Source organism: Adiantum capillus-veneris, chromosome 11 (assembly GCF_014529385.1).
Source record: "Adiantum capillus-veneris isolate H3 chromosome 11, ASM1452938v2, whole genome shotgun sequence".
Taxonomy (NCBI): Eukaryota; Viridiplantae; Streptophyta; class Polypodiopsida; order Polypodiales; family Pteridaceae; genus Adiantum; species Adiantum capillus-veneris.
This window is the reverse complement of record NC_140941.1, coordinates 82,225,864-82,370,042: the sequence shown is the minus strand read 5'-3', so window position 1 is coordinate 82,370,042 and position 144,179 is coordinate 82,225,864. Positions and strand designations below refer to the sequence as shown.

The 144,179-nt window shown below is 42.4% G+C and overlaps 1 protein-coding gene across 1 annotated transcript; it reads left to right on the top strand.

The window, feature by feature from the left end:
* Nucleotides 1–35,733: 35,733 nt before the first annotated feature.
* Nucleotides 35,734–105,131, top strand: LOC147447547 (cyclin-T1-3-like). The gene is made up of 7 exons (XM_086523286.1): nt 35,734–35,929; nt 36,064–36,299; nt 60,766–60,847; nt 103,223–103,357; nt 103,468–103,643; nt 103,717–103,868; nt 103,947–105,131. Exons 2-7 carry the CDS (start codon nt 36,088–36,090, stop codon nt 104,594–104,596), a joined length of 1,407 nt encoding a protein of 468 aa, XP_086379412.1. The 5' UTR covers nt 35,734–35,929; nt 36,064–36,087; the 3' UTR covers nt 104,597–105,131.
* Nucleotides 105,132–144,179: the final 39,048 nt, after the last annotated feature.

Genomic DNA, 144,179 nt, shown 5'->3' with positions numbered 1-144,179 from the left:
TCATTTGGTGATGGGACGTTGCTTAGGTTTAAGCATATATAAGACCAACAAGCATGGGGCTCATATTTATCTAGATCTTAATGAGGATTTTGTGGTCAGAGTTGATGACCATACTATTGAATTCAAAGAGGAGGTTAGAGCAAACAAGCAAGAGACCTTCTATATGGACAAAAATAGAGTGCAATACTTAAAGATTGTAAATCTTGACACTCTGGACAAATGGGGACTAGAAGTTGACACACTAATTCTAGACATTACCACTAAAGAGGGACCATTTGTATTGGAATTAGAAGGGTATAATCAAGTTGATGTCAAACCTCTAAAGCGTATACACACCGATAACCCAAGACTAGGAGTCTATTTTTGGGAGGACAACAATGTGACAGGTTTGCTATATATATGTAGATACATATATATATACATATGTACATAATCTTCAAGAGTGATAAATTCCTTCGGTCCATATAAATATATATATGATGTCAAACCTCTAAAGTGTATACGGACCGATAACCTAAGACTAGGGGTCTATTTTTGGGAGGACAACAATGTGACAAGTTTGTTATGTATATTGATAGATACTTATCTATATATATATATATATATATTCAAGGTAATGAAAAAAGGTGTAGTAAACCTTTTTGTATACCTCTTTAGTGACTACTTTAACAATAACTTTGCTATGATGACACCAAAAGAGGTTGATATAGACCAAAAATCATGTATATTTGATTAGGGAAATGATCGTGGGAATAAGACCTGACGTGGATCAAAAATTTGGACCAAAAGAAAGATATTTTGGCAGCATGGCAATCAATAGGGCAGTGCAATCCAAGAAACCCACTTCAATGATGAGAATTGGGTGAGAAGGACAGAAACCACAACAAAAACAGGAAGATCGGGTGACAATAGAGCAAGAACAGGGACAAACAAGTCACCTCTACCAAGAAACTAGTTTGAGGGCTTAGATGGAGGATCATCGGCTAGGAGAGCGGGTGTCGAACGTAGCTGAAGAGTTAGACCATCTAATTTTCAAAAATGAATCAAGAAATACATTGGATTTGGGGATCCATACGACCACTTAGTAGCTAGCTTTAGGCAAGTACTAAGAGCAAAAAGAATTTTTGACTTCCATACTTGGTTCGAAGGATTTGGAATGAGTATAGAAGGTAAGGCTTTGACTTGGTTTCAAACCATACCTCTAGGATTTACGGGGGATTTACCAACCTTGGCTAAAAGCTTTGTTGTTTCTTGTTCAAAAATGGGAATCAAGCATAGTATTGTAGCTCAAATCTATAGCTTTAAACAAAAACAAGGAAATTATGTGAGAGACCGTGTTAGTAGAATGAGGCACTACATTGACAGATGGCTAGAGTTGGAAATTCCAACCGAGGAGAGACTTGTCTCATTGTTTCTTGAAGGTCTAGTTAATCAGGAGTTACATTATATACTTTATAGCAAGAAAATCACTACCTTGGAAGCATGCATCTTGTATGCTATACTTTATAGCAAGAAACACGACTACCTTGGAAGCATGCATCCTGGATGCGATAGACTTGAGGGACAAATGCAAGATTTTAGCAAAGAGATTATTGTCAAGGATACACAGAGCAAGCAAAATACCTCTATTATGTCAGCACAAGTAGGACCCACTCTGGTAGCTCCATTGAAGAATTCCATAGAGGATATGCCCAAGCAAATGAATGACATGATGAGCAACATGCAAAGGGTGTCACTGAGGGGGCCAAGCCAAGGTCCACAAAAGGACAAACCAGGGGACCAATGATGCCATCTAAATGGTGTTCTATTGAGGGGAAATGGACCAACTATGAGATCATTGAGTGTTATTATCAACCAATGTACAATGGAAATGTCCAATACGTGCCTATGAGACCATAAAGAAAACCTATGCATAGGTATCCAGTTGACATGAGACAAATGCAAAAGCCACCCATGGCTATGGAGAGACCAAAACTCGTGCTAGGTCAACAATCACCGCCAAGAAACAATGCAGTTTTATTGCTCAAGTATTCGCATCATGAGGGACAATTATGAAGTAGGCCATAGTATCAATCATGCCTTACAATGAAATTAGTTTATCAACTGTGGTGATAGAGGAAGAATGGTACACTCAACCACAAACTACCATGGTGGAATCAGTTTATTAGGCACCTCTAGAGGTAGCACCTATGTACTTTATTGAAAATCAAGGAGCTAAGCCCATGATGAAACAAATGCTAAACCGTGAATGGAAAATCTCCAAAACTATGAATCAAATGATCATTGGAAAAACAATTTCCCAAAATCTGATAAGAATGCTAAGCCAATTGAGGCTTATTGCATGCAATGTGGTAGTAAAGGGGGGCATTATCCTAAGGATTGTCCAAGGAATCCAGAAAACCAAGGGAAAATGGCAATCAACATAGTAAGCATCATGACAATTAGCTCCTTTGATAGTGAGCCTACAGTTCCAGTCAAGGTAGTGACAAAGACGCAAGCTAAGAACAGAAGCGAAATAGTACTAGTGAGACTAATAGCAATAAACAATCCTAAGGCTCCAAAAAAGAGAGACAACAACTCTATGATCTTATGAAGCAAAAACAGAGAAGGGAAATCAAAGGGAAAGCTCAGAGGTTGTTTGAGGAAAGAATGAAGTCTATTTTGACTAAGTTCAAGGAACCAAAGCCAAAATCAGGACGCTCAATACTAGTAGATAAAATCTATGAACCCTTCAATGCAACCTTGGAACCCTTTCAAGTAGATTTAAAAGCATGTCAAAATAATGGAAACAAAATGCAAAAACTATCCAAATCCTAATATGGAAGCAACAAAGCTGAAAGCCTATCAAAATTTAGTGAGAATCACGCAAACGATGCTCCCCACATAGAAACCAAAACTGGAATCAATTGAAAACCCATCCGAAGTAAAAAAAAAACCAAAACCAATGGAGATAAAGGACATTAAAGAATCAAGGGGTTCAAAGGGGGCTCATTGGTTGAAATGAAGAAACTAGAATCGTAATATCATCAGACAATGAAGACAGGCTAGGAGGAATTCCCATTGAAAGAAGATTGGCCTCATCACTTATGAGAAAGGGTAAGAGAGGTGAACGATGGAAGAATGACACTAAAATCAGCTCCAATTGAAGAATTACGGCTAGACCATCCACCCACAAAATTAGATAAGCAATCTTCATATGGAGATTGGGGATAAGAATAGTGAAGCTTTAGAGCCCAAACACTCAAAACCCTACCCTCATACTTGGAAGGAAACAAAGATAAATCCTTGGTATGTAAAACCACAAAATTAAACCAAGCAAAGTAGACTTTAGATATAGAAAACCTTCAATCAATCATTTCCTATTAGTGCACCATAACATTGGGACAGTTGTTGAAGATCACACCACATCTATGGAAAGATCTACATAACACCTTAGAAAAAGTAAGAATCACAAGGCTAAGAAGGAAAAAAGTCAAAGAGTTGCGCTTAGATGAATCTCGAAGCAAACTTGTCAAATTTGTTCGTATGAACAAAGTAAGAGATAATTATGAGGGAAACAAAGGAAACACAACTCTCCCTGTGAAATGTAACGATTTAGAAACCATGGTTGTATAGTGGGACTAACATTGACATAGCCACCAAAGCGGTCTAGAAAGCCTAGGATAGACTAGAAATTAGGTAAACAAGAATGAAATAGCGATTGGCAGATCGTCACATTGAACAACCAATGGGACTACTAGAATATGCAATAGTCAGCTCATGTGGAATTGACTACCAACACAAATTTTCCATATTAAATTTCAAAAACAAACAAAAATTATGAGATAATTTTGGGATGAAATTCATGAGACAAATACAATTGATCCAAAATTGGGAAAGCGATTACTTATACCTAAAATAAGTAAGACCAATTACATGAGTAAACCTAAAAGATATTGATTACATACCTGAACCTATTTCTAAACACTTGTTTGGGCCATTTGAGTGGACTCAAATATTGGCTATCATGGACATTTGTGCCAATGAGTCCACACCAATCGTATTTTGTGATGAAGAAGGCTACAACATTGTCCTTATCCAAATGGTAACTATTGTGCCATTAAACGATTAAGAAGTTTTCTTTGATCATAATTTTGATGCTATTGATGAACTAGAGGAGGAATTCGTCCCATAGAGGGATTTGACTCAAAAAAGAATCACTTAAGAGAAAAAATATTATTGCAAGAATATTCTTTAAATTTTTCAATCAACATTGAAGATGACAAGAAATGTAAACTAAGGAAAAACAAAGTAGTGCTAAAAAATGAGGGCAAGACACAATTTTTTATGATGGTTGATGTGAAAGATTGTATCAAAAGACAAAATCACCTCTAGATACCCCATCTTAGGAAAAGAAAGAAATACAAAACAACGGACTAAAACAAAATGAACAGCTTAGAAAATAGACCAAGCCAAAGAAAAAGCATCTTCTATCACTAAAACTATAAGAAGGGCAATCAGCAAGAACTAAAATGAACCTCAAAAGAAGTTTGGACCACTAAGATGGACTTTGACAATGACCAACAAGGGGCCAAGAAGATTGACGTAACGAGACCTGGGGAGGAATCAAATCCTGCTTACATAGCAACAAACCTGTCTCAAGAAGAAGAGATCATCATTGAAACCTTAATAAAATGTAGAAATGTCTTTGCATGGTCTTATAAAGATCTCAAGGTAGTAGATCTTGATATTTGTCAGCATGTTATTTCCATGGAAGATGATGACAAGCCAAGCAGACAAAGACCCTATACTTATAATGAGACCATTGCAGAAAAGATCAAGTAAGAGATTGAAAAGCTCAAAGAAGCAAAATTCATTTTTGAGATAGATCACAATGATTGGGTTGTCCCCAATGGTGGTATTACCAAAGAAAAATGGTAAGTTAAAAGTGTGTGTTAATTTCAAGAAGGTGAATGATGCAACTATAAGAGATAATTATCCTCTTCCTATCACTAATCACATCCCAAAAAGAGTGGCTAGAAAAGAAGCTTATAACTTCTTAGATAGATTCTTTGGCTACAACCAACTAGCCATCAACCCAAAGGACCATCATAAAATGGCTTTTGCTATGGAATGGGAAATATTTGTATATAGAGTCATACCTTTTGGACTGACAAATTCTCCAACAGCATACCAAAGGTAATCAGCATGCTTTCAAAGAATACTATCAAAACTTCTTCGAGGTTTATATGGATGACATGTGCATGCATTCATCCCAACGAGCTGATCATTTTGAGCACCTCAAGAGTGAGAAATGCCATCTATATAGGATCTACTTAAATTTTGGAAATGTGTACTCATGGTAACACAAGGATAAATTCTCAGACATGTTGTTTCCAAGAATGGGACTGCTATTGATACAGAGAAAGTGGTAGTGATTGATGAAATGCCTTGACCGACTAATGTTAGGGAAGTTCAAGCATTCATGACTTTGTGGATACTATCAAAGATTATCTACAGGCATACTTTAATTGTTAAATCCATGTATGGTCTTATCACTCAATTCATCTAGACTAAGAATGCAAAGAGTAATTTCCAAAAGCTCAAGTAAGCTTTGTCTTCAGCATCAATCTTGTAAAATTTGCATGTGCATGCTGATGCTTCAAATTTTGTGATTGGTAGCATATTGAAACAACTAGGAGATGGAACCATAGACTTTCCCATCTCATATGAATGTTGGGGGAAAGGAAGTGTGCCTCTTACCCTAGTCAGACACGCCAGAGGCATCCGATCACTCATCACTTTTACACACCTTATTCTTTACTAAATATAAGAATAAGGGTCTCTCTCTCTCTCTCTCTCTCTCTCTCTCTCTCTCTCTCTCTCTCTCTCTCTCTCTCTCTCTCTCTCTCTCTCTCTCTCTCTCTCTCTCTCTCTCTCTGCATACGCACTGCATTCGTGCACTCATGATTAGTATCAAAGAGTATGGTGATGGCGGCAAGCACGGCAATGTCAAGAGCTCGAGGAAACAGTTTGCTCACTCTTGGCGGTGGAGAGATCAAGAAAGATTGGAAGCTTTGTCAGAACAAAATGGAAGCTTTTGAGCTCAACTAAGAGTGATATATTCTCTTGTGGTAAAAGCGCACATTTGTAAGGCCCCCGTTATGAGGAGAAGCCATTGTGAGTGAAGGAAAATCACTCACCGGAAACCAAAATTTTCACGGACACGAATCAGGGGCAACTTTAGAGGCCTCGAGGGCAGAGGCCCCCGAGACTTTTTTTTTCGCCGGAATATTCCTTTTCTCCGTAATATTATGGCCGGACGGCGGCCGGAAAGTGGTCGGAAAACAACCGGTCGGTTGGCCGGTCGCCGGTAGTCAATGGCCGATGGCCGGTGGTCAGTGGTCGGAAGTCAATGGCCGGTGGCCGAATTCAAAAGCGGACTTGTCTTCTCAAGGGCGGCCACACATGGGCGGATTGGAGGGTCCGATTTGGACTTATTCGCATAAGGGCGGCTACACATGGCTGTCTCTCATAAGAGAGGGCAGCTCTTTTGGCCTATAAAAGGAGGCCATTTCTACACACATTTTATAGTGTGAAGTTGATGCAACAAGGTGAGTGTGAGGTGGTGAGAGTGAAGCAAGGCGGGAGCTCTATCAAGGGTTTAATCCCCTTGTAAACTACTTCTTCTTTTGAAGTGCTAAAGCCATTGAGTGGCTGCTTTCCCGTGGATGTAGCCCACATTGGGTGAACCACGTATATCGTGTGTACTCTCTCTCTCTCTCTCTCTCTCTCTCTCTCTCTCTCTCTCTCTCTCTCTCTCTCTCTCTCTCTCTCTCTCTCTATAATCTCTTGTGTGTGAAATCTATCTCTCTCCATTAAGTAATCTACTCAAAAATCTATTTAGCTACGTCTTATTTCCTAACAGTTCTTGTGTCAAAGGGCGTTTGGAACATTGTGCAGGGCATTGATGTACATCCTGATTCTAAGGATACAAGCAATGTTGAGGATATTGCGGGTCTTGCTGCAAGGATTGTTGCTGTTAGAGTTGTTTTGCCTATGATAGAAGAAGCTTGTTGATTGTGTTTTCTGTGAAGCGCACCATTACTCCTCACATTTTTTCAACAAAATCTACAAAATAGGCTTGGGATATTTTGGCTGATCTTTATGCAAGTCGCAATGAGACAAAAAATTGCATTGTTGCGTAAAGAGCTGGAATCAAAGATTATGCATGAGGAAGATGATATGGACACTTTCCTTGCTGGTGTCAAGGATATCAATGAGCAACTTATTTTTGCAGGTGGAGTTGTTTTAAATAGTTCCCTTGTGCAGACTGTTCTTGATACCTTGCTAGATTCTTACTAGACTTTTGCTAGTTCTTGGAAACTTATGACCCAAGGAAATCCTCAACTTGTCAATTTTGATGCATTGTGCACATTGTTGTTGCAAGAGTTACTTTCTAGAAAAAACAGGACTATACAGCCTACAGTTGAACAGGCCTTTAGTGCTGCTCAAAGAAAACGTGGTAGTAGTAATGCAGCCACTTCTCATGGTTCTTCTACGAGTGTAAAATCACATGTTCCTAACTCTTCTGCTGGCAGCAATTCATATGGAAATTCTAGTGATAAGGGCAAAAATAATATGCGTTGTCATTATTGAAAAGCTAATGAACACTTGATCAAGCAGTGTCCTAAGTTGAAGGCCAAAGAGGCTAACAAGAAAGAGAGTGGTTCCACTACAAATGCAGCTATTGTTGAGTCTTCTGTGAAAGCAGACTGTGATGTTGATGTTGATGCAGAATGGGCTTTTAGTGTAGAGTGTACCTATAATCCTGTTTTCCATTATGCATGCATGTCAGTTGCTGCAAATTCACATGTGTGGTATTGTGACAGTGGTGCTACAAAGCACATTACTACACATCGTGATTTGTTCACCTCTCTTGAGTCTGTCTCTCATGGGAATTCAGTTACTTGTGCCAACAATGCCTCTTATCTTGTTCAGGGAGTTGGAAAGATTGTGCTTACTGCTACAAATGGCAGCTCTTTCACACTTGTTGATGCACTTTATGTACATGGGATCAAGAAGAATATTTTTTCTGTAACTGCACTTGCTAGACTTGGTCTTCTAGTCAAATTTGTCGATGACAAATGTACAGTATATGATCTCAGTTTTGGTGATGAAATTGTTGCATCTGGCATTTTATGTCGTGGATTGTATAAGCTCACTTTGTATGACAAGTGTGGGTAGAATTTTGCAAATACATTTGTGGATTCAAAGGCTATTTCAGATGCAAAACTTTGGCATGCACGTTTTGGTCATTTGAATTTTGCCAGCTCGCTGCGTTTCTAAAAATCTAATATAGTTGCTTTTTTGCCACTCATTAAAGCACATGTCAAACATGTTTGTAAAGGCTATATTTTGAGTAAGATGCAGCATTTGTCCTTGGGCAATCGTAACTTTCATTGATGATTACTCCAAGCATGCATGGGTATTTCCACTTAAAGCGAAGTCCGAAGTATTTATGTGCTTCAAAAAAAATTTGGCTATGGTTGAAAATGTCTCTAAATGTACTATGGGCACCCTCCGTTCCGATCGAGGGGGGGAGTATATGTCTCATGAATTTAATGCATTTCTGGCTAGTCATGGGATAAAACACCATTGTAGAGTGCCTTATACGCCTCAGCAAAATGGTGCTGCTAAGAGGAAAAACAGGTCACTTATGGAAATGACACGATGTATGGTCAAAAGTCAACATTTGCCGCATTTTTTTTGGCTTGAGGCCATCATGTGTGCCACTTATGTACTAACAAGTATCCTACGAAAGCTTTGAAGTCTATTGCTCCATAAGAAGCATGGCATGATAGAAAGCCTTCTATTGAGCACATGCATGTTTTTGGTTGTTTGGCATATGCTTTGGTGCCACAAACACGCCGCAAAAAGTTGGATGATAAGGCTGTCAAATGTATTCTTGTTGGTTATAGTGTTGAAAGCAAAGGTTACATGTTGTATCATCCACAAACAAAGCGTATTCTAGTTTCACGAGATGTTGTGTTTGTGGAAGATCTTGTTCAGCCCTTGTTGTCATGTACAAGAGACAGTAATGTAAGCTCACATGACATTTATGACACTTTGTTGCCTCTTTTCAATGGTGGAAGTTTGAATGTAAAGTCCAATGAGGCAAATGTACAGCCTATGGGGGTTTTTGAAAATGTTACAGATCAGCCTATTTTTGATGCAGATGTACATGATGTACTTGATGAGGAAAGGGCTAAGAATGAGCGGGCCAGAGGTATGCCAAAATGGCAGGCAGCTAGATGTTGCAACATCCAAGTGACCCAAGATGAAGCCAGAATCAAGAACCAAAAAGTAGTTTTACACAAGCCAAGGACTAATCCAATAGCCCCACACTCCAAGGCTCATACCTAGCCTACCAAGCTATAGAAAAAAGAAGCAATGATCTATGGATAGAGTTAAATCTTGAGCAGATGAAAAGAAGAGAGTTGTCTCTAAGCTTTACGCACAAGGAGGAGGAATACCAAGAGCAGATAGCCAAGCTCCAAGAAGATTTAGAAGCAGCTCAGATGCAACTTAAAGGAAAGATGAGGATAAGAGAAGAGGACACATTTGAGTCTGTCACCAATGAAACAAAAGCATTATAGTTCTTGCAGTGGATGGAAGAAATAGAGGGCCCAACTTTCCTTCTTGAGATAGAACCTTTGAAGCTAGAAGAAGACAAAGTGGATAGCTTTACAGCGAAAGCTAAAAAGCATTAAAAGCTAACATTGAACAGGAAACCCGATGAGATTTGGAAGAAATCCATGTCTCGGAGGAGCATATTATACACTCTGCTAAGTTTACTCAACTTACCTCCCCGAGCAGATTATTGGCACATGACACCAACAATCTCTATCGTACCCACTGGAGAAGAGGTTCTAAAGATTTCTTAAAGACCGGGCAACAAAAGGTGCCAAGTTGCATCCTGGTTGGAGAAAATATTGGCTAAAAAGGAATCCTAGATATGTCATTCTATACACATAAGCTCCACAAGAAATCCAAAGGGATCTCACATTCTCCCCGGTGTGAAGAGTGAGGAGATGGGAGATCCATCAGCTCATTCTCAAGAAACATCCTACTTGTCTCCAAGGGAAAGCTACTAAAGATTAAAAGCTACAAATATTAACAAATGCAATTGAAATCTTCAAGAGGATACCATATCTACCATGCATAAAGTTTATCAAAATATCCAGTCACCTACATCCAGACATTCCATCAAGCTGAGCAAATGGATGCACCTTAGATGTGGAAAATAGGTCTCTCCTACAACCTTCCAAATCAACCTCCAGTTAAAGTACTTCATGGAATTTGTGCTAGGGTTATGCTTTTACCTTCAAATTATATGCAGACCTTTGAAGAAGCCTCCTACATCGGGTTCTTCACATTCAAAACTTAAATCTTTGACCTAATTATTGAAAATCTTTGGGCAAATTTGTCAGTTACTCAATCATGGAGCTCAAGACACTTATTGACCTTCAATTTCCCCAAAAGAAGACAAAAAGTTGAAGATCAAGTACTACAAAGCGCTTGAAGCCCTCTAAAAGCAGCAAAAAACCTGTAAGCCAAAGCACTACATCGCAATGCACTAGCTATGTCATGAAAGACCCAAAGTAGGAGGGGGGACTGTTAGTAGCAACCTAACAATGCGCCCTTATTTTGAGCCCATTATTTGTAACTCCATTAATTTTTGCTATAAAAACCCACCGTGTCCAAGTTATAATTTTGATTATTTTTATGAGATTGTAAAGTTGATAGTTAGAGCTAAAAGGTTCTAGCTTGTAATTACCCATATGTTATCTCCAGCCCTCTAAGGTCCTAGGAGACTGGCTTGAGAGATCTGTTAGGAAATAAGACGTAGCTAAATAGATAATTGAGTAGATTACTTAATGGAGAGAGACAGATTTATATACACGAGATTATAGAGTAGAGAGAGAGAGAGAGAGAGTACACACGATATACGTGGTTCACCCAATGTGGGCTACGTCCACGGGAAAGCAGCCACTCAATGGCTTTCGTACTTCAAAACAAGAAGTAGTTTACAAAGGGATTATACCCTTAATGGAGCTCCCGCCTTGCTTCACTCTCACCACCTCACACTCACCTTGTTGCATCAACTTCACACTATGAAATGTGTGTAGAAATGGCCTCCTTTTATAGGCCAAAAGGGCTGCCCTCTCTTATGAGAGACAGCCATGTGTAGCCGCCCTTGTGCGAATAAGTCCAAATTGGACCCTCCAATCCGCCCATGTGTGGCCGCTATTGAGAAGACAAGTCCGCTTTTGAATTCGGCCACCGGCCATTGACTTCCGACCACCGGCCAACCGACTGGTTGTTTTCCGACCACTTTCCGGCCGCCATCCGGCCATAATATTCCGACGAAAAAGAGTATTCCGACGAAAAAAAAAGTCTCGGGGGCCTCCGCCCCCAAGGCCTTTAAAGTTGCCCTTGATTCTTGTCCATGAAAATTTTGGTTTCCGGTGAGTGATTTTCCTTCACGCACGATGGCTTCTCCTCATAATGGGGGCCTTACAAATGTGCGCTTTTACCACAAAAAATTACAAGGGTAAATCAGGCTCCATACTTAACAATCTTCCACTTGGAGACTGATCTCCAAACCAAACCTGTGACTGCTTTCCATTCTGGCTTCTTATCCTTGAATGCCGATTGAAGATGAGCAAAAGCTCAACTTCTCCTTGTTGACCACCTTTGTAAACATGTCTGCAGAATTTTCACTTGTATGCACCTTTCCTAGCTTTAGTTGTCCCTCTTCCAAAAGAGTGCGTATGAAGTGATATCTCACCTCAATGTGCTTGTCCTTGAATGAAAGGCTGAGTTCTTCGCAAGATGGATAGCGCTTTGGCTATCACTGTACAAGACACAATTGTCTTGTTTGAATCCAAGTTCTTCTAAGAATATCTGAAGCCACATAATTTCTTTGCTTGCCTCCGTCATTGCTACATACTCTGCTTCCGTGGTAGAAAGTGAAACCACTTTCTGCAGCTTTGAAGCCCAGCTTACTGCTGTGCCTCCAACCGTGAACACATAGCCAGTAGTGCTCCTTCGAGTATCTTTGTCACCTGCCATATCTGCATCAGCATACCCTTCTAGAAAAATATCAGTTCCTCCAAAATACAAAGCATTTGTTGTTGTCCCTTTTAGATACCTAAGTATCTACTTCACAGCTTGCCAATGCTCTTTACCTGGGTTGTCCATGAACCTACTCACAACTCCCACTGCATGTGCAATGTCTGGCCTTGTCCAGACCATAGCATACATTAGAGAACCTACCGCTGCAGCATATGGAACTTTAGACATATAGGCTATCTCCTCTTGTGTCTTTGGACACATATCCTTCGTTAGTTTAAAATGACCATCCAAAGGTGTAGAAACTGGTTTTGCATTTTGCATTGCAAACCTTTCTAGTACCTTCTTGATGTAATCTTCTTGAGATAGCTTTATTGTCTTCTTCGTCCTGTCCCTTGATATTTTCATACCAAGTATCCTCTTTGCAGCACCTAAATCTTTCATTGAAAAAGATTTGGACAGCTCCTCTTTTAAGTCTTTGATGTCCTACATGTTAGCACTTGCAATCAACATGTCATCAACATACAACATTAGGATGATGAATTTCCCATCTCCCAAATTCTCCGTGTAGACGCAGTGATCCGAGTTGCATCTTGTGAATCCATGATCCAACATCCATCGATCAAACTTCAAGTACCATTGTCTTGATGCTTGCTTTAAACCATACAAGCTCTTCTTTAATCTACAAACCATTTTCTCCTTACCTTTTACTTCATACCCCTTTTGTTGAAGCATGTAGATTTCCTCCTCTAAGTCACCGTGAGGGAATGTCGTATTTACATCCATTTGCTCGAGATTTAGATCATGAGCAGCCACAAGGCTTAAGACAAGCCTAATTGAGTTCATTTTTACAACAGGAGAAAATATTTCATTGAAGTCAGTACCTTTCTTTTGAGAAAAACCTTTTACCACAAGCCTAGACTTGTACCTTTTCTTCCCACCTTCTTCTTCCTTGAGCTTGTACACCCATTTGTTTTGAAGTGCCCGCATACCTTTAGGCAACTCAACCAACTCCCATGTTTGGTTGCGATGTAGTGAGTCCATCTCCACTTGCATGCTCTTCGTCCATTCTTCTTTGGATTCATGTTGCATAGCTTCTTCATATGATTCCGGCTCTCCAGAATCTGAGATCAAGAGATGGTTGAAGGAAGGAACAAACCTTTCTGGAGGTCTACTTGCTCTTGTAGATCTTCGGGGAATAGGTTGAGGCTCCTCATTTGGTTGACGTTGTTGCACATTGTCATCGTTTGTAGTCCTTGAGTCTTCACCGTCCTCAAGCTCCATGTACTCATCACCTGTTTCTTTTGTTTGTTTTCTTTCCAAGTAATCTTTGTACATATTTTTTTCGTCATCCCTACTCCTTAAGATTTTACCATCTTCAGGATTCCATAGGCGATACCCAAAGTCTCCTTCTCCATAGCCAATGAAGAAACACTTTTTGGACTTTGCATCTAACTTTGATCTTAGGCTTCTATCTATGTGCATGAAAGCCTCACACCCAAACACTTTGAGAAATGCATAATTCATCGGTTTACCTGTCCTTGCCTCTTCTGGAACTCCCCCATCCAATGCCGTTGAGGGTGACCGATTGATTAAGTACGCAGACGTACCTACAGCTTCCGCCCAAAGCTCAAGCAGTAGGCCTGCATGTAGCCGCATGCTTCGTGCTCGTTCCATGATTGTCCTGTTCATCCTTTCCGAAATCCCATTTTGTTGAGGTGTCCTTGGGGTTGTCCTTTGCCTCCGAATGCCATTGCTAGCACAAAAGCTTTCAAAAGCTTGGCTACAATATTCGCCTCCATTGTCGGATCTGAGGCATTTAACCTTGGTACCTGTTTCATTCTCCACAAAGGCTTTCCACCTTTGAAATATGGAAAATACATCGGATTTATTCTTCATGACATAAACCCATGTTTTTCTAGTCGCATCGTCTATGAATGTTACATAGTACAATGAACCACCAAGTGATGGTGTACTTGCAGGACCCCAAACATCAGAATGAACCAACTCAAGTTTTTTATTTTTTCTTTCATTTCCTGATTTTTGAAATTTTACCCTCTTTTGTTTACCATAAACACAATCTTCACAGAACTCTAAGTCCACTTCTATCAAACCTGGTAGAAGCTTCTTTGTTTGAAGGATTTGCATTCCTTTGGCACTCATATGCCCAAGTCGGTAGTGCCACACCACACTGTCAACTTCTGTAGTTGCTGCACAAGCTGAAGGTTGCATGCTAACAGTACACAAGTAAAGTGTACCAACTTTTTCACCCTTGGCAACCACCAAAGATCCCTTTGAGATCTTCCACCGTTTGTTTCCGAATGCAATGTTGTGACCTTCATCGTCCAATTGTCCTGTAGAGATCAAATTTTTGCGAAGAGAAGGAACATGCCTAACATCTTTAAGCTTCCATTCATTTCCGTTAGCAGTTTTGACAGAAACTGTACCTTTGCCAACAATCTCACAAGCTTCATCATCTCCCAAGTATACATACCCAAAATTACCTTTGGTGTAGTCTTGGAAATGTTGCTTGTGTGGTGTCGCATGGAATGAAGCCCGGAATCTACTATCCAGAGATTAGACACATTGTCTAATGAGAGAATTAGAGCATCTTGCTCTACTTTACCTGCCACATTGGCCTCCGATGTTGGCTTGTTGTTTTGAGACTCTGTCTCCTTCTTCTTCTTGGACCAGCAATCCTTCTTGACGTGGCCCTTCTTGCCGCAGTTCCAACATTCAAGAGCTGACTTTGTGCGTGACTTGCTTTGCCTTGAGTGATCACGACCCTTTTGGTTTTTGAACCTCTCCTTAAGCCTTCCTCTTGTTTCCACTGATAGTGCAGCACTTGATGATTCTCCTGTGCTTCTCCTTCGCATTTCCTCGCTTAGGAGAACACCCACAACATCATCAAACTTAAGAGTATTTGTGCCAGAGATAGAATTACTTACAGCCATCACAAGGCTGTCCCAACTATCCGGTAGAGATGATAGTATAAGGAGAGCTCGCACTTCGTCATCGAAATTGATTTTCACTGATCGAAGTTGACTTATGTTTGTGTTAAAGTCATTTAGGTGTTCTGCAACTGAACCATTCTCTTCCATCTTTAGATTGAACAAGCGCTTCATAAGAAATACCTTATTGGATGCCGATGGTTTCTCGTAGAAGTCGTCAAGTGACTTCATCAAGTCCTCCGTGGTCTTCATCTCCGAAACATTGAAGGCCACCGTTGATGCCAAGCTTAACCGGATTGTTCCCAGTGCCTTTCGATCAAGGACAATCCATGCTTCATCTGCCAATGTTGCGGGCTTCTTCGCAAGACCGCCTAGTGGCAAATAGAGGTCCTTCTGGTAGAGATAGTCTTCAATCTGCATCTTCCAATGTTGGTAGTTTTTGCCGTTGAACTTCTCAATCTTGAGCTTCCCTTTCTCCGCCATAACTCCCACTCAATTCAAGGAATCCTTTCCTTGAGATAATTTAGCTACGAGCAAACCTTGCTCTGATACCAGTTGTTAGGAAATAAGACGTAGCTAAATAGATAATTGAGTAGATTACTTAATGGAGAGAGACAGATTTATATACACGAGATTATAGAGTAGAGAGAGAGAGAGAGAGAGTACACATGATATACGTGGTTCACCCAATGTGGGCTACGTCCACGGGAAAGCAGCCACTCAATGGCTTTCGTACTTCAAAACAAGAAGTAGTTTACAAAGGGATTATACCCTTAATGGAGCTCCCGCCTTGCTTCACTCTCACCACCTCACACTCACCTTGTTGCATCAACTTCACACTATGAAATGTGTGTAGAAATGGCCTCCTTTTATAGGCCAAAAGGGCTGCCCTCTCTTATGAGAGACAGCCATGTGTAGCCGCCCTTGTGCGAATAAGTCCAAATCGGACCCTCCAATCCGCCCATGTGTGGCCGCCCTTGAGAAGACAAGTCCGCTTTTGAATTCGGCCACCGGCCATTGACTTCCGACCACCGGCCAACCGACCGGTTGTTTTCCGACCACTTTCCGGCCGCCATCCGGCCATAATATTCCGACGAAAAAGAATATTCCGGTGAAAAAAAAAAGTCTCAGGGGGCCTCCGCCCCCGAGGCCTTTAAAGTTGCCCCTGATTCTTGTCCGTGAAAATTTTGGTTTCCGGTGAGTGATTTTCCTTTACGCACGATGGCTTCTCCTCATAATGGGGGCCTTACAAATGTGCGCTTTTACCACAAAAAATTACAAGGGTAAATCAGGCTCCATACTTAACAAGATCCACCTCCCTACCACCCTATATATAGGCTTTGTGGCTCTCAGCCCTAGCCTAGTACGAATCCAGAGTCCACATCTAAGATTTCCAGACCCTTGCCCTAGGTCTTTGACCCCCTAGGTTGCCCTTGGCCTTACATTACTCCCCCCTTGGAGAAGCATTCTCGTCCTCAAAGTCATAAAAAACACTAATGTTTTCGGCAGTGGCATCCCTCATGGATCCAATTGTCCTTTGGAATGGAGCACGGTTGAGTAAGTAGGAGGTTCAATGAAATCAAGAAGAGCATCTTGATTTTCCACATTGTTGTCCCTTTGCCACCATCTTGTAACCGGCCCATAACCAACATAGCATATAGACTCCATTTAGAACTCACTTGAGCATGCTAAATGAGTTATCAAGACTAAAGATGTACCCAAAAGCCCAAAAGAGTACCTGTTTTCACTTTCCATGAAAGTAATTGGCTGACATAACTCATCAGCAAAATATAAGTCTTTGACTTGTTATCAACATTCATGAGTAAACTGTTAAGTATGGAGCCTGATTTACCTTTGTAATGTTCTGTGGTAAAAACGCACATTTGTAAGGCCCCCATTATGAGGAGAAGCCATCGTGCGTGAAGGAAAATCACTCACTGGAAACCAAAATTTTCACGGACAAGAATCAAGGGCAACTTTAAAGGCCTCAGGCCCCCGATACTTTTTTTTTCGCCGGAATATTATGGCCGGACGGCGGCCGGAAAAGTGGTCGGAAAACAACCGGTCGGTTGGCCGGTGGCCGATAGTCAATGGCCAATGGCCGGTGGTCGGAAGTCAGTGGCCGGTGGTCAGAAGTCAATGGCCGGTGGCCGGTGGCCGAATTCAAAAGCGGACTTGTCTTCTCAAGGGCGGCCACACATGGGCGGATTGGAGGGTCCGATTTGGACTTATTCGCACAAGGGCGGCTACACATGGCTGTCTCTCATAAGAGAGGGCAGCCCTTTTGGCCTATAAAAGGAGGCCATTTCTACACACATTTCATAGTGTGAAGTTGATGCAACAAGGTGAGTGTGAGGTGGTGAGAGTGAAGCAAGGCGGGAGCTCCATTAAGGGTATAATCCCTTTGTAAACTACTTCTTGTTTTAAAGTACTAAAGCCATTGAGTGGCTGCTTTCCCGTGGACGTAGCCCACATTGGGTGAACCACGTATATCGTGTGTACTCTCTCTCTCTCTCTCTCTCTCTCTCTCTCTCTCTCTCTCTCTCTCTACTCTATAATCTCGTGTATATAAATCTGTCTCTCTCCATTAAGTAATCTACTCAATTATCTATTTAGCTACGTCTTATTTCCTAACATAAACAACCCCACCATAACCAGTGTTCAAGGTTGAGACCCGGATTTAAACAGGAAGAGGCTACACTTAGTCGCAACCTGCTTTGTTGCATGATAAGAAAACTCCAACTAGAGAGATAACCATTCTAATTGGATTGCATGGTGCTAATGTACGTTTAGCATATCCATTAGCACAAGATTAACACTTGTAAACTGCTTATCCTCTTTGGATAACTCACATACTAAGGTGTGTTTCCCGATCATTTACAGAAAGTCCTCCAAAGTGACTGGTAAATAGGGACACAATTCTGTGTATTATTGTTGATTAATCAATAATTTTAGAAGAAACCATCTTGGTTAAGTGCAATGAGCTGATATACAAGCACCCAAACTAATCCACGATCTCTATTGGTGATTGATAGATCTACAATTAATCTCATAGAGATAGTGCACATATAGTGTAAAATGCTTTAGAAGCTACTAATTTCATGAATGTGCATGCCGCTCCAAATTAGCCTTTGCTAAACATTAGGGCCCATAACACCTAGTGTGCATGCATTTAGCAAAAAATAGATTCGAACCTACATATCCATAACCATACTTTCCAATGCTTATGGAAAATGGTATGCTCATGGCTCACGGAAAAAGAACTAAATACTTTTTTACGTGAAAATTGTGCCAGCATATTTGGACCATAATAGAATGTGAAAATCCATCACATCTAGGTACCAAATGAACTAGTTCATGAACTGAACATAACTTTGCTACATGTATAAACAACCATCTATTTTGCAACCAAGCACAATACTCACAAGGAATATTATAATATTTATTTATGGTGATGATTTCATAGTTGTGCTTGTATAAAGAGGCAGACACTGACCTTAGAGAGTCTCCAGCATTAAGACCCCTCTACTGGCACAATGAGTGAAAAGGGTGTAGAGAAATTTAATGGGGTAGGGTTCCACAGATGGACCAAGCTTAGGTGCTACTTGATGAAGAAGACATTATGGGGTGTGGTCAAAGTGCCACTAGATGATCAAGAGGGAGTGCATACTAGGGAATTTAGAGCACAGGCTATAGAAAAGGATGAACAGGCACTTGGGATCATTATCACCGCACTTCACGATAACTATGTCCACTTCATTGATGAATGTACAAGTGCGCATAAAGCATGGATTTTTCTTGAAGAAAAATTTGGGGCTAGAGCTAAAAGAAGTAAAGTAAGCCTTAAAAGACAACTTTACAAAACCACAATGTATGAAGGAGAGGACATAGCTAACCTTGTCAAGAGACTTAAAAGCATCATAGCCCAGCTTACTTACATAAAGTGTGATGAACCAGAAGATGACAAAGTGGTCGTGCTTTTGAGTGCACTGCCACCCTCTTATGATCACTTAGTCAGCATCCTTGAAGAGAAAGAACAGGCTCTAGCATTACAAGACATCATCAATTCACTTCAAGGAAAATGGGACATGTAGCAAAGGACTGCTACACCAAAAAATCTTGCAGCAACTGTGGTAAGAAGGGGCATCCTCCTTCTTGATGCTACTCAAATGAAGGCAACAATAGTGGAGAAAGCAGCAGGGATAGTAGCAACAACAAAAGCTACAATAATAAAGGCAAGAAACATGCAAGAGGAGCAACTCATGTGGTGGAAGACAAAGGCAGAAACAACCTTGTCTATGAGATATGCTCTGAAGATTTTTCGCCTCTCTACTTCAAGGAGAGGATTTTATGTCATCCTATGTGGATATTATCATCTTGTGTGGATACCTTACGTCATCCTATGTGGATATAGAATCTTCAATGTATTGTCCTAATCCAAACCCCAAGGGGAGGAATGTTGGGAATTATGGGATTTGTCCTAGAGTCACTAGAGTGTGAGTGAAGAGAGAAGAAATCGATTATCCCACATGTAAAGGTGTGAAGTTGTAGAGCTACATAAAGCTCTCTTTATGAATAAAAAATAAAAAATCCAAGTTTTGCATTACATGTCTCACTCTTGATGAGCTTGTGATGGGCTAACCAACTACTTAAGATCGTGTTTATGAGTCCAAGCTAATTTTCTTGAGTAAAAATCTAGCCTACACACACTCACACGTGTGCATAATGTTTGTCTATCACCCACCTTAGCTAGCACAATCCCAATCCCATCATCATGGATGACCCAAATTGTGTCAATCCAATTCAGGAGGAATTAGAGCAAGGCTCTGAAACTGAAAAAGAACTTGGTTGTGAGATGGAGGCTCCTCTAGGGCAAGGAATAGCTGACAAATTCAGGGATTCCCAACATTCAATTCATTCTAGGAGATGAAGGGTATAATGGGCTGAACACAGAAATCGATCTCATGGATCCCAACAAAGCAGGAAACACACTAGAGACAGTGAGGGCAGTAAACAGAGTCATCAATCTCGGCATAAACTAGTAGAAGAAAGTAGAGGAGACAACATCCAAAACTAAAACAGACAATGATTGGGATACTGATGTGGATTATTATTGAAAGAGAGGATCCAAAAAAAGGAAGCCAATTCACAAGTCCAAAACCAGTCACATTGAGTATTTCAGTAATCTAAAAATATCCTTCCAAGTGTGAAAGGGTGGAAAGAAGGATGATCCTAATGTGCATATTCAAGCATTTAAACAATATGCAGAACTTAAAGACATAGATGAAGATGAATGGGGGGGAGTATTTTCCAAAGACATTGAAAGAGGCATCTCCAAATGGTACTACCATTACCCAGCTTGCCATCTCCAATCATACAATAAATTGATCAAAGCCTTTAGATTAGAGTATTCAGATAACATAGGAGATGAAGATATCCTATGTGAACTCGACAAGATCAAGCAAGGGACGCTGTCAGTCGGAGGCTATGTGGAAAAGATCAAAGAATTGACCAGACAGTTACAAGAACCTCCTCCTGAGAAAATAATGAGAGCTTGGTTTCTGAATAGTTTCAGAAGCAAGAATTAAGGGAACAGAAAGTACCAGTGCCAATGATAAAAGTACCAGTGCCAATGAAGAAATTCAATGACTTGGTGCAAAGAGCTTTGAAATTGGAACATCAAGCTAAGAAAGAAAAGGGACACAAGAAAAGACAGTCCAGTGATCATGAGTCGAAAACTGAAGAGAGTTCTAGCTCCAGTTCAAGCTCAATTTCATCTGGAAGTGAGTCAGATGAGAAGGGCAAGGGGAAGAAGAAAGGATCCTGGACAAGGAAAATAGAAGAGATATCAAAACAGATTGTTGAAATTGCCAAAACAAGACAATCAATGAACAAAATGGATTTGGTGCTCAAAGTGTAGATCAAAAGATCATAAGTCTAATGAATTTTCTCAGTGCACCTATTGTAAAGCCTATGGTCATGTCTAGAATAATTACGCCATCAAAATCCATCATTTCAAGAAAGACAATAACTTAGCAATGATTGCACTGACAAACCCTGAGGTAATCAAGGGAGATGGGGCCAGTGGGACTAAGGGAAATGAAGCTCGCACAAGCACTGAAGGAATTGGTGCTGGCAGGGGAAGATACCAGGGAGACGTCGGTAGAGACAGAGGCAGAGGAGACTTTGCCAAAAGAAATCAAAATTTCTACAAGTGTGGAAAGTACGGACACTTTGCAGCCCAATGTACAGATGCTCTGAAACCAGAAGGAACATACCAAAAGGCGCTAGAGCCAGTGTCGATCAAGGTGGTTACCAGGAGTAAGGGTGTAATCATTGAAGAGATCCCATATGAGAATGAGCGTAAGAAGACTGCTAAGACAAAAAAATAAGAACAACTGTGATCAGTCTGGAATGCCAAGGGCAAGGAGAAGGTAGTAGACGAATGGCAGGAATAGTGTGAGTTGGCAGCAAAGATGACTAAAAATCTAGCAAAGAAATTGCCATAACAACCAAAGCGTTCTAAAGCTCAAACTATTCAGAAGCTACCACTCAGGTGCAAGAGCGCCAGAATGAGAAGACAGCATCAAGACCAGAGTCTAAGATTATTGCAATGCAAAGTCTTGCAAATGAGGTACGGCAAGTTAGATCAGACTTGGTCAAGGCTAGAACCTTTGGACCGAATGAGGAGCCATCAATGGATCCATCTAAGATTTAGCCAGTAGCTAGACAAGAGGAGCCAGCGGAATGTAACTGTGAAGATAGTAACAGGAGGAAAAGTCTTCCAGTTCAGATAACAACTCTGGTAATGAGCAAGATGAGACATATGTCAAGGTCTGTGAGAGGATACAGAAGTTGACATTCAAACTTGATGACATCAAGCGAACATTACCAGCAGCTATAAAGTTCACTAGGCAAAGAGAAAAGCTGAAGCTGAGGCTAGAGCAGTGGACCTTGCGGCCATTAGAGATGATGAGGTCCTAGTGATTCAAATTGACTACAAGATCGAAAAGCAATGGGAACCATTTTTTGGAGTGATTCTGGATGGAGGTGATGGAGTTAATATTCTTAGTGAGCATCTGAGACAGAAACTAGGGATTACCAAAATGAGACTAGCACCACTCAAAGTCAGAATGGAGGATCACGGGGTCGTTCAAGCCACTAGACTAGTTGAGAATATGCAAATCATAGTGGAAAAGGAGAAATTCAAAACCGGTTTTCTAGTGTTGGATGTGCAAGGAGCATATGGAATGCTTTCGGGCAGACCTTGGCTCAAAACTACTAGTGCCATCTATGATTATGCAAATTAGACATTAAATATCCAGGGCGGCAGTAGAAGGATTCATATCAAAACTGACAACACTAGGAGCTAGAAGAAGGCTTTGAGGCCTGAGGAATTCTGTAAAAGTATGGAACCAAGAAAAGAGAAAAAATATTGGCATCAATGAATATCTTTCCACTCACAGAGATAGATCTTAGTGGTGTGCTCATGGATAAGGATCAAGCCAAGAGACAATACCTAGACCAGTTCACTGAGATGAACTTTGGGGAGAGGACATATCAGTTGAATGGACGGCCACTAGAATAGCTAGCACTAGATAAATTCGATTTTAGACTAGTGGAAGATACCAGTCCAGCAAATGCTAGAGAGAGGAATCCAGCAATGAGGAAGCTAAACTTCACAATAGCCTGCTAGAAGTAGGGAATCTCATGGTATTTGAACAAAAAAAGAAGCTGAATCCATGCTCGAGGGTTCAGTATGTGTAAAACTACCATATCATGTGCATTCAAGACATGTTTGTAAAACCCCTTATCTGTGAATTTTCTTAGGAATATAACTTTTCTTTTAAAACCTGTAAGTTTTTTCAAATTTGAAAAAAAATAGTATCTTTCTGTATATATATTTCAATAAGTTTCAAGAGCATTAAATACCCTTTTGTTGAACTCACGTAATATGTTACATTTTTCTTAGGTGACCTCCCCGAGAATCCATGGCTAAAAGGAAGGGAGGAGGTCCAAACTGGCTACTCCCAGATGACCAAGAAGTGGAAGAGTTTAATCTCAGCTCAGAAGAGAATCCCATAATGATCAAAATCGACAAGCATCTGAAGCCAAAGATTAAGGAGAAGCCCAAGGATTTGTTCCTAAAGTACAAAGATGTATTTGCTTGGGAACACATAGATCTAAAAGGAGTAGATCCAGAGGTATGTCAACATAGAATACCACTAAAGCCAGATGCTAGACTAGTCACATTACGGAGGTATAGGATGAATCCCAACTATGCCAAGAAAGTGAAAGAGGAGATTGATAATCTTCTCAAAGCTAGGTCCACGACGAAAGTGGCAAGTAGTGACTAGCTGTTTCCTATAGTGGTAGTCTTGAAAAAGAATGGAAAATTGAGGGTATGTGTTGACTATAGAAAGTTGAATGCACAAATAAGTAAAGATCCTTTTCCACTACCCTTTATAGACATGATGCTAGATGAATTGCACGCCACAAATTGTATAGTTTCATGGATGGATATAGTGGGTACAATCATGTCAAAAGTGCACTTGAAGATAGAGTCAATACCACATTCATCATTAAATGGGGAGATTTTATGGATTATGATGGAGATTTTCAGTGAGTTTCTGTCTAAGTTCTTGGCTACCTTTGTTGATGATTTTACCATATTCTCCTCTGCTGAAGAAATGCATTTAGTATTGTTGGGGATGGTTTTTGAGAGGTGCAAAGAGAAAAGAATTTGTTTGAACCGCTTCAAGTCAGTATTCATGGTGTGGAAGGGACAACTTTTGAGACACGTGGTTTCCAAAAATGGCATTGAAATGGCCAATGAAAAAATCAAGTCTATTCAGTAGGCTAGAGCGCCCACAACTGTGTCTGAGTTGAGTTCCTTTTTGGGATATATTCATTTTTATAGGAGGTTCGTGATAAGTTTGCAACTAAGGCACTTCCTCTATATGAATTGACTAAGAAAAGAAACAAGTTTATTTGGACTGAAGAATCTGAGAAAAGTTTCTAGAACTTAAAGTATGCGATCAGCACGAAGCCAGTCCTTCACCAGCCTAACTGGGATGTGATTTGCCATGTACATGTTGATGCTTCTAGCATGGAAATGGGACCTATACTGGCCCAACCTGATGGGGAGACAAACTACCCAGTCTACTTTGCCAGTCATCGCGGGTTCAACTCAACTGAATAAGGATACTCTACCATAGAGAGAGAAGCATTGGGAATGGTATTCAGTGCAACCAAATTCAAACACTGCCTACTCTGTAAAATTATTTCACTTTTATGTAGATCACCAAGCTTTGTTGTTTTTTATCAACAAGATCATTATTCAAGGAAGGTTGATCAGATGGATGATGTTCTTAATGGAGTTTGAATTTAAGATTTCCATAAGCCAGGGAAAACACATTGTAGAGAAAACTTCCTTTCCAGAAGCACATAGGGATGTTAATATCACTGAGAGATGAGCAAGTAGATGCTTAGTTATTCATACTACAACTGAGGAGAAGCCATACCCAGAGTGGCAAGATGTCTATGAGTTCCTTCAGCTGGGAAATTTTCCAAAAGATTGGTCTCAGAATAATAAGAAGACAATGATTATCAAAATTTTGAAGTTTACCATCATTGTTGGAGCACTTTACAAATTAGGAATCAATTGTGTACTTCGCAGATGTGTGCCGATGAGAGGACGGATGCAGATAATTATTAAATCCCACAATGGAGATGCAGGAGGACACTTCTCAACTGACATTACATATAAGAGATCCTCCAGGCAAGGTTATGGTGGCAAACAATGATGGACGATGTCGAAGCTTTTTGTAAGACTTGTGACATCTGCTAGAGGATGGGAAGGCCAACAACAACTCTAGTTGAACCACTTGGAATATTTATAAAATCGGGTTTAGACTTCATGGGGCCATTTAAGTAAATGACTCCCAGAAAGAACATATATATTTTCATGGCCACATGTTATGTCAGCAAGTGGGTTGAAGCCAAGGCCTTACCAAACAACACTGCCAAATCCACAACTACATTTTTGTATGAAAACATTATATGCAGATATGGATGCCCCATCAAGATTGTCTCAGATCAGGCAACTCATTTCATCAATGAAACTATCAAATATTGACTGAGATATTCTCAGTAAAGCACCAAAAATCAACTCCTTACTATCTTTGGTGCAATGGACACGCTGAAAGAAGCAATAAAACTATCAAGATAATTCTCACCAAGATAGTTCAGAAGGAGCCACACGAGTGGGATTCCAAACTTCAGACAACGCTATGGGCCTATAGAACTGCCTATAAGATTCCGACTAGAATGACACCCTTCAGAATGGTGTATGGAATTGAGGCAGCTATACCGATGCAGTTTGAAATTCTCAGTCTCAGACTGTCAATTGAACATGGAATGGACTTTAACCGAGATTTGAAGAGAAAATTAGATGAGCTACTAAAGCTGGATGAGATCAGATAGAGGGCAATGATGGAAAAGGAAGTGGTCCAACAGAGGGGAAAACACTGGCACAACAACAAGATTAAGGTCAGGGAGTTCAAGAAGGGTGACCTAGTACTATTATATCAATCCAAAGTGGGACCAAAGAAACCAAATTGGAAGATGGCTTGGTCTGGACCCTATGAAGTGGATTGGGTATTCTCCAATGGCACACTCAAACTGACAAACTTGTCAGAACTATTGTTGCCAAGGGTTTACAATGGGACCAATATCAAATTATACTATGCCAGATCAGAATGAATCCCAGAAGAACTATTACTAGGTGCACAACTAGATTTAGAAGATGAAACTCTAGACCTATTTCACATCAGACCAGTAGGACACGACCAATGAACATTGTGACAACTTTGGACCCGATTCAGTGACGACTGATCACGCCAATACAGTCTTATTCATCCAGTACTCATAAGCAACACTCGTTTCAAGTTTAGCCATGCCACAAACCAAGTTGGACCAGTCAGAATCAGTGGGCATTCCTAGTACCACTAGTACCCTATAATGGTCATCAAAGGAAATTCATTACCACAATCATAAAGAGAATAATGTCAGTAATAAAGATCAAGGCAGACCAATGGAGGACCAATGCATGTTTGACAAGTCACAAACGATGCACCCATTCCCGAGACAGGACAAGGGTGGAGCATTCATGGCGCGTGTGCATATAATTATGCGAAGGGTGCACCCATCCTCACTTTACTTGCATCCTCTTGTGCCACTTGCATCGCAACCTACAAAAGTTTCCTCGAGCTTAGAGCAGCAAGATTCTTTGCTACATCCACCCACTCCTTTGACAATTGTAGCAACTCTAGCTAAAACCCCTCGGTGCTCCCTGTTCAAGTCAATTACCAACACAAGTGAGTACATTACTTCTACACAAGATTGATCACCTTCATTGTGCATGGGAAGAAGAAACATGTCCACGAAAATCAAGGACACCATAGGTAGCATGTTGATAGAGACCGAGAGTTTGATAGCATCAATGACTGATGTAGTAGGAGTAGTGGCGCACAATAAAATTGCCAAGTATGTATTTCAAGACAAGGAGCACGCTCTACTAAAGCTATGGCATTTGGAGGTGGTAGTAGAAGCCGCCAAGTTACCTTTGATGCAAGTATTACTCAACAGGTATTGGCTACATTCCAGTTAGACAAGGGAATGATAGTGGTGTAAGAACTATGGATTCTAGACCATAGGATCGTCCTCCCAACCCCCCATTATTATAGGCGGGTTCCTAGCCCCTTGCCCTAGATGGATCCCCTGTCCACACTGTCTAGCCCGGCCCTTGGCCGTAGTCCGTGACCGCCCTAGTCCTTAGGTTTGGGCCTTGCCGCTACTGAACCCTTGTTCTGGCATTACTCCCCCCTTAAGGAAGAGTTTCGTCCTCTAAAACACAAGTGGTAATATCTTCGTAAGAACACTGATGTTTTCTTTATTGACGTCCCATACATGGGCAGTTGTCCGTATGACCGATGATTGGTGCAGTGAGGAGGTTCAATGAAACCAAGAGCAACATCTTGATTTTCAACATTGTTGTCCTTTTGCAACCACTTGTATCAAATTGGTAGCTCAATTTGTAACTCATTTGAGTACTTTAAAGGAGTAACCACAACTAAAAGGTGTCAAAGACATAACCAGTTTTCAGACTTTCGGAAGAGACTGGAAATATGCAAGCAAACCTTGGTGCCACTATCCATGAAGTTGTGAGCCAGATTTCCAACTCGTGGGCGTATCTTGAAAAGCTCATAGCTATTGAGGGACACAATAGGGAGTGTCCTCATGTTAGACTTATGAAAATTTTGGAACCTACAGAACTACATCTTCACCCCTAATGAAGGTTATATGCCAACATGCTTTGTCAGCACACCTACTAAGTCCTTGACTTATGAAACGATTGAATCGGTATACAACCCCACCACAATATGTGTTCAAAGTTGAAAACCTAAGCAAATTCTGGAAGAGGGAGGTAATTGCCCATTCAGAATGTTGTGTTCCAACGTATGCTCTTAGCAGATCCTTTAGCACTAGAAAATACTTGGAAGCTGCCATCCAACGCGGGATGAATAGCAGTAGTAAGAGTGAGGTACTTTCCCCCAACCACTTACAGACATTCTTCCATGACTGACGATAAACGATGACTCAACGAGTGAGTATCTAGCCATATACTCGATATGGAGTGGAGGCAACCAACTAGGTTGAAAGCGGGTTGGAGTGGAGTAAGCTCATAGAGTTTAGACCATCCAACCACAGACACCCATCCTGAGCCGTTACCTTGTACGGTAGGGTGTAAACTCATAAATCTGCTTGAAAAGGTGCACTTGAAGTGCAAAAATTTGTAGAAACAAAAAAGTCCATGAATTTGCATGACGCTCCAAACAAATTTGTGTTAAACACTAGGGCCCATAACACCTAGTGTGCATGCATTTAACACAAACAAATCCAAACCACAATTTCATGACGAGACTTTCCACGCCACGACGTGAAGGCCTTGCAACAAGAGTTGGACCATAATAGAATGTGAAAGCTCAGTCTCACCTAGGTACCAACCATGAGACATTCTCCTGAACATAGCATACTTGGCTATATGTAGAAATGACCCCCTGTTAAGGTGGTTTCACAGCACTTGTAATTGTAACAAGTCTGTACTTAGTACCCGACAATTTCTGGCTACGAAAATTGTTCTTGATATGGTGTGCTCCAAACGGTCTAATAAACGGATGCGACCAGCACGTAGGGATGTTGTCGCAACACATCATTAGGAATTAGGGGCCAGTGTCAGTCCCAGAGACTCGGATTTGCCACATGTGGAATATATCTCAAGTAAGGATGGCAAAGAAAGCGACATCCATCAAGCACAAATTGTACTTGTGTGTGGAGGAAACTATGAACACTCCGTGACACGAGTGAGAGGGACCCTCATTATCATTGCTCCACACTGGCTAAACCGAACTTCCTGAGTTCCTAGACCATGTTGTGTCCCATGTGACAACATGTGCCAAACAGAACCGTACTAGGTAGGTTTGTAATTGTTCCAACAAGATTCAAACTCAATACGGTATCTTGATGAACAGAAAATAACAATATTTACTCAAAATGCTATGCTCATCCATGACCTTGTCACTTGGCTAAAGAGCAAGCTAGATGAAAGTCTTCTAGCCCAAACATCCCGGTTATGTAACACAAACAAACTTAATTGGAAAGGAAAATAAATCCAAGAAACATGTACTTACGAGGAGGTGGAAATTACCTGATACGTACCCGGAAGTCAAGTACAACCCTTAACCTGTAAAGCGTACCATATCAAAATTTCTTTGACCTACTAATCAGTAACATTAGAGATTAGTAAAGAGAAAGAAGTGAAACTTGTAACCATGGGTGTTGCCGTGGCAATCCAACTCTGGGGTAGAGCTTGCAAAACCAACCCCCTTGGTGAAAGGTTGGAAAGAACCTTTTGACTAAAATTGACTATCAACACGTATTGTGTGAGTTATTAAGCACATATGTGGTCATACCACGAAACTGGGCTCCTATATGCACGCCTACTGCTATAGAGAGAACGGGAGATCCACGCAAGGCGGAACCCCTAGGTATTATGGACAGCCATGTTGTCGAAAATACTTGCTACATTTATACGCCGTGTTATAGATCAGCCTATGCGAGTGTAAGTTCATCAATAACTCAACTCAATCGTCACACCAAAAACATGTAGTGCTTACAAAATATCCATATGTAATGAGAAGACTCTTGCTTGGCCTTTAACATCGATGTGGATTCCACTGGGTAGAGCTGTTCAAGCTGGACCAATGAATGCCAACAGTTGGGTCTTACCCTGAATTATGGTTCTTAGCCAGCCTGTGTGGCTTGTAGCCCTTATGTCAATTAGTGTTCAATCGACGAACCAATGAATACTAATTTGGATGGCTTCTTGGCCACTTGTTAGTTGAGAGTTAGAGCACCGTTGACTCGGGCTGACTCACGAGCAAAACATGTATCAAAAGCTTCTTAGAAAGTTTTCATGATTCTTCGAGAGAAATAAGAGGGACAGAGAAAGAGAGCATGCTGGGCTGAGGAAATTTCTTGAAGTTTCTAGAGTGTGTACCCAATCTGTGTGCTCTTACGCATCTTATGCCTGACTTGCAGCTTATCCTATAAGCATTCCACAGTTTGCTTGTATGACTCGCTCATCGAGAGAGGGAACAGAAAAACATAAAACACATCCCGACCCACCGACCTTGCAAGGGTCGTGATTGTATGAAAATGACGTAGATATGGCAGTTTTCCGGTGAATTAAGTCTGAAATTTAGGGTCCTTTTAGTGTTGGTATGCAACAACAGCAACCAAAAGGAAAATAATGGGAAACAATTCATAACTAATAGTGTCCTTGACAGAGTGACTGTGTGAGAGCAGAAGCGTACTTTATACCACCTGGGTAGCATGCCTTGCTTACAAAAGTGGAAGTCCTTGGCTACCGTGACAACCGTAAAAGTCAACACCATAAGTGCCTTGCACCGGCTAGACTAGTAGGGATTCGGTGAGATGATATCCAGAGTAATGTAGGTGCTGCAAACTTGGGTGCCACTGCTCTTGATGCCAAGTCAATCGTAGCATGAATTAGAAGTATTGTGTCACGTGAAAGTGGCCAAACATTTGGCTTTGCAGAACAAACAATACTGTCCGAAGTAAATGCGGAATGCAAAATTGTGTGACACGTGTATCATATACACCAAAATTTAGTGATCTTGGATGCACCTCATAATGTTTTCGACGGATCGTATAAGCTAAGATTATGTAGCTAGTCGTACCAAAAATTATTACACATCAGGAAAGAAATTGGGGCATAACACTACCCAATTCAAAAAACGGACAATACTCTGAAAATCCACATTCATGTAGGAGAAAATGTCTGAGCATAACATGTTCAAATGACATATAACTACTGTGCCCTACACCAAAACTGGAGTTTATGTCGAATCACAAACTCATGCATCATGCTTACGTTGTCGTACATGTGGACATTGCTTTTTTGGATGCGTTCCTAAGCAATAAAAGCATAATTTGTGACTCTTTGCCCGTTGAAAGTCGGAATGTGATAGTCGCTTCCTGACCACATTGGTCACGACCAGATCTGTATCTACAACCGATTTCTCTTATGTCGGCTGGACCTCTTTGGTCATAACTGGTGGGCAGACAACCCCTTGGGTTGCCGGCAAGTGAGAAGCTAATGCTGGTACCATATTGTAAATTAATCGCGTGAGAGTTTCCACTTGCGTAGCCAATATTCGGACCCGTACGGCTAGCTTGCGAAATCGAGCATCAAAAGTTTGCTAGTCATGTCGAGTGACAAACTCCCTGGCATCCGGCAAGTTACTATCATCCTCCAGAATATCAAACACACTCTGAGGAGGAGGTGTAGATTCTCACGGATAGAGAGATAGACTATCTTGGTATGCATCATCTGTCCCTGCTGCCACGTGGGTACTGTCCGTGAGAGTATCCGGCCACACGACATCCACAAGTGGAGCAGACTCCAGGTATTCGAAGTCAAACATATGTTGATCATCAAGTTCTGTACTCATGGCGAAATGTGTTGTACGAATAAAAGAGAAAACAATATTTGGAGTATAGAAAAGCTCGTAGCCGTACCGAATGCAAAAACTCATAGCAGAGGCCGGTGATTAGCCGTGCTAATTATGCCGCCGATCGTAAATAATTCTGTAGAGTAATTGTCGACTGCTGAGTGCAGAAAAAGACCCGGCCCTTTGCTGATGGTGGCCGAGTACGCTTGCTGATGATGATATCTAGGACAAGGTGACCGAAGAGAGAGCACCCAAGATCACAGTTTCATCCTCTGAAAACACTGAAACAAAAGACACCGGTAAGGGCAAAGGGACAAAGGACACTACCATGCAGCCACCAATGGAAGACAAAGAAAAAGGGATAGGAGTGAAGAGAACCACTATGCAAGGAGGGACAAGGTTAGCAAGCAAGAAGAAAAAGATATCAATTTTTTTTAAAACAATTTCAGGTTAGGGCACATCAACCACTTATCACTACTAGCCACTAGTAGACACGATGCAAGGAAAGACCAGTGGGTAGCAAGAAGCGAAGGGACTACTACTAAAGATACCAGCACAAAGTAGGCTCAAACCAGTGCTAGGCCAGAGGTAGACAAGAATTAGGCATCAAGTAGTGGTTCCAAACTCGCCCCAAACACCTGTTACATGCCAATTGTCAAACTGGATAGGCTCCAACGCCTTCAGAAACAACCCCTCAAAGGGCACCTAGTAATGAAGAAACCATATAAAGTTGAACTTCCCTATGCCTTCCCAATGATAGTTTACAAGATAGATCAAACTGATCCAGACATCATTACATAGGGATGTCTTGTGGTTATCCAATCTAGCTAGAACACGATCGTCAACTCTATAGGTACATAATGGAAGCCCATGAATCAATTTCCATCTTAAAAGTAGAGAATCTGAGAGAAGAGCTTCAAATGACTAAAGTTGAGTTGGAAAAGCTCAAGAAAGATAAAATTGAATGGACCAAAGAAATTTTGAACCTGCAACTGCAACAACTGCAACACAACAGGGAAATCTCTACTTTCCAGAAGAAAGTTGAAAAGCTCATGAATGAAAACATTGTACTGGATGAGGACAAAAGAATCGCCCAGGAGGCAGCATAGCGATTCAAATCTATGCTGAATGTAAAAAGGACAAATTACCGGAAGCTGCACCAGAAGCATCACGTGATAAATATATGTTTCCAGTATGGCCTCCTTTTAGTAAAAATCATGGACAAAGATGGCAACTTAACACTCAATCTCAATGATCTGGAAAATGTGATAGAATCTATTCAGTTAGATCTACAAGAAAAATCCCCTAAGTTCACTACAACGCTCGTCAGTGAAGCCTATCTTTAATATCCTGACAACCAATAGAAAAGGATGATGACTATGAGGAGGAGGACAAGGATAAAGAGAAAGGGGGCCAACAACCACCTAAAGATGATGACGATGATGATACTCTAGGGCCGGTTGCATGTGGGTCAACACCTAATGGAGGGAAAACTTCACATCAAGCAAAATATGGCCGTCATGAGGACCAGGTGCCACCTACAAACGACTCTCAACAACAAAATCCATCAAACCAATAGCAAGCTGGGCAACTGGCAGCTCAGAGTCAGGAGAGCAATATTAAAGGAAAGACTATCATCATAGAATCTGACTCTAAGTCTGACCCTAATCACTCTATTGATTTAATTACATCGAATAAAAGTCTATAGAATCAGCGACACCTCTAGATCCAAGAATTTGTACACACAATGAGACAATCTACTCGGATCTAGAGAGATTCTAGATGTTTTATGTGGGGGCTAGACGAATGGTACTAGACTAGAAATCAACTAGTTATCATAGTCGGCCAATTTGCAAACTACCTCCACATCCAAGCTGCATACCAATCGTGGAAAGAATTCTAGAATGGTGTGTTAAACCTGATGACCAGGAAATCAACCCAGCCATAAAGAATCTAACCATTGACGACCTAAAGTCCCTAGGTTTACAAGTGGAAATGTTACTTGTTGGCACGAAACCAACCTATCCGTGCATGAAGGACATCCACATTCAAATCAAAGGAATGTTAATTCAGATGTAGAGTGCCAGAGAAATTCAAGACCAACGAGTAAAGGCTCTATTGGAGAACAACGTGACTAGTAGTCAAGGACCTAACACTCGAATGACATTCAGGGAGAAAGAGCTGAACTTAAAGAGTCTGTTTCATTTGGTTCAAATCACAAAGAAAGTAATGCAGCAAGAGAACCAAATGATCATCAATTTTTTGGAATTTGTCCCCAACTCTCATGTATTGCTATATGCCATTCTTGCAAAAGAAGCAGAGCTACCTAGGTCTATCCTAGCACTCTACCCACCACACACTGAGCGAGCTGACCAACAAAGATACATCAAGATTGTAGATGGGCTCCAAGAATGGTATGAGGAAGCCACTATTGAGTGGCTGGCCTGGGATGGTTGGACTAGAGGCTTCCAGAAGCAATAAACCATGGGCATTAACCATGGTAACTGATCTGGTGCACAACCAGTCAGACCCCAATCGGAAGGACTATAAATAGGATCCACTACTTCATTTTCGAGTGTTCTATATTCGAGGTCCTAGATCCTAATCCTATGTTCTAGATCCAATAAGCTATGAATCCCAAGCCTTGTACTTTGTAACTCTCACTAAGCTGGAAACTCTTATCATCGATTCTAGTTGTATTCAATTTTTGATATGATGAATACAATTCCAATTTCAGTACTTTATCTCATTTCTAGTTTCAGTCTTGTTTTCCAGTGTGTGCTTAGTCTGATCTAACATCTCTGATTTGGTTTAAACTAACTCTAACTACCAACCTGGAATAGCTGTTAAAAAGTGTCCAGCTCATTACAATAGCTTTAAAAAGAAGGATACCTATTATGATTTTCCACTTGGTGGGTGTCTAGAGGATCGACCATGGGAAAATTGCTAGACCACGTAAGGGCAATGGAGCTTTTTCTTTTGAAAAGATATATAACCATATAAGTTAGGGCATGCGCCCAACAACAATCTCCCATATACTTTAATATTTGGGAGGCGATGGGGCATAAACTTCTATACATGTTTTGGGGGTAGGGCGTAGGTGAAAGGGACACATTTCTATAGGACGGAGAGAATAGAAATTCTCTCTTTGAAATGTATTGGTCATACAGCTTCACATATTGGTAGTAGAGACTTGGATATTCATAAATGATACCAACATTAAATAGAGTCAGCTACATTAAATGTGTCTATAAAGAGAAACTAATCCAATGCCATAAAGGATATAAACTTTAACTTTTTTGAAATCGGGTATAGTTTACATGAGGGAGAACCAACATATTTGGCCTCTCATAATTTAAAAACCAGCACTATTTGGCCTTGCATCTCATCATGGATTAAGTGATCAATGCAACTTGCTTGGCAACCATAGACCAAAACTCGAGTTGGCAAATAAAGGCCTTTACTCTACCTCTTAGTAGACACACATCATTAAATTGGGACTATTCTCCTCCTCTACTCCATGTTGGCACTAGTGTTTTCATATTTCACTTTCTCTACATTTTGCAATTGAGTAGTAAGCCTCGTTATAGTCCTACTAATATCCTTAAGAGGAAAGGAGTACATGATGAACAAATGAGCAGTGTTGATGGGCATAAAACTCCTTGCAATATTTGGCTAGATATGGGTAATGAGGTGTCATAGTCAATTCATGATTTTCTCATACCAGCCATATTCATCCTACAAAGACATTTTTGAATGGGGTGGGAAATCAAAATTACATAAAAAGCATAACAAATAGTTTTTGCTTTTTATGCTCAAGGAAGAAGATTTCAAACAATATTTAGCATTTGCTCTTCATATCTTGAGGCAAAACAAAATTATATAAATTTCAAGCATAAGTAAATGCTGAGTGAGATTTTGTTTTTGCGCACATCTTGGGTTTGGAGGGTGGTCAAAGCACCCTCTACATTGGAGGTGGATCCATGATGCACATCTTCCTGGTAGCTCCATTGCATGGTGTACTTGAGTATGTTTACACCATGAAGAGATAGATTGGTGGACTTAAGATAGTTCATGAAAAGCGACTTAGCTTTAGCGAGACCAATGCCATTTGCCTATGGTTCTTGTTCCTCAATCAAAAGAAGACTATTATCCATTCACATTAGTAGCACAAAAGACGAGAAAATTTAGGCGGATCAAAAAGAAGGGAGTTACACAGAGAGAGTCTAAGGTTCACAACTCCTTTAGCTTTAAAAGGCTTTGATGCTGCACTCACATAGACTAAGTAGAGGCAAATTTTTCTCGCACATTGCTCATATGTTGTAGGAGATGAATAGATTGTATATGATTTAGTGTAAAATTTAATCATCATGGATCTACATCATGTAGATTAATTCTTGTTTGAATTGGAACTAGGCTATGCATAAGTATTAGATTGTATATGATTTAGTGTAAAATTTAAATTAGTTTGGTCGTCAAGGACCTACATCATGTAGAAAAATTCTTGTTTGAATTGGAACTAGGCTATGCATAAGTAATTCGACAAGAATAAAACCACGTGTGAAAATTGAGAGTGGGTTGAGGGGCCGGGCCAAAATTGCAGGGAGCCCGTAGTTCTCTACGAAGCTCGCTACTGTACGGATTCATCATCATCATCGTCGTGCAGGCCTGTGCACGCTCTGTGTCTGCATCGCCTTCATCACATTTTTTGCTTTGATCGCCGCCTCTGTCTGTGGATAATCGCCCCCTGCTGCTTTTCTTAAGGTAATTATTCTCTCCCTTTGTAACGCGTTTATGGGTCCTTCTGAATTTGTGATGGTTGAGGGTTTCTCCGCACAGGAGAGTGTCTGCTTGTCATTCTTTGTCATAGAATGAATTTTACATCTGCTTCCTGTCAGGTGTTGGCTGAAATTAGGGAAGAGATGTCGGAGCTGCTAGAAGGGGAGGCAGATTCATGGCAAGGGAGGGCCGCTTTGGAAGAGCCTGACCACTCAAGCTCGCAGTGGTACTTTCCGCGAGAACACATTGAAAGCACATCCCCTTCCCGTCTGGATGGTATTGATGTGGCGAAGGAGGCGTATTTACGCAAGTCTTATTGCACCTTTTTGCAAGACCTTGGAATGCACCTCAAAGTGTAAGTCTTCCATTTCCTCTTCTTTTGCCCTTGGTGAATTTTGCGGTTTATGTTTTTTTTCAGAATATTATATCAGAATATTATATTGCACATCTGTGGACAACAGAGAAAACTGAAACATGAGTTGTGTACAAAGGTTTAAGCAGACCCACAATTGAGTGTTTGTGGATGTGAACAAGTTGCTCACATCCTTTTGGCTCTGATAATTTTGCTAAGGGTTCAAATGATAGTTTTAATTCTTTCAAAAGAAAATGCTTTGTGTCATGTGAGTAAAGGGTTTGTGTACACTTGTCATGCTAGGGAGGTAGCCTATTTATAGAATGATGGATTTTGATATGCTAAAGCTGGCATAATATTTGGACGAGGAAGCCCTTTTCTCATTTCCACTAAGCCAATGGTGGATTGTGAAAAGTTTATTCCAGCAGCAGTTATTTAAAACATCATGAGTGGCTGTTAGGGGCAAACATTCTTTCTTATAAGAATGCACCCTTGCTAATGGTGAGTGCAAGGATGATGTGTTTGCTATAAGTGCCAGACATGTTAGATATCATTGCAGTCATGCCTTTACTTACTGGCAAGAAGCAAGCAAAGAAAGGCTGGATCTACTTGAAGTCTGGTCAGATCAACTTGTAGCTGTACATAATCGATTGGTAGTGACCTGATGGAACTTATGTATGTAGAGTAGGGTATTCTGCCCAATGTGTAGCTGCTGGCATTGTGTTGATTTATGCTCACTCTTTCACAATTATTACTTTAGAGGGTAAAATTACAAAACTGCAGTCTTGGGGATCTTCACCTGTATCCAACTAGATAACACCTATTCTAGCAAAATTTTGGCAGCATAACGGCTCCAAAACTTGCTTTGAACAATCCCCCATGCCGCAACTCGCTTTTAATGACATAAACCCTTTGGTGTCAGCCCAAAAACAGTAATGGTTTTTACCCTGTTTTCAGCCCTAAACAGTCTCGGAATTGTCCTCTTATAGTGGGGCACTGTTCCCAATGCTTATGGCATCCATACCTCTGCTAAACAGTCCAAAAATAGTGCATAACCAGTGCTGAAAATGCACCTGTAAGGTGAGGTTATTAACTTGGCCGGTGCCTTCTTTTGGAGTAGTAGTTAGCTGCCCCTGTTCCTGTTCAAAGAGGCTCTTGCCTCGGCATAGAAGCATAAAACCACACAACTCTACATAGGTCAAATGAAGAGCCCTCTTGTGGGGCATCACATAACTGCAGGGAGCGGAGAGAGAGAGAGCAGTGAACGTTGTGCAAGGCTTCGGTTCTTGCACTTCACTATACATAGAGGGTAAGCAAGCACACAGTAGCTTTGGTACCTGCAACAATCCACCATACAACTGAAAATCCAACCCCCATGTTTATTTCAACGCTTCTCTCTCTCTCAGGGTGGAAAATGCTCAAAGATGTGTTAAGTGGCACTCATGCATGGGTTTCCCGTTTTGTACCTTCCGGTCTAAAAATATCTCAACTGGTTGCTCAGTTGACTTAGCGGCAGAGTAATTATATGTTCCTCTTGTCATTCTGGAGCTAATGACGCGAACTGATTTCATGGCCCAAAATAGGAGTCCCCTAAATTTTAGGAGATGCTTCCATTGGACTCTCACTAGTCATCTGACCATCTTTCACCACTGGGACCACGTCAAACAATGCAATGTAGCCCAGTTCTTGGGTGATTCTCTCTTGGTGACCCACCTTGGCGTGCCCTTGAGTTAATTTTCTAGTATCCACCAACTTGTTAAGTGCGGCCAAGGGACCTAAATGACTTTGAATTGAGCCTAGATGCCCTTTTCCTACTCGAATTCCAGTGCTGACCAACTTCCCGTCTGCGGGTGAAACCACCGTTTCACATTGGCCATAAAATGTCGGGCCATTTGCAACTTCAAAAAGAGAGTCTCAAAAATTAAACGAAAATCATCGGAAAGAAACCAACAACTAAGGTTAGCAGTTGCCTCGTCCTCGTGACATACCCCCCTCTTGAAATCGCAAACGTCCTTGATTGCATGCCATATATACATGCCATTGATGATCTTGTGTTGTTAACACACTTTTATCATTGCATGTACCTGCAAGAAAGGTCATAACACATAGTAGATATAAATGACTTTATGAGCGTAAGGAAATTTCAACCTATTAGCAACATCGTTGATCTTATCAATCACTTGAAAAGGCCCATAGTAATGCATACTGAGCTTAGGAAACATGCGTTCCTTGCTGTAACAGACTTGGACACTCCAAGTCAAGAATCAATCACCACAGCACCAAATGACCACTTCAAAACAATTCACAGATCACAATAGATTTGCACTGGCCCGGCGGAGTTCCATGCCTAGAGATATTGGCCCAAAAGACTGGCGCCCTTTCGGTGTTTGTTTATGTATTAAATCAATGTCAAAGTACAAGAGAGTGGTTAGGGTTTCACTCTTAGACTCTGCGTCCAGATGCTCTGCAGAGTGAACCCTAAACCACGTATTTAAAGATTACAAGGGATGCCCAAAAAGCAGAGCCCCAAAAGCTTCCAGTTCAAAAGCAAAAGTTCTCTCACAAGCTCTCTCTCTGGCTTTAGTAAAAATAAAGCAGAGTATTCCCTTTCTCTCTCTATCCCCAAAGCGTAGAGCTAAAAGCATCAAATTGCGTCGCTCAAAATCTGCATTGGATTTATAAGTGAGAGGGTTTTCTCGCTTGGAACACCAAGGAAAAATAATTCTAATTGAATTATTGGAATTTTAAGTGAGAGGGTTTTTCTCACTGGAGACATCCGAGTACAGAGTATTCCTAGTGCGTCATTCAAAGTAATGATGGGAGCACTGAGAACGGGAATATCTGTAAGGCCACTAGGAACGGGTATTTTTGATGCGTCACATTGGATGGGTGACAGGGAGCATCGGAAAGAAGTATCCGACCATCTAGGAACAGACATCTCTGATGCGTCATAGGATGGGTGACATAGAGCATCGTGAAGGGGATTGTACCGTAAGTTCGGTAGGAAAGGACTAGGTACTGGGTATTTCTGATGCGTCACAAGGTGGGTGACGGGTGCATCGGAAAGGGGATATGCATAGTCGAGAGGAAATCCGAACTGGAAAGAGGAATACGCGTAAAGACGCAAGCACAAGAATAAAGATGGGTTCTGAGAAGCTTTTCTTAAAAAGCGGAAAATTTGAACGAGTTTTCCGGGAAAAGCAAACGATTTCCCGCGAGGAATCTATGTTTGCATTGCATTCGTGCATGTGGTTGCATCCAGGGATGCCTGGGAAGTGCTGTGAAAGCATTGTTTTTAACTTATAAGGTTTTATTGAGTTTTTGGGCAGATTCAGACGTATTTTTAAAATACGTCGGCGGCCCATTTAATAAGTGGACAGCCATCTGATAAATAAGGCAACAGATCAGCCAACGAATTCTCTCTCCCTATTTCGGGTAGAACAGAAAGAAAAAAAAAAAAAAAACACGGCCGCGATCTCTACGCGAGCAGCTATTCATGCCGTGGTCAAGGAGCTATAAAAGCACCACATGCCGTCACTGAAAAGGGGTTACCAACGTCAGCAAGAGAGGACTCTGCCGCCAGAAGACGCGAGAGATCGCGAGACTACGAAGCACGGAAGTCGCTTTTCCCGCGCAAGAGCGACAGGTATCTATTGTGGATTCGCCATACGAACTGTTGTCACGTTTTTGCGTGTGTTTGCAGGTACTTCATCGCGAAGGAGAAGCGAGAAGGCTTCGGCCTACGCTTGGGAATTTCGGGAACGGAATTCGGAAATTGTTTGCGGAGTCTCGACTCCGAGTACAGACGGAAAAAGGATTGAGAGCTCGTCTCTCGGATTTCCCTTACGGGGAGTAACGACCATCGAGTCAGAGAATTAGAACGCGGAGGGGTTTTCTCCGGTTCTTGTGCTTGTAAAAAGATTCTCCCTAATAAAGAATTCTCTTTAAGGGGGGGGACCAGCCCATCTTCTGGTCCCAGTACTGTCTTGATCTTCTCACTCTCTCTCTCTCTCTATTTATTTCTCTCTATGTCCTTTGGCTTCAATATTAAGTGATAAATTCTATTTATCCGAGTATATTTTATATTGTTATGCGCTCCCGTTTGTGACAGTGGTATCAGAGCATGGTCTCCTCTCTTTCTCTGTAAAGGAGGACGACTCTGGGAAGATACGGGAAGAAGCCATGACAAGCCAAGAGAGAAGTAAGCAGGCGAAAACCTAAGTCTTGCAGGAAAAGCTCGCAGAGTTGGAATTTTTTTGTTTCCTCTCTGCAACAAGTCGACACAAGACTTGGGATTCTCTGAGAAGGCGACAAGAGCATGATGCTCAAGAACTTAGAGAATCCTAGGAGCGGAGTGCTCAAGATCCTTCAGAACCCAAAAGATATCCATGAACATCAATCCAGAACCATAGCCAAGAAATCCCTTCATTTCAGGAAGGATATGAAGGTCGTCTTTAGACCTAGGAACACTCCAATCAAGTTTGATACTTTTGACGGAAGGGAAGATGTCCTGAAAGCTACTGCTTTCATTCGACAGTTTGAAGTTGCCTTTGCAAACGGCAATTTCTGAGAGGTGTCGAAGGTGAGGCATGTGACCAAAGACCTCAAGGGGATTGCAAGTACTTGGTGGTATACCAAAGCTCTGCAAGGAACTTACAACAAGACTTGGATTCAATTCAAGGCTGAATTTTTCGACAAATTTTTTTCCTCAATGCTTTGAGAAAGGCATTCAAGAAGATTGGGATTGGTTTGCCCAATAGGAACATGAGCGAGTCAAAGCAAGTAGTGGTCCACTCTTGCCAAGGTAGCTCCATTCTTGATCCTCTTTGAGGAAGGAAAGATGAACAAATTTAATGAAGGTTTTTGCCCGAATTTTGTAAACGCATCTGCAAGATACTTTGCAGCAGATAGTGGAGTCAACAATAAAAGCTGAAAGTGTACACCTTAGTGTACATAGAATACAATCCCCGCAGTGGGACAAGAACCATTGAACACAGAAACAACGAATTTTTGTTACCTCTCCTCGAAGGATACATTGCTATCCAGAGAAAGGTTGGAGTAAGGGAATTCAATCTAACTCCTGAGTTTTTTGAAAGGAAGACCCTCAAACTTTAAGTAAGAGGGAGGTCTTTGATCAAAGTTAAATCTTTGAGGAACCCATAAATTGCGTATTGGTTTTATGCACGAGATATAACCAGGATTGATCACTCTCGAGTGTTTATGAGAGTAGGATCAATTTGAAACATTGTTTTCTGAGATGAATTGGTTTGCTCAACTAGCCGAGAGGTCAACTATTGATCTGGTATCTGGTAGTTCTCCAACAAATTACCTGCTATTGCGGGTAGGACTGCAGAAAGGAAGGAATCATTCCGCGATTTCAAGCAAGAAAAGCTTTCACTAAGCTTGAGTACCTTATGAACCAACACTCCTTACACGGGAAGATATGGCAGTGCTTTTCGCACAAGTGAATGGACACTCTCTTTATGAGTAAAGAAGCAAGAGACTGCTACGGCTTGTGCTCGAGGACTCCAAGGATTAAAATCCTAGTTTATTTCATGATCGGGTTTTGCCCTAAGATCGAGCCAAGGGATTGTCATGTGAGCGTCTTCGCTCTAAGGATCTTACGAAGGGAAGGCAATTTCCCAGGTTCACCAAAACTTTTAACACAGCTTAAGTATTATGTACACTTTTGAGTACATGGATAACACACGAAGATGCAGACCAATGCCAAGGAACTCGACGAGTTTGTTATGCTCTCTTGAGCGCCTTTTTGCGCACAAAGATATTCCGACACGAGAATCTCTATTTGAGATGTGTTCGGTAGAAGGAATTTGAGTTTCTCTACGGAGAAGAGATTTTCTGATGGTTGTTGATCATTGAGTACGCTATGTGCCTTTACCATTATAGTAGCAATTTTTGGTTGCGGTATATATTTCTCCATGAGGAGGTCAAGTAGCATTTACATGCTGCTGAAATAAATTCCAACTATTATGTTTGTAAGAATATAGTTCACCAACCGTTTCAAAATGGTAAGAATTACATATCGGAGAACATCCCTGAGAATCAAAGAGGGTTCGCTCTATTGTGAACAAGGTTTGAACGTACGTTCGGAAAATGCTATGGCTAGAATCCTATCTGCCTGAGATTTTGCAAGTCGTCATTGATGCTCACAAGGTGAATCATTTTTTATGATTCTGTAAGGAAGAGACGCTAATGGGTGTCGGGAAAACACTGCCGGTGGTAATAACTCGCAGGAGGAAAAGATTGGAAGTCCCGCCGTGCACAAGGAATCTTCGGATTGGAATCGTCCGCTTACGTTGAGCGACGGCCCGGAACACAGACTTTAAGGTGATCGCAAACTTTGTTTGTGAAAGAAAGACATTGAGCTTAATGCTCTATGATTGGGCATTCCCTACGTGTGAGGACACAAGAGGTTTAATATCCTTTGGACTAACAGCGCAGGATTATGCGCAAGGACAAATACTTAGATTGATTTCTAGGAAGATTATTCTTCTCGAATTTGAGAAGACGGAATCAAGTTAATAGAGTCTCGGATAAGGAAACTTTGGATCAGAACAATTGGCCTACCCAAAGCAAAGGCCCGGAATAAGAACTTACTTTGGTAAGATGACACACTTTGTCTGCCGGTAGGAAGATTCACATGAGCTTAATGCTCTCGACATGCCCTATGCGGGAGGACAGAAGAGGTTTAATATCCTCAGGACTAATAGCGCAAGGTTATGCGCAAGGACATACACCTAAATTGATTTTTAGGAGGATTATTCTTCTCGGGATTGAGAAGGTGGAATTGAATTAACAGATTCTCGAAAAGACGCGAATTACGAGTTCTTACATGGCTCGTAAGTTTGATGAAGGGTGAAGGATATCCTCGAGGTACTAGAGGAAGGACATGAACTGGTAAGGTAAGTATTGAATTATGATTTTTTTTTTCTTTAATTTACTTTTAAGTTCTCTATTGAGAAAGGATTAGCTCAACTCACCATTGAGCAAGATTTGAAATTTTCCGGTTTCTTCTCGGCAGTTCAGTTGGATCTCTACAGTTGAGGACAAGTGTTTATAAGTGAGAGGGATGTTGCTAAATTGGCTTTATCTGACATAAAAATAATTCTAATTGAATTATTGGATTTATAAGTGAGAGGGTTTTCTCGCTTGGAACACCAAGGAAAAATAATTCTAATTGAATTATTGGAATTTTAAGTGAGAGGGTTTTTCTCACTGGAGACATCCGAGTACAGAGTATTCCTAGTGTGTCATTCAAAGTAATGATGGGAGCACTGAGAACGGGAATGTCTGTAAGGCCACCAGAAACGGGTATTTCTGATGCGTCACATTGGATGGGTGAGAGGGAGCATCGGAAAGAAGTATCTGACCATCCAGGAACGGACATCTCTGATGCGTCATAGGATGGGTGACATAGAGCATCGTGAAGGGGATTGTACGGTAAGTTCGGTAGGAAAGGACCAGGTACTGGGTATTTCTGATGCGTCACAAGGTGGGTTACGGGTGCATCGGAAAGGGGATATCCATAGTCGAGAGGAAATCCGAACTGGAAAGAGGAATACGCGTAAAGACGCAAGCACAAGAATAACGATGGGTTCTGAGAAGCTTTTCTTAAAAAGCGGAAAATTTGAACGAGTTTTCCGGGAAAAGCAAACGCTTTCCCGCGAGGAATCTATGTTTGCATTGCATTCGTGCATGTGGTTGCATCCAGGGACGCCTGGGAAGTGCTGTGAAAGCATTGTTTTTAATTTATAAGGTTTTATTGGATTCAAACTATTTTTAAAATACGTCGGCCGCCCATTTAATAAGTGGGCAGCCATCTGATAAATAAGGCAACAGATCAGCCAACGAATTCTCTCTCCCTATTTCGGGTAGAACAGAAAAAAAAAAACCACGGCCGCAATCTCTACGCGAGCAGCTATTCATGCCGTGGTCAAGGAGCTATAAAAGCACCACATGCTGTCACTGAAAAGGGGTTACCAACGTCAGCAAGAGAGGACTCTGCCGCCAGAAGACGCGAGAGATCGCGAGACTATGAAGCACGGAAGTCGCTTTTCCCGCGCAAGAGCGACAGGTATCTATTGTGGATTCACCATACGAATTGTTGTCGCGTGTTTGCGTGTGTGTTTGCAGGTACTTCATCGTGAAGGAGAAGCGAGAAGGCTTCGGCCTACGCTTGGGAATTTCGGGAATTGAATTCGGAAATTGTCTGCGGAGTCTCGACTCCGAGTATAGACGGAAAAAGGATTGAGAGCTCGTCTCTCGGATTTCCCTTACTGGAAGGAACGACCATCGAGTCAGAGAATTAGAACGGAGGGGTTTTCTCCGGTTCTTGTGCTTGTAAAAAGATTCTCCCTAATAAAGAATTCTCTTTACGGGGGGGGACCAACCCATCTTCTGGTCCCCAGTACTGTGTTGATCTTCTCACTCTCTCTCTCTCTCTATTTATTTCTCTCTATGTCCTTTGGCTTCAATATTAAGTGATAAATTCTATTTATCCGAGTATATTTTATATTGTTATGCGCTCCCGTTTGTGACAGTTTGTAGCTGCATTAGGGTTTCAGCCAGCAGTTAGGGTTAGGGTTTCCAAAAAATAGGGTTTCTGCAAATTAGGGTTTCTGGCAGAAATTAGGGTTTGCAAGAATTAGGGTTTCTGGCAGAAATTAGGGTTTCTATTGTCGTTAGCCACGTCATCACTTTGTGACATACCCCCCTCTTGAAAGCATTCTAATCAACGGCGATTATGCCTGCAAAATCGACAGAAGCCGTAAACCGTCTTAGCAGACACTAACTGTTAGTACCTACGTACTAGGAACACACATCTAGCACATGTACCAAATCGACAGTCACATCACACGACATCACAGGAGATCACTAGACATCACAGGACATAACATGACATTCAACATTCATTCGGATCTTAGACCATGATTTATCGCAATGTAGCTAGCAATCGCATCTAGGTCCAATCGGGACCTCATCGATGTCCGATTGACTAACCCCTATTGCAACCGTGTCAATTTGAGATCAATTAGACCAAAATGCTGCAGTCATTTCGTCTATCAGTTCCTGCACTCAATAATCAGGAATTCCATTTCATAAAGTCATACGATAGAATATTGTTAGATTTCAGTATCCTTGAAGCTCAAAGAGACATCAGTGACTCTAGTATCTAAATCAAGGCATCTGTTGACAAAGGAGCGGAGTAACTCTCCTCTTGTGCATCCCACTGCACCAGATCTCCGGCCAAGCTGAATTCTGGGTTCCGTTTGGAGTAGACTATGCTAAACCAAAAGCATCGAGGTAAAGTTTCACAATCTGAGGAGTATCTGCTAGGTCCTCCTCCTCCATCCAGTTTGCATCCAATGCAGGATAGTTCTTGAACTTAATTAAGAATTGCCTTCGGACTTTACCCTTAATCTTCGTATCCTTATGTGCCAAAATCTGTTCAGGAACAAGGATCTCCTTGTTTTCTTCCACTTCGGGTTACTCATCAGGCTCCCCATCATCAGATACATCACCCTTAAAAGGTTTCAAGAGACTCACATGGAATGCATTGTGAATCCTCCACGTATCTGGCAGTTTCAATCGGAAGGAGACATCATTTATCTTTTCAGTTATCGAGAAAGGTCTGTAGTATCGCATACTGAGCTTTGGAAAAAGCCTCTTCTTTCCCTTTTTCTTTCTTAGGTGTGCCTTCTCAAAACGTAAGAGCACCCAATCATCCTCCTTCAATCTCAAGTCGCGATGATGGAGATCTACTGCCTTTTTCTTCGTTCTTGAGACTTCTGCAAAGTCTCGCGAACCTTGGCAAAAGTCGTATCCAAATCTCGCGTATATTCATCCGCTTCAAAAATCTTACCTTTCGTGCTTAGGAAGGGTGGAACCTTCGCAGCACCTTCAACAATCTCAAATGGTGCCTTCCCCGTTGAAGAGTGTATCGTGTTATTGTAGGCAAATTCCACCAAAGGTAAGTACTTTTTCCATCGAGTCTTCTGATCTGAGATATAACACTTCAATAAATCTAGAACCACTGAATTTGCAATCTCAGATTGCCCATCAGTCTGCGGGTGGAACGATGATGAGAACTGCAACCGCATGCCAATGTTCTCCCAAATTGCCTTCCAAAACAAACTCGTAAATCTGGGGTCTCTGTCGGAGACAATCGTCTCAGGCATGCCATGTAATCTGAAGATCTGGGCCACAAACAGTCTCGCTAAGTGATCCGGCTTGACTGTTTTCTTCACTGGAATGAAATGGGCCTGTTTGCTAAATCTGTCAATAACAGTCCAGATACCATCGTGACCACTCTGTGTTCTCGGGAGATCAAAAATGAAATCCATTGCAATACTTTCCCAGGGACGGGTGGATATGGGTAAAGGCTGTAACAATCCCTGTGCCTTATGCCTGTCAAACTTGACCTTCTGGCATACTAAGCAACTGCGCACAAACTTTTCCACATCCTTTTTGAGTCTCGGCCAAAAGAAGTATCTCTCTACCCCTTTCATGGTGGTAGCAATGCTGCGGTGACCTGTAAAAGGTGGACATTGGCATTCATTCATAACCTTTTCCCTCAACGGCTGTGTAACGCACAACATGATTTTTCTCATCAAGTAGCCTTCCCGAATGGAGTATCCTGCTACTGTCTCCCCATCTCGTATCCGTGTGAAAATATCTGCAAAATCTGTATCTGTGGCATACTGGTCGACCATATCCTCGAAGCTCCTATGATGTATCGCGGAATAGCCAAAACCAACGGCTTTCGAGACAAAGCATCTGCCACCACATTCTTCTGTCCCTGCAGATGGACAATCTGGAAGTGAAACTGTGACAAGATGTTTGCCCACCGCATCTGCTTTTCCGAAAGTTGCTTCTGTGACAAGAAGTAGCGCAAACTCTGATGGTTTGTGAAGACAGTAAAATCCGCTCCAGTAGGTAATGCCGCCACTGAGTAAGTACATGGATAACCGCCAAAAGCTCTCTCATAAATCTGTGTTGTCATCTCCGGCGTAGAGAACAATCGGCTCTCGTAAGCAATGACATGGCCTTCTTGCATTAAGACCGCACCTAGACTACGACCACAAGCATCACAATATACTTCAAATGACTTCTGCAAGTCCGACAAAGTCAAAACTGGTCCCGTAGTCAATTTCTCTTTCAATGTCTGAAAGGCAGTCACCTCTGTGGGTCCCCGCGAGAAAGGGACTCCTTTCTGTATCAAGATATGCAAAGGGGAAGCAACCTCTGCAAACTTTCATATGAACCGCCTGTAGTACCAACACAGTCCCAAGAAGCTTCTAACTTCATGGACATTCTTCAAATCGGGCCAATAACGTATAGTCTCTATCTTGGTCGGATCCATTTGCACTCGTGCAGCTGAGACAATGTGTTCCAAAAAGTGTATCTCTGGTAGGAAAAATTCACTTTTCTTTGCATTAATCACTAACTTGTGATCTCGTAATGCCTGAAAGACCTGAAGCAGATGATCTTTGTGTTCTGCTTCATTCTTGGAGAAAACAATGATGTCGTCAAAGAAAGTGTCAACAAATAGCATGTACTCTTGAAAAATCCTGTCCATCGTTCGATTAAATGTCGCAGGAGCATTGGTTAAGCCAAAAGGCATCACCAAAAACTCAAATAACCCAAAAGTAGTCCGAAAGGTTGTCTTGTAGACGTCTCCCGACGCGATTCGGATCTGATGATATCCACTCTTTAGGTCAATCTTGCTAAAGCACGAGGATCCCTGTAACCTGTCGAGTATATCATTGTGTCGAGTATATCATTGATCCTAGGAATCGGAAATCTCTTCTTGATGGTGATTTTGTTGAGAGCTCTATAATCGATGCACATTCTCCAAGATCCGCCTTTCTTCAAAACCAGCAACACTGGAGAGCAATATGGTGAATACTAGGCTGGACAAGACCCTTTTCCAAGAGTTCTTTCACTTGGTTCATAATCTCTTCATTCTGTGCTCGGCTCACACGGTAAGGTGGCCGGTTCGGTGGTGTGCTTCCCGGTATCAAATCAATGGTATGATCTTCAGGACGAGCAGGTGGTAACTTGCTTGGTAGGCCTTCTGAGAAGCAATTGGCGTGAGAGTGGAGAAAATCTTGGCGTTCTTTATCAAGTTTAGACATATTTGTCCTATCCTTATCGCTCAATTCTTTCATAAAGATCGAGTAAACAAACAGACTGGATTTCATTAATTTTGAAGTGGCCGAAGCCGATACAATAGGGACAGACTCGCCCTTCAGTTTAATATCAAGTACAATTGTTCTGCCCTTCTCTGTAGTCAAAGTCACTTTCCTCGTCCGATAATCGACCATAGCGTTTTCTTGTGGTACCAAGGAATCCCTAAGAGAACATCACAACCCTCCAAAGGCATTATGAAGAAGTCCTCATGCCCCAAATACCCCTGACAATGCAACCGAAGTTTGCCAATGACGGGTGTAATGGCTATGTCCCTACCAGGTGCCGCTAGAAGTTAGTTCCTCAGCTGCTCTCGAACTCTCAGGCCTATCGTTGTCCTTATCATTGTTCTTTTTGTGCCTTTTTAGGGAACTTCGCGTAGATATGTCCATGTTCCCTACATCCAAAGCACTTCCCCTCCTCGCTGAATCGAGCTCGCTCCTGAGGAGTAAGCTTGGGTCGTGCATCCTTTTTCTCTGGGTTGCTCTTTTTCTTTTTACTTTCAGAAGTCTGTTCTGCTCGTTGTGTCATGGCCTCATCTGTGGTGTAGGTCAGACTGCCAGAGTGAATGGCAAAGCCCCGCTTCGCATGACTCATCAACTCTTGAATAGAAGCTGACTTTTGCTCCAAGCAGTGATCTCGGATCTCTGTAGGTAGACCCAAGGTGAACCGCTCAATCTGTTCTCTGAATGAGATCTTCTTGAATGAAGAGGTGGGTAGAAAAGAGCTCCAGAATCTTTCACAGTAAGCATTTTCTTGGTCATCCGATGATGGGTTCCAAGGAGCTCGTATATCGTGTTTATACTCTTGCGTCAACCAAGAAGAAATAAAAAGATTTTAAAATTTTAGCCATTTAACTGACGCAGTCTTGTTTAAAAGAAGCGTGGACCACCAAGTGCGAGCATTTCCCTTAAAGTAAGAGGCAGCTCTCTGAATCTTGGAGTGCTCTGAGTAGCGTCCTCCCATGAAAGCGATGTCAAACTGCTGTATAAAAGACAAAGCCTTCGAAGCATCTGAGTATCCTTTAAAAAGTATCAAATTTGATCGAGTGTCCACCTTCCTTAAACTCTCGGACTTTCTTGCTTTTATCTTGCAGAAAGTCATACTAGTTGGCTTTATAAAAATTCTTCTTGTTCGCATAAAAGTTTTAGTCATCAAAGTTTGAACTGTGTGTAGACGAGTCCTCAGTAGAACTGTCAGTCTCTGGGCGAGATTTAGACTTCTTTGCCTTTTTCTTGCCCTTTCCGAAGCGTTGTTTCTTGCTTCGCTTTTTACCTTTTCTGTCTTCTTTGCTCGAATCTGAAGAGCTAGAAGAACTGTAAGAAGAAGAAGAAGAAGAAGAAGAAGAACTGGGTACTCCTTCAAAGTGAACACGCTTCTTTTGTTTCTTTGCTTTGTCAAATATCGACCGACGACCCAAATAACCCGGGAAGTTAGTGCCTTTCTTCTGCTTTTTGCCGTGCTTTTTCGCTTTCTTTTGCGCGTCAAAAAGCTGAGCTATCCGTGCATCAACCACCTCTTCTAATTCCTTCTTTGAATATTTCTTGTGAGTAGAAGGTTTCTTGAGAGCGGGTTTCGGGGGTGGTGTAGTGGTTTTCTGCCACTGCTTGTGCACTTCCTGAAAAGAAGTCTCGCTCATATACTTTGCAAATTTTGGGTCCTTCGCAAAATTGAGCATCATCTTTGTTGCATTGCCGATAAATAGACGGCGCTCCATCTCTCGTGGCTCTGCCTGAGTAGGCCGAGACGGGCCATACTCTCTGCCGGAATCTTCGTTGTGATCCTTGCCCGCCTCTCCAGATGCAGAGGGAGTCGACTGATCCTTGCGTGAAGCCATAGGTGCCACGGAAAAAAATTGGGGATCGGATTTCCCGTAGAAGAGAAATCAGCCGTGCTCTGATACCACTGTAACAGACTTGGACACTCCAAGTCAAGAATCAAGCACCACAGCACCAAATAGCCACTACAAAACAATTCATAGATCACAATAGATTTGCACTGGCCCAGCGGAGTTCCGCGCCGAGAGATATTGGCCCCAAAGGTTGGCGCCCCTTTCGGTATTTCTTTATGTATTAAATAAATGTCAAAGTACAAGAGAGCGGTTAGGGTTTCACTCTCAGATTCTGCGTCCAGATGCTCTGCAGAGTGAGCCCTAAACCACGTATTTAAAGATTACAAGGGATGCCCAAAAAGCAGAGCCCCAAAAGCTTCCAGTTCAAAAGCAAAAGTTCTCTCACAAGCTCTCTCTCTCTCTGGCTTTAGTAAAAATAAAGCAGAGTATTCCCTTTCCCTCTCTATTCCCAAAGCGTAGAGCTAAAAGCATCAAATTGCGTCGCTCAAAATCTGCTTTTTCAGCTCTGCAAATTCCCGAAATTTGTACCGCTTGCCACGTGGCATTTCAGCCGCCAAATTTAGGGTTTCCAGCCACATTAGGGTTTCAGCCAGCAGTTAGGGTTAGGGTTTCCAGAAAGTAGGGTTTCTGCAAATTAGGGCTTCTGGCAGAAATTAGGGTTTGCAGGAATTAGGGTTTCTGGCAGAAATTAGGGTTTCTGTTGTCGGTAGCCACGTCATCACTTTGTGACACTTGCCCCTCGTTTTCTTTAACCTTGCCTTTTCAAACCGCAATAGAACCCAATCACCAGGTGAAAACAACAGTTCACGATGGTGACGATTAGCAGTCCTTTTTTGTTTGGCCTTCTCCAGGGCAACTTTAATATTCTTATACATTTCATCCATGTTCTGGACATATCGATTTGCTTCAAAGATCTTGTCCTTTGTATGCAAAATGGGAGGAACTTTCTTGCCGCCTTCAACAACCTTAAAGGGTGCCTTGCCAGTTGACGAATGCACCGTATTGTTGTACGCGTACTCAAGCATAGGCAAATAGTGCTCCCACTTGCCTTTGTTATCTAACACAACATTTCAGCAGATCCAAGACTGTAGAATTAGCCTCTTATGACTGTCCATCAGTTTGTGGATGAAACAAAGACGAGAACTTGAGCGTAATGCCCATGTTCTCAAACAATCCTCTCTAAAACAAACTTGTCATGCAAGGATCACGACCACTGACAATCGATAGTGGCATACCATGGTACTTGAACACATTGTACATGAATAACCGTGCCATCTGATCAGATTTTATCTTCTTCTTGACAGGGATAAAATGGGCCTGCTTGCTGAACTTGCAAATAATGCATCATTCCCTGGTGGCGTTCTTGGAAGATCAAAGATAAAGTCCATAGCAATGCTTTCCCACGGCTTATTTGGAATTGGTAGTGGTTGTAACAACCTTGGTGCCTTTTGCGTGTCAAACTTGATCTTCACACATGCTCGCACAAAGGCATCCACATCTCTCCTCAAGGTAGGCCAGTAAAAGAATGTCACCGCTTGAACTGTCGCATCAATACAACGATGTCCTGCATACGGTGGGACATGACTTTCTACCATGACCTTATGTTGCAATGACCTAGTGACACAAAGTCTGCCATGCATCATCATAAAACCGTCTTTGAGGAGGTAGCGTTCATGATGTTGCCCCTCTTGCAAATGTTCAAAATTCGTTGCAAAGTTTTCATCTGTAGCATATTGGACAACAAAATCAACACCTAACAAGTAGTGGTTCTAGCTAGAGAGCGCATGAATGACGGCCAATAACTCTTTCTCATAAATTTGCATAGTCTTTTCTGACCCTTGCAAGATTCTGCTCTCATAAGCTACTACCCGACCATCTTGCATTAGCACTGCTCCGATGCGATTGCCACACGTGTCACACTAGACCACAAATGACTTTTTGAGATCAAGTAAAACAATCACGGGATCTGAAGTCAACTTTTTCTTTAAGAGACTAAAAGCTGAAATCTCTTTGGGTCCATCTGAAAGTGACCTATTTCTTTTGCAAATCGTGAAGAGGTGAAGCTATCTCTGCAAAATTCCTGATAAACCTTCTATAGTATGAACACAATCCCAAGAAGCTTCGAACATCGTGCACAATCTTCAAGTCTGGCCATGTCTTAATAGCTTCCACCTTTGCGGGATCCATTCGGACACCATCCTTTGACACTATGTGGCCAAGAAAGTGGATCTCTTCCAAGAAGAATTCACTTTTCTAGGATTGACAAGTAACCTGTGACTGTGCAGCTCTTCGAACACAATGGTCAAGTGACGCCTATGCTTTTCTTCATTCTTCGAGTAGACTATCATGTCGTCAAAGAATGTGCCAACAAACTTTTGATGCGAACGGAAAATCCGGTTCTTCTATTGAACTGGCAGGAGCATTTGTAAGACCAAATGGAATCACTAAGAACTCGTAAAGACCAAATGTCGTTCTAAACGCAGTCTTGTTGTCACAAACTGGTGAAGTGGCAGCCCCCAGACACACACACGTGGACTGCTGACGTGGCAGTACGAACAGATTGTACGGACGCCCACCTTATGCGTTGACAAGTTGACATGGCAGATGTATGGAAACCCGTATTTTTTGCTGACATGTTGACGTGGCAGATTGTACGGACATGCCCGTAATTTGCGTTGACAGGTGTACGGAAATTCCGTGAATTGCGCTGACTGCTTTTTGGGTAGTTTTTGGAGCCAATAGCTTTTTGGAACTTTTGTTTTTAAGTTTAAAAGCTTTTGGACAGCTTGCTTTTGAGTTTAACTGCTTTTGGGGCTCTGCTTTTGGGCATCCCTTGTAAGAATAAAAGAGCCCCAAGGGCCTCACTCTTCAGAGCATCTGGACGCGGAGTCTGAGAGCGGAGGACCCTGCGGCAGTTGTACGATTAATATAAAAGAAATACCGAAAGGGACGTCAGTCTTTGGGGCCAATCTCTCTGGGCCCGGAACTACGCCCGGCCGTATTGACCAAATTGAATCGTGAGTTTAAAGTTGTGAAGTATTTTGAATGATTCTCTCGTGTTGCGACAGGTTCTAGACTTGGGGTGCCCAAGCTTGTTACAATGGTATCAGAGCATCAGGCGTGTGCTTTTCTTAAAGCATACCGATCCTATCAAATTGCAGACAGGGGCACTCTTGGAAATTGTTATTTGAGGTATATTTGGGATCTTTGGGTCCCGACCCCGGACTTATTAGCCACTCCCACCCTTCATACATCGCGCATCGGGCGCGCTCCCGTCTTCATTGCTCTGTCTTACAAGGCATAAAGCCATAAAGAATCCCACTGTTCTTATGGATTCCAACAAAGATAAGTCGACTTCTTTTGCATCTGCTAATGCGGAAGAGATCACGAAGAAGATTCTCATGAGAAAACAGAGGAAGAGTACGGCCCACCTCGGCCTACTTAGTTCGAGATTGAAGAGATGGAACGTCGACAACTCATTGACGAGGCAACGAAGCAGATGATTAAAATTGCGAAGGACCCAAAATTTGCAAAATTTTTGTCTCAACAATCCATTGCAGAAGTGCATACTTAGTGGCAGAAAACCACCAAGCCACCAATCAAACCGGCGATCAAGAAGCCTCCTACTCTGAGAATGTTTATTGAAGAAGAACTCCATGATGCGGTCCAGGCCCAAATCAATCAGCTTCTGGTCACGAAGAAGCCGTCGGAAAAGCAACTGAAGCAACGTAACAAGAGAACTAATTTCCCCGGTTACTTGGGTCAAAAATCCACTTTTGAAAATGCAAGAAAGCAGAAGTAGCGTGTACGCTTCGAAGGATTGCCTAGCTCGGACACCTCATCCTCTTCTGATTGGAGTGATGAGGACAGGAAGTGCAAGAAACGACTGAAAGATCACATGTTTTATGCAAAAAGAAAGCATTTTTACTGAGCCAATCAATATGATTTCCTCGACGACAAGGGCAAAAAATAGGGAACCGCTTACTTTAAATAAAACAAGAACTGAAAGAAAGAGGACTGAACATAATACCGGGTCAAAGAGAGCTCAACTCTTCAGTGTCGATTACTCCCAATCCAGAGCGCCTTTATTCCATTCGTAAATAAATTCAATGGTCAGAATCCATACAAACACCATCATGAACCAAAATCCAAACCAACCAATCTTACAAGGATATTGCCCAACGAAACAAAAAAGTCACTTCCAAATAAGGTGGTCTGAAATTGGATAGCCAGAGTGCAGACAGTAAAGTTTGAGCACTTTTCAAGGTTTCGAGATGCTCCCAATGCTTTAGCCTTTGTCCAACAGTTTGACATAGCATTTTCTGGAGGCTGCTATGCAGAGCACTCCAAGATCAAACGGGCGACATCCTTTTTGAAAGGCAATGCACGGACATGGTGGTCCCCTTTGTTGTTAAGGAAACAAGCGTCGACAAAGTGGTTGAAATTTAAGAAACTCTTTATTTCTTCATGGCTCACACAAGAATACGAACGAGACGTGATTACTGACTGGAACCATGTTCGGATGGTCAAGACAGAATCTTTGGATTCTTCCGGGCAATTTTTCTACCTGTTTCATCCATTAAGAAGATCAGTTTTAAGGAGCAGATTGAACGATTTTGTTGTGGGCTTACCAAAGAAATTCGAGACTACTGTCTCGAAAGGAAGTCGGAGTCTATACAATAGTTGATGGGACATGCGAAGCGGGGATTTGCTAAACATTCGGGTAAATTGACTTACCCATCAGATGAACCTTCAACAAGTCATAGCAGAAACAATCGACGAAGAGATAGACAACCTTCTCTCACAGAAGACCAAAGAGATGAATATTTCAAAGCAAGAAAGTGTTTTGAATGTGGAGAACAAGGACATATCGCTACACGGTGCCCCAAAAGGGCAAAAGAATCAGGATGACTGGAAGATTGAAAGAACATCAAGACGAGGCGATACTCGTTCCAGAACAGAATTTTGAATTAGCATTATTTTGCTTTGTAAATTTATGAAACAAGACTTTTTGGAAGATGATTTTAAATTTTGAATAAAACTAATGTTTTATGAAAGAATCTCTTAATTTTGGAAAAAGAGCAGAATTAAGAATGAGATGGAGCAGTGACAACTCTTAAAAATGAACTTGATAACGAATCATGAATCTCGATTGATTCAATGGAATGAATGACTTGACCACTTTGTTTAGTATGAACTTAGTGATAAATTGGTATCCCCGGAAATGATTCTCGCACACGACAATGCTTGAGGCGACAGATTCTCGCACAAGACAGGGCTTGAGGTGACATATTTCTCGCACACGACAGTGCTTGAGGCGAATGACTACTTGCACACGATAGTACTTGAGTCAAAAAATCTCTATAGACATGATCGCAATATGGGATTAGTTAACCCGACATCAATGAGGTCCGAAATGGATCTAGTATAGAGTCTGGAGTATCGGCTTGTATTGTGTTGATGCAATATAAAGAAACACCAAAAGGGGCGCCAAGGTTTAGGGCCAATACTCTCTGGGGTGGAATTCCGCCACTCCATGTCGCGTGCGCTCTCTCTCTTTCAGTTCAATTGTTATTGAAGTGCTAAAAGTTTGTCCAGTCTTCTGTCGGCACGTGGTACCCGTCTTGTGACAATGGTATCAAAGCATCCTTTATCCCACCAGAGTTAGCTATGAAGCTGGGCATCAGAGCTGAAGAGATGGGGTACACGGCAAAGGCAGGGTTGGCATGTCCTAGCTACTCAGAGTGTGTTACTCCCATCATTGGAAAGCTACGTCTGCATATTCACTCGTATGTGGACACAGAAGAATTTTATATCATGCCACTGGAAGGGTGCGATACGCTATTGCTAGGAATTCCGTGGATTGTCTGCGACAAGACGATCACCCTTCACATCTCTAATTAAAAATCACCTTTCTGTGTACTTGATCTTTGCACGTGATGTTTCAGATAATTGTCAGTCAAATTTATTTGTGTTAGATAAAGAAAGGTCGTCATTTTTGCGAGAGTTTAATGACTGTTTTCTGATTCATTACCGCCGCAATTGCCACCGAAGAGGCATGAGGACCATGCGATAGATTTGGTGCTAGGATGTAGCCCACCAAACAGACCTCCCTACATGGTTAGTGCGGCGCACCAGAAAGAGATTATGGATCAGTTAGAGGAGCTTTTAGAGAAGGGACGATTCAGCCTAGTTCTTCACCTTTCTGCTCCCCAATGCTTTTAAGTGCAGAAGAAGATGGCTCTTGGCGCATGTGCATTGACTACCGTGCATTGAATAAGAATACCATCAAGAACAGGTTTCCTATCCCAAGGATTGATGATATTCTTGACCAATTAGAGGGTGCTGCAACTTTTAGTAGGATAGACCTTAAGAGTGGGTACCATCAAATTTGTATAAGGCCAAAGGATGTGCACAAGTGTAACAAGCTTGGGCACCTGAAGTCTAGAACCTGTCGCGACACACGAGAGAATCATTTAAAATACTTCACAACTTTAAAATCACGGTTCAATTTGGTCGACACGGCCCAGCGTAGTTCCATGCCCAGAGAGATTGGCCCCAAAGACTGACGCCCCTTTCGGTATTTCTTTTATATTAATCTTTGAGCAAAGTAAAACTCCCGCAGGGTCCTCCACTCTCAGACTCCGCGTCCAGATGCTATGAAGAGTGAGGCCCTTAGGGCTCTTTTATTCTTACAAGGGATGCCCAAAAGCAGAGCCCCAAAAGCAATTAAACTCAAAAGCAAGCTGTCCCAAAAGCTTTTAAGCTTAAAAACAAAAGTTCCAAAAAGCTACTGGCTCCAAAAACTTCCCAAATTACGGGCATGTTCGTACAGCCTACCACGTCAGCATGTCAACGAAAAATCTGGGTTTCCGTACATCTGCCACATCAGCCTGTCAACGCATAAGGCGAACGTCCGTACAATTTGTTCGTATTGCCACGTCAATAGTCCACGTGTATGTGCGTGTGTGTCTGGGGACTTGCCACGTCACCAGTTTGTGACATACCCCCCTCTTGAAAGAATTGTAATCGCCCTCGATTACGCCTGCAAAACACACAGAGGCCATAAACTGTCTTAATAGACACTGAGTGTTAGTACCGACGCACTAGACCCAACAAATCTAGCACATGTACAAAGCCGACAGTCACATCACTGCACATGACATCACAGGACATCACATGACAATCAATCACAAAAACATTCAATCCAAATCTCAGACAAGCCATCAACGTATATAGTAACCAACCTTCTCTAGGAAGCATGCCAGAGAATGAGCCCATGGCCTCATATTTAAAGGCCCTAGGCCCAAAAGCACTTTACATGAAAAGCCCATGGCCTCATATTTAAAGGCCCGAGGTCCAAATGCAGTTTACATGAAAAGCCTTTAAACTCAAAAGCATCTGGTCCAAAAGCGATGCCCAAAAGCTGCCAACGGAAATCACGGAAATCCGTACAGCTGCCACGTCATTAGTTAGCACAAAACGCGGAAATCCGTATAGTCTGCCATGTCATCATGTGAGTGAAATTCACGGAAATCCGTACTATCTGCCACGTCAGAAGTCAGTGTGAAATCCGGGTTGTCCGTATAGATCTGCCACTTCATTAGTTGGTTGCGTATCTTTTGTGCGTGTGTGTTGTGATGGTCCTGCTTCATCTTCTACTGCTTCTACCTCTTCACTTAGGGTTTAGGCTCCTCAGTCGGGATCTGCATAGTGGCTCCGTTCTTCAGTGGCTTGACAAATGCTCACATATGCATGTTACAAGACATAGAAACATAAAGTCGCCGATGAACACTCCTCCCGTATAACCTAATAAGATCCGGGCCGGGAGATATTCGACGACTCTCTCATCACTCCTCCCTCATAACCTAAAAGGGTCCGAGCTGGGAGATATAGAGGCCTTTTACAACCAAATGCCCCCTAGACCGCAGCCTGCGTCATTTGGAGGTGCTGAGAGTAACCACTGCTCAAATTTCTTAATACTCCTCCCGCATAACCATCCAGGTCCGGGCCGGGAGTAACAACAACAATACTTTTCTAGCATACAACGAAACGCTCCCAAGACATCCCGTCTGCATCGTTCCGAGGTTCAAACAATACCAAAACAACATTTCTCACTACTCTACCTGGGAGTAAAATCACCAATCATTGAAACTAGTATTAAAACCAAAGTCAAACAGTTCAAATCGGGACCAAGACAGGTTCAAAATAGATACCATCCATTTTAAACAAATTCCAAACAGAATCACCAAACAAGTTTTCAGACAAAACTCAAACTTAAAAAGCAATCTCGACTGACATTCCATCTTGAAACCTGCATCAAAAAATTTAGGGTTAGGTTCCTTCCATAGGGTCGTAGCTGACCACACCATGGTCCATAAGCTCTTGGACACACAATGTTCCTGTGGCGGTGATGCTAGTCCCAAGATATCGCAGTCACATCGGACCTCCAAGGTTATCAACAAGAGACACCTGTTGAGAGAAATTTCAAGTTATAATCTGCTAGGGTTTCCATGGCAAGCATTTTAGGATACCCGACTCTGCCAGAAGTTGCACTCCGAAGGAAGATGTCAAAATCAAAAACCATATAACTTTGGGCAAAAATTTTCTTGAAAGCTTGCCAAGTCCTGGGAGTGTGCGGCTTGGTAGCTATAGACATCAACGTATGCATGGCACTGCTTTTGAGAAAAACAATGACTTGAAACAAATCTTGGATCCTTCTCTTGCAAGTGATCTTAATGGCTTATGCCCTGTGAGACATGAGCGGTGAAGGCGGGAGCGCGCCCGATGCCCGATGAAGTAAGGGTGGAAGTGGCTAATAAGTCCGGGGTCAGAGCACCAAGCTAAAATTTCCAATAAACTATGGAAGTGCAATCTTGTTGTGTCTGCACTTTGGTAGAACCGGTATGCTTTCAGTAAAGCACACGCCTGATGCTTTGATACCACTGTCACAAGACGGGCACCACGTGCCAACGGAAAAGAACAGACTGAATAGACTTTTAGCACTTCAGTAACAACTAAACTGAAAGACAGAGAGCACACGCGACACGGAGTGGCGGAATTCTACCCCAAAGAGTATTGGCCCCAAACCTTGGCGCCCCTTTGGTATTTCTTTATATTGCATCAACATAGTACAAGCGGGTACTCCAAACGCTATACCTCTCCAAGAAGCATGCCAGAGAATGAGCCCATGGCCTCATTTAAATTTTAAAGGCCCTAGGCCCAAAAGCAGTTTACATGAAAAGCCTTCAAACTCAAAAGCATCTGGTCCAAAAGTGATGCCCAAAAGCTACCAGCGGAAATCATGGAAATCCGTACAACTGTCACGTCAGCAGCCAACGCAAAACGCGGAAATCCGTACAACCTGCCACGTCATCATGTGAGTGCAACTTACGAAAATCCGTACAATCTGCCACGTTAGCAATCAATGTGAAATCCGGGCTGTCCGTACTGAATTGCCACGTCATCAGTTGGTTGCGTATCTTTTACGTGTGTGTGTGTGTGTGTGTGTGTGAGATGGTCCTGTTTCATCTTCTGCTGCTTCTACCTCTTCACTTGGGTTTAGGTCCCTTTGTCGAGATCTGCATAGTGGCTCCGTTCTTCAGTGGCTTGACATGTAAGCAGTTTGTGACACCTGGATCAAAGAAGATGAGTGCAGTCTCTTATCTCTGACTTTACCTCATGCTCTGTATAACTCGCTGGCATCTGTACTTGGCCTGTCACCCACAATATTTGGCAACGTGGGCTTAGGCTCTAATGACGCAAACAGATTTCATGGCCCAAAATAGCAGTTCCCTAGATTTTAGGAGATGCTTCCATTGGATTCTCACTAGTCATCTGATCATCTTTCACCATTGGGATCACGTCCAAAAATGCAATGTAGCCGAGTTCTCGAGTGATTTTCTCTTGGTGACCCCACCTTGGCACTGTGCCTTTATTGAGTTAATTTCCTAGTATCCACCAACTTGTTAAGTGTGGCGAGGGGACCTAAATGACTTTGAACTGGGCCTAGACACCCCTTTACTACTAGATTCCAGTGCCGACCAACTTCCCATCTCTGGGTGAAACTACCGTTTCACACTGGCCATACAATGTCCGGTCATTTGCAACTTCAAAAAGAGGGTCTCAAAAATTAAACAAAAATCATCGGAAAGAAACTAACAACTAAGGTTAGCAGTTGCCATGTCCTCTTGACAAAGGAAGTTGATAGGATTATTGTGATGCCTAGCTGACATGGAATCTGCAAAGGTAAGCCAATGAAAACGAATTCATGCAATCAAAAGAAAACTATCAGCTAGTTTACAATTCAATGATTTTCATGGTTTGGGTTCGTAGTAGAAAAAGAGAATTGGCCTTGGAGAAAGAAAATAAGGATCACACTCTGACACTTTTCCTGTTTGTTTGCAGGCCACAAATCACCATTGCTACAGCGATCGTTTTTTGCCATCGTTTTTTCCTAAGACAATCTCATGCAAGAAATGATAGATATGTAAGTATTTACCAGTTTTCTTAAGCATTGTTGATGTTTGAACTTGCATAGTCATGCTATTTGTATCTAGCTATTTAGAGGGGTTTAGACAAAGTAAAGGGTAATTTCTTTCTCATGTTGCTTTGAATAAAGTATGAAACTTTGCAGTTTGGGAAAAGGTTTTTTGAAGTGCATTTGTGGTGAATTCAGAATCTTAATATTATAAAAGTCAGCAGGCCTATGTCGAATCGGTGTAGTAATTTCATACTTTGATTTCAATGTTGTTTTGTATGTCGTATGTCTGCAAGCAATAGATGTAACCAATGTGCCAACTTAGGAGTTCATATTTCTTAAAAACAACAATTGATTATTGTTCGTTACTAATGAGCAATGTGCCAACATTATAGTTTATCCTTAAAAAAGCAACAATCGATGATTGTTGGTTACCGAGGATAACTATTGTTAGTTAACTAGGGAAGGAGAATGAAAAAGTAGGTTTGTGATTGGCAAGTTTCAAAAAGTTTGAGGATTGTGAAGGCTTATGGAGCACAAGAAAAAGAGAATGGAACTATGGATGACTTTGTAGAAGGGTGGAGAATCAGAAATCAAATGTGATTTGTGTACAGAGAATTAGAGGCCATTTATTATCAAGAAAAGCTAAAGAAACGTGGCATCATGTGAATTATATCATTAGACTTTTGAGCGTTTGCATAAAGAACACCTTAGTTTTTTGGTTCAACTCAACCATAAGACAAAAGCTTCTATGTGTTGATGTGTTTGTAGGCGGTGTGACATATATTGATACATTGTGCATAATCTATAGCTACTATAGATAGAGAGAGATAAACACTATGCTAGTGGAATGTCTTTGATGTTGAGTTCTTGTATGAAAAATCATTCAAGTAGGCATCTTTGGGGCTCTTGTGACTGCAGTAAATTTCAGATTTAGAGCAGTCATTTCGATCATGTGTGGACACGGATTTGGGTAGTGTCACAAGATGGGCACCACGTAGAACAACTTTAAGCACTTTAAATAACAACTGAACTGAGAGAGAGAGAGACGACACGCGACACGGAGTGGCGGAATTCCACCTCAAAGAGTATTGGCCCCAAACCTTGGCGCCCCTTTCGGTATTTCTTTATATTATTGCTGATTCGCAAAGTACAACAGCCGGGGAGCACCTGCTCTGCAATCTGCGCGTTGAAGAGTGCCAGAGAGGGCCCCCAAGGCTCATATTTAAAGCCCAAAGCCTAAAAGCATTAAATATGAAAAGCTGACTCCAAAAAATCACTTTCCTAAAATTTCGAGATTTCCCTAAAAATCCGCCGCGAATTCCAGGACATCCGTACAGGTGCCACATCATCATATTTTGATGTGCAAAGTCTTTTGAGTGTGTTCTGCTTTATTTTTAATGCCTTTATGTCACTTGGGGCCCCATCGGACGGGGTTCCATAGGTTGGTAGGACTTCTTCTTCTGTTACTTGTTCTTCTTAGGGTTTCTAGAATTAGGGTTTGCAGGTTTTAGGGTTAGGGTTTTCAGAATTAGGGTTTGCAGGTTTTAGGGTTAGCGTTTCCAGAATTAGGGTTTCAACAGTTAGGGTTTTCGGCAGAAATTAGGGTTAGGGTTTTTGCTGGCAGCCACGTTGTCTGTAAGTTGGCTCCATTCTTTAGGCTTTGACACGTCAGCAGTTGTTACAGGTAGACCCTCAGGATCTGATATCTTTGGAGTAGGAGGGGGAGTTTACGTTGCTTGACGCGCGTGATTGGATCATTGACAGTGGTGGTGTTAGGCACATGACTTCTTCTCGTGATTTGATGTACAGTTTGAGGCCATACAAACACAGTGAGAAGGCTATGGAGCTTATAGATCTCATAGCGAAGTTTTACATGCACCTCGTCTTGGGTATCACATCTTGTCAGTGCACGAGCTTTGCCGACTTGGCATGGTGGTAGTATTTGGAGCATCGAATTGCGCCGCGATTCATGGGCCGCTCGGTTTTGGTCTCTGGGGTTCGGCTCTCGATCGATAAAGCTCTATCCAATTAGTTGGTTGTGACATGTCACCATTTTGTGAGAAACCCTACAATAAAGAAAATTGCACATATGTAAAAATTGCGTGGAGGATGATAGCGTGGAAGCCAACTGGCTAATTATGGAAATCATTGATGACGTGGCAGCACTGTACGACAGCTTTATGGGCGCTTACTTTTGGACCTATTGCTCTTAGAACAATTGCTTTTCATGTGAGTTGCTTTTGGAGAGGCCAAGGGCCTTTAAATATGTGTGTTGGGTATTCAGTGTGGCACTCTACCTGCATGAGAAGTAGAGAAGAGCCATAGAGTTCACCCTGTTGAAGCAATATAAAGAAATCCCGAAAGGGGCGCCATAGTTTGGGGTTCCACTCCATGTCTTGCATGGATTCTCTCTCTCTCTCTCTCTCTCTCTCTCTCTCTCTCTCTCTCTCTGTGAGTTCAACTCCTCGTCGGCTAGATCTTTAAGGTCTCTTGGGATAGTTTCCTACGACGTTAAAACTCTCTTCTTCTTCTTCTTCTCTCTCTCTCTCTCTCTCTCTCTCTCTCTCTCTCTCTCTCTCTCAGTCTAGTTGTTTTGAAGTGCTAAAAGTCCTGTTCCCGTTTGTTCTTTTCAGTTGGCACGTGGTGCCCATCCCTTTATAGTGAATGTGGCAAAGTGGCGATAATTTATGTTGATGCTTTTCCACTATTCTTAAGGTACTTGCGAAGGTTGATGTAAACCCTGAGGAAGCTATCAAGAGGCTAACATGAGTGACAATCCTTTACAAACTTGATAACATCTTGCTGCATTTGAGGCCAAAAAATATGTACCTGACAAAAGACAATATGATATGTCTTGTTTATTCCAGGGCGAGGAGCAAAAGGGACCTCATGATGTAACTCAACATAAATGCAAAACGAAACGTTTCACTCTGAAATGTGGGCGTTTCACCCTAGACAAGAGTCTCTGTCACAAAGTGATAACGTGGCTACCAACAACAGAAACCCTAAAAATCCTGCAAACCCTAATTTCTGCCAGAAACCCTAATTTTGCAGAAACCCTAATTTTTGGAAACCCTAACCCTAACTGCTGGCTGAAACCCTAAAATGGCTGGAAACCCTAAAATCAGGTGGCCATGCCACGTGGCAGCAGTGTATGGATCCGGAAATCACGGAAGATGAGAAAAAAAGCTCTAGCGACGCAATTCTTGCTACGAAAAGAATTGGAGAGAGAAAAAAGAGTTGACTTGCTTTATTTTGACTCTCAGTGAGAGAGAAATTGCTTTCGTTCTGAAGCTTTTGGGGCTCTGCTTTTGGGCATCCCTTGTAATCTTTTTATATGAGGTGAGGGCCTCACTTCTCAGAGCATCTGGACGCAGAGTCTGAGAGTGAAACCCTAACCGCTCTTTGTACTTTGACATTGATTTAATACATAAAGAAATACCAAAAGGGGCGCCAGTCTCTGGGGCCAATATCTCTAGGCACGGAAGTCCGCCAGGCCAGTGTAAATCTATTGTGATCTGTGAATTGTTTTGAAGTGGTTATTTGGTGCTGTCGCGATTGATTCTTGACTTGGAGTGTCCAAGTCTGTTACAGTGGTATTAGAGCACGGCCGATTTCTCTTCTACGAGAAATCTGATCCCCAATTTTTTTTCCGCGGCACCTATGGCTTGACGCAAGGATCAGTCGACTCCCTCTGAATATGGAGATGCGGGCAGGGATCACAACGAAGATTCAGACAGAGAGTATGGCCCGCCTCGGCCTACTCAGGCGGAGCAAAGAAAGATGAAGCATCGTCAATTGATCGGCAATGCAACAAAGATGATGCTTAGTTTTGCTAAGGATCCGAAATTGGCAAAATATATGAGCGAGACTTCTTTTCAGGAAGTGCATGCGCAGTGGCAGAAAACCACTACACCACCCCTGAAACTCGCTCTCAAGAAACCTTCCGATCAAAAACAATATTCAGAGAAGGAATTACAAGAGGTGGTTGATGCACGGATTGCTCAACTTTTTGCCGCGCAAAAGAAAGCAAAAAAGCACGGCAAAAAGCAGAAGAAAAGCACCGACTTCACGGGATATTTGGGTCGTCAGTCGACTTTTGACAAGGCAAAGAAACAGAAGAAGTGTGTTCGATTTGAAGGAGTACCCAGTTGTTCTTCTTCTTCTTCGTCTTCAGACAGTTCTAGCTCTTCAGATTCGAGCGAAGAAGACAGAAAAGGTAAAAAGTGAAGCAAGAAACAAAGCTTCGGAAAGGGCAAGAAAAAGGCAAAGAAGGCTAAATCTCGCCCAGAGATTGACAGTTCTACTGAGGACTCGTCTATAGACAGCTCAAATTCTGATGATGGAAAATTTTATGCGAACAAGAAGAATTTTTACAAAGCCAACCAGTATGACTTTCTCGAAGGTAAAATCAAGAAAGACCGAGAGTTTAAGGAAGGTGGCCACTCGATCAAGTTTGATACTTTTTCAGGATACTCAGATGCTTCGAAGGCTTTGTCGTTTATACAGCAGTTTGACATCGCTTTCGTGGGAGGATGCTATTGAGAGCACTCCAAGATTCGGAGAGCTACCTCTTACTTTAAGGGAAATGTTCGTACTTGGTGGTCCACGCTTCTTTTAAACAAGATTGTGCCAGTTAAATGACTGAAATTTAAAAAGATTTTTATTTCTTCTTGGTTGACGCAAGAATATGAACGAGATATACAAGCTGCTTGGAACCATCTTCGGATGACCAAGAAAGATACAATCAATGCTTACTGTGAAAGATTCTGGAGCTCTTTTCTACCCACCTCTTCATTCAAGAAGATCTCGTTCAGAGAACAGATTGAGCGGTTCACCTTGGGTCTACCTACAGAGATCCGAGATCACTGCTTGGAACAGAAGTCAGCTTCTATTCAGGGGTTGATAAGTCATGCGAAGCGGGGCTTTGCCATTAACTCTGGCAGTCTGACCTACCCCACAGATGAGGCCATGACACAACGAGACGAACAGACTTCTGGGAATGAAAGTAGAAAGAAAAAGGGCAATCCAGAGAAAGAGGATGCACGACCCAAGCTTACTTCTGAGGAGAGAGTTCGCTTCATTAGAGAGGGGAAGTGCTTTGGATGCGGGGAACATGGACATATTTCCGCGAAGTGCCCTAAAAAGGCACAAAAAGAACAGAATGATAAAGACGACGACAGGCCTGAGAATTCGAGAGTAGCCGAGGAACGTGGCCGGAAAGGCAGATAGAAAAGCAGAACGGGTACCACATGGTGTGGGACCTGCACCGAATCAAATGAATGAAAGTATTAACTTTGGCGCTTTTTGGGGCAAAGTGAAGAATTAGGAAGCTTTTTTGAAGGAGCCAAGGCCAACTTCTTTTCATTTGGAATTGGCGGCTCGATTTGGAATTACGCCCGACAGACTGACGCCACAGGCGGAGGTAGTTTGATTGGCACCCGGATGGGATGTTGCCATTACACCGAGCATTGGCAAACTTCATTTGCAATGAGAGGGGTGTTCAAGGCACGTGAGTGACGTTCTACTCAGGATCTCTTGGTACCACAAGAACTACGCCGTGGTTGACCACCGAGCCGAGAAAGCGACTTTGATAAATGAAGGGCTCAGAGATTGTACTTGATGAACTTCAGTTTCTTTACTCGTTCTTCTGGGAGAGAATTGAAGGATGGATAAAGGTTGAATATGTTTTGACTTGATTAAAAGAACGCCAATATTTTTCTCCACACTCATGCCGATTGCTTTTGAGAGGGCCTGAAGATCAGACCGTTGACATGATACCTGGAAGCACACCACCGAACCGGCCACCTTACCGTGTGAGCCGAGCACAGAATGACGAGATTATGAACCGAGTGAAAGACCTCTTGGGAAAGGGTCTTGTCCAGCCTAGTACTTCACCGTATTGCTCTCCAGTGTTGTTGGTTTTGAAGAAGACGGATCTTGGAGGATGTGCATCGATTTTAGAGCTCTCAACAAAATCACCATCAAGGACAGATTTCCGATTCCTAGGATCGATGATATACTCGACAGGTTATGGGGATCCTCGTGCTTTAGTAGGATTGACCTGAAGAGTGGATATCATTATATCAGAATCGCGCTGGAAGACGTCTACAAGACAGCCTTTCGGACGACTTTTGGGTTATTTGTGTTTTTGGTGATGCCTTTTGGCTTAACCAATGCTCCTGCGTTTAATTGGATGATGGACAGGATTCTTCGAGAGTACAGGCTATTTGTTGGCACTTTCTTTCGAAGATGATATCATTGTTTTTCTCCAAGAATGAAACAGAACACAGAGATCATCTGCTTCGGAGATACACTTTTTTTTGGGACACTTTGTGTCAGCAGCAGGAGTGCAACTGGAGCCGGCCATGATAGACACTATCTGTGATTGGCCCGATTTGAAGAATGTCCATGAAGTTGGAAGCTTCTTGGGACTGTGTTCGTACTATAGACGGCTCATTCGAAAGTTTGCAGAGGTTGCTTCCCCTTTGCATATCTTGATACAGAAAGGAGTCCCTTTTCTCGTGGGGATCCACAGAGGTGATTGCCTTTCAGACATTGAAAGAAAAATTGACTACAAGATCAGATTTGACTTTGTCGGACTTGCAGAAGTCATTTGAAGTATTTTGTGATGCTTGTGGTCGTAGTCTGGGTGCGGTCTTAATGCAAGAAGGCCATGTCATTGCTTATGAGAGCCGATTGTTCTCTAGGCTGGAGATGAGAGCACAGATATATGAGAGCTTTTGGTGGTTATCCATGCTCTTACTCAGTGGTGGCATTACCTACTCGGAGCCGATTTTACTGTCTTCACAGACCATCAGAGTTTGCGCTACTTCTTGTCATAGAAGTAGCTTTCGGAAAAGCAGATGCGGTGGGCGAATATCTTGTCACAGTTTCACTTCTAGATTGTCCATGAGCTGGGACAGAAGAATGAGGTGGCAGATGCTTTGTCTCGGAAGCCGTTGGTTCTGGCTTTTTCCGCGATACATCATAGGAGCTTCGAGGATATGGTCGATCAGTATGCCATAGGTACAGGTTTTGAAGATTTTTGTTTTCACACGGATACAGGATGGGGAGACAGTAGCAGGATACTCCATTCGCGAAGGCTACTTGATGAGAAAACCATGTTGTGCGTTACACAGCTGTTGAGGGAAAAGCTTATGACTGAATGCCACTATCCACCTTTTACGGGTCACCGCGGCATTGCTACCACCATGAAAGGGGTAAGAGATACTTCTATTGGCCTAGACTCAAAAAGGATGTGGAAGAGTTTGTACGCAGTATGCCAGAAGGTCAAGTTTGACAGGCATAATGCACAGGGATTGTTACAGCCTTTACCCATACCCACCCGCCCCTGGGAAAGTATTGCAATGGATTTCATTTTTGATCTCCCGAGAACACAGAATGATTACGATGATTTTCCGATTACATGGCACGTCTGAGACAATTGTCTCCGACAAAGGTTGTCACCAGCGTGTGACTACTATCTATCCTTTTTGTTGATTTCTTTCTTATTATCTATTTACTTTCACTTTTTGGAAACACCCCTCGGGAAATCTAACTGCCTTGCATTGCATAGCTAGTGTGGAACTGTCCAGAGGGAGTCCAGGCCTGAGGGCAAGAGAGCACTAAGGTTGGAAAGGACTATGGTTAGCCAAGTGGGGTCATTGACTAGCCAAAGTGGAATCCTTTGCTACAGAGGCTACATTTCAATTCTGGGTGTGGCCACAGTGTACAAAGAGGGTCGGATGACCTAGAAAGATACAATGGCAGCATCTCCTAAAATTTAGGGAACTGCTATTTTGGGACCTGAAAATGTGTTGACGTCATTACCTCCAGAATGACAAAGGGAACATTTTCTTGCTCTGCCGTGAAGTCAACTGGGCAACCGGTTGGGAGATTTTTAGGCGGCAACCCCGAAACGGGAAAATGCTTGTAAATGTGCCAAGTGGCACCTTCTGGTGCACTTGCCTCATGCAACAAGAAGTGGCGCTGAATTTGAAGAGGGGAGAGCCTCATTTTCAGATTTGTCATAGGTTAAGAGCTATGGAGTGCTTGCTTTCCCTCTTATGCACAGTGCGGTGCCAGGAGTGATGCCCTGCACGCTACGCACTGCCCTCTCTCTCCCCTTTGGCAGTATGTTATGCCCCTCTAGTGGGCTCTTCATTTGACCAATGTACAGTTGTGTGGGTTCATGCGCGATTGCCGAGGCAAGAGCCTCTTGCACAGGTACTAGATTAGCTAGCGGCTAATCCCCCCGCAGGTACAGGTGAATTCGGAGAGGTTTCACGCTCGAAATCTCGTCCGATTCAAAGGGCAAGTAGCCCTACAGGTGCGGGAGCTCGAGGACTTGCTACGGATGCGACCGGCACGCGAAACGGAGCCCAAAGCAGTAAATTACAGCCTTCTGTGTATTTTTGCAGGTTTAGGGTTTTGGCCCTAAACGGACCCTAATACCCCCAGGAGGTTCGGGGACGCAAGGGGACCGCTGTACAAGCGATCTGGCGCATTTTCAGGGCTGAAAACAGAGAATTCAGCGTGCTGCAGATTCTCGCCAGGTTTTGCAAAGTGCCCGTATGCGTCGGGAAAGTCGGCCAATGCGTGGGAATACTGACTGTGAAGGGTTCTAGTACAGTTATGTTGCCGAAATCGGGCTGGAACAGTGGAAATTCAGCCGCGTTTGTGCGGGGCAGCTTGTAGGGAACCACAACGTTTATTCCCTCTTTTGAACAATAAAGAAATACCGAAAGGGGCGCCTAAGTTAGGGGCCAATCTGGTGTCCGTCTACTCATACAGGTGCAATTTAGCAGCCTGTATCCCTCTCCCCTTTGTTGTGTCTTGAAAGTACAGGTAAAATAGATGACTAATAATGGGTGAAAGCTAAATCAAGGTTTAAAGTAAAGTCTACCGCCCTTTTTGGATTGAACAGGCCGGTTTCATGGTTCCATCGACGGGATTAAATCACTTTTTCCCATAGAAGTGAGCCTTGGTCAGTTTTGGACTTGAAGACACAGGGGATCATAAACCAGACACAGGGAATTGCAATTATGGCTGACAGACCAGATGATGTGACTGAAGAGGTTTCCTCTTCACAGGGTCAACAGACACATGAAGTGGGTAAGTCCTCAAGACCACCACAGACAGATGACGATATATTAGGACCCAGTTGGCTACTGCTGTGGCTATATTCACACAAGTAATGCAGAACCCGAGGTTTTTAGCCTTTCTGCAACCTCCTGTTCCGTCTCAGCAAGTTGGGTCACTGGATCATATTCAAAAGCCTGTTAAGGCTCGAGCACAGGTGATTCATACTGCACAGTCAATGGAAACACCTGTACACTTGACGGAGAACATGCAGTCTCCACAACCTATGCCTAAGGTGCAAGAACAGGTGGCTGAGATGCCAGTATTTCAAGCTGTACCAGTTCAGCCCGCCACCTTTCAGCAGCCTATAGCTGGTTCTAATGGGCAGGGAAGCAACCTACAGGCTATGCAACAAGTCTTCCCACCACCTTCAGTACACCCTGGCTATTTTGGAGGTGGATCGGTATTCCAGAGCATGGCTGGTCATGCACCTGGAAATCAGTTTTATACGCCAGGAACAGTGTTTGGGGGTGCTCAAACGATGATGCCTAACCCCATGTATGGTGTCATGGGTATGCAACCAGGGTTTCAGAGCACTCAGGGCCAATTTGGGATGCCACAGACAAATTTTGGTATGGCTGGAATTACAAATCAACAGCCAAATATGGCATTTCCAGGTCAAGTTAATAGCGGCCAAGGAACACAGATGAACCCTAATAGTGTTCCCATGTTTCAGTCACTTCCATATGACAATTTAACGCCGCTGGAGAGGCCAACTCCGTACAAGGAAGGTGGCAAAGGTGTGTCTTTCACAACCTTTACAGGGTTTGATGACAGGAAGAAGGCTCTCTCATTCCTCCAGCAGTTTGACAAGGCCTATGCAGGGGGAAACTTTACAGAGGCTTCAAAGGTCCGCAAGGCAGCCACTTTCTTGACAGGGAATGCGGGACAATGGTGGACAACTTTATTGCTTCAAGGGCAAGCTCCGTCCACATGGATTTACTTCAAGCAGATTTTTGCAGCAGCATGGTTATCTGATGACTTTGAAGCAGATGTCATGACAGAATGGCACCAGCTTAATGCTGCCACTTGCAGAAACCTGGATGATTACAATCGGAAGTTTTGGAAAGCTCTACTTCCAGTAACTTCCTATAGGTTTGTGCCATTGACAGAACAGATTGAAAAATACTGTTGTGGCCTACCCAAAGGATTGAGAAAATATTGCACGAAGACAAAAGTCACTACTTGACGCAGCTCATCGAGGTAGCAAACATTGGCAATGGTTTGCTCAAGGGAGAAGATTGTGAATTTAACACTGGCGTCAAGGAAGGATCAGGCAAGAAAAATTCAGCCAAGAAGCACGTTCCCAATGAGGCTCCTAAAGGGACTCAGGAGTCGGCCAACGCAGGGAAAGACAAAGCTACGGCTGAATCAGAAAAAGGACCAGCAAAGAAATGGAAAAGACGTTTTCCTCGCAAGTCAGAAGAGCAAAAGAAGGTCCTGAGGACAGAGAACAAATGCTTTATATGTGAGCAGCCTGGCCACATTCCTTACAATTGTCCTACAAAGAAAAGGCCAGCTGATTCTGAAGACAAGGAGGACAGGAAAGGAAAGAAGCCCATGGCTGGTCTAGTGCCAGATATGGTGGGCGATAAGGCAAATTCAGATGCAAGTGAGCTTTGCAGAGCATGGGGAAAGGTTAGGGATCAAACAGTGCTTATCTTCTTTGATCCAGGTGCCAAAGCCAACTTCATTTCCCCAGAATTGGCTTCAAAGTTGGGAATCAGACCTGAAGAGATGGGGTTTACAGCAGAGGCAGGTTTGGCATGTCCTGGCCATACAGAGGCTGTGACGCCCATCATTGGAAAGTTGCGTCTACATATCCAGTCCTATGTAGATACTGAAGAATTTTACATCATGCCACTGGACGGATGTGATGTGTTGTTAGGTATTCCTTGGTTGTTTCGTGTACAGGGAATCATGGATGCCTACAACAAAAAGATCACTGTACAGAGCAGGGGAAAGACTCACATTCTGGATGTAAAGCTTAAAGGAGAGTCTATTCCTACTGTATCAGCTTCTGCTATTACTTCTGTAATGAAAAAGCATCTTTCTGCGTACTTGGTTTTTGCACGTGAAGTGTCAGATTGTGATGAATCAAATTTATTTGTGCTAGATAAAGAAAGGTCAATGTTTTTACAACAGTACAGTGACTGTTTTTCCGATTCATTACCGTCTCAATTACCGCCAGAGAGACCCGAGGACCATGCGATAGATTTGGTGCCAGGCAGTAGCCCACCAAATAAGCCTCCGTACAGGGTTAGTGCGGCTCAGCAGAAAGAGATAATGGGCCAAGTACAGGAGTTGTTAGAAAAGGGGCTGATTCAGCCCAGTTCATCTCCATTCTGTTCTCCAGTGTTGTTGGTGCAGAAAAAGGATGGCTCATGGCGTATGTGCATCGACTACCGTGCACTGAACAAGAATACCATCAAGAATAGGTTTCCTATACCTAGAATTGATGATATTATGGACAAATTAGAAGGAGCAACTATGTTTAGCAGGATAGATCTAAAGAGTGGGTACCATCAGATCCGCATTAGATCAGAGGATGTGCACAAGACTGCTTTTAGAACGACGTTTGGCCTTTACGAATTTTTAGTGATGCCCTTTGGTCTCACAAATGCTCCTGCTACGTTCAATAGGATGATGGACAGAATTTTCCGTCCACACCAGCAGTTTGTTGGTACATTCTTTGATGACATGATAGTCTACTCAAAGAATGAAGAGGAGCATAGGCATCACTTGGCCATTGTGTTCAAAGAGCTACACAGTCATAGGTTGCTCATCAATGCGAAGAAAAGTGAGTTTTTTCTGGAAGAGATTCACTTTCTGGGACACATTGTCTCAAAGGATGGTGTCAGAATGGATCCTGCAAAAGTTGAAGCGATCAAGTCATGGCCAAATTTGAAGACGGTGCATGATGTCCGAAGCTTTTTGGGACTATGCTCCTATTACGGAAGGTTTATCCGAAATTTCGCTGAGATTGCTTCACCTTTACATGCTCTTCAAAAGAAGGCAGTCACCTTTAGATGGACACAGAAAGAGATTTCAGCTTTTAATCTCTTAAAGGAAAAGATGACTTCGGATCCAGTCATTGTGTTGCCAGATCTTAGGAAGTCATTTGTGGTCCAGTGTGACGCCTGCGGTAGTAGCATTGGTGCAGTGCTAATGCAAGATGGCAGGGTAGTAGCCTATGAGAGCAAAATTTTGCAAGGGCCAGAGATGACCATGCAGGTCTATGAGAAAGAGTTACTGGCTGTGATTCATGCGCTCTTAAGTTGGAAACACTACCTGCTAGGTGCAGACTTTGTTGTCCAAACGGACCATCAGACCTTGCGATACTTGTTGACACAAACAAAGTTATCTGAGAAGCATATGCGATGGGCAAATATCTTGTCCATGTTCCATTTTCAGATTGTGCATGTGGAAGGCAAGAAGAACGTTGTGGCTGATGCCTTGTCAAGGAAGCCACAAATTTCATCTGTGTCAATTCCTTATTATCATGAACTTGATGATATGAGAGAACAATATGAAAATGATGAAGATTTTGCAAGGGTCTTCGACCGGCTAATGCAAGGACAACGTCATGAACACTATCTTCTTAAAGACGGGTTCATGATGATGCATGGCAGATTGTGTGTCACAAAGCCATTGCGACGCAAAGTTATGGAAGAGAGTCATGTCCCACCGTATGCAGGGCATCGTGGTATCGATGCTACAGTTAAAGCGGTTGAGACATTCTTCTACTGGCCTACATTGAGAAGAGATGTGGATGCCTTTGTGCGAGAATGCCTAATATGCCAAAAGGTCAAGTTTGACAGGCAAAAGGCACCAGGGTTATTGCAACCACTACCTATTCCAGATAAACCATGGGAAAGTATTGCTATGGATTTTATCTTCGATCTTCCGAGAACGCAGACAGGAAATGATGGTATTTGGACCATTATTTGCAGATTCAGCAAACAGACTCATTTTATTCCTGTCAGGAAGAAGATAAAGCCAGATCAGATGGCACGCTTGTTTATGAGCAATATTTTCAAGTATCATGGCATGCCACAGTCGATTGTCAGCGACCGTGATCCACGCATGACAAGTTTGTTCTGGAGAGGCTTGTTTGAGAATATGGGCACCACGCTCAAATTCTCTTCGTCATTTCATCCTCAAACAGATGGGCAGTCAGAAGAGGCAAGTTCTACTGTCCTAGATCTGCTGAAGTGTTATGTGTTAGAGCATAAAGGAAAGTGGGAGCAGTATTTGCCATTGGTGGAGTATGCATACAATAATACAATGCATTCATCAACTGGCAAGGCACCTTTTGAGATAGTTGAAGGTGGCAAGAAAGTTCCTCCCATACTGCATACAAAGGACAAGATATTTGAAGCAGATAAGTATGTTCAGGACATGGATGAAATGTACAAGAAGGTCAAAGTGGCCTTAGAAAGGACTCAGGCAAAACAAAAGAAAGCAGCTGATCGTCACCGTCGTGAAGTGGTATATTCACTTGGTGATTGGGTGCTTTTACGCTTTGAAAAGGCAAGGTTAAAGAAGATGAAGGGCAAGGAAAGACTGTTTCCAAAGCTCAGCATGCGTTACTATGGGCCTTTTCAAGTATGCGACATAATCAGTGATGTTGCATATAGGCTGAAATTGCCTGACAGTTGGAAGATTCACAATGCGTTTCATGTGAGTCTTCTGAGACCCTATGTGGGTGATGTGCCAGAAGATATGCCAGCTGAAGATCAGCTGGAAGTCGAGGAACTTGACGAGATCTTGGTCCCTGAACAGATTTTGGCACACAAAGAAAGGAAAGTGAAAGGCAAGGTTGCTAGGCGTTACTTGGTAAAGTTCAGAAACTATCCACCAATGGATGCGAAGTGGATGGAAGAAGGTGAACTTGCAGAGTCACCAACTGTGTTATCACTTTACCTTGAAGCCTTCGATTTGCAACCTACCTTGACCCCATGAGTTTGAAGGCTAAATGGATTGTCAGTGTGACAATGACTTCTGAAACAAATGATGTACATGGTATTTAAAGTGAGCTCAAATCAAATACCTGTTACATGAATGTTAGAGTTGTACAGATTGTCAGTTTGGCAATTGCTCTTATGGAATGTCCAAAAGTTGGTTAGTGCTGTAGAAGTGAGTATTTCTTGTCAGTTTGTCAAGGATACAGTGATTGCTTCTATTGAAGAGTACATGTGTAATTGCATTCTTAAACTGTCGGTTTGGGTATGCTAGAAAGTGTTACGGGATCCAACGTGTACTATAAGATAGTGGCAAAATGTGCAGCTACCATTTTGTCATTGGAAAGTTGGTGACTCAAAGCAATGGCACAGTGCGCAGCTACCACTATGTCATTGGGACAGGGTTCACACGCAGGTAATACATGAGTCGACGAGGTGTTGAATACACCAGGGTTGACAATGAGCATGTATGTGTCGTATATGTGTCGACAGGTGTTGAATACATCAGTGCTGACAGTGAGCATGTACGACATTGATGCAAACGAGGACGTTTGAGATTTCAAGAGGGGGGTATGTCACCAGCGTGTGACTACTATCTATCCTTTTTGTTGATTTCTTTCTTATTATCTATTTACTTTCACTTTTTGGAAACACCCCTCGGGAAATCTAACTGCCCTGCATTGCATAGCTAGTGTGGAACTGTCCAGAGGGAGTCCAGGCCTGAGGGCAAGAGAGCACTAAGGTTAGACAAGGACTATGGTTAGCCAAGTGGGGTCATTGACTAGCCAAAGTGGAATCCTTTGCTACAGAGGCTACATTTCAATTCTGGGTGTGGCCACAGTGTACAAAGAGGGTCGGATGACCTAGAAAGATACAATGGCAGCATCTCCTAAAATTTAGGGAACTGCTATTTTGGGACCTGAAAATGTGTTGACGTCATTACCTCCGGAATGACAAAGGGAACATTTTCTTGCTCTGCCGTGAAGTCAACTGGGCAACCGGCTGGGAGATTTTTAGGCGGCAACCCCGAAACGGGAAAATGCTTGTAAATGTGCCAAGTGGCACCTTCTATGTCACCAGCGTGTGACTACTATCTATCCTTTTTGTTGATTTCTTTCTTATTATCTATTTACTTTCACTTTTTGGAAACACCCCTCGGGAAATCTAACTGCCTTGCATTGCATAGCTAGTGTGGAATTGTCCAGAGGGAGTCCAGGCTTGAGGGCAAGAGAGCACTAAGGTTGGACAAGGACTATGGTTAGCCAAGTGGGGTCATTGACTAGCCAAAGTGGAATCCTTTGCTCCAGAGGCTACATTTCAATTCTGGGTGTGGCCACACTGTACAAAGAGGGTCGGATGACCTAGAAAGATACAATGGCAGCATCTCCTAAAATTTAGGGAACTGCTATTTTGGGACCTGAAAATGTGTTGACGTCATTACCTCCGGAATGACAAAGGGAACATTTTCTTGCTCTGCTGTGAAGTCAACTGGGCAACCGGTTGGGAGATTTTTAGGCGGCAACCCCGAAACGGGAAAATGCTTGTAAATGTGCCAAGTGGCACCTTCTGGTGCACTTGCCTCATGCAACAAGAAGTGGCGCTGAATTTGAAGAGGGGAGAGCCTCATTTTCAGATTTGTCATAGGTTAAGAGCTATGGAGTGCTTGCTTTCCCTCTTATGCACAGTGCGGTGCCAGGAGTGATGCCCTGCACGCTACGAACTGCCCTCTCTCTCTCTCCCCTTTGGCAGTATGTTATGCCCCTCTAGTGGGCTCTTCATTTGACCAATGTACAGTTGTGTGGGTTCATGCGCGATTGCCGAGGCAAGAGCCTCTTGCACAGGTACTAGATTAGCTAGCGGCTAATCCCCCCGCAGGTACAGGTGAATTCGGAGAGGTTTCACGCTCGAAATCTCGTCCGATTCAAAGGGCAAGTAGCCCTATAGGTGCGGGAGCTCGAGGACTTGCTACCGATGCGACCGGCACGCGAAACGGAGCCCAAAGCAGTAAATTACAGCCTTCTGTGTATTTTTGCAGGTTTAGGGTTTTGGCCCTAAACAGACCCTAATACCCCCAGGAGGTTCGGGGACGCAAGGGGACCGCTGTACAGGCGATCTGGCGCATTTTCAGGGCTGAAAACAGAGAATTCAGCGTGCTGCAGATTCTCGCCAGGTTTTGCAAAGTGCCCGTATGCGTCGGGAAAGTCGGCCAATGCGTGGGAATACTGACCGTGAAGGGTTCTAGTACAGTTATGTTGCCGAAATCGGGCTGGAACAATGGAAATTCAGCCGAGTTTGTGCGGGGCAGCTTGTTGGGAACCACAACGTTTATTCCCTCTTTTGAACAATAAAGAAATACCGAAAGGGGCGCCTAAGTTAGGGGCCAATCTGGTGTCCGTCTACTCATACAGGTGCAATTTCGCAGCCTGTATCCCTCTCCCCTTTGTTGTGTCTTGAAAGTACAGGTAAAATAGACGACTAATAATGGGTGAAAGCTAAATCAAGGTTTAAAGTAAAGTCTACCGCCCTTTTTGGATTGAACAGGCCGGTTTCAAAGGTCCCAGATTTATGAGTTTGTTTTGGAAGTCAATTTGGGAGAACATTGGCACGCGGTTGCAATTCTCGTCATCGTTCCACTTGCAGACTGAAGGGCAATCTGAGATTGCCAATTAAGTGGTTTTAGATTTATTGAAGTCTTGTATCTCGCATTAGAAGACTCAATGGGAAAAGAACTTACCTTTGGTGGAATTTGCCTACAATAACACGATACACTCTTCGATGGGGAAGATGCCATTTGAGATTGTTGAAAGTGCTGCGAAGGTTCCATCCTTCCTGAGCACGAAAGATTAGATATTTGAAGCATATGAATATACGCGAGATTTGGATACGGCTTTTGCCAAGGTTCTCGAGACTTTGCAGAAGTCTCAAGAACGACAGAAAAAGGCAACGGATCACCATCGTCGCGACTTGAAATTGAAGGAGGATGATTGGGTGCTCTTACGTTTTGAGAAGGCACGCCTAAGAAAGAAAAAGGGAAAGGAGGGGGGCTTTTTCCATAGCTTAGTATGCGATACTACGGACCTTTCCAGATCACTGAAAAGATAAATGATGTCTTCTTCCGATTGAAACTGCCAGATACTTGGAGGATTCACAATGCATTCCATGTGAGTCTCTTGAAACCTTTTAAGGGTGATGTGCTTGATGATGGGAGCCTGATGAGCAACCTGAAGTGGAAGAAAACAAGGAGATCCTTGTTCTTGAACTGATTTTGGCACATAAGGATACGAAGACTAAAGGTAAAGTTCGAAGGCGGTTCTTGGTTAAGTTCAAGAACTATCCTACACTTGATGCGAAGTGGATGGAGGAGGAGGACCTAGCATATACTCCTCGGATCGTGAAACTTTACCTCGATGTTTTGGTTTAGCATAGTCTACTCTAAATGGAACCCAGAAATTTAGCTTGGCCAAAGATCTGGTGCAGTGGGATGCACAAGAGGGGAGTTACTCCGCTCCTTTGTCAACAGATGCCTCGATATTGATACTAAAGTCACTGATGTCTCTTTGAGCTTCAGGGATATTTAGAGCTGACAGTATTCTGCTGGATGACTTCAAGAAATGGAATTCCTGATAATGATACTGATTTGTTCTTCACTTCTTTTGAGTGCAGGAACTGATAGACGACATGACTGCAGCATTTTGGTATGATTGATCTCGAATCAAGGTGGAAAGGTACGGAGTGTACGGTACGTAATCAATACGTAAGGTACGTACTTCTGTACGGATCGGCCTTTAAGGTACGTGACCAATACGTAACATTTGTAACAACAAAAAGAATAGTGACTTTAGCCTTTTTCAGCCTATACATACTAGGAACTACATAGAGTCTAGACATAGATACTACTTCAAACATCCATTAGATACTGCTTCAATGTCCATTAGATACTGCTTCAAATGTTATCCGTACTTAACTCTTAGAAAAAGACAGAAAAATGTTATCCGTCTTTTTGCTTCAAATGTTATCCGCCAAAAGATTTATCTGCTTCAAATGTTATCCGTACTTAACTCTACTATCAAAAAGACAGAAAGATGGGACTACACTATATGATACAATAAACTTTAGTCCATTGCCCAATGGCAAGATGCCCCTAAAAAAACAAAATAAAAAAAAAATTTGTGGGGGGGAAAAAAAAAAACCCGCGTACACTACCTATCCGTACGTACGGAACCGTACTGTACGGATCAGTACGTACGTACGGATGCAACCTTGTCTTGAATAGACATGGTTGCAATAGGGGTTAGTCAATCGGACATTGATGAGGTCCGGATTGGAGCTAGATGTGATTGCTAGCTACATTGCCGATACATCACGGTCTAAGATCCGAATGAATGTTGAATGTCATGTGATGTCCTGTGATGTCATGTGATGGGACTGTCGATTTAGTACATGTGCTAGATGTGTGTTCCTAGTACCTAGGTACGAACAGTCAGTGTCTGCTAAGACGGTTCCTAGGTACAAACAGTCAGTGTCTACTAAGACGGTTTATGGCTTTTGTCGGTTTTGCAGGCGTAATCGCGGTCGATTACAATGCTTTCAAGAGGGGGGTATGTCACAAAGTGATGATGTGGCTACCGACAACGAAAACCCTAAAAATCCTGCAAACCCTAATTTCTGCCAAAAACCCTAATTTTGCAAAAAACCCTAATTTCTGGAAACCCTAACCCTAACTGCTGGCTGAAACCCTAAAATGGCTGGAAACCCTAAAACTAGGCGGCCGTGCCACGTGGCAGTACGGATCCGAAAATCACGGAAGCTGAGAAAAAAAGCTCTAGCGACGCAATTCCTGCTTTGTATTTGCTATGCATGGAATTGGAGAGAAAAAAGAGTTGACTTGCTTTATTTTGACTCTCACTGAGAGAGAGAGAGAAATTGCTTTTGTTCTGAAGCTTTTGGGGCTCTGCTTTTTGGCATCCCTTGTAATCTTTTTATATGCGGTGAGGGCCTCACTTCTCAGAGCATGTGGACGCAGAGTCTGAGAATGAAACCCTAACCGCTCTTTGTACTTTGACATTGATTTAATACGTAAAGAAATACCGAAAGGGGCGCCAGTCTTTGAGGCCAATATCTCTAGGCATGGAACTCCGCTGGGCCAGTGCAAATCTATTGTGATCTGTGAATTGTTTTGAAGTGGTTATTTGGTGCTGTTGTGATTGATTCTTGACTTGGAGTGTCCAAGTCTGTTACAGCCTCACTGAAACGTATGACCAAAATGCCAATTTTGTGTATATCACTATATATAACGTAATGCATTATATATACATAATAGGTGTGCATAGTACAATGTACATTTGCATAGATTTATGCCAAATCCGGACTCTTGAGAGGGAGAGATCATCATATATGATAATATGAACAATGTCAATAACATTAACTCTTGTTTCTGAGATGTTAGACATTTACATTTTAAGCAAAATTTTAAGTGGAGCAAACTAGCAGTGAGCAAAATTCAAAGTGACAACAACTACTTGCACAATCAAGAGCTCAAATTCAAAAAAGAATTTTGTTATCATGATTCATTGAACATTACGAGAAACTTAATAAAACAATGGACTGAATTGTGAAGAAAAGAATGATGAAAATCTATGCCGAATCTCCAAGTAAATAGGATGAAATTCAAATTATAATTTTGTCTACAGACTACATAGCACAAGACAGGAAAGAGTAAAGTCTAGAGTGACATGCATAGTCCAGACTGCATACAAAAAAATAGATATCCTGTGACAAATTGATAAAGTAGCATAACAAAATGCTCAAACCTAACACATGGGTCCAAACACCGATGACATGAACTCCGACACACGGGTCCAAATCAAGTATTGGGAGCATTACTGTCACGTGCACATCTAACCCTATGTGCATGCGGACAAGCTGTAATTCCTAGGGTTTAGGTCAACCTAGGAAGTGTTTTGGCACCCTTGTGAGCCTATACGCAGGACATGCATGTCCAGGCACTTAAGAGTAGTTGCATACCCTCTGATTGCACAACCCATTAGCACCAAGCATTTTACCGCATGGGAACCACCTCTTGGCCGCGTGGAACCGCCTGTTATTGGTCATTAAAATTATAAGCGACTTTTGGGGAATTTTAAGAGATCGTGGGCTGAATTAACATCTCGACCCAGCCAAACTCACCTATATATGCAGCCTTGGGGCGCTAGAGGAGTAGTAGCACAAGGGCAAGATTGCAGTACCCCGCAGTACCAAGGACCGTCAGCACCCAACCTCACACATCTAGTGTTTTTGCCACCTTCAGCCAGCGACTTCAGCACCAGCCAGCCAGCAAACCAGCGTTCGATTACCAGCATTTCAGCGTTTTAGCATCAGCCTTGCCACCGTTTTTAGAAATTAGCATCAGCCCGCCAACATTTTTCAGAACCATCAGTGTTTTAGCATCTCAGCATCAAATTTCAGAATTGGTGCAGCTCAGCAGCAGCACCATTAGCATTTTTCAAACTTCAGCCCATAAGCATCACCAACATTTTCAGTTTTCAGCCCATCGCCGTCCCCGGCAATAGCGGATCAGCCATAGCCTCGTCCCAGTACGCATGAAAGAGTTGATCCTACAGGTACTCTCCGTGAGATTGGCTTTATCTGACATAAAAATAATTCTAAATGAATTGTTGGATTTATAAGTGAGAGGGTTTTCTCGCTTGGGACACCAAGAAAAATAATTCTAAATGAATTATTGGAATTTTAAGTGAGAGGGTTTTTCTCACTGGAGACATCCAAGTACAGAGTATTCCTAGTGTGTCATTCAAAGTAATGACGGGAACACTGTGAACGGGAATATCTGTAAGTCCACCAGGAACGGGTACTTCTGATGCGTCACTTCGGAAGGAGCATCGGGGAGAAGTATCCGACCATCCGGGAATGGACATCTCTAATGCGTCCATAGTTTTTCCACACGTCAATCACACGTCGGACGCACATGGGCACGGAAGTACGGATCTGACTACCCGAAATTCCCCACGTCAGTCTTTCAGATAGTGTCACGAGGACGTGGCAATTGCTAACCTTAGTTGTTGGTTTCTTCCAATGATTTTTGTTTTATTTTTGAGACCCTCTTTTTGAAGTTGCAAATGGTCGGACATTGTATGGCCAATGTGAACAGTAGTTTCACCCGCAGACGGGAAGTTGGTCGGCACTGGAATCCGTATGGTAAGAGGATGCCTAGGCTCAGAGCAAGATCATACAGGTCCCCCCCGTCGCACTTAGCAAGTTGGTGGATACTAGGAAGTGAACTCAATAAAGGCATAAAGTCAAGGTGGGATCACCAACAGAAAGTATCCGACAGTTGGGCCACATTGCACTTTTGGATGCGGTCCCAATGAGGATAGATGGTCAGAAGACGAGCGGGAGCCCGACGGAAGCATCTCCTAAAAATTAGGGAACTTCTATTCTGGGCCGTGAAATGTGTTCGCGTCATTACCTTCGGTATGACCAAGGGAACATTTTAGTACTCTGTTGCAAAGTCAACTGATGCACAAGTTGAGAGATTTTTAAGCAGGAAGCCCAATGCGGGGAAATTGCATGTATGAGTGCCAAGTGGCACTTTGTGGTCAATTTACCAAGTCTGGGAGAACAGAACCCGTAACTGACTTTTGAGAGCAGTTTTGGAGGCTGTTAACTTGGATTTTCAGCCATTTCTCTCCATTTTTTTGAGCTTCCCATGACTTTGCCTAGGTCCAAGGAGCTCATTTTCAGCATTGGAAGGCATCAGATGCGTGTTTACAGGGCTGTTTTGTTGCGTTTTCAGCGATACGCAGGTTTTGGCAGCCATGAAAATCTTCCCCTTTTTGCATCTATTTGTTCATAGATGCATTACAGGTCAAGTGTAGCAGAGGGGGCGCTCGATTTATGCTGGGAGGATGCTTCATTGAGAACCTGTCACAGGTTAAGAGCTATGGAGTGCTTTCTTTCCCTCTCATGTACAGTGTGGTGCTAGGAGTGATGCCCTGCACACTACACACTGCTCTCTCTCTCCCCTACGTGCAGTTATGTGATGCCCCACAAGAGGGCTACTCATTTGACTGATGTACAGTTGTGTGGGTTCATGCTTTTGTGCTGAGGCAAGAGCCTCCTTGAGCAGGAACAGGGGTAGCTAACTGCTGCTCCAAAGCAGGCACTGGTGAGGGTCATAACCTCACCGTACAGGTGCAAAATCAGCGCTGTGTATGCGCTGTAATTTGACTGTTTTTCAGCCATACGGACGCCAGGATCATTGGGAATCGTGCCCCACTGGCAAAGGACAGTTAGGGGACTGTTTGAGGCTGAAAACAGGGCAAAAACCAGTAAATACAGCGTGCTGAATTTACTGTTTTTGGACAGGAATCAGAGGGTATACGACAGTGCAAGCGAGTTCCAACAGGGGAATTGGTTTCGCGCAAGTTTTGGGGCTGTTATGCTACCGAAATTTGGCCAAATCAAATGGTATCTAGGTGGATACACGTGAAGGATTCCCAGGACCTTACCTTGTAATTTACCCTCCTAAAGAATAAAGAAATACCGAAAGGGGCGCCAATTTTGGGGCCTACAGGTTGTCGGCGTCTGCTCGGAGCATTCTAGCTTCCGAGCCGTGTGTGTATTCAAGTGTTAACTCCCGTCGCAGGTTCTCTTTGCAAAGTGCTCTGTGTGTGTGTTTAAAGTAAAGAATTTCGGGTGAAAGCCAACGCCTACCGCCCTACGGGCCGGTTTCAGATAGCCTACTACATAGGATGCTACATACTACACCACCTGGCACTGGGCAATGGGCACCATGTTCAAAACTTTATACACAAAGACAAAACCATAGAAACTATACACAAAGACAAAACCAAAACCATAGAGAAAAAACAGTGGAGAGATGGGGCCTCTAAGTAATAAAGTAACCTCCAAACAAAAAGGAGTGAGGACTGGTCACTGTAGAAGCAGGCCAAAAAACATTCAAGAGTGTAGTCTTTTGAAGGTTGAATCCAAAACATAAGTATAGAGTCGAAACTATCTGCTAGAATCTAACTGTAGATACTAGAGTCAACAGTGAACACTGAACACCATACGGCATAAGTAAATGTCCAAAACCATGGTCCAAAAGCAGGTGGCCATGCGCAGTGAGCTCTAACTCTCACCATAACTCACATCCTCATCGTCATAAGCAGCCTTGTCCTCGTCCTCGTCCTCGTCCTCATCACCACCAACTGAGCATGATGCTCCAGTATGACTAGTACCAGCAATGGGAATAGGCTCTATCGCATCTGTAGTACTCTCTGCAATGGCCTCCTGAATCTCTTGCAAGGCAAGCTAGTTGTCCTCATCTTTTTCCTTATTGAGCATTTCCAATGTGACCTCCATTCTCTCATAGCTGCGCTCTTTGATTTTGGATATGAGCCTCAAGTTCGTGGCATGTACACAAGCTTCTCTGTATGAGATGGAAGTAGCCTATTTCTTCTCTTGGTATGAACGAGAGAGAAGGTGCTCCAATTTCTCACATGGAGAGGCACATGTCCCTTGAGAAAGCACCCTCAAAGCAAGAGCTTGCAAAGTGGGTGTGCAAGCCCCAAAAGTATACCACCATTTCACCCCCGCTTGAGTCCTATTTGAATCTTTTGCAATTGGCTGAGCAAATGACTTGCTTTCAGCTTTATAAAATGTCAAACTCATCAATTAGGTTGCAAGGTCAAATCACCCTTGGTGTACCTGTCCAAGAATGCCATCCATCCTTCATGCACCTCGCGATCACTGTCTTGCCCTCTTCCTTGCCATATAGGATGCAACATGTATCCAACAACATGTAATGGTGTGTGCAACATATTCCATCTTTCAATGCATAAATCCCTAATCTCTCTCATCCTTGCAGCATCAATGCCTTGCATGTTTTCAATTTGCTCTACCATGCAATCCGTAAGCTCGTACATAAGCCCCATGGTTGCTCTTGCCCTGTCAGCCAAACGGAGAATTTTCAAAATTGGAGCAGTTATTCAGCCTAGCCTCTTGCCAAAAGGATGCATGCTAGGTGCAGCGGAATGAATGTTGTATTTTCTCAAGATTAGTGATCTTTACTGCTTAAGGTTCCTTTTAGTTCTTAGGAAAAGAGAGAGCTTTCCGTCTTGTAGAGTGCTGTGGTCACGAACAAAGTGAGTGGATATTGTGCGTGCAAGTGAATGAGACTGAGAGAAGGAGAGAGAAGAGATACCACACCCGAGAGGTTGTAAAACCCTCCTCCGAAGGCCCCACTCTCGTCAGCGAGAGTGGTCTATTCTTTGATTGCACAAAGGTGTACAATGCGTATGCAATGGACTATGCAACTTGGTCTATGCCGATGACGACGACGACGATGACGATGAGGACGACGACGACGACGGCTGAAATCTGAGATCTTCTAATCGCTGAATTTCGGGACTGTTTCGGTGGCTGAAAATGACTGTTTTGGCTGCGTTTTCTTGGCTGAAAAATGAGGTTTCTTAGGGCTGAAAACTGATGGTCTTTACGGGCTGAATCTGCTACACTTTAGGTGAATGATGCCGGTCTTAATTTGCTGCTGAAATCCAAAAACGCCAGGGGCTGAAATTGGTCCTTCTGTTGCCGGGGTTTTGCAAATGCAAAAACGCTAGGCTGATCTGTTGTGTCGTGATGACGCCGGGGCTGATCTGTTGTGCACAAATCGCCAAGGCTGATCTGATGCAAAAACGCTAGGTCTTCTGTGGAGAAAACACCAGAGTAGTCGTGGGGGTTCGTCTTGCTGAAAAGTTGCCTGTTGAGCAAGGTGCTTCTGCTGCCTCTTCTGCCAGAAAGTGCTAACTTGGGTTTGCTTATATATTAACTTAGCAAAATTGCCCTACCTACTTTTGTTGGAAAGTCACTTAAAAATAATAAGTGAAAATACCAATAAATAGGAAAATAGGCTAAATGCACTGGAAAATTCCCCTAACTGATGCTAATGGATTCTGATTGGAATTCCGATGATCATGCTGTGTGCAACCGGAGGATATGCATCTATGCTAAGTGACTGGGCATGCACGGTTTACGAATAGACTCACAAAAGTGCCAGATCACTGCTAATCTAACTTGACGGAACTGACTGAACCCTGCTGTGGTGTAGCTTGTCCACGGACACATAGGGTTGGGATGTGTCACGTGACATCCCCTCCTTTCCAAAGTGAGGTACTGGTACCGAACTGTATGGCGTCGAGGGAGATCACCAACAGCATCCGGAATCCTGGAAGGGACTCTTCGCCGGCCCACTGTGCTGTGTGGGTCGAGCGGTACTTGAACTTCATAAAGGTGTGCAACGCTTGCTTCTTTGGGCCGCGTCGAAAGCGATACAAAGTCTTCTGAATCTCCTTTCTTGCTTCACCTTTGTCTAGAGTCGTGCTTCTTTCGTCTTCAAGAATCTCTATGGCTGGAAATTCTTGAAACAATCTCCAACACAAAACCATGAACATACCCATTCCATGTATAGTGAAGGAAAAAAATCTTGTCTTCTCTAAAGACTTTGTATGCAATGTAGATGAACATAGAGACGGAGTGACAACCCGTTCATCAAACACATGCAAACAATGAGGTCGAATCTTTTCTGTTTGATCGAAATCAATCAACTGTGGCAAATCACAATGGAAATGCCCATGCTTGGTGTTTATACTATCGTGTGCTCTTTCGGAAACTGTGTCATGCCAAGGAAGAGACATGGAATGTGACTTCCTGACATACAAACTTTTCAGCTTTTCACAAAAAATCCGCATACATTCGTGCTCATCCATGAGAGAAACGTGTTCAACAAACAATATGTCATGCCTAGTAAAAGGGATCACATAACGATGTTGACTAAAATACAGGAAACCTTCACGAATGAAACACTCGAACAATGCGTGCGTACCAATCATGCGAACACATAATACTTCGTGTGATGGTTCTTTGGACCAAGGCTCGAGAGCCAAGATCGGTTCGTCCTGAATGAGCGAATCGTTGTGTGGGGGTTCTTTGGACCTCGACTCGAAAGCCAAGATCAAATCTTCGTGACTGCTCGAATCTACAGCGAGGTTAGCTTCGCTAGGAAAAGCATCCACTAACACATCATCCTTGTGAACAATCACATCATCTTCATGCAACTCATCATGTTTGTGAGAAATCACATCTTGATCATGCAAATCATCATGCTTGTCATTGTCATCCAAATCATTATGCAAATCATTGGCATCCAAATCATCATGCTTATCATTGGCATCCAATTTATCATGCTTCACACAATCATGCAAATCCTGTGTATCATGCTTTGGAGAAGAAGAGACTGAGAGAGTCTCCTTTTCCCGATCCTGTTGAATTTGTGCCCGCATTCGAGAAAAAAGTCGCAACATCTCTTGCCTTATTGCTTTGTTCTCGCGATCAAACTTGGCTTGCATTTCTTTGTTCTCGCAATCAAATTCTGCTTCTCTTGCTTTGGCTTCCAAGCGTGCTTGCTTGCTTTCACGCGCTATGGCTGCCATTCTTTCGTGGTACTTACGCTTGATGGCTGCCATGTCTTCTTCGTAGGCTTTTATGTCTGCTTCTCTTTCTTGTTCCAACTTGTCCATAGGAGTTCGTGCAATCTTTGTCGTAGATGGGGAAGGGTCGGAAAAACCTTCTGGTGGGGAAAATTCCTCTTCGCCTCTCTCATGCTCATCACCTTCAAGCGAAGTATCCATTCCGCTTCGAGTGATGACCATTCTGCAATCGTAGGTTCTTGTAGGTTCTTAAGTCCACGAGGAACTTGGGTTCTTGCGGGTCTTGAGGTTCTTGAGGTCCTTGATTCGTGAGAATCTTGGGTTCTTGAGGTTCTTGATTGTTGAGGGTCTTGGGTTCTTGGGGTTCTTGAGGTTTTCTTTCGCTTGCAAATTGCGTTGGAGAAGGATCTTCTCTTCACCCGAGTTCTACCCTTTTTTGCGGGCGCACCCCTTGGCGGCCTTGCGCTGACACCAAGGTTGCTTTTTCCCACCTCACGTCGATTGGCCGGCCGCTAAGTGCACGCTCCGCTCTCAATGAGTGAAAAGAGACACAAGGGGAGGCTGAACAAGCCCTTCTTTCTTGGGATTCCTGTCACTCTTCAACAAAACACGATTAGGAATCGCCACGCCCAAGTAAACTTGGGTTCGTGCGATCGCAACAAGCAAATTTTTTTTTTGTGGTTCTTTCCTTGAGTAATGCAAAACACTTCCAAAGCTCTGATACCAATGTTAGGTGCAGCGAAATGAATGTTGTATTTTCTCAAGATTAGTGATCTTTAATGCTCAAGGTTCCTTTTAGTTCTTAGGAAAAGAGAGAGCTTTCTGTCTTGTAGAGTGCTGTGGTCACGAACAAAGTGAGTGGATATTGTGCGTGCAAGTGAATGAGACTGAGAGAAGGAGAGAGAAGAGATACCATGTGGGGGAGCATGAGAGAGAGCCCACTTGCTACTATATGCAATGAGAGTGAAGGAGAAGAGGAGAGTGGCACAGAAGAAGCTCACGCAGAGAGAAAACGTGAGAGAGAGAGAGAGCTCGTAGAAATCTGGGAAAAGTCATGCTAGTCCCAATTTGGGCTTGACCTTTGAGTATATGAGTAAGTGACTAGGGGGCCATTCACACTTGGGCCCCCTCACTTATAAGTCTTTTAACTTATAAGTTAATAAGTACAAGGCACTTAGGCCTTTATTCCTTAACAACCTCCCACCTAAAGGCAATGTACCTTGGGAGATCAAAGAATCAACTAACTATGATACATCAACTGATCATGCACTTACTCATCCAACACCCATCATCTGTCGGCAATATGCAAACCGCTCTGTTGGAAGACTCTTGGTCAAAAGATGTGCAGGATTGTCATCTGTGTGCACCTTGACAAGTGTAATGCTCTTGTCATCAAGCACACTTCTGATAAAATGATACTTCACCTCTATGTGCTTTGTCTTGGCATGAAAAACAGGATTCCTTGCAAGCATAATAGCACTCTGACTATCACAGTGTAGCACAGGAACCGGTGACTTAATGCCAAGCTCTTCTACCAAACGCATGAGCCACAAAGCTTCTTTGCATGCCTCAGTGGCAGCCACATACTCAGCCTCAGTGGTAGACAAAGCAACACATTTTTGCAGTCTAGAAATCCAAGAAACTGCACCTCCTGTGAATGTAAACACATATCCAGAGGTAGACTTCCTGCAATCTGGATGTCCAGCAAAATCTGCATCTGTAAAGCCATGCACAGATGTCTCACTCTTCCCAAAACAAATGCACAAGTCTTTAGTGCCTTTCAAGTATCTCAAGATACACTTCACTGCTTCCCAATGCTTTTTGCCAGGATTGCTCATGTACCTGCTTACCACTCCCACCGCAAATGCAATGTCCGGACGTGTAGCAACCATAGCATACATCAAACTGCCAACGGCTGATGCATAAGGAATCTTGGCCATTTCAGCCCGCATATCATCTGTGTTTGGGCAGTCATGTGCAGTCAGTTTTACATATGGAGGCAGCGGAGTACCAAGTGCCTTTCCCCCATCCATATGAAAATGATGTAGCACCTTATTAACATAATCTCGTTGAGATAGATACAGACGCCTGTTGGGTCTATCTCGAGAGATACGCATGCCCAAAATATGATTAGCATCACCAAGATCCTTCATGTCAAAGCGATTCTTTAAACTTTGCTGTAATGCATCCAACTCTGTGACATTTTTACCCGCAATAAGCATGTCATCAACATACAAAATCAGCAATAGAAGAGATCCATCACTTGCCGTTTTGATATACAAACAGTGATCAGAATTACTTCTTTTGTATCCTTGAGACCTCATGAATGTATCAAACTTGTGATACCATGCACGGGGAGACTGTTTCAAACCATACAAGCTCTTCAAGAGTCTACATACTTTCTTCTCTTGCCCCTTTGACACAAAACCTTCTGGCTGCATCATATAGATCATCTCAAGCAAATCACCATGCAAAAACGCTGTTTTGACATCCATTTGCTTTAACTCCATATCTTCAGAAGCAACCAGGCCTAAAACAAGACGTAATGTGGCAAGCTTTACAACAGGAGAAAAAATCTCATCAAAATCAACACCATGCTTTTGCTTGTACCCTTTAGCAACCAAACGTGCCTTGTACTTAGAAGAAGCATCAGATGTGACCTTGGTCTTGTAAACCCATTTACATGGCAGAGCCTTATGCCCTTTAGGCAAATCAACCAAGTCCCATGTATGGTTTTTCTCCAAAGACTGCATTTCCGAAACCATTGCTTTGAACCATTTCTTACTGTCTTCCCGTTGCATAGCCTCTTTATAGCAAGACGGCTCACCACAATCAGTAAGCATGACATAGTCCAAAGACGGTTCATATCTATCGGGGGGCCTTGTCACCCGAGTAGACCTACGCACCCAATGATCCATAACAGGTGGATTTTCAGCCTGTAAACCATCAAAAACAGCAGGCTGTTCAGCCGGTTGCATCGCAACAACGGACGGTCTAGGAGGATCAACCTGTTCCCCTACCTGTGGTGCATCAATGGTAACTTGTTGGGGCTGATTTTCAGCACCATTTTCAGCATGTAAAGGCTGCTGAACATTGGGCCTTCTTGGCTGTCCATATGTAACATCTTCACGAAAAACAACCCGGCGCACTTCCTCGACCTTTGTGGGCTGTTTGTGCATGCAATTCTCATTGAAGATGACATCATTGCTGCGTATGATTTTCCGTAATGCGGGATCCCATAATCTATACCCCATTTCACCATCCTCACCATATCCTAGGAAAATGCATTTATGAGACTTTGGTTCTAGTTTGGTGCGCAGTTCACTCCGGATGTGAACATAGGCCTCACAACCAAACACTCTTAAATGTGCATATGAGGGTGGCTTGCCAGACCACACCTCCTCAGGCACCTTTCCACCCAAAGCCTTGCTAGGTGAGCGATTAATCAAGTGAATAGCTGTTTGCACAGCTTCTGCCCAAAAACTATGAGGTAATGCAGCATGTGACAGCATACTCCGAACTTTCTCTTGGATAGTCCGGTTCAACCTCTCTGCAACTCCATTCTGAGAGGGATTAAAAGGAGCCGTGAGCTCTCTTTTAATACCTTTAGTAGCACAAAAGTCAATAAATGCTTTTGATACATACTCCCCCCCTATGTCTGAGCGCAAAGACCTAAGCTTCTTGTCAGTTTGATTCTCAACAAACGCAAGAAACTTCTTGAAAGTATCCAAAACATCGCTTTTAGCACGTATTGGATACATCCATACCTTACGTGTAGCATCATCGATAAACGAGACAAAATATTTCTTTCCCCCTAAGGACAACTGTGGCATTTCACATACATCGGAATGCACTAAGTCTAACCTGTCAGACTTCAAAGAGAGAGACCTTTTGTGCGGTGTTTGACTGTGCTTACCATAAATACAGTGCTCACAATGAGAAAAATCAGCATACCTCAAACATGGCAAATAACCACAACGAGACAGAGTTTCCATTCCTCTTTTACTCATGTGTCCCAATTGGCCATGCCACAAAGAAACACTTGGCTGCTCGGTTACGACGACAACATGGTCACGCACACTAGATACATGCAAAGGATACAAAGTGTCCGATTTACAACCCTTGGCTACAATCCGGGCCCCTTTACAAATTTTCCACTTGCTATCACCAAAAGTGGTGTGATAGCCTGCATCATCTAGCTGCCCTGTACTAATCAAACTCTTCTTGAGTTGTGGCACATGGCGCACTTTGTGCAAAACAAAAGTCATATTATCAGCAAAGGAAAACTGGACACTGCCAATACCTGCAATGTCACATGCATAGTTGTCTCCCAAATAAACAGTGTCCTGCACCTCACCTGAGTATTGTGTAAACCAATCCCTATGAGGTGTTACATGAAAGGAGGCACCTGAATCAAGAATCCAAGTATGCATGTCCACATCAGAACCCATAGCAAGGGTATGTGCATCCACAGAAGAGGCATTGAGTACATGAGTGCTGCTGTCACTGTCACAACTACTAGCAACATTGATTTCCTCAATCAACACAGTGCTCTTCTTGGCATTTCCCTTGTCCTTTGCATCAGTTTCAGCACCGCACCCTTGTTCTTCTCTTTCTTCCACTCATAGCATTCCCGTTTATAATGCCCTTTCTTTCCACAATGATGACACACAACATCTTTCCTACGAGATTTGCTGCGTGCCCTGTCCTTACTGTCAGATTTCTCCCTCTGTTGAGACCTGCCTCTCAAGTGCAATGCATTAGAAGACCCACCTGTGGTGTTCTTCCTGTTCATCTCTTCCATCAAGAGAGAACTCTCTACATCTGCATACTTAAGTGACGCACTTGAGTTACTAAGAGCTGTCCGGAATACATCCCAACTCTCGGGCAGTGTGCATAGCAGAAAAGTAGCTTTGAACTCCTCATCAATCGTGAATTTCAGCTCTGTTAGTTGGCTGAAAATAGAATTGAATTCATTGAGGTGCACTGACATGTGCGTGCCCTCCTTCATGCGGAGATCCATAAGCTTCTTAAGCCAATACACTTTACTGGCAGCACTCTGCTGTGCATACAACTCGTCTAAACGCTTCCACATGCCCCATGCTGTCTGCTCATTCTCTACATTGAAGAGTAAATTGTCAGACACCGAAAGCATGATCGTGGAGCGAGCCAACTCGTCCACTTCTTCCCATTCTTCAACCTCCATATCAACCGGTTTCACACCCTGTAACTTAATAGGTTTCGCCTGTTTCTTCTGCAACATCACATTATAACATTGCTTCTTCCATATAGCAAAGTTATGGGCCTCTTCAAGCTTGCGAATGTGCAACAAATTGCCACTTTCACTGCTAGAAGCCATTCTGAGTGATTGCAAACACTGAAACCCTGTTTTGCCGACCTAAACACGCCCAAATGTGCGCAATCGGGCAAAAAACAGCTTGCTGTTACAGAAAAACAGCGAGCAAATTTCACGCGAAATCACCCCAAAACGGCGTACATTCACTGCCAAACCCTTACCAAAGGTTTCCACAAGGTGTATACAACATTTGCTTGCTGAAATTCCCTGTTTTGGGGCAAAAATCAGACCTGTAAACACCTGTTTTGCTGAATTTTCAGAACCTCGTTGGTGGAAACACCTGTAAGATTGACCTGTGAGGCTTGCCCTAATGAAATTGCATGAAATTGACCCCGAAATTGGTCAATTTCAGCAGAAATAGGCTGCTGTTCGCCAGTTTTTGAAACCCTAATTTTGGGGAAACTGTCACCGGAGGTCGATTCTACACGGTGAGAGGATCCCTTCGCGACAGAGTTGATCGAAAACGGTTGAATATCCTTCCCGCAGCGAGCAAGAACAGAATTCTGATCTGTGTTGCGAAATTGGCTCTCTTGGAAACCCTAAAGCTCTGATACCATGTGTGGGGGAGCATGAGAGAGAGCCCACTTGCTACTATATGCAATGAGAGTGAAGGAGAAGAGGAGAGTGGCGCAGAAGAAGCTCACGCAAAGAGAAAACGTGAGAGAGAGAGAGAGAGCTCGTAGAAATCTGGGAAAAGTCACGCTAGTCCCAATTTGGGCTTGACCTTTGAGTATATGAGTAAGTGACTAGGGGGCCATTCACACTTGTGCCCCCTCACTTATAAGTCTTTTAACTTATAAGTTAATAAGTACAAGGCACTTAGGCCTTTCCCTAACATACCACACTCGAGAGGTTGTAAAACCCTCCTCCGAAGGCCCCACTCTTGTCGGCGAGAGTGGTCTATTCTTTGATTGCACAAAGGTGTACAATGCGTATGCAATGGACTATGCAACTTGGTCTATGCCGATGACGACGACGACGACGACGATGAGGACGACGACGGCTGAAATCTGAGATCTTCTAATCGCTGAATTTCGGGACTGTTTCGGTGGCTGAAAATGACTGTTTTGGCTGCGTTTTCTTGGCTGAAAAATGAGGTTTCTTAGGGCTGAAAACTGATGGTCTTTACGGGCTGAATCTGCTACACTTTAGGTGAATGATGCCGGTCTTAATTTGCTGCTGAAATCCAAAAACGCCAGGGGCTGAAATTGGTCCTTCTGTCGTCGGGGTTCTGCAAATGCAAAAACGCTAGGCTGATCTGTTGTGTCGTGATGACGCCGGGGCTGATCTGCTGTGCACAAATCGCCAAGGCTGATCTGATGCAAAAACGCTAGGTCTTCTGTGGAGAAAACGCCAGAGTAGTCGTGGGGGTTGGTCTTGCTGAGAAGTTGCCTATTGAGCAAGGTGCTCCTGTTGCCTCTTCTGCCAGAAAGTGCTAACTTGGGTTTGCTTATATATTAACTTAGCAAAACTGCCCTACCTACTTTTGTTGGAAAGTCACTTAAAAATAATAAGTGAAAATACCAATAAATAGGAAAATAAGCTAAATGCACTGGAAAATTCCCCTAACTGATGCTAATGGATTCTGATGGGAATTCCGATGATCATGCTGTGTACAACCGGAGGATATGCATCTATGCTAAGTGACTGGGCATGCACGGTCTACGAATAGACTCACAAAAGTGCCAGATCATTGCTAATCTAACTTGACGGAACTGACTGAACCTTGCTGTGGTGTAGCTTGTCCACGGACACATAGGGTTGGGATGTGTCACGTGACAATGCGTTAAACACAATGTTAGAGACCTCAGTAGCTTTTTCAGTCTTGGATGTCTTCATCTTCACAAATTTGTCATCAATCATAAGCTTGCGCATACCTTGCATGCATCTCTCATCCATAAGATTGGCCAACATAATAAAGTAGTATGCAAATCGAGTGGCTGACGGCTTCACCAAGTCCTTCTTGCTAAGTTGTCGAAACAATGCCAACACAGTAGACTTTCTTGTCACAAATGTGACAATCTTTGTTGCATCCTCAAGCACTTTTAAAACCCAACCAATCTGCTGAACGTCCTCAAACAAAAGGTCCAAGCAATGGCAAGCACATCTGTTAAAAAGAAATGTGTTTCCACTCCCTTTCAATCATCTCCCCGGCGCCAACACAATTGGTTGCATGTCCATGCATACTTGCACAACATTTGCTGGGCCAACCTCTTTGATAACCTGTTTGAGATGCTTAGCAATGAATTTCGATGTCTTTGTTTCTCCAGATGTGTCTACAGCTTTCAAAAACAGTGACCCATGAATAGAGCATGCAAGAAAGTTAATGATAGGCCTGCGCCTAGTGTCAGACCATCCATCACACACAATAGAGCATCCATATCTTTTCCATTTCTCGCGCCCACCCACCCATGATCTCAGTCTTTACGCATTTGACCTCTTCATTCAATTCTGGGTGCGCAAAGCATGATAAGAAGGGGGAACATACGAAGGACCTGCTTGTCCAATGGCTTTCCAATCTGCAAAAAGTAAGGGCTCCTTACTTTCCATGAAGGAACATCTTCAACATAAAAAAACCTGCACAAGGCTTGGTCTGCTTGCTTTCGTGTTTGCAAGCCAAATGCACTTGCCAAACCCCCTTGAGCAGCCTTCCTCTTCTTGCTTGAGGACCCCACATTGGACTTGGAAGAGCCACTTACATTAGTCGTTCCCTTAGCATCCGTACTCATTGAAGCACCTCCTTGAGCTTGAGAGGCATCTCCTTCCAAATCATCGACCAATGCATCCACAAACGCAGCTCTGTCTTCTCCCTTTGACCTTGCATCTGCAGGCAATCTTCTAACAATCTCTACAACATCAGCTGGGGCCTCATCACATGGGCCTCCAACACCATGGTCAGCAATGCCCAAAATATGTGCACGGATACGCAAGGACCACCGTCCCATGAATACCCACAATAATTACATTTGCAGGTCCATTTTCCTTTTGGGAGGCACTTCACTTGCTGCACATATTGCCACTCGGGACGCTTGGTTCGACCCATTTGGATTCTGCGATGTGTCTTCGCTCTCGCGAGAAGATGTCACGCCACGCGATGTTTTAGGGCCCTTGAGGCTTCGTGGGCGCGGGAGAAGATGAAGGCCCCAGTCACCAAGGTGAGCAAGAGAGCAAGAGAGGGCTTCGCGTCAAATCTCACCCACCTCAAGTCTTTGCAGTACCTGCATACTGTATACAGAGCTCTGCAAACATAATACAGAGAAGCGAAAACTCTTCACGCGGCCAAGTTAGTGAGTTGGCAAATTTTTGGACCCTTTTTTTCATGCGTTGCTTGGCCGTACGAAATCCAGTTCCGTACTCCATCCGTACCCGTACCCGTACCTGTACGACAATACGGCTGCTCATCCGTACACGTTCGAAAAAAACTATGGATGCGTCATAGGATGGATGACATAGAGCATCGTGAAGGAGATTGTATCGTAAGATCGGTAGGAAAGAACTAGGTGATGGGTATTCCTGATGCGTCACAAGGTGGGCGATGAGTGCATCAGAAAGGGGATATCCATAGTCGAGAGGAAATTTCGAATTGTGTTGGAATTGTGCACAAGGAAAAGCAAGCACTTGAATGAAGATGGGTTCAGAGGAAAACCAGATGCTTTCTAAGGAAGCGGAGTTGCTTTTCGGGAAAGCAGATGCTTTCCCGTGAGGAAGTGTATGTTTGCATTGCAACTGTGCATGTGATTGCATCCATGGACGCCTGGGAAGTGCTGTGAAAGCATTGTTTTTAACTTATAAGGTTTTATTGAATTTTTGGACAGATTCAGACCATTTTTAAAAGGTGACCGGCCGCCCACTTAATAAGTGGGCAGCCTATGATCAAATAAAGCAGTAAAAACCAGCGAGCGATTTTTCTCTCTTTTTCTGGCAAAACATCGGGGGGGGGGGGGGGGGGGGGGGGGGGGGAACGGCAACAATCTCTACGCGAGCAGTCAATGCTCTGCTATCTTTGCCGTGGCCAGGGAGCTATAAAAGCATCACATGCCCTCACTCGGAGGAGGAGATCAATTTTTGCAAGAAGAAGGTGCTGCTGCAGATTTCAGCTGCAAAGAAGACATTTGCCGGTGATGCCCATGGCTGCCCCAAGTATATCAAATGTCGCCAGGTGTCACAAACTAATGCATCAAAGACTGGTGCCCCTTTCGGTATTTCTTTTTTCTTATTTTACTTGAGAAAAACTTGTAAACTTCCACAAGATGTCCCACTTTTATCGGGCTGAAATTCCTCTACTTCAACCCGATTTTGGCAACATAACCACAGTATAAGTCTCCACGGACAAAATCCCAAGCAAACATAGACTTTCCATGCACTTTAGAGCTCTTTGCAAAACCTGGCGAGAAATTGCAGCTCGCTGAATTCTCTGTTTTGCGCTCCGATCCGCGTGTAGATCACTTTTCTGGATAGCCCTCGAGCTCCCGCACCTGTAGGGTCACTTGCCCCTTGAATTAGACGAGATTTCTCGCGGGAAATCTCTCTAAATTGTCCTGTACAAGAACCCAATGCTTTCCCGAGGCTCCCCTGACAAAATAAACGATTCGAACCCTTGCACCTAGCCCTCACCAAGCTGTCCAAACCTGGCCATGGCTGTAATTGCAGGTTTTCGACCCAATTTCGCCAACATAACGGCGTAAATATCCCTGTAGGTCAAAAGTACATGTTAAGGACACTTTCCCTTGCGGTATGGAAGCTTTTCAATGAGCTGCAGGGCAATTTCAGCATGCTGTAATTTTCTGTTTTGCCACTTTTAGGTGCCTACTGCCCTGTACATGCATCCCAAGGCCTTTCCGAGGCTCCCCTGGTGATTCCCTGCAGTTTAGGTGCGAAACCCTGAACCGGCAGAAAGCACAACAAGCTGCAATTCCCTGTTTTGGACCGTTTCGAGTGGAGCGAGCATGCCTACGCGTGTCTCAGGTGCTCCCGCACGCAATGGGACAGTTCCCTTTCAAATCGGACGAGTTTTCACGCGAGAAAACTCTCCGTTTTTGCATTCCTTCGCGATGGAACTGTGCGTACCTGAAGGGGATTAGCAATTAGCTAATCCGGTTCCTGTACAAAAGGCTCTTGCCTTGACAAACGCGCATAAAACCCGCAGAACTGTACATGGTCATCTGAGAAGCCCAACTAGAGGGGCATTACCATATGCGCAAAGGGGAGAGAGAGATGCGCGAGAGCAAATCGTCGCGCTACATAGAGCAAGGGAGAAGGCAAGCTTTCCATTAAAGCTGTGATCAGCTGCACCCACTACTCACACACACTGTAGCAACCCCCAATGAACAAAAACCAGCCTCCACTCTAAAATTGGGCGTCCCCTCTTCATGCAGATCTGGCAAATCAGCGTGGAGCCGCCATGTGTCCAGTTTGCCTCTTTTGAGTTAATTCCCTAGTACCCACCAACTTATAAGTGTCGCGAGGGGCCTAAATGACTTTGAACTAAGCCTAGACACCCTTTTACTGCTCGGATTCCAGTGGCGATTAGCCCGACCAACTCGTGGTGACCTGCCCTTCCCGACTGTGGGTGAAACTCTCGGCCGTCGGCTGTTTCACACTGGCCACGCAATGTTCGGTCATTTGCAACTTCAAGAAAGAGGGTCCTTAAAATTAAACAAAAATCATCGGAAAGAAACGAACAACTCAAGTTAGCAATTACCACGTCCTCGTGACAGTTAATGCTATAAATAAGAACACTAATGTATCCAAGTTTCTAATGATCATGTAGATAAGTCTCTCATGCAGTGTTATGGTCATGTGAATGGTCAAGGCATGGTGATCTTGTTTGATTCTAGTAGTATGCATGATGTGATTAGTGACTCTCTCGTGAAGAGCACACATTCAGAAGCTCTTCCAATAGATCCCATTTTGATCTATAGATTTTCTCTTGGCATGCATTTCTCACTCACGCATGAATGTCCTAATGTGAGAGTCTTAGCTCAAAATGTTGGTTTTCGTCGCAAGTTTGTGGTTTCTCCTTTCGAAGGATGTGATATGATTTTTGGCATCAAGTGGTTTAAACATTATAATCCACAAGTTAGGTGGGAAGAAAACACTCTCTCTCTCTCTCTCTCTCTCTCTCTCTCTCTCTCTCTCTCGTTTCTAAAAGAAAAAAATGCAGGTAAAGTCGGGAATGCTCGAATTTACCAATGGGCCTACAAGCTGAGTCACTTTGACATTTCCTATGAATATATTCCAGGAAATAAAAATAATATTGCAGATCTTCTCTCTCGTATAAAAACTGACCAAAGCACTGATGTCACACCAAAGGAATAAAGAAGAATCAGCAATGATGTAAGCACAACCCACTACTGAAAAGATACCTTACCTAAGCTTGTAACATGTTGACCCGCGTAAATATCACGCAAGAGCCCAATCCTCTATAAAAAGGAGGCCTTGCTTCATTGTAAAAAAAGAGTTTTTGGAACAAGCCTACTAGCCCTCACTTACCATCTCATTACCATCTCCATAGCCTTCAGGTTTTTAAGCATTGTAATCGTTTTCGTTATTATCAATCTAAGTATCTTTCAGATTTTCTTATATTGTCTCTGTGTTGTTTGTATGATCTGTGTATCCTCTGTTTCATTCCGCCCGTAAATTGGTATCAGAGTGATTGGTGTTTATAGATTATGATTAACCGTGTGAGATATCACTAGCAAACTCTAAGTGCTCGTGAGGATTGCCTAGAATTTGTGGTTGGAGTTCCCTTCGTTGTTTAGTCATCGTCGCTAGGCTTGGTGCCGCTTAGACACAGACATCATCGGCTCTTTTAGCCTTTTATCCCACTGTCTAATGCTCTGCATATCCGCAATCCATTGATACCCTAGAGAGCTAGCTATTTCTTTGGCATAATCAACTATTCAACATGGCAATGATCATATCATCCTTCAAGAGACTCCTCTCTGACAACCTCGAGATTGAAGAAGCTAATCCTACTGGTAAATGGAGTTTACCCAAAGTTTCTACTTCCCATGTATATAAGCATAACACAGTTTTTGCTCTCTCTGCTAATACCCTGTACCATGAAACTCATGGTAAACTAATCATCAAAGATAGTGATTCTGATAATCACATAATCCATCTGTTCGAAGAACTCTCCGAGTTTAGGAAGAAGGCATTAAGTAAAGGACATTAGTTTGTACACATAGGCTATATAGCTGTGGGTATAATACCTTTATTTAGAAAAGGCCTTAATGCTTCTTGTATAGGAGCCCTACTTGACACTAGGCACAAAAACCTACCTGACTAGACAATTAGTGTCTTACAAGGAAGCTTGTCTAATGGGCCAATCTACATAGAATGTTTTCCTAACTTTTCTTGTAGTTTGACTGACAAATATATTGATGAGGTGATCTCTCTCCTCATTAAAACACATGGTTTGGATTTGAAACATAACTCTGACCATCTTCAGATAGCCTATCGTATGATAATTCACACTATCAATACTTGTCTACCTTCAGTACATAACTTTGGATATTTGGGAGAAAAAGCTTATTAAATCCATGGTCAGAATATTGTTACTAAGGTGGATGAAACCACTTTGGGCAGCCTGCTTGAAATGGTCAATTGGCAGGAAGTTGAATTCCCTTCAGAATGGAAATTGGATATCTCTAAAACTCTGCTCAATGAAATACAACAGCCAGTTGCTTTAGACATTCAACTGCTTGGATCTACTGCACAATACAAACTCTTAGGAAGATCCAAATCTAAAAAAGAGATAGCCTCTTACATTGAAAAACCAGTATACCAGAGGTCCTTTGCATCCTCTGAATATCCAACCAGTCAAGCCTCTGCTTCAACTTCTCATCGGCATCATGCTCCTCCACCATTAGCATGTATTCATCCGAAAACCTATAAAGACTATGAAGGGCTGTTTCGATGCAAACTCTGTAATCGCATCATGGCCTCTGAATTCGTCGCCAATGGCATTGATCTCCTTACAAAGGTAGCAGTTGAAGACAAGGACCTTACTCACAGTCTTCCTTATATTGTCCCGTCTCCGAATACTCGACTGCAACCTTTAGAGTCCACTTCTAACTGGCATACCAATGCCCTGAAAGAGATCGCACTTCTGCAATATCAGGTACTCTCTAAGCTTTCTCTTACCACTTCCCACATCTTTTTCCCCCGGGGGGTATCTACATCTCCTTCCGACAAGGGCAAAGCACCAGCAAGTGATATGCAGCAGACAGCTTTGCAACAAGCCATTAACTTTGGTGGTGGTTCGCAACATAAAGATTCTCCTCGCATGTTTTATACAGTGTTAAAAGAACCTGAGATTATGTCCGTCTCTAGCTTCCCTCCAGATATGCCACCTTTCATAACAGAAGACATTAAAGATGGATTTAATCCATATCACCGTTGGGGAAGAAATGCTGAAATACAACCATGGCAGCAAAGACAGGCTATGGGTGAAGTAGTCAGAACTATTCTACCTGAAGACAAACAATGGATAGTTTTTCAAGATGACAGTTGCGCAGAATATGAAGAGCAGGAATTGGATGAACTAGATATAGTCATTCCTCACATATTCCCAGCTCCAGAAGAATCTTCTGATAATTCTTCGGACATCAGTTTGAAGATGAAATTCGAATGCTGAATCCAATCAAAATGCAGACAGAGGATGTCAAGATAGAGACTCCTTCCTCATCCTCTTCTACGACCTTAAAAGGAGTTTCCAAGATTGGGGATATGACCATTCTTGACATTGATGGATTGAATCAGGATCAGGTATGGAAAGTCTTTGAATTCATCTACAATTCTGAAAATATGGAATTCACTACAAAGACTTGACACAAAGACAATGAGTATCTATGAATGTAGCAGGATTCCAAGGCATGCTCAGAGCATGGTGGGACGATTTAAGTGCACATAGCAAAGACTACATTATGCAAGGAGGTCCTGATGGTCATGAAAACTTTGATGATGTTATATGTATACATATACATATATGTATATAAATGTATACATATACATGTATGTATATGTATATGTATATGTATATGTATGTATATATGTATACATATACATATACATATATATATATATATATGTACATATATATATATATATATATATATATATGTACATATACATATACATATACATATACATATACATATACATATATATATGCTCGCATTGCAAGAGCAGGAGAGAAATGTCTCAATTCTCTGATTTTCTGTAAAATTCAGCATAATCAATGAATAAACGAGTAAGTTTAGGCTGAAATTCTGTAATCTCCACCCAAAAGTAGCAATACAATACCATGCCCCCCCCCCCCCCCCCCCCCCCCCCCCCCCCCCCCCCCAAACTCACAACAAAATAATAAAAATAAAAATTATTTTCGTGTTTGCATCTCATTAGTCTCGTAGACGGCCCAAACTCTTGGATCTTGTTTCGTTTTGCCTTATTCTTATTTGTATCAGATTGGGTCTGTGCTCTTAAAAGCTCTCTAGCTGATTCAGCTTTCTCATGATGATAGTCGTGTGACTAGCTACTTACACAGGCATGCACAAAAGGATTACTTGCTCACTGATGTTACTATTTGTATACAGCACAAGCCTACTATAATTCAAACTCATTGTGTCGTGTTTTTGTTGCTTGCTTGAAAGACAGTGAACTCAAAAGAATTCAAGGCAGCAAAGAAACATTCTCAAAGCTCAGCAAACAATAGTTGGTTCTGTTTCTTAAGGAGAGAAAATACCTGCACAACTTCCTGCATGTGCAGTGTTTCCACATTCCTGGACATATTAAACACATTATTACCCAGAAACCTGTCTATTATTGGACAGCCCGACCACTGAAAGTTTTCAGAACTCTTACAGAACCTGTTAAAGTGGTGTTTTTTCTACGCATAACACAAGTCTGCATGTGAAAAAATACTAGATGTTTGGTGCAGGACAATGTGTGCCTTATTATACTCCAGAAACTCTGATTATGTGGACAAGCCAAAACCCGAATGCTGATGAAGCTATGGGAACCCATCAATGTAATTGTTGGCTAGCCAACTGTCCAGCGCAAGGGTCTGGAATTTTCACGGCATCGTGTTTATTTTATGGATGTGCATTATAGTTACTACAAGGTCGAGGCCAATTGGAGCGGAAACTCCGTTTTCAAAGTCACCCGTTTCTCGTTTCTGTTTTGCCGTTTCTTCAGGAAGTTCCAAACATTTTATACAGAATATACCTATAGAAGGCCATTTCTTATCTGCTCTATTAAAATGAGTAAGCCATTTCCGTCTTTGATGGCCTTGCCGGTCTGGTTCCCGTTTCCCAATCCGTTTGACTATGACGTGTATATGAGATTTCATTTGGTGGGACTGGTCACTTTTAAAAGCTAGTTCTGAGTCTGAAAGATATTTCTGTAGGTCATTGCAACTGTGTGCATGTTCTTGGCTGGAAAGGTGGAGGAGACTCCAAAATTGCTTCAATATGTCATCAGCGCTGCTTGGGAAATTCGACACAAAAAGGATTCAAATATGGTGCAACGAATAAAGGCAAAGGTAATATTTTTGGGATGTGCGAAAGTACCCCTATATAGGAATTGATCTTTTGGTTTTTTGGACTGGTTAACAAACGTGTCTTTTATTTTAACTACTTGTATTTTGTGCAGGAGATCTATGAACAGGAAAAGGAGCTTGTTCTCATAGGAGAGCGACTTGTTCTTGCAACTTTAGGGTTTGATCTGAATATTCACCACCCTTACAAGCCTCTTGTAACAGCTATCAAAAAGCTGAAAGTTGCTCAGAACTCTCTGGCACAAGTAGCTTGGAATTTTGTGAATGATGGGTATTATTTACACGTTTTACATTTCGCTTAGAGGCTTGCAACAAGAAGCGTTATTTGTATCCTTTGTTTCCAGGTTGCGCACGTCACTGTGCTTGCAGTTCAAGGCACACCATATCGCTGCAGGGGCGATTTTTCTTGCTGCTAAGTTTCTGAAGGTTAAGCTTCCCTCAAATGACAAGAGGCCTTGGTGGCAAGAGTTTGATGTTAGTCCTCGGCAGCTAGAAGGTGACAATCCTGTCTTTCTGATCAGTATAGGTAGTAATAATTGTAGATTTGAGCTTTGATTAGATTCATGTTTTACAGAGGTCAGCAATCAAATGCTAGAGTTGTATGAGCAGCATAGAGAGCTGCCTGCTTCTCGTGCTGCTGATTCAAGTGCCACTAGAGCAAGTGCAATACCTCCTGGTACACCCCAGGTAGCAGAGAAAAGGCCAGTCGTGGAATCAAAAGCAAGGATAGCCATTGAACCAGCTCAAAATGCTCATCTGGATAGCTCAAAAGTAGTATGCACTGACGTTGAGCAGGAAAACATGGACAAGCTGAAGACACTTGCTGAGAAGAGGAGGAAGTTTAAGGCTGAAGGCGGAGGTATGAGGTCGAAATCAGAGCTCACGGCCGAAGAGGAGTTACTAGAAAGGGGAATGGAGAGTGGAAACACAGCTCTTCAATCTGATTTTTCAGTTCATGCCCATGGTCATCTCAGGGAAACGTTGCACTACGCTTCTCACGTGCATGCTGGAGATACCAAATACATGAAAAAGGATCAAGTAACAGAAGGAAATTCCATGACAAATTTTGCTGAAACCAAGCACCGGCATCTGCATAACAGGGAACATTCTCGCGCTTCTCAGCATCACAGGGTTGATAGTGAAGGTGACAATCACAGGCGTCCAAAGTTGAAAGATTGGCAAGAGAGAGAATCGAAGAGAATTCGTTATGAGCATGCCACCTAATGTGTTGACGGCATTTTGTCTGATGGAGTTGATCAAATACATGTTCATGCAGTTTGGGTGGCCTAGTTTTCATGTGAGTGGCTAAACATCTGCACCATTGGAGTTACAGGAAGTGCCTGTTTTTTTCTTCTCTAAGGACATGCTAATGTTTGTCAACTTTCGGGTCTTTTAGTATGTGCTGTTTGGGGCATTACACTGCGACATTGGGTTTCCCAATTTATGTGGGTTATTGGGCACGGGCTGCTTGTAGCAACGACACAAGTGTATCTATTTTGCTTCCTTAGCCATATTCACCGCTTCAATGATTCTGAAGGCCCAGTGGGTGCTCAATGCCTGGCAGTTTCCTTACAATAACGAAGAGTTGTATATTATACCAAGGAATGTTGCTATACCATAGTGTGCCAGTTTGGACGAATCATAAAACAGTTTTTGGCTCACACAATTACTGGTGATAATAGTAAGCTTACTGTCATGTGGAACCATATGAGTTTTGTGAAGCATGTGGTAAATGGTAACGTCCGTAAGATTTCTACGACTCCTATTTTCCATGGCTCATATGTGTACATGCATCAGATTTTGTAAATTTTACGTTCTTGTCTATACTAAGTATGCAGGTCATTTATTAACTCAAGTGCTTTTCACCGAAGCGTCCAGTTTTGTACTCTGCATATTTGTTTAGTGTTGCGTTTGTAAACAGAGAGGCCTTTGTTTCAAATTTGAATTAGACGCCCAATTTTTATGCACCTGTGCTAAATGTGCATTCATGTCTTTGTTTCCACAAATGAGAAAAGTAATTCCTTGTTTGGCCCCTTCTATTCAGCAGCTTGATTCTGTATGTGCACAGTTCTGCCAGAAGAAATGGAGGTAAAGTTGTTTTCTTGCTCTGGAAATTCTTTTTCTCTCGGTATTTGAGAGTCCCATGTTCTTGGTTTGTTCCTAAAATAGGGAGAGTAAAAGATGTCGAATCGTGCAAGATGCTTGCAAAGTGTACAAGGAAAACATGTTCAGCAGCCGTGCCTTACCAAAAGCGAGGTAAGTGAATGCTACAATTGAAGTTTAATCAATGAATTAAAGTTGTTGACCGGTTTTGTTTGGGCATGGTGCTGGTTTAATCTTTCTCAGGAGAGGGCAAAGAACCCAATCAAAACCAAGCCTGGAAAATTTAGGTGGTATTGTCCATTGGATTCTTTTTGGCGATTCCATGCTAGTTATCATGCTAACAGGAGTTTAGCTGGTATTTTTAGTGAGCAATTTTTGCAACACAGCTCATCTAAGCTATCCATGTGGCATCCACATTACAGTTTGGGCTTTTCTTACTCTTTATTTCAGTTTTAACCTCTCTCTCTCTCTCTCTCTCTCTCTCTCTCTCCCTCTCTCTCTCTTTTGTAGCACCTTCCCATGCAAACCTAGCAAGACAATTGACTGAAGCCATTCTTACCATCATATCACTCTAGAATTAATCAAGTAAATCCTTTGCCGGCTGCGATTCGCAACATAGTTTAATGCACCGTGCAGTCTTTTCTAGACTTTGTTAGTGTAAATTACTCATTCAAGCATCCACATATACTCTTGCGAGTCAACAAAGAAACTAATGTGCTTTAACTTGTTTTTAATTCCAAATTTTCTTTGTCAGCATAGCAAGAAGTTGGTCATTGCTTGTCTGATCATCAATACACTATATATGCGCCTCAAAGAAGAGCATGTAGAGTGAGGCTTTGTCCAAATGTTAGATAAAACATAGGAGTTGGTTTCATGATGTCGGTTGAGGTTGATGAGCTTCGTGATTGGATTATGATATACTCGAGGATGATGGAGAGGATAATGCTGCCTCTTTCAGACAACAAACACAAAAATTTCACCATGGTAGGTTTTGTCCACAACCCCAAGTGCAATTCGAAGAAATTAACAATGCAGAAAAGAACCCTCTTGTAACCCCATTTTAGGCAAGAGTTTCTTCTTGAGGCTTATCTGTTTGTTGAAAAGCCCCTAGAAGACGACAAGCAAATCACCAAGAAATATGAAGCTCTTCAAATGAAGAGGTCAAAGTCAAAAGGCAGAAAAGGCCACGGACATGACAACGGTCGAAAATGATTCAAAACAGTGGTGGTCTACGGACAAGGTCTCGCTCAACCAGATCACCAAGGAGATTTTGAAGTATGACAGAGCAAAAATATTACTAACATAATCAGCCTCAAGACACAAATCAAAACCCTTAGTCAATATTCACAGGTTCTACAGTGGCACAAATACCATGGTTTGCTCAAAAAATGATCCAAAAGTAGTTGAAATACCTATTATTTGACGTGTTTTCTTGACAAGAGTCACAAGTTACTTGCACTAGCAAGTGGCCCAAATACCCATTGACGTCAAGAGGCACAAGTTACTTGCACCATCGATGGACATTGGAACATACGGTAAGTACACAATCCTCTTGAAAATGACAATGCAGTGAACAAATGTGTTGGAATCAACATAGTAATAGTAATCTCATTAAGAAACTTTTGTAACATCAGCATGGTCCAATTCTAATGATAGGTACTTATTCTTTGCAAGGTACACAAAAGGGCACGACAAGCGTAAGGCAATAACTACATTGTCACACAAAATGAATGCGATTCATGACAATTATTAGGCAATAACCACATTGTCACACAAAGAAATAGAGCCGACAAAAGGTAAATATACGTTTCTTTTTTATCAGCACTTGTACATAATTTTCATACCATTGACACGTAAGACTAAAGTGAATCAACTATTGGATGGAACAAGTTCAAAATGTAAGGAACAACATGATATGTTAAAAGCAAGAGAGGATGCTTCATTGAAGAGGATCTTGAGATCCTTGCCATATGCAAGATCATGGGTAGGTATCAAGGAACCAGGCTCATATCGAAAAATGAAATATTGGAGCAATAATCAAGCCTATAATCATTTGTCACATCTACAGTATGGTTCTTAGTCAAAGAAGCTCTTCAATCCACTGCATTCTAACTCCAAGAAAGCCATTGAATGTGATGCTTCTTAGTAGTTTGTTGCTTTCACTAACACAATGCACATACAACTAACAAACCACTCTAGTTTAATATGCAGTTTTGAATTTCATTTTAATGCAAGTACTTCATATTGGGAACAAAAATGGAATACTATCATGTTGAGTTTTTGAATCTTCTAGTACCTTTGATAATCTGTCGAACACGTCTATGTAGGATAGAGGAGGTGCTCAATCCACATCCTAAAATCTCAATCTATGGTTAGTGACCCAAAAGCTAGCCATGTCAAGTCTCCTTCCCTACACGGAAGAAAAGGGAAAGAAAGTGTTCTCCCTCTCAATGCACTCTACATATCAATCTTACCCCATTCTACACACCTCTTTCAATCCACTCAATCCTCTAGTGTAATGCTAATGTGACACAATAAAAGTTTCAACTCTTGCTTGAGAGATGTGATAACGCACCTTCACGGCTCAAGAAAGCTTCTTCCAAATTCCTATATTAGAACCCCTCTTGCTTCACTCAAATGCACACTCAATGTTAAAAATAAACACAAATCGACACACGAGACTGAGTATAAACAAGGAAGCATGAAAAGAAAACTCGAGGTTAGACATTGATCATGCACACACAAAGCATTAAACCATAACCTTGCATGCATTCAAGATTAACAGAGAATAGAAAGATTAGAAATAGAGATTAATGTTGGGATTCAAGCCAACTGGCCGGACATCCCACTTACTACTAACCCATCTACTAACTTAACCATATATACACTTATTCTTTAATACAAACAGAATAAGGAGCTACAACAATAGGATAACGTTGTTGTGCGCTCCACCCAGCAACAGGGCTCTCTCTCTCCGCTCTCGCACTTGCACTCGCACACGCTTCCCGTGGCACCTTCAACTCGTATCAGAGTAAGATTTGTACTTTCCGTTTTCGCGTCCGCGCACTTTCAAAAGTGCAAACAGGTTTCCGATTTCGGTATCGACAAATTCAGCGTTCCAAGAGCATTTCCAACATGTGTCCTAAAGTTTTACCCCCCTTTTGAAGCTGTTCGTGCAGTCAAAAGCTTCATCCGAGCTACGCTTCAGGAGTTGTATTTTTCAACTCCACTTTTGCTACAGGTACAGGTACAGGTACAGGGTATAGGACACAGGTGCAGGTTTGTGGAGCACTTTTCGGCATCGACATTGTCTCGAGTTTTTCAAGCATCCATCTCCTCGCAGGTTCTTGCATACATATAGGACATCTAGGTTTCTTATAGGTTGTAGTGTTTTGCATCAGCACAGATTTTAGTGGGAGTACTAGATTCACATATGCATTGTTTTGGCACTTTTGATAGTGCTTGAGCTCTTTTGAGAGTGGTTTTACTGCCTGCAGAGATTTGTTTACTGCTTGCACATTTTGTTTGGAGCTTGTTTGAGCGCGTATACTGCACCTTGCAGTATTGTTGACAGTGGATGTATGTTGATTTGCGGAAACTGCCATACGTACCTTTTGTGGAGCCGATTTGGCTTGTTTGTGGCACCCCCGACCGTTTCTGAGATTCGATTCGGAGATCCTTTCTGAGACTGGGTTGGTTTCTTGTCTGCATAACCTTTTGTGAGGGCCGATAGCGTGAGGTTTTCTTGAGCTGGGGGATTCTCGAATGTTGAGATCCTTTCGATGATACAGGTTGCTGGAGTACCCTTTTTTTGTGGTCTCGCCATAGGACATGTATAGAGAGGGCTACCTGCCGTGTTGGCAGTCTTGGGTCAACTTTTGACTTTTTATGCACAGTTAGTGGTTGATGCGCCTCCCTTATGCTATGAGAGCATTACTTTTGATGTGTTACTGATTTCTTGTGACAGTTTTGGATCGAGATTCTGTCAGTTTTTTTGGGGAAAGTCTACCGAATTTTTATCAGAATTACCAGTGTTTATTGCCATATTACCTTCCTTTAGCTTGCAGCCATGTCATCTAGCGGTGAAAAGGATATTTACAATATCCGAAAGTTTGATGGGACGAATTTTGCTATCTGGAAAGAGTAGATTCAAGATGTTCTCATACAAAAAGGCCAGCTAGATCCTATCATGGAGCACCCAGAGGTGAGTATACAGATGTTGAGTGGGAGAGTTTTGATACTAAGGCCAAATCTATCCTCCGTTTGCATGTGGCCGAATCTGTGTACTTTATCATAGTTGGAGAAAGGACTTATAGAGATGTATGGGATAAGTTGTGTTCCAGTTATGAGAACAAAAGTGCCACTAATAATGTTTCTTGATGAAGAATGTGTTTGAACTTCGTATGAGGAAGAGGGCACTATTTCTACTCACATTAATGAGTCAATATCATTTTCACTCAGGTGACCACTCAGGGTTTGATCTTCGATGAGGAAATCAATGTATCTTCTTGCTATGCGGTTCACCCGCGTCTTGGGATACGTTCTGTACTGCGAAGATTAGCAACTCAGCACCTGGTACTAGTCTTGTGTACAATGACGTCCTTGGGAGTCTGTTTACTGAGGAGATTCATAGGAAATCTTTCGAAGGCAAGAAGGATGGTGATGCGTATGTTGCTAGTGATACACAGAGGGGTCCCACTCAAAGTCGTGCCAAAAACAAGGAACGTGGAGGCTCACACAGTAAGTCTCGGGGTTCTATGCGTAATGTCGAGTGCTATCACTGCCATAAAAAAAGGGCATGTGAAGAAGGTTGCAGAAAATGGCAGCAAAGCAAGAAGGATAAAACAATCCGGTGACACTTCTAAGTATGATGATTTAAACAAGGGCAAAGCAAAGTTAGAGGAGATCAATGTGCTAGAGTCTTCAAATGCTCCTATTGTAGAGACTCTTCCAGCTGTTTTTATGCCACTTACGTCTGACGTATTGGTCTTCACAGCAGATCTACCTGTCGAGGCTCTTGTTACAGAAGATGCGCAGTATGCACAGAATTGGATAGTAGATTTTGGTGCGAGTTTCCATGTGACACCAGATATAGAGTGGTTCTCTACTTATTCTTATTCTTGTGGCAAAGTGAGACTTGGTGATGCTTATGAACTAGACATTGAGGGTGTTGGAAACATCAAATTACATCTAAGCAATGGCACGCACTTTACTTTATGTAATATTAGATATGTACCCAAGTTGACTAAAAGCTTGTTTTCTGTTGGTCAGCTTGATGATTTGGGCTACAACACCACATTTGGAAATGGTTCGTGATAGTATGCAAAGGTAATCTTGTTGTACTCAGAGGTCTGAAGCATGGTACATTGTATTCCATGCATGTGTCAGATGTTGGTCATGAGTACATATCTTTAGGCGAGCTGCCGTCTACTGAGTTGTGGCATTGCCAACTAGGTCATATTGGCAAAAAAGGAATGAGAATGCTCACTCGTTTTTGCTACTTACCTATCTTGTCTTATGTTGACTTTCCTGTTTGTGAGCACTGTATCTATGGCAAACAGACTAGGTCCGTCCACTTACCATTGGATCAAAAGCGAGCTGAACCTCTAGATTTAGTACATAGTGATGTTTGTGGTCCTATGTCAACCAAATCTCTAGGGGGGGCCACCTATTTTGACATTCATAGATGACTCTACTTGAAAGGTGTGGACACATCCTTTGAAACATAAGGATCAAGTTCTTCCTGTGTTCTAGAAATTTTTGGCACTCATTGAGAATCAGTCTGGCAAGAAACTCGAGAGGTTGCGGACTGACTACGATGGAGAGTATGTCTCCAAAGAGTTTGACAATTTCTTTGCTAAAAGGGGGATTAAAAGGCAGTTTACTGCACCATACACACTAGCTCAGAATGGAGTTGCTGAGCGCATGAATCATATAATTTAGGAAAGAGTCACAACCATGTTTTCTATGGAAAATCTCACACAAGCTTTTGGGTAGAAGCCTTCTTCACCGCAGTGCATATTATAAATCGTTCGCCTAGTACTCCATTGAATTATGAGATTCCACAAGAGTTATGATCTAAACGTAAGCCTCACTATGACCATCTACATGTTTTTGGTTGTGAAGCTTATGCTCACGTGCCTAAACAACTTCGACAGAAGTTAGAGCCAAAGTCACACAAATGTATTTTCATTGGATATGGTGTAGATGGAGAGATGGGATATCGTCTTTGGCACCCGGAATCTCGTCGAGTCATCCGTAGTTCAGATGTGATCTTCAACAAATCGAAGATGCATAAACAACCTATCAAGGAAATAGAGGTTCAGAGAGTCACTTTTGAGGATGTTGCCTGAAATCAACTCAGCGGGCTAGTGATGTACATTCCATTAGCAATGATCCAGAGGGAGCGGATAACAATGGTGAAGGAGTGAGACGGTGTGAAGGATTGGGGGATTGGCCTCTACAACACCTCAAACCAACACCAAGAAAAGAGGATAAAGAGTATAGCTCTCTCGAGATAATATGGGCTGATCTTCTCTCACTAATTTTCTCAATTTGACACACACTCAACCTCGACTAACCTCGACTAGCTCCGATTAGCTTCCCTCTACACCGCTACAACTCCCACTACACTCCATTGCACTCAAAGACACCAAGGAAGCAATAAAATCAAGGAAAAAAGTGAGAAAAAAACCATGTAAATCTCTGCACTTTTGACCATAACTCAAAAAGCTTCACTTCTTTTCAAACACCTTTTCACGTGCTAGTAGGGCTTCCATAGGCGCTCCCATATATACACATAGCTTGACCAAAACCCACTCAAATCAAGCTTAATTTGAAAACCCACAAAGTTCAGCAAAAAAGTAAAAAAAAAAAGATGGAAAACTTGGGGGAAACCTTGCCCTTTGATATATGTACAAGCAAGGCATTGTAGCACATAGTTTACCCTCGACTAGCTGCACCACAAGGAGCTGCACACACCATAGCCACCATACCTCAAAACAAGATGAAGAGAGGTCAATATGCAGAGCTAAGCACCCACTTTCATCAGCCCATTGAGGAGAGACACACTCTCAACTCACCACATCGGGCCCTCGACTAGCAAGACAGGCTGCTCTACTCCCAAACGTCTCTATCCCTCGCGACAATCAGGGCTTCTTGCTGCTAGATCTTCCTCTGTCAAATCCCCCACTCACTCATAACCTCAAGCTGATTAAAACTCTCTTTTGTTCATATTTTTCAAGTACTAAGTGACTCTTTCAAGTCTCAACATGTCTATGTATAAAAACAGCAAAACTATGCACCCCGCACAACTGGCCCGCATCCGTAGAGACAGCTGGCACACACCGCCTTTGTACACTTTGTACAAGCATGCTTTATTTACATATAAGGGACCCAAAAACATTAAAAAACCCTTTCCAAAGTCTTTGGGGTGGCTTGCATCATTCCGTAAAAACACGTCACATATTGCCCCCCCAACAAGCATGGAACACTTTCAAGTGTTTCATGTACATTTCTTGCTTCATCACATGATTCTGGTCACATAAGGCCTGATTCGGATCCCATTGACTCTTTCCTTATGCATCTTTCCATCCAAGTCCTTGAGCTGATAGCTTCCATTATCATACACCTTATGCACCACAAAAGGACCTTCCCACTTTGCCTTGAACTTTGTTTGAAAGGTATTGTCCAAAGCACTATTATACCTCATAACCAACATGCCTTCACATAGCCCTTTTTCCTTTATCTTTTCATTGAATAAATCAGCCCTTCTTCTTCCCAAGTCTTCATAGTATCTAATGGCACTTTCTCTATCCAACAAGAGGCTATGCATAGATGCCAGTCTCTCTTTTACATGCTCCTCCTCAACCAAACTATGCTTCAAAATGAACTCCAATGAAGGAAGCATCACATTAATCGGCATAACACACTCTTCTCCATATACCAAATGAAATGGAGTGAAGCCCATGGATGATTTTTGAGTCACTCTACATGCCCACAATGCCCTCTCCAAATACATATCCCAATCTTTTGGATGTTCTTCCACAAGCTTGAACAATATCTTCTGTAAAACTCCATTGAATGCCTCCACCAACCCGTTGCATTGTGGATGATAAGGAGTAGCATACCTATGTTTGATCTCCAATTTCTCCACCAATTCAGTGATAAGATCATTTCTAAACTCTTTACCTTGATCACTTACAAGCTCCAACGGCACTCCAAATCTACAACATATGCAATCAAAGATAAAGCTGCATACATCTTTGCTTGTAGCCCCTCTACTAGCCTTTGCTTCTGGCCATTTTGTCATATAATCCACTGCACTAAGTATGTAGTGCTTCCCATTTCTAGTGCCTGGAAGAGGACCAATTACATCCACACCCAACTTCTCAAAAGGCCCATAGCTTACAATGTGTCTCAAAGGCTCACGCATCAACTTTCTCTTTTGATATATTTGGCACTCGTGACAGCTTCTACACCAATGCACAACATCCCTATTCATACTTGGCCACATAAGTTGAGCATTCAATACTTTCCTTTTTGTAATTTCCACTCCAAAATGGCCTCCACATCCTTCCTCATGACATGCTTTTAAGCAATCAAAAACTTCATCATGGTAGAGAACTCTTCTCATGACACCATCAACCCCCTTGTGATACATTTGCTCTCCAATCAAGACATACCTCATAGCTCTTCGTGTGATTGCATGCCTTTGTTGAGAAGCCAATCTCTTTCTTGCAAAACCCGTTTGCAACACATGTTCTTCCTCATGGAGGGATTCCCTTCCAAGATACCTTGGCTCTCTAATTATCACCGCATGCATATCCTTTGTGAACACCTGTTCTGCCAACTCATGAGCCCTTACATTCATATTTCGTGGTACATGCCATATTTGAAAGGAAGTAAAAGACTTTAACAACTTTCTCACTTTGAAAAACCAGCCCTTCATGCCTTCTTGATTTACCTTCCAGGTACCTTGAACTTGCCACACAATCAACATAGAATCACCTTTGATTAAAAGCCTCCTTACATGTCTTTTGACACATTCTTCCAGGCCCAAATAGAGGCTTGCATACTCAGCCTCATTATTACTATTTACATCCACTTCTTGGCTTCCAAACCAGCACTCAATGCCATTTTTATCCACAAACCCACTCCTCCTCTGCCTGTGGCTTACCTGCATTGATACATGTATGAAGCTTGTGGTAATCAATGATCCATGCGAGATTTGAAGATTATCTTTCTTGCTCTTGTCATAGGTTTTTTAGCTCTTGTTGTCCCCGAGGCGGCAACTTTTCAAAGATGTATCATATCATGTGAGTTAATTGAAGAGGATTTTTAAAAGTCACAATGTATACTTTTATGTATATATTATAGGGGGGTGGGGTCATTTAAATAGGCCCACAATGTAAGTATAACATGTATACTAAAGTATTATTAATAACATTATAGGGGGGTGGGGTCATTTTATGTATACATTATAGGGGGGGTGAGTCATTAAATAGGCCCACAATGTAAGTATAACATGTATACTAAAGTATTATTAATAAAATCTTGAACACATGTGATATAGGAAGCTTCTGATGAGTGACCATCTCGGCTATTGTCTTTTGTAGATTACCCAAGAATATCTCTAAATTTATTTTAGCATGTCATCTTGAGTGCTGGCAATAGCCCATTGATGTATCTACTTATGAGAATTGGGATGCTATGCCCCAATACAGTGGGGATGTTTTTACCTCAATGTAACCTTGCATCGGTTTTGAGGTAGGGCTAAATGCATTGGGTATACCCAAAATAACAAGAATCGTGCTTTTACCATTTTGCCACGAGATTCAAGGTAGCAAGTTAGCATATACATGCATCTAAAAAAGAAACCATGGAAAGTTCATTCATGTATACAATGGTCAAAATGCAATGCTAGGCCTAATTTGCATTGATTGAACCTATGGAAAGTGGAATGGGAGACTTTGTGTAAGGCAAAGGGCTAAGTGGAAAACGGGCACACGGGCTTCCCTATAAGGAGAGGATTGGACGACTGGGTGAAGTATCAGTTTCCACACCCTACGACATCTCATTGGTATTAGAGCTTGAGTTAGTGGTTCTATTTTTGGAGAAAATTGCACGCATGCATTGGTGTGGAGCATGCAACCATTGTGAAGAATAAGAAGGACTTCAATGAGAGCCACATGCAAGCACTCTAACACACACACACACACACACACACACACACACACACACACACACACACACACACACACACACACACACACACACACACACACACACACACACACACACACACACACACACACACACACACACACACACACACACACACACACACACACACTCGGGGTGCTATGACGACATGCACCAAATTGCTCACAATTTCTCTTGGTGGGTGTGCAATGGCTTGAGCCTCCTTGCCTCCTTTTTTGTTTTTGTCGTGTGGCACAAGGATATCCTCACAAGTTGGTGCATTGCCTTCTCTCTTGTACTACGGTGCAACCAACCATCGTTGAGTTGGGGTGGCCTTGAGTTCATACTCAAGGGCCACCACAACCTTCCTTTTTGGTCTCTTCATTTGGACAAGGGCCTGGTCCCCTGTAGTTCTTTTTCAAGCCCCACCGTAGTGGGCTTCTACAACAAGGCAAGGCCCTCCAACTTCGATTTGCCAGCCTGGTCTTTACCTTTCAAAATCGTAACAACTCCAAAATAGAAAACATCAAGAAAAGCTCAAAGGAAGTTAACGTTTGGAAAGAATATGTTGGATTCAACAAAAGCAATTGCCATCAAGCCAAGCACAACTTCAAGCAAGGTAGAAGCTTTCAAGGAAACACCTTAGAAGACTTCTTTGATGGTCAAATACACACCAAATATTCAAGCCACCATAGCTCGATTCGTCGGTAGTAGTCAAGGTAAGTTTTTGTCTTCACAATTCTTTAGACAACAAATCTCAGCAAGAAGCTATTTTGACTTCTAAGACCTATCTGCAAGGTATTTTTGATGGAATTTTAAAACCGACATCATCAATCGACATCATTTTTTTGACAAGTTATTTTGATTTTTGGGCTTTGATTTGGCACGGACAATGGGCTTCTCTATTTGTGGCTGTTCATTGGCAATCACTCAAGAAATTCTAAAAAGGCTTGCAAGGTGTACAAGAAAAAAAACAAGGTATTTTTCTTTTTCTTGTTAACACATCACTACACCATGGATTCAGATTCAAGCCCTCTTGACATGGATCTAGTAGAAGATCATCTTCTTGATTTTAAAATCAACACTTCTCCTTGTCAAAGTGTTCTTGATATTTTGGAGGATGATAACGGTCTCTCAAAAGCAAAACAATACCTTTCTCTTCACATTTTCAAGCTTTTGAAGCTCGTTTTTGTAAGTTGGCAATATACATCTATCTACTATCTAATTAAGTGGATGCACTAACAAAATTGTTAACCTCTTTCATCACAAAGGAGGCACCAGACACTATGCTCCTAGTTATCCAAGGGGTAGCATTATTAGACATTCAACCAAGTCATGATATGAATTAGTAGTAGATCGCCCTTACTTTGACTGTGACTGTCTCTGCCACCATCGAAACAAAGATTGACCCATGCATTGTATTTTAAGACTTCAACATAAGCATTTAATAAGTTGCAGTTTGTGATCTAAAGTAGCAATTTAGGTACATATTTTTCTAGTTATTTGCATATGATGCATCCATACAAGTATATATGAACCATGTAGTAAGGAATTTGCAAAGTTGCTAGCTTCTTTTCATGTTTTCTTCTTTGAAAGTAATGCTTCACATATATACACATGGTGATTCCCTTGCTGATGAATTTGTTTTTGGGAGGGCAAGGCCACTTGAAAAATATACTCTTTTACTTGGAGTCAATCAATAACAACATGTGCATCGAGTTATGTGTTTTGGTGAGAGAGCCTAACACCTTGGCTTTTGTATTGCCATGGAACATCTTTGATAAAAAAGAGGGTACGACTCTCTTCAGTTCAACTAGTTCAACTTTCAAGATAGAGAATGCTTCACAGTAGGAGCCTCAATCATATAAACTTCTCAATGATGCATATCTATGAGAAGTCCCTTTCTCTATCTAGTGCACAATAATGGTGCATATATGTACACATTCACAAAGAATACAATAGACATATATGCATGACATGAAAATATATTTGCTCAAGGAGCTCTATATTCCATTTATGATGGATTGAAGATTATTCTAGAGTGACAAAAAGGCATGGCCTTTTTGTCCCCTGCCTTTACCGCTCATCTTTTCCTACCTGTCACTTATCCAACTAGATCATGGATTATACATTTATCTTCTAAAAGAAGCTATGAATAAAGATTCCACTCTTCTCAACTTGGGATAGAAAGTTTCACTCCGTCTTAGGGTTGATATTATTATCCTAAAATATCTAGTGGTGAATACAATTCCAGCTTATGTGGATCCAATTGTAAATTATATGTATGTTCTATAGGCCTTGTTGTGCTTATAGGTAAAGTATAGCTTGTGCAAAATCATGATTATGAATCATATTTTGCTATATTTTTGCATCCATATGATTTTTTGTACAACAAATTTAAGATTGCACTACTGGCATCGTGTCTTTTGGTTGAATTTCTACATACAATTACATGGCTATAAGGTTAGCGATCGTATTTTCCATCGGCACATGTTGATCCTTGTATCCATAAGGGTGCATAACTTGGCTTATAAACTCATGGAGTTCACATATTTCCACTGATCTTATGCTAAGGGTTGTTTACAACAATCGTTACCATTGTAAGACTTTCAATATGATCAATTCAATAGGCTAGGATATGTCTTTGTGAAAGCATGCATACTAGGTGTATGGGCTCTGGTGTTTGGCAAAGGCTTGCCCGAGGTGGCATGGGAATTCATTGGCACATATTGTGTTGGGGTAAAGGGACCAAAAATCTAGTGTCCGGCCACCCACTGACCCATTAGACCTATACATGAATAAGGAACACTCTCACTTCTTCTGCTGAGAGACTTGCTCCACCCACACACATGTATGCGCTCCTCTTTCCTTCCCTGCACTGTGCACACACTCATCCATGCACTCAAAAATTGGTATCAAAGATTAGGTTTCTCAGGTGGCATCTACTTGATGTTATCAATGCATGCAAAAGCTTCTTGAATGAGCTAAGATTTAAGCCTTGGGAGCAAGGAGTGGCAGATCTGCTTACATGGAAGCACAGGGAAGTAGAAAAATCTACTAGATCTAGAGCAGGTGAGCAATCAAATAGTGTGAGCATTGGTCTTGGAGTAGCATTGTTCTGGTAGACTATACACAAGCAAGCTGAAGGAAAGGCTCTTGGATCCTTTGGAGGTAACGCTACAAAAATTTACAGTAGTGTTGGATTTTTCAAGGCTACAAATCATGAACCGCACAACTTTAAACTCTCCAAGGTAGCGCTGGAGCATAGAACCAATGTTGCAGTGCTGCATTGAGCTGCAAGTAGTGCAAGCAGACAATCTCAAGCAAACAATTGCTAAGTGATGAACTAACACTGGCAAGAGGAGATTATGGTAGCACTATCTCACATGAGCAGAGCTAGAGAGAGAGAGACAAAGAGAGACTCGACATGAGAAGAGAAAGGGAGTGTGTGTGTGCAAGCATACACACATACTTTGGCTACACAGGAAGAGGTAGGAGAGCAAGATTCAAAGAGAGAAGAAGAAAGTGTGTGTGTGCACGCATTCTCTAATTCTCTGAGAGGGAGAGAAAGAAAAGGCGGACTCCGAGGTGCATCTCCTCTAACATTGGTGTTGTTTTGGTTTACTTGAGGGAGGGAGAGCGCATCAGTTCTCCTCTGGAATGAGAGTAATTTATCCCAATCTTGAGTCATTGCTACTCATTGTGCATGCATTATCACTTGGTGCTTGTCTATGTGTTGACATCCTAGTTTTGAGTCTTTGCTACTCATTGTGCATGCGTTATCACTTGGCGCTTGTCTATGTGTTGACTTTGCTTGGTTTAGAGGTTGGACACTATTACTTTACTTTGGTTTGGTAGAATCACATTTGCATATGTGAGCATTGGATCGATGTGCTGATCATAGTTATGATTATGTAGTGGTCGAATGATCTCCCACTTTGTTGCCATTTTCGCATGGTTTATTGTTGATTTTGCTCAGCATTCAAGGGAGACTATCAGATTTCTCCCAGGTTTTCTTGCCATAGTTTTGGTTTCTTGACATCCATCTAGTGACATTTCAGAGTCTATAGACATAACTCGTGAGAGACAGAGGTCTCGTTCATGTTGATACTTGCGCTGCTGAATTGTGGTCACATAGGGCACATAAGGCATCATTGCTTTCAACGTATGAGATAGCGATAGTGATGCATGTGAGATGCAGAGTTGGTTTTGACACATGCTTGAGTGATGACCTCATATGCAAGTGACGGTGATGTCACGTTCACCTTTCGCATTTCTCTTGCTTACATGTCTTCAAGAGGTGACACCTCCCTATTGGTTGCTAGATGAGGATGCACTTTTCCATGTCACACCACATCCTAAGTGGTTTAGCTCTCTCTGTAGTGGGAGATTTGGTCATGCATAATTGGTCAATGGTTTGATGTTTTGACATTGCACGTGCATGAGATATTTTTTTGTCATTACTTAGTGGTGTATCCTATACATTACGACATGTGCGCTGTGTTCTTCAGCTATGACAAAGTTTGATCTCAGTGAGACCATTAGTGACATATACTACTTAGATGGAAGTCTTTTAGATGCATTTCCAATCATTAATGATTGCTAGGGGTACCCAAAGTGGCTTGGTATATCCTATGCATGTATCTAAGGTGTGAGACACCATAGTCTTGATTTGTTGCTGGCATGTGATGAGTGAGAGACAAGACACACCTCCTTCACTAATGAGATCCAATTGCTTAGGAGACAGAGCACATAGATGTGCAGGACATGTCAGTGGACTTTGCAAAGGTAGAGGTGAAGAATGATTGCTCGAGTGAGACACAATAGGTGTCATCAAAGTCTGTGCAGACAAAGGTAGAGTGGGTTTCTTTCCTAGAGACACAGGTAGAGATGACGGACATGGAGCTATTTGATATGCTCATGCTAGAGGTTGATGAATTGATGCCAAGACGCATAGTTTCACCTATGGATGAAAGGGACATAGCTATTCCAATGTTGATGATGACACATCCATACGTGATGAGTAGTCCCAGTTATGCAATGCATGTAGATAGAATTGAGAAGGCCAATACACCCATGCTTGTACATATTTGTTAGCGTTTGGGCATATCATGTATGACCAAATAGTGTCGATGCCCGACCTAGCAGTTATAGTGGGAGCATTTGAAGTAGGGATTGTCAGTGGCCGTACAATGATTGTCACTATAATGATGTGTTGTGGAGCTATGCAGGCCATATAAGGTTGTCTGTGGATTATCATGTTGGCTCTAGCGTGGATACACACACTCACCTATCACTAGAGCCATACAATTGCATGTAGATCAAGTGAGCGAGCAGGTGGAATAGATTGAGAGAGTATATCACCTATTTTCTTGTACATACTAGTAGATTATTTAGTCACACTCACTTATTAGCACATTTTCCTCTAAGTGGGAGGTTGTTGGGATAAAGGCTTTGTGCCTTTTTTCAAAGCCAAACATTTGATGTCTGGCCGCCCACTGACCATACTTACCCTTATTCATTATACATATACATGAATAAGGAGCACTATCACTTCTTCTCTTGAGAGGCGTGCTCCACCCACACACCGCATATGCTCTCCTCTTCCCTACATTGTGCACATAAGCATCTGTGCACAACATATTGTGAGTCAACAAGATGATAGTATGGCTTACAAACTCAAGGAGTTCCACAAGACATAGGAACTCAAGGAGTTCAAACATCATGTGGACCAATTTTATGAGGGTCTCTCTCAATCATGTTTTATGCATTCCCCACACAAGTACTATGTGTACGTACGAATGTCAAAATTCCCACATCCATAAAAGAGAGATATTCCACATGTGGAGAATATGAGATCTCAAAGACTATGACAGTGGCACCCATTTTTAAATACGTGTCATAAAAAGTCCCCAGGTGTTTTTCCTTTTTGTTTTCAAGACGATTTACAACACATGTATCAGGGACAATCTCAATGACCAAAAATTGTCAGATACTAAGCAAGGCTTGTTTTGTTTGGAGAAACACAAGGCAATCTTCATAGCAAGTTGAATTTTTGCCAAAAAAGTTGCAATTATGCAATCCTACCCAGTTTAACATTGAAAATGTGCTTTGAGTATGAAAATATTTATGATTTTTCACCTCATTCTCCTCTTTGGAGTGATAAGCAAGCTATATGGAAGAATTTTTCCATCGATTATGGATACCTTCTTCACAAGGGGAGAGTTTTTGTATCAACAGACATAGATATTTGGTGCCAAATTCTTTATCAATTTCATGACAACCCAAGTGCATGACACCCAGGCATAAAAAAGACCTATGCATTTATAGAAGGACAATTTTACTAGCCAAGCTTACGTAGGGATGTCAAGACTATGTCTTGCATAGCCAAATATGTCAAGTTAATAAAGCGAAGCACCTAAAGGAAATTCTCAATGGTAAAGGGATAATATCTCAATGGATTTTATTGTATCGTATGAGGTCATGACTTGGTATGGGTGATTGTAGATAGGTCACCTCTCAACTTTGTAAGTTTATTCCAACGAAGTCCACTATCAAAACTCCAAAGTTCGCCAAGTTGGTTGTTGACAATTTGTATAGGCTATATAATTTTTCCATCAATACTGTGAGTGATTGTGATCTCAAGTGTAACAGTCATTTTTGGAGGGTTGTCTTTAAACAATTGGGAACACAACTCAATATCCGTGCTGTAGATCATCCAAAGATGGATGGGTAGATTGAATGTGTTAATCAAGTGCTAAAAAATATTCTAAGAGTGCACGCTAGCAAAAAGAAATCCAATTGGGAAGATTATCTATCTATTTTGGATTTTTCTTTTAATAGGGCAAAGCATGTTCGACTATGTTTAATCCCTTCATTCTTATGTACAATTTTCAACCTAGATCACCAATCACGGCGGGGTTGGCTACTCAAAAAATTCAACAAGTCAAGGAATTTATCAAAGACCGTGTGGATATGCTAAGAATTGCATTGTACAGACACAAGAAGTATTTTGATGAGAAACGTCGGCAAGCCACTTACATGTTCTTGATGAGAAAAGAGGTATTCTTACATGTTCCAATATATATATATATATATATATATATATAATTTTGAAAGCTCGTCATACACCTAGTTATCTCCTAAATATTATGGCTCATTCAAAATACTCAAGTGAGTTGGAGATATGGCATACAAAATTTCTTTACCTACACACTCTCACATTCATCCGATTTTTCATGTACGTCATTTGAGTAAATTCTTGCATAGGGATGATAATGTAATCGTTCATTAGGTTTTGATCGATTTCATTGATCCCATTGCAAGAACCTGAGTGAATTGTATACTATGATGATTTATGTACTCATCATCATGTACGCATCACCGAGCATTAGGAAGTGGAAAGACTGACCTAAAGAAGGTGCTACTTGGGAAAACATTATTATTCTTAAGAAGAAATACCACACTTGGAATAATGTTAGTCTTCTTAAGAAGAAATACCCCACTTTTATTTTCGAGTATGAAAACACTTCTCCAAGGGGGGAGTTATGTGAAGCCAAGGGCTAGGTAGAAAATTGGCACATAGCCTACCTTATAAGTAGAGGACATGATGACTAGGTGGAGTATCAATTTTCACACCTTACAGCCTCTCACTTTGACTTATAAAAAAATTGTCAAGAAATTGTAAATCACCTTTAAGAATTTTGTTAAACATCTATACGGGATAGTGGAGGACATTAGCAAAGATTCTTTGATGATCCAAATGCTATTCAAACATCTAAGCCTTATCAAATGGCTTGTCACCACGTGGCTTAGGGTGGTCGGAAAATTGATTTGCTAAGGTTTAATTCCCATGAGAATAATTATAAACACAGACATAAAGTAGAATATATTCATGTGCAGAGTCATAATATATGTATTTGGTATCATGGTGTTCCTTGAACCGATCCTTCATCCACTAGAGTTGTAGCTCCATGAAATCTTTGGTCATAATATCCCTATGATATTTTGGCTTCGTGTAGGTCACCTTTGTGATTATCACTTGTTGCTTCCAAATCTACCCACACTCTCTCAATCCTATCCTTGATGAGATATTTTCATGTTTGGGAGGCATATCATCAAAATTGAGTATCTTCAACAGTTTTAAATCTTTGCTTGATGGATAAGGCCCATCTTCTTGGATCTTGATTGAACCGCAATGATTTTTGTTTTGTAAATGCATAGGCCATATCTTTTGATGTGAGTACTGTAGCGAGATAATTTCCATATTTTTCTTGGGATTTGGTTCTTTGTTAAACTTTATTCATTTGCTTATAATCTCTCTCCGTTTCATGTATATTTGTGTCTACTTTCATCTTGGAGGTGTATCACATCTTAGGAATCTCAATAATTGGTGGTTGAGAAGTCGAGGATGCTACTGCAATTGCAGTGTGGGTGCTCTGGTAATAGCTGGCATTCCTTGCAGCATAACCACTAGTTTGGTACAAAAGTAGGACATATAAGTGTTCTTTTTCCTTGAAATTTAGCATAATTTCGTGTGCATCTAAAAGAAAATCTCAAAAGATTATTGAGACGGCCTTTTATACATAAGTCATACGATTTAAAAAACTTGTCTCCTCAAAATCTTGAGCTTAACATGACACAAATTTAGACCCACCAAGAATGCTCTCACAAAACTACTTGTGACTCTCCTAAAAATGCTATCTTAAGCTTATACTAAAATTCCATGACCTAGGCAAATAATTTATATTATTGATAAACATTTTTGTAAAACAATAAAAAATGTTAAGCAAATGCGCAAAATCAGATCTTCTTTCAAGTTGTGGTTGTCAGCTCTTGAATGGTATGTCTCTAAGCAATGTTATGTTGAACACCCCAACTCTGCTTTGTTCCGAAGGTCTCAGTTTTTCCAAGTGGTCAAGATTGAAAAATTTCAAAACTATGTCCAAAACTTTGATTGTTTTCTCCCAAAATTGCCAAAAAGCTAGTTTTGAACACCCATAAACAAAAATGAAATTTTGAGGCCTTAAATGATGCTTTTCAAACCCTTCAAAACTAAAGAGTTGCCATAGGCATAACTTTAGGTCAAGTGTTACTCTAAGATTTGTAGAGCCACTTCCAAGCTACATTTTGATAAAAAAAGTTCTTGAATCAGATTTCCGTGTGCGGAAGTTATTACCTTTTTAGTAAAAACTAGTTTTCACTTGCAACACAAAAGTGCTTAAAACTTGAGCTCTATTCTTGGCCCAAAATTAGTCACTACAATGTGCAAAACATTCACAACAAGGTCACCAAGTCTTGTCACGTTTTCACCCTTTAGCTGATGGTCAAGAAAAAAGTGCGATTTTTTTTCTCAAGATGCTCTTATTTTGGCTTTTATATATTTCTTCCAGTTAGGCTGGGTCCTTACTTTATAGACTACCCACCAATTTTGTTCCAGTTGGAGTTTCAGAAGGTCCCTAAACCCCATTTTGGCAGTTCCACAGTCCCTTTTTGACTGTTTTGAGCCTAATCTATGATCTCAGTGTCCAAATTTGATTATGAAAAGACAAGTGAGTTTCTCACACCAAGGACTATGAGCACACCAAAGGTCACATGTTTGTAACTATTTTTAATAGCCTTTAGAAAAAAACACGATTTTTTTCTAAGGTTAGCATAGACGTATCAAAAAGAGTATTGAGTTTCTCACACCAAGGTCTATGAGCAAACCAAATCTCACGAGTCTCTAACTATTTTTAATAGCCTTCAGAGGGAAAATGCATTTTTTTCTAAAGTCAACATAGAGGTATCAAAATGGTTTTTTTTAATATTGTCAGGTTTCCCACTCTTTGTAGATCTTACATACCAATTTTGGTTCAGTTTTGACATCTTTCGAGTGTTTTAGGTCAATTTTATCATTTTTTGGTAGTCCTGAGTTGAATTTGGTCTTGCTTGATGTGCAAATTCCCAATTTCAAATTTTCCTTTATGAGTGTGCTCCTTGCATCAAGGTCCCCCTCTAAGCTTGACAAAAAAATCTTCTACTACCAAGTAGTTGAAAAAACATGAATCTTTCCTCTACTTCTGCTTCTGGCAACTTTTTTTCAGTTTTGAGTTGATAGTTGTGATCCTTGCAACAAGGACACCCACTAAACCAAATCTTGGCTGAAAATTCCTTTTCTAGCAAGAAATAGATGAAAAAAAAAAAACGCAATTTTCGCCTCTACTCTGCTTCTGGAAACTTTTTTCAAAATTTTTCAATTCCTAAGTGTTTTGCCTTCTTTCAAGAGTGCACTCACCAAATTTTACAATGTTTGGGTATTTGGTTTGAGTTTATTCCCAATTTTAGCAATTTTTTGAGTCCAAAGTTGCGATATGACCTCACACTCACACTATGAGTCCAAATTCACTTTTGATTTGATGGCTTGCTTTCTTAGGTTATTAGAACCCTTGTCCCAGGTGTTTTTGACACTTGCAATATGCTTAACAATCTCAAACAATGTTATACACTTAAATTGGTTAAGTTTGATTGTCTTTGCTGCCTTCAGCTCTTGTTACACTTCTTTTGCCTCAGATCTCTAAGTGTGTGAGTGTCCACAAACAAGCATGGAAATTTTCTAGCACCAAGTAGCTTTCAAACATCCAATGAACACATGTGAATAAGAAAAGTTCAAAAGTTGACCTCTTGGAGCTACCTTGGAAAAAAACACATTTTTTCCTAGGGTTGACTTGTGGAGTGATTTTTCAACTTGTGTTAACCCTTACGCACATTCCTATCACCTAAGATGGACGTCGTATTATTTATTTGGTAGAGTCAGGTACCGGGCTTGTCGGTCCAACAGGAAAAGGGTAAGAGTGATCACCGCGATGAGAGGTGCACTCTAACTGGAACATTCAAGAGATTAGTTGGCTAAGCATGAGCGCCCAAGTGTGAATGGGGCGAGCTCATATAAAAGTCAACTAAACCTAAAATTCACTCATTCTTTCATTTGTGCAATTGAAAAGTGCTCTTGCTCGATCTCCATCTTCTTCTTCTTCACCTCTTTGTGTGTGTGTGTGTGTGTGTGTGTGTATGCGTGAGTGCGTGATAGAGAGAGAGAGAGAGAGAGAGAGAGAGAGAGAGAGAGAGAGAGAGAGAGAGAGAGAGAGAGAGAGAGAGAGAGAGCATTGCGACGATGGCACGGCGGCGGGAAAGCGGTTAAGTGCGGCGCAACGACGGGTCATTCTTCTTCGCGGTGAGGAATCCTCCACGACAGCAAGCGTAGAGCGGTGAGTGACACACCATTGCCATCTTTGAGCTTACTAGTTTAGGCTTGTTGTGTACTTGGAGCCATTTGTGGCTCGCACACAGTGTATTGGCAAGTTCCTTGCATTGACACATGCAACAGACGCGCACATTTTTTGCGCCGCTTCCGGGGAATTCCATACACTAAGCTTGAATGGCACTCTGTGCTTCTTTGTGGTGCAATTTCAATTGTAGGAAAGGTAGGGAAGGAAGGTGTGTGTGTTGAGAAGAAGGATTTTGTTTTGCTACTGTGTATTTCTTTGTTAATGAGATTTTGAAAGGTAAGTACTGTGTTTTCTCTACGATAAGGTGTTAGTATTAAGGTTGTTAGTTCTGTGTAATGTAAAGTACAGTAAGTAGAAAGTAGATCTGTTAGAGCTAATGAAGTGTGTTAGTGTGTAACAGTAGGTGTATTAGTTGTAAGTAGGTAGGTAGAGTGTGTGTGTGTACTCGCGCGCAGGCCACGGCGACCTTATCCCAAAAAAAAGAAAAAAAAAAAAAGAAAAAAAAGAAGGTAGGACCGTGATTGGAAATATCTCCCAGACCCAAGCCCAGACCCAAGGCCAAGCTCACGCTCAAGCTCAGGCCTCAGTTGCCCTTTAAAATTACGTATTTTAGCTTCACACGTAGCTAAAAATTGACTTTTTTGAGGACCAACGGAGCTTCAGGTGACCGGACATTGTGCTGTAAAGCACACCGTGATCCTCTGAGTGATACGCTTGTTTTGAGCTATCACACACTTTAATAAAAAAACCGATCATTAAAAAACATAAAAAAATGAGTGAAAACGGATGCTTAAAAAAGTAAGCGGTTAACCTTCGAGGTTATTCGCCGACGCTTGTAGGGTGCCAAAGGCACATGCATCTGTGCTCTGGTTGTGTGCTAGAGACGGAGCAACGAGAGAGAATTTTGACTTACGCGAGTTCTAAATATCCACCTACCTTAGGTTATGGGCCTTCGGTTGGGATCCAAGGTAGTACAAACCAAGACCCGAACATAGCGGCTAGTGACTCTTTCTTTGACTACAACGTCATGGAGGGTTTCCCAATGCCTAATCCCGATAGCTCAAGCCAAGACATGCATGCAATGGGCCAGCGGTCCGAGTCGAGCGTGCTTAGCCGCTTGAAGGAAACCTTTAGTAGAGCCACTCGCTCTGAACATGGAGCTAATGATGTAAATGAGGGGGGTGGGATAAATTCTCCATTCATGACCAACGTAGACCCTATGCCCTTAGAGAATGTGCACATGAATACTTCATTCACTGCACCTCCTGACTCTTTAGAGCTATTCCCCTCCGAGGTCATATTATCCGATGGTAGAAGCCTTGCCGAAGTGCAAGAGATTGAGCGATATATCATTGCGGCTAGGGAAAAGGAAGGCGAGATCTTACGCAAGGCGGAGCAACGAAGAGAGTTAAAAGCGAAAGCCCCTATGTCAATATCCTTGCTAAGAGAGAAATCTAGTGCCAGGGGTCTTAATGCAATCTGAGCCCACAAGTGATAGCTTTACCTTTCCAAGTATAACTCATCTTTCCCTTGATGACACCATGGCTACCATGCTTACCCAATGATGGGTATGCCAAGAAACACACCATGGACCTCATTTGTTAGTAAAGCACCGCTACATGGTAGCTCAATGCCTGCAACAGTACCTACAAGTGTGTACCAATCGTATACACCCATGGGTTCTCGTACTCATGTAGTTCCTATCCCTCCCATTGTTTCAACAACCTATGATCCACAACCACAACACCCGAGTTCTTATTTCCATGGGACTATACCGGCTAGCATTAGCATGTCACATCCGACGTCTGCTATGCCTAGGGACACACATATGAACTTTGGGCCACCACATGGCACAACATCGTACCCAGCATGGAACCCAAGGGCTTCCTATGCGCCAAGCCCAATGCCAATACCTACTCCACATGTAGTCTCTGGAGTGCCTTCACCCATGGTGCCTGCTCACTTAGGTGACTTGGCAACATTTGCTCAAGCTATTGGTCATCTATTGCTGAGAATATGCGTAACACGCCTGATAGAGAGCCTAGAAGTAAGGCAGTACAAATAGCCAAGCTCACACAAAAATTTAGTGGAGACGGGGATGTGAGAAAGCATATTGAAGTGTTTGAACAAATATGCGATTCTCTAGGAGAACACAATGACCTACATAAGAGTAATGCTTTAAGCCTAACCTTAAGTGGGAAGGCAGGGGATTGGTATAGAACCCTAAGGGTGGAAGAAAAAACAATTTACCCTACTCTTAGGAGACTGTTCTTGAAAGAATACATACGAGAGGGAGTGCTTTGGGGTGTAGCCTCTCAGCTCCAAAAAGCCCAACGAGAGGAAGGAGAGTCGGTGAGAGAATTTATTAGTCGTTTGAAGCATTTGAATTCTCGTTGTAATTCAAATGAGCACTTCAATAATAATCAATTGCTTGATAGATTCATTGGGGGTTACAACATGAGGATATCTACAATGGCCTAGTCATTAGAGGTATCACCACTTGGGAAGCAGTCACCACCAATGTGATCCAAATGGAGGATAATTTAATGATTCAAGGAGAAAGAGTGTCTATTGAGCCTAAATCTATTAGCTCGCAAGCATCAGGGCATCAACCAATGACCCTAAAGCCTATTGCTAAGGAGCCAAAGGTATCTGAGATGAATTTAGCAGATCTCACCAAGGCCATTCAAGAGAGTCTTAGAGACAATCGCGCTCCACAAAACAATCATATGTATCCAAGAAGGGAGCAACAATGGTGCTTAGTATGCTATGGATTGCATAGTACCAATGAATGCCCTACTTTTAGAGTAAAATTCAATGGGAATTGCGGTGCCTGTGGAAGGTATGGTCATCAAGCTAAGGATTGCATAGTATTTAAGTGCACGATGGAAAATAGACCAACCTTAGCATGGACAGACACACCTCAAGTGCCTGCATTGATGCCGGCCCCACCTCTTGAACAAACAACACAACACATGGTCCCTAGGGCCCAAAATGTTGTGCAAACAACACCCTTACCACCTCCAATGCTAGGACCGCAACCACCACATCCGAGAATCACTTCTATGAATCAAGTGGGCTGTGAGTCATCTATTGCTTGTTTGGAAGGCTGTGAGGAAGATATAGACCCTAATATTACCTATGGGATGGATGTGCTTGAAGAAAGTCCACAATACTACATGGAGGACTATTGGGGACAAGTCAAACCTGTCTATCGAGTAGCTGCTCTTGCTGCAAGAGGCCAAAATATCAATTACACTGCTAAGAGACCACCTCTTCAATGCTATGAGTGTGGAGGTCCACATCGTGTAGCCGAGTGTCCTATTAGGCTACAAAAGAACGCCACACTAATGCAAACCAATCAAGCGAGCACGTCTACAATGCCAATACTTATGTGTAATCGATGTGGCATAGATCATTTGATTGCCCAATGTCCAAATAATCCAAATGCACCGAAGATCACGCCATTAAACTTGATTGAAGTTATCAAATAGCCATCACAAAGTACACCTGTGGTACTAGTAAACATACTCACACAATTGATGCTCCAAAAACAAAAATATATTCTTGAGGAAAGAGACACGGCATCAATTACCCAATCTCAGAAAAAGAAGAAAACACGAAGGAAGAGATCGCAAAAAGCAGCGAAGTTAGACCCCAGTTCAAAGACCAACATAGGCACTGGTGACGACCCCGTATATATGAACGATGCTGAAGAGGATTCTGATTTAGGTGAAACCATGGAGACCAAAACGAACACTAAGATATAAATCGACAAGGAAGATCTTCATGAGCCACAATAGCCAGGATCCAAGAAGAAGATAAGAACTTATCCAAACCCTACAGAGGAGATTGAGTAAGCCAAGCAATTAAGAAGTTTGGTAGAAGATACCCAAAGGAATCTAGAACCAGCACCTAGGAAGATCCAAATTACAGACACCGTGTTCCCTACGCAACAACAACCTCCCCAAGTCCATAAACCCTTAGCCATACCTAGTGTCATCCAAGAAGAAAGTGACTTAAAGTCATGGGAAAGTGGGCGTACTCACTTCCTGATGGAAAGAATGTTTACAGAGGGACTACCTGATCCTATCGAAGAAATGGAGATCCCATCTTCCCCACGCCAAGGGAATGAAGTCCAAAAGGTGCCGTTAAACATTGCCAAATTGATGGATTTCATGTCTTCAGAAGTTAGAACCACCATCATGCCCAAACTATATAAAGACCTTGAGCTAATCTCAGCTCTTCGAGCCTTCCTCAATGGAGAACTGAAGTTTGGGCTACCACAATTTGCACAGATGGATGGAGCTGAGGAGATGCCAATAGAGGAAGAACACTTAGATCCACAACCCAACCTAGATGAGAACCTTGTTATAGAAATACCTGTTAACAAGTTGGGACAATACTTTGAGGGTGATGAATCCAATGCAACCATACCAATCACTACTAAGGGATTAACTGTGAAGGGATTCCTTGATGGTGGCATTGGGGTTAGCATTGTGACTAATTATAGAAATACTTGTTAACAAGTTGGGACAATACTTTGAGGGTGATGAATCCAATGCAACCATACCAATCACTACTAAGGCATTAACTATGAAGGGATTCCTTGATGGTGGTGCTAGGGTTAGCATTGTGACTAAAAATTGATGGGAAACTATGGGAAGACCTCACCTTCCTACCACAACCATAGTAGTGAAGATGGCCAATGGGTCTATTGTTAAACCTATTGGGATGCTAGAAGATCTCAAGATCAAGGTCTTTGGACATAAAATAAGGATTACCTTCATTGTTATGGATTTCTCCAAACACACTATGGCAGTGGAGATGATCTTAGGACATCCTTTCATGAGGGAAGCAAAAATGGTGCATGACTGGTCTAAAAACCATGTCTACTTGCAGTTCCAATATTCTGTCATTCGAGTGGATCTTGTAACTGGTCAATCACATCCTCTAGGAAACAGGTTTATAATTGATCATAGATTTGACACCACAGCTCACTCGACCCCATTGCAGTATTTTTACATGTGTAAAGCGGACACTGATATTGGGGAAGATTCTCCTTATATGGATGTACTACCTGGGATGACTGAGTTGGACAATGTGGATTGGGTCCACCTAGCAGCAACCATAGATACTTGGGGAAATAGGGGGACGACCTGGGTAACACCTGAGGGGGATGAAATGCCACCACTCGTACCCTTAAATATGCTAGAAGCAATGCATATAGCTTCTGATGACCTACAAGATGAAGTTTTGACTGGCATTGGAACCAGTAGCACCTCACAAGACTATAGCCCACACGATTTCGGATCAGAATCATCAATTGAAATTGACTCTGAGGATGAAGAATTTGAGTTAAATCTTAGTGAAAATGTGGGGACAAAACCTTCAGGGACCAGTGGTACCCTAGATGAAAATCTATCTAAGGGAGCAGAAGACACAAGCAGCAATTCCTCTAGTGACTCTTTACTAGATATTGGTCGTAATAAAAAATTAGACAAGAGGAGTAAGAGATATAAGAGGGGAGGGTATCAAGCAAATGTGTGTGCTAGAATAAATGAAAAGAAATCTACCGTAGAATGGCTTAATTATATAGGGGCATGTGATGCTCATCGGAAGTTGGTAGATAACTGGGGTGAATACCTTCAAAGCGTTATGTGGTGTAGTCCACAACCCATTGACATCGCACAATTAGAGGCTAAAAAGAAGCCAAAGTTGGGCCGTACCGTAAGGAGACAGCAAAATCGAGAGTTATCTCAACAACAAAAGGAATCGAAAGTGAAATCACAGTCCACAGAACAACAGGACCCCACAAACTTACACCCTGCACCTGAACATTTCAAATCCTATACCACAGAGGAACGTAAGGTTGTGTATACAAAGGCTCAAAGAAAACCTATCGATGGGAGCAATGGAGTCTATGATGGTCCAACGATAGTTAAGGAAATAGAGTTAGCAGACCCAGGAGAAGAGTTTAAACTTGTTTTCATTGCCCAAGATCTGACAGAGACTGAGGAGTGTGTACTTAAATAACTTCTCAAGGAATTCAGGGATATATTTTCTTGGACATATCATGATATGAAAGGTGTTCCACCTTCCGTGGTGCAACATGCAATCCCCATGAATAGCATGGCTAAACCAGTTCAGCAACGACCCTACCCAATGAATCCTAAATATGCAAAAATCGTTAAAGAAGAGATTAAAAAGCTTGTGGAATGCGGATTCATATACCCTATTGAGCACTCAGATTGGGTGTCTCCAATAGTGATTGTGCCAAAAAAGAATGGGAAACTCAGAGTGTGTGTGGATCTCAAGAAGGTCAATGCCGCCACTAGGATGGACCATTACCCCTTGCCATGAGTTGGAGGGAAGGAAGCTTATAGCTTTTTAGACGGGTACTCTGGCTACAATCAAATCACAATTGCGCTGGAGGACCAAGCTAAAACAACCTTTTTAACCGAATTTGGAGTATTCACATTTTGTGTTATGGCTTTTGGCTTAACCAATGCCCCTGCTACCTTTCAAGGATTAATAAACACTGCTTTTAGAGAATATTTGAGGGAGTTTTGTGAAGCTTTCTTAGATGACCTTTGTGTTTATTCCTCTTGGAAAGAACATCTATCATGCTTATGAAAAGTGTTTGAGAAGTGTGGATTGTATCGCATCTCCTTAAACCCTTTCAAATGCCAATTTTGGGTTAAACATGGACTCATTTTAGGGCATATAGTGTCCAAAAATGGGATTTCCACAGATGAGAGAAAAATTAAAGCCATTGCTGAATTGCCACCTCCTACAAACTATAAAGGAGTTCAAAGGTTTATGGGCCTTCTTGGTTATTACCGACGGTTTATTTTAAACTTTGCCGAGATTGCTCGTCCTTTGTACAAGCTTCTTATTGAGTTTCAATGGACCGCGGAGTGTGACCATGCTTATGAGTCATTGAAAAGGACCTTGACTAGCGCTCCTATTCTCTGAGTGCCTGATTGGAATGTAATTTTTCATGTGCATATTGATGCATCCAACTTTGCTATTGGGTGTGTTCTAGCTCAACCAAGAGAACATAAACTAGACTACTCCATTAGCTTTGCAAGTCATCAATTGAATGATGCTAAAAGAAACTACACCACTACAGAGCGAGAAGGTTTAGGTATGATTTATGCAGTGAGAAAATTTTGCTACTACCTTCTGGCCAACAAGTTTGTGTTCTATGTTGATCATCAAGCCTTGTTGTATCTAGTAAATAAGCCTTGTTCCACGGGAAGAATTACACGATGGTTGTTAATTCTCCTTGAGTTTTATTTTTACCATTGTGGTGAGACCTGGTAAAAGACATGTCATGGCAGATCATTTGGTTTTCCCTTTGAGATTGTGAGTGACAATGGTACTCATTTTATAAATGGAGTAATAAAGGAACTCACTACCAACTTTATGATAGCTCACCATAAGTCCACCTCTTATTATCCACAAGCAAATGGCCAAGCTGAGAGTACCAACAAGACCTTAATCTCTATCTTGAAAAAAACGGTGGAAGCTCATCGCACAGATTGGGATTTAATGCTTACATCAGCTCTATGGGCTTATCATACTGCGTACATTAAAGTTTCCATTAACTGCACACCATATGAGATGGTGTATGGCCAAGAAGCGGTTATGCCATGGGAGTTTGTCGTTCCTAGTCTTCGAGTAGCTTCTCAAGAAGGTTGGGATGGTAACCCCTTAGCTGAGCGATTATATATCCTTGAAAGGCTAGATGAAGAGAGGCAATTAGCTGTGCAAAATGAACTTGTGGAGAAAGATAGGAGGAAGAAATGGTTTGACTATCATCTAAAGAACAAAGATATCAATGTTGGTGATAAAGTCCTTATGTATGGAGTGCATAACAAAAATAAAAAGTTGAAATATGCGGGAAAAGGACCATATAAAGTATGTGAGATCACCCCACAAGGAACCATTCGTGTGGAGACTCTTGATGGAGTTGAAACCATTGGATTCCTGAATGGGAGAAAACTTAAAAGATACTATGATCCTTTAAGCTAAGAGGAGCTACATGCCATCCATACAAAAAAGGCAGCCAAGGTACGAGCAAAATTGAAGAAGATACAAGCTCAAGCTGAGGCTAAGGAGCAACAACAACAACACATAAGACGCTGTCAGGAGTTTTTTGGAGCAAGGGATTGCGCATATGTACATACACATGCATGGTGCATCAAATAAAGAATTGCCCATTTTCCAGAGCTAGGTGGTTACGTGGGGCCCACATGTGTACAGGTAGGACAACATGTACATAGTGCATCGATTTTCACTATCACCAGTACTAGTATTTTTTTTCTACAATAATGAGGAGTTTATAGCGCGTAAAACTTCTCGAGGAAGCTATCCGCGGGCCGACGACATGAGGTAAGTAGGTGCGTCAGATGGCATCGAGTGGTGTCAGGAGGTCGAAAGGGGTCAATACTTGCACGCGGAGAAGTATGGACACGACGTGGGTGTTTTCTTGTGATACTTATGCAGAAAGGTCATCATGAGGACCACTTTTTGGGGCCACTTCACGTGGTTGCGGGATGCATTATTTGGAAAAACTGAGTGCCAGGTGTGTGGATGATGCGAAAAGGTGACAACTATGCACTGCGAGGTCAGTTTTTGGCCTGTTTGGGGTCCGTTTGAGGTCATCTAAAAGGCCAAGGGTGCCCAACTAATAAGGCTAAGTGTGGGAACTGAAAAACAAGAGAGAAGACCAGAAAAAACGTGGAGAAGAGAGGAGGAACAGCCGCAGGTGTGTTTTTGCTCATTTTGGAGCCTGTTTTGGCCCTAAACTGCTCATCCGAGGTTGGATTTGAGCATTTTGACATTGTAGACTGGGATTTTGGGACCTTCCGGACGCGATGGTGCTATCCATTTTTCCAAATTCCTCACTCTTTTTCTGCTGTTTTTGCTGTGTAAGTTTCTCCTATGAGCGAAGTTTCTGCTCTAGTTTGTGATTGTATCTGGCTTATTTTACCCATATTGTGTGAGCTATTTGCCCCATTGGTGTTGGCCCAAGCTCAATTGTATCTAAAAATCATAAATTCTCCTCTTTTGAGCTGAGTTTTGTGTGTGTGTGTGTGTGTGTGTGTGTGTGTGTGTGGAGTGGGCAAGTGGATAGTCTCTCTCCTCTCACTCCAGAGGTGTGTTCCCTGTCTCGGCCAGGTGTGTTGTCTAAGCCGAGAGGTGCCCCGTAGTGTGTGTGTGTATCTTCCCAAGAGTGTGTGTCGGGTCGTTATAGAGGTGCTGTGTGTGTTTTTATCCTGCTCACATTCTTTTGGCACCCCACGGAGGATCTTCTTCGAGTACCTTCTGCTTCAAGCTTCGAGCTTCGAGATTGGGGATTACAGGTTACAGGTTGCAGGTTGCACATTACAAGTTATAGGTTACAGGGACAGGTACAGGTACAAGTGATTCACATAGGTACACGTAGCTGGAGTACAGTGATACACTAGCAGTGATGTCACTTGCAGTTGTTGTGGGTATGCATCACTTGGCGCCTATTTGAGCGCATTGTCTGCTGGATTGTACGTTAATTGTGGAAACTACCATTGTACGCATTTGTGGAGCCATACTTGGTTGTATTTGGAAGTCTCAGCCATTTCTGAGACTTGGTCTGGAAGATAGTCATTTCTGAGACTTGACTATACGCGATTTGCATTAGCCTTCGTGTGAGGGTCGATAGCGTGAGGTTTTTATTGAGCTGGGGGATTCTCAAATGTAGAGATCCTTTCGGTGATACAGGTAGATGGAGCACCCTTTTTGTGACCTCGCCATAGGCTATGTACTAGTGAGTCCTACTTGATGCTCGAGTTCTATTGTTGGCAGTTTATGCATACATATACAGTCTATATTTTGGGTTCCTACTGCTCTACTTCTGGGGAAACTCTGTCAAAATTTTTCCAAGTTATGATGGATGGTTTCTTGGTCTTTTGAGCCATTTATGCTGTTATGCTGCTGAAATTTTGGCAAAATCAGAGGTTAAGTCAGGTGTGCCTTCTTGGGAGCTTCATGGTTGGCTTTAATGGATGATCAAAATGGCCCTCAATTCACTCCATTTCATTTAACTCAAAGAATCCAGATAAATGTTCATGTGTCCAGGAAGATTTTTTTCCAGCAGTGCATAGTCTTTATGTTTGGGCCAAGAAGATTACGAGAGATCTTGGAATGTCCTTTGCCTGTTGTAATTCCAATGATCAACTATGAAAACTCATTTGATGTGCATATGTTTGTCCTTATCTAAAGTTGAGCTCCATTGAAGTTTCTGGGGATTGGGTAGTCAAAAGTTTTGGGTTCTTGCACGTGTGTTCAAAGGGGTTCTCAAAGCATTGAAACTTGGGTAGCCATGGCTTTCTCTTATCCGGAGTTTCATGGAAGAAGTGATGAAGATGTGGAAGAATTTTTGGAAAAGATGGAGGTTGCCTGCATTAGCAACCAGATTCATGACCCTGCGCAAATGTTACGCCTTCTCCAAATTTGTTTGAAGAGTGATGCACGAGTTTGGTCTAAAGCATTTGAAGAGGAGTTGCGTGTGGCTGATCCACCTGTAAGGTTGAGTTGGGACAATCTACGACATGGGTTGGAAGTGGAGTTTGTGAAGATAGAAGATCCTGACAAAGTGTGGCAAGAAGTACAGGCTTTGGTGCAAAAGGAAGGTGAGACAGTAGATGCGTACATACGTAAGTTTTCATTGGCATGGGAGCGAATGTGCAAGGCCTTAGCACCACAGGTACCCCTGCCTGACATGATGAAGAAGGACAGGTTCTTAGCTGGTCTTTGGGAGAATATACGTTGGAGAGTGGAGCTAAAGAAGCCTAGGACATATGAAGATGCACTAGAGGTATCAAGGAACAAAGAGTGGAAGTTGAGGAAAATGAGCCAGTTAGGGGTGGAGTCTTTGACCATGAGGTCTGGATTTTAACCTATAGAGTCTTTACAAGGTCGCATGTCAGGGGTTCATCACGAACCAGTGGTTCCTGTTACTACTCAGGTTATGCCAGCAGTGGTCACTACAACAGTGCAAGATGATGGGCTAAGGCAAGACATGAGGCAAATGGTAGATTTGATGAAGAATCTTAGCCTAAACATGCTAGGTCAAGTGGGAAATAATCGAGGTCGAGGGAGGTTTGCAAATCAGCCAGGAGGTGAAGAAAGGCCTAGGAATGGTGTTGGACAAAGCAATGGTAGGTTTTGGAGGCAGACGCCCACATGTTATAATTGTGGAGAGTTGGGTCACATCAGCCCGCAATGTGATAAGCCACCAAGGATGGGGGGAGACATGTATCCATTACCAAGATAGGTGGTAACTAGGTCAAATGATTATGGCATTGAAATTAAGGGAGACGAAGGAACCATTGGACTGACCCAGGAGGAAAAGGGAAAGACAAAAGTGCTAAGTGTAGTCACCTTGGAGAAGGCATCAAAGCTAGAGGATACATTAGTGATGCCTATTGGGAAGAGGACCACAGAGGATAAGGAAGGAAGAAGTGCCCCAAGTCCTAGTAAGAAGAAAGGAAAGAGCCATGAAGGCAAGGAAGTCAAGGCCAAGAGGAAAAGGAGAGCTCGTCGAAAGTTTCATGTTTCAGATTTTCCACTAGGGGATGGGCAATTAAGCTATGACTTGAAGGAGGATCTGACGAGCAGGAAGGCAGATGTTACTTTTGGGCAGCTTATAAAGATGGTGCCTAAGCTAAAGCGACAGTGGAAGAGGATGGTTAACCCAATGGAAAAAGAGCCAGAGAGAGGTTCAGTAAAGGTGTTGGCAATGGATGAGCTACCAGACATTTGTCCAATAGTAGATGTGTGGCATAAAAGGAAAAATTTGGGACAAGGTTATGTGGATGGCGGAGCCCAAATATGCGTCATAACACACTCATGCGTTGAGAAGATGGGTCTCACAGTGGCTGGGGTGTCAGGTTTTTGGATCAGATTGGCAAACCATCAAAAAGTAAAATGCTTGGGTGTTGTAAAGATCTTAGAAGTGGAGGCATATGATGCAAAGGCAATGGTTGATTTTCATGTGATGCCAGCAGGGTTGGGAGCATATCCTATTATACTGGGCAGACCATGGTTACGTGCAGTGGGAGCTGTTCAAGATTGGCGACATGGTACGATTAGCCTCTATGGAAAGACAGGTACCAAGAAGCTTTATAATATGGACACAAGGAAACGATTAGAGGAGCTTTATGAAGATGAGGATGAGTCTAGTGATGGAGACTCTTCCACGGTGATAGATGAGGACAGTGATAGCACTACCAGCAGTGATGAGGATGCTGATGTTGCATTTCTTTTGATGGACAAAGAAATACGGGAGTTTGGTTTAGTTGCATTTGCGAATGAGGTTGAAGATGAAAGTGAAGGGCCTTATGAAGTGATTGAAGGGCTGATGCAAACCAAGGTTGAGTTGTCAAAGAAGCAGGAATTGATGACACAAATGATCAGTGGAGACCTCTCAGCTATGGAGAAGGATATATATTTGCATATGTTGGCTAGTTTTCCTCATTTGTTCATTACTTCATATGAAGAGATCAGAGGGTTCAAGGGTGAAGAGATGCATATAGAGCTGAAAGAAGGTGCTAAGCCAGTGCGGCAAAGGCTAAGAAGTATGGGTCAAGAGCAAATGGAAGCCTTGCAAGAAGAGGTGGACAAGTTGTTGAAGGCAGGGTTCATAGTCCCTGTGGAGACCACAAAATGGGTGAGTCCAGTAGTAGTCAGTCCAAAGAAGGATGGGAAGTGGAGAATTTGTGTAGATTTTAAACCCTTAAACGCAGCCACTAAGAAGAACCCATATCCTCTTCCATTCATCGATCAGATCTTGGATTCAGTGGCAGGTTGTGAGAGGTACAGTGTGTGTGATGGTTTTTCAGGCTATTTTCAATTGAAGATTGCTTAAAGACCGCACAAAGACCACTTTTATTACGCCATGGGGCTGCTATTGCTACACAGTATTTCCATTTGGGTTGTCAAATGGACCTTCCTTCTATCAAGAGAGAGCAAATTGGGTGTTGGAACCATTCATTGGTAGTTGTGTTAAAGCTTTTATGGATGACTTCTGTGTTTATAGCAGTAGGGCTGAACACCATGAGAAGCTGCAGAAGGTATTGGCTCGATATGATGAATGTGGAGGACAACTAAATCTAAAGAAATGTAATCTAGCACAGCCAAGGGTGAAGTTATTGGGCCATATGGTGTCAGAAAATGGCATTGAGACTGATCCAGATAAGGTTAAGTCTATTATTCTTCTTCCATCACCTACGAGTACGAAGCAATTGGCAACTTTTATACACAAAGTGAAGTACATGGCACGGTTTATTCCATTGTCTTCGCAGCTTCTTTATCCATTACAGCAAGTGGCAAAGCATGATCCATTGCAATGGGATGGCAAGTGTGAAGAAGTGTTTCAAGAGGTGAAAGAGGTGTTAGGGGGTTTGTCAGCCATGCAGGCTCCTGATTGGGAGAAAGTGTTTTATGTAAATCCATCAGTAGGGGATGATTCCATTGGAGCCATGCTATTGCAAAAGGGGAAGGGCAGCCATTATATGAGGCCAGTGTATTGTGCAAGCCGAGTGAAGTTGGTAGCGGAGAGAAAGTTCTCGGAAGTAGAGCTAGTGATGGCCAGTGTAATATTTGCTTGTCGACGATTTCGTCATTACTTGCTACCACGGCCTTTTGTTTTCTTGACGAGTTATGCCTTTTTGCCACAGTTAATTAATGGCACTAACATGTCAAATGTAGTCAAGAAATGGGTAATTGAGCTGCAAGAATTGGAGTTCTCTTTTCTAGTGGAAGATAGTACAAGGGCTACCCTAGCTGATTTGTTGACCTACAAGGAGAATCCCCTTATTGTTAAGGAAGAGGTGGTGAGAAAGGTAGTTGAAGAAGTGCCACATATCAGCAATGCACATGTGTTGTTCTTTGATGGTTCATACAGAAAGAGCCATGATGTGGCTTTAGGGGGTATAGCACTTTATGATCCAGAGGGGAAGCTAGTATGCAAGAGAGGGTTCAAACTGGATGCTCATAGTAACAATGAGGCTGAATATGCTACTCTGGAAGCCAGATTACACATTTGTTTGAAGCATGGGGTTCGAAGGTTGAGCATAAAAGGTAATGCCTTGTTAGTGGTGAAGCAAGTGCTGGGTGTGTGGAAGAGCAAGAACACCTCATTGAAGGAAATGTGCTTCAGAATTAAAGGTCTGTTAAAAAAGTTCGAAGCATGGAGCATCAGACACATTGAACGTGCTCTAAATGGAGAGGCACATGAAGCAGCTCAAGGCATGATTGGGGAGCTATTTGTGTTGAGGACCACTTTACCTCTTTATCATGGCCGGGAAAGTTTGGCTCAAGAAGAGGAGTTTTTGCTAACAGGAATCATTCCAAAGGAGATTCAGAAGTCTAAGAAGTATAGCTTTGTGCGTAGAGCATACAGGTACAAATTGATTGGTGATGTGTTATACAGGAAAGGGGATGATCTCGTGTTGAGACGTGTACCTTGGCGGGAGGAGCTTTACAGAGTGTTGGAAGAGAATCATGAAGGCGCATGTGGTGGCCATTTTGCTCTAAAGATCACCTTGCATAAGATTTTGCAAGAGGGGTATGTATGGCCTAGTTTGCACAAGGATGTTCACCATTGGTGTAGGTCTTGCAATAGGTGTCAAGCATTTGTGAAGAGAGTGTTGAAGCCAGAGCTACGAAAAACCATTATGGCGTTTGATGTGTTTGAAAAGTGGGGGATTGATGCAATAGGCCCGTTACCTATCACAAGCAGGGGCAAAAGCTATATCTTGACGGCAGTGGACTATCTCTCTAGATGGGCAGAGGCTATAGCAGTAAAACAGATCACTGCAAAGGATGTGGCAAAATTTGTGTATGATGAAATATGTTGCAAGTTTGGGGTGCCATTAGAGCTACTTTCAGATAAGGGGCCAGGATTTAGAGCTAAACTGCTAGACTTCTTATGCACAAAGATGAAGATTAGGCACCAGCATACCACTCCTTATTACCCGCAGTGTAATGGCTTAAATGAAAGATTCAATGGTGAGTTGGTACAAATTATTTCTAAAGTGACAGAGCACCAAGGAAAGAATTGGGATTTGGAATTGCCTAGTGCATTATGGGGTTACCGTACTTCGGTGAAGATAGGTACAGGGTTTACTCCATTTCATTTGGTGTATGGAAAGGAAGCACTATTGCCTGTGGAGGTAGAGTTGCCTGCGGTCAAGATGTTAGAGAAGTTGCTTGGGCCGCCTAGTGATGCATTCAAAGAAAGGCTCTTGCAGTTACAAGAGGTCCAGTTGGATAGGATGAGCGCATTGGATCATTATGGGCAGATGCAGGATAAGGCTTTGGCAAAGATAAATGAAAAGGTCAAAAGTAAGGGTATCAAGAAACATGATTTGGTTTTGCGCTACAACAGAAAGCTGGACAACACCTTCCAAAAGAAGTTTCAAATTAAGTGGGAAGGCCCTTTCAATGTAGTGGAGTGTTTTCCAAATGGCACATATCAGCTGGCTAACCTGGATGGTGTTCTACATAAGTCAAGGGTAAATGGATTGCGTCTTAAATTGTATCATGCTAGATTGATGATGGTGGAGCAAGATGAGTTGTCTATGGATCAAGCAGTGTTGGTGAGGGATGAGGAGACCTATGATGCGACGAGTCTCATATCTCTCTTTGCCGCTGCTGATCATGGATGATCTAGCAGGCTAGGGGATAGGCAAATTATGTCAGGAGTTTTTTAGAGCAAGGGATTGCGCATATGTACATACACATGCATGGTGCATCAAATAAAGAATTGCCCATTTTCCAGAGCCAGGTGGTTACGTGGGGCCCACATGTGTACAGGTAGGACATCATGTACATAGTGCATCGATTTTCACTATCACCAGTACCAGTATGTTTTTTCTACAATAATGAGGAGTTTATAGCACGTAAAACTTCTCGAGGAAGCTATTCGCGGGCCGACGACATGAGGTAAGCAGGTGTGTCAGATGGCATCGAGTGGCGTCAGGAGGTCGAAAGGGGTCAATACTTGCACGCGGAGAAGTATGGACACGACGTGGGGTGTTTTCTTGTGATACTTATGCAGAAAGGTCATCATGAGGACCACTTTTTGGGGCCACTTCACGTGGTTGCGGGATGCATTATTTGGAAAAACTGAGTGCCAGGTGTGTGGATGATGCAAAAAGGTGACAACTATGCACTGCGAGGTCAATTTTTGGCCTGTTTGGGGTCCGTTTGAGGTCATCTAAAAGGCCAAGGGTGCCCAACTAATAAAGCTAAGTGTGGGAACTGAAAAACAAGAGAGAAGACCAGAAAAAACGTGGAGAAGAGAGGAGGAACAACCGCAGGTGTGTTTTTGCTCATTTTGGAGCCTGTTTTGGCCCTAAACTGCTCATCCGAGGTCGGATTTGAGCACTTTGACATTGTAGACTGGGGTTTTGGGACCTTCCGGATGCGATGGCGCTGTCCATTTTGCCAAATTCCTCACTCTTTTTCTGCTATTTTTGCTGTGTAAGTTTCTCCTATGAGCGAAGTTTCTGCTATAGTTTGTGATTGTATTTGGCTTATTTTACCCATATTGTGTGAGCTATTTGCCCCATTGGTGTTGGCCCAAGCTCAATTGTATCTAAACATCAGAAATTATCCTCTTTTGAGCTGAGTTTTTTGGGTGTGTGTGTGTGTGTGTGTGTGTCTGTGTGGAGTGGGCAAGTGGATAGTCTCTCTCCTCTCACTCCAGAGGTGTGTTCAATGTCTCGGCCAGGTGTGTTGTCTAAGCCGAGTGGTGCCCCGTAGTGTGTGTGTGTATCTTCCCAAGAGTGTGTGTCGGGCTGTTATAGAGGCGCTGTGTGTGTTTTCATCCCGCTCACAACGCCAACGAGAGGCTAACCTTGGATTTACACATGCATTCCACGTTGAAATCGACGAAGATTGGTTGGACTCTGACACACCTCTACGATACCCTATTGAGCTAAACAACACATATGGAAAAGTAATATATAATGCCTTATTGGAAACGAGTGCTAAATATAATCTGCTATCATATGGGGTGTGGTGTCAGTTAGGGAAGCCACCTCTATTTGAGTGTATTATCCAAGTCAAGGGTGTCAACAAGAAAAAAACTGTGGTTTTTGGAATCTGGCACACTTTTGTCAATTATGAAAATGGGGTTGTAGCTCAAGACTTTTTGGTCATGTCTGTTGGAACTATGG

Excerpts from the sequence above, each read along its gene's own strand:
- LOC147447547 (XM_086523286.1), top strand. The coding sequence starts at position 36,088 with ATGTCGGAGCTGCTAGAAGGGGAGGCAGATTCATGGCAAGGGAGGGCC. Across the intron at positions 36,300-60,765 it reads CTTGGAATGCACCTCAAAGT|GCCACAAATCACCATTGCTA; the intron begins GTAAGTCTTCCA and ends GTTTGTTTGCAG. Across the intron at positions 60,848-103,222 it reads ATGCAAGAAATGATAGATAT|GTCATTGCAACTGTGTGCAT; the intron begins GTAAGTATTTAC and ends ATATTTCTGTAG.